This window comes from Vulpes lagopus, chromosome 4 (assembly GCF_018345385.1).
Source record: "Vulpes lagopus strain Blue_001 chromosome 4, ASM1834538v1, whole genome shotgun sequence".
Classification (NCBI taxonomy): Eukaryota; Metazoa; Chordata; class Mammalia; order Carnivora; family Canidae; genus Vulpes; species Vulpes lagopus.
Genome location: NC_054827.1, coordinates 20,003,465 through 20,147,643, shown reverse-complemented (window position 1 = coordinate 20,147,643; position 144,179 = coordinate 20,003,465). Strand labels below are relative to the sequence as shown.

General features: G+C 36.1%; 1 protein-coding gene and 1 pseudogene across 7 annotated transcripts; one reads left to right on the top strand and one right to left on the bottom strand.

The window, feature by feature from the left end:
- Positions 1-37,144: 37,144 nt before the first annotated feature.
- On the bottom strand, positions 37,145-117,223 carry MSR1 (macrophage scavenger receptor 1). 7 transcript variants are annotated; one of them, XM_041753659.1, is made up of 13 exons: positions 117,082-117,223; positions 116,565-116,786; positions 108,028-108,203; positions 105,670-105,718; positions 105,263-105,369; positions 102,480-102,593; positions 96,399-96,811; positions 91,282-91,468; positions 82,773-82,853; positions 76,928-77,017; positions 68,674-68,727; positions 49,256-49,444; positions 37,145-39,082 (listed from the first exon to the last, which is right to left on the bottom strand). In XM_041753659.1, exons 5-13 carry the CDS (start codon positions 105,363-105,365, stop codon positions 38,949-38,951), a joined length of 1,365 nt encoding a protein of 454 aa, XP_041609593.1. In that variant the 5' UTR covers positions 105,366-105,369; positions 105,670-105,718; positions 108,028-108,203; positions 116,565-116,786; positions 117,082-117,223; the 3' UTR covers positions 37,145-38,948. The 7 variants fall into 7 exon arrangements, with proteins under 7 accessions (XP_041609593.1, XP_041609587.1, XP_041609591.1 ...); XM_041753653.1 differs by lacking the exon at positions 105,670-105,718; XM_041753657.1 differs by lacking the exon at positions 108,028-108,203.
- Positions 58,298-59,824, top strand: LOC121490066 (annotated as a pseudogene).
- Positions 117,224-144,179: the final 26,956 nt, after the last annotated feature.

Below are 144,179 nucleotides of genomic sequence, written 5' to 3'. Positions count from 1 at the left end.
CGGTGTAAGGAATTGGTGAATCACTACATTATACACCTGAAACTAACACTGTATTTAACAATATTGGAATTAAAATTAAAAACAATACAAAAATAAAAATATGCCAAAGAATAAACAAAACAAAAACAAGACAGATACAGAGAACAGATTGATGGTTGCCAGAATGGGAGAGAAGTTGGAAGGGAGGCTAAATGAGTGAAGAGTATCAAGAGGTACAGCTTCTAGTTATAAAAAAAAAAAGTCATGGGGATATGATAGACAGTATGGGGAATATAGACAATAACATTGTATTAACTTTGTATGGTGAGAGAGGAGTTAGCCTTGTATGGTGATCATTTCGTAGCTTATATAAATGTCAAATCACTATGTTGTTACACATGAAACCAATATAATATTGTACATCAATGACACTTCAGTTTAAAGAAGAATTTAGTGGGGCACCTGGGTGGCTCAGCTCGTTAACTCTTGACTTCAGATCAGGTCATGATTTCAAGGTTGTGAGACTGAGCCCTGTATAGGGCTTGATTCTCTCTTTTACTCTCTAAACATAAATAAATAAATAATAATAAAAGAATTTGGCAAAGATACCTTACGGAAAATCCATGACAAAGTATTAGCCAACTGAATCTAGCAATATTGAAATGATAATACATCAGGGGCAAGAGGAATATACTTTATGCAAGGGCCATGAAAGATTAGAAAAACACCCAGTGTAATTAACCAAGTTTACATCGTAAGAAAAAATTGAATATCTTGATCCATGCAGAAGTACATTTAATAAAATTCACCACAAATTCTTGATAAAACCAATTTTCATGATAAAAACAAATTCAAAAATAGAAAAGAAGATCCTTCATTTAATAAAACTACAAAGTACTTCAGTGGGCAACATAATTGATGGTAAAGCATTAAAAACTTTTCACTGAGATCAAGAATGAGACAAGAACATCCTTTATCACTGCTTCTATTTAACATCATACTGGGGATCTCAGTATGATATGGCAAGAAAAGGAAATAGGCATTAGAATTGGAAAAGAAGAAATTCATTTGTCACTATTCACAGGTGACATGACAGAGTGCTTGAAGAAACCAAAAGAATGTACAAACACAATATTAGTATAAATGAATTTAGTAAGGTTATAGCATATGTCAACACAAAAAAACATTGTGTTTTTATATGCTGGCCACAAAGAGAAAAGGAAACTAAAATGAAACCATTAATGATAATTTTTAAAAAATCAAATACTTAGGGATAAATTCACAGAGGATGTGCAAGACATTTTTACTTAACACTGCATAACACTATTGAGAAAAATTAGAGGAGCAAATAAATGAATATACCATGTTTCTAAAAGGAGAGATTCAATATTACTTCTCCAAAATGTATTCAACATGTTCAATGTATTTCCAATCAAAATTCTAGGTCTTTGTACTAAAGAAATTGATGAATCAATTCTAAAATTTATATAGAAATGCAAAGGACTAAAAATAGACCTTCAACCTTGAAGAATTAACAGCTGGAATACTTATAATATCAAGTATCAAGAATCCAATCTATTATAAAGCATGATGATTAAGACAATGTAGTATTAGATCAAAGACAGGTAAGCCAACTGTTGAAAACAGACCCACACATACATGGTGATCTGATTTATGACAAACATAACATTTCAATGCAGTGGGGGAAAGTCTATCTTTTCAATAAACAGTGCTGAATAATTTGATATCCATATGGAAATTTATCTTGACCCTTACCTCATACCAAACATAAAAGTCAATTTTAGATAATTTGTAGACCTACAGGTAAAAAAAAAAAAAATATTCAGAGAAAGAAATTTTGTAGTAGGCTAATATTTCTTTTAAAGGACACAAATAAATAAATAAAAATAAAAATAAATTAAAAAAATAAAGGACACAAATATTTACCATAAAAATGATACAGTGGAGTATATTAAAATTAAGAAACTATTTCTAAAGTCACAATTAAAAGACTGAAAAGGCAAAGAATATTGTGAGTGCAGACATTTTCAATACATCTGACAAAGCATCCATAACATATGAAGAACCCCAAATCAATAAGTAAAGCCAGTTAAACCAATAGGAAATGGGAAGTTCACAAAAGATACTCAAATGTCCAATAAACATGTGACAATGTACTCCACTTCATCTTTTTTCAAGGAAATGCAAATTGAAGTAATAGGAGTCAACTACACATCTTCAAGAATGGTTTACAAAAAATAATGGATAATAAAAAGTCCTGAAAAATACTTGAAGCAACCACAACTCTCATTGATATGCTGTTGTTAGTGTAAATTAGTACAAAACTTTGGTAAACTATTTGGAAGTATACAGAAAAAGTAAATAGATGCATTCTATAGCTGCAATGTTATAACTAAATATACACATGTTCATAAAAAGCTAACAGAAATGATGTTCTCAGCACTACTGTCTGATAGATTTCAATTGGAAACTAACCAAATCCCCAAATATAAATGGGCATTTGTGGGTGGATAGGATGTGTGTATGCACAAAACAAAACACATAAAACTATACGCAAGTTGGGTTAACTTTACAGTCGTAATTTCCAGTGAAAAAAGCCAGTCAATAAAAAATATATTCTCTAGAATCCATTTACATAAAGCACAGAAACAAAAAATTAAATATGATGGTGGAGATCACAAAAGCATTTGCTTTTGGGGGCAGGCTAGTGACTGGAAGAAGGAGAGACATGCTTCTATGTGTCAGCGATACTCTGTTTCTTGCCTGGGTAATGATTATGTGGGAGTTTTCAGTTTGTGAAAACTTACGAAGTTGCACATTTATGATATGGACTTTTGCACATGTATACTTTTTAAAAGTTAAAAAAGGAAAAGAAAAAAAAAAAGCTCACACTAGCTATAAATGAAGGGTTATTTGAGAAGAGCCAGAGTACAATTGGGAAGACAGGTTAGGAGGGTGCAGTCCTGGCAAGAGATGATGGTAGCCCGGTTGGAAAAAGTAATAGAAAGTTTTCCAATTGTCATGGTATGGAGCATTAAATTGAGTTAGCTAAAAAATATTTAGTAAACAGTTTTGAAAGCCAACACCTCTGCATTTAGGATGTTATCTATGCATCTTGTATAGCTTTCTCGAGCTATATTTAGCTACCCAGGTACTAGCAACAAAAATGCATACAGTTGATCTTGTACATATTGGGGATGGAAAGACCAGTGTGAATAAAGGACTAAATGTCAGGGACCTTTAGCGTATTGACAAGAAAGTACTCATATTTGTCAATAAAGATTTGATTCCCTGGAAATGATCAGTGTTATAGTTCGTTCCACCAGAAACTCTGTTAGCTGTTTGTCTTCTCTAACCTGGAGGTTTGCCACCAGATGCATGGGTGATCAGTAGTTTAAAAAGATAATGTTATTCCAAATGGCCCAACCTTGCCATTATCCTAGATTCTGTTTTTCCTCTCACATCCCATTTTCAATCTATTATGTTTGTTTGATACCTTGAAATTCCCCTTACTGGTTGTACTTAAAAGGAAAAAAATATGATTGCAAAATAGCTGTGTTTTAAAATCTAGGATTTTAACACTAGGCAATATTACCTCTTTTCTAAAAGCTGAGTTTATGACTTGCATTTTCTGGGCTCAATATGTGGGGAGGTTATGTTTTAGATCATAAAGAAAATAGTATAGCTCTCAAGCCTTGCAGTGAAGGAGGTTTGCACTAGTTTTTTTTTCTATGGGCTTTTAAAACCAATGAAATAGAGATAATTCAAGGTATAATATCCATGGAAACACTACATTCAGAAACCACATGATACAGAATATCTTTCTCATATGCAAAATAATCTATATGGCATGTATATCCATATCCCTGTCCCTGTACAAAAGCTGTCCTTCTAAAGTTCAGTTAAGTTGAAAATGTCCATTAAATCAAATAACTTACTTGATGCACTTGCTAGGCTCAAAGTACTTTGGCAGATATATGGAAAAATACAATAATTCTATATGGTCTCAATTTTCAAGAGGCCTATGTGTGTAAATTATTTATAATAGATGCAATAAAGGCTGAGAAGTTTTCAAAAATATGTTCAACCATGATTCCAGGATAAACACTATGAAGTTCATTGTAAACAATGAAGACTGCATTTATTAGGAAGGGTGGTCAGAGACAAAAGGTCCACTACAGGATAAAATGATGAGTTTAGGGGTGGGTGCTAATTCCTATCCCTAAACGTGACCCTACAGATGTCACAGAAGCAAGAGTATATTTGATTTATCCCAGACCCTAATATTTAAACTGCAAGAAACCACTAAGCAGCTAGATAGTCATTGGTCCTAATGTAACTTCAGGAAGTAAGATGCTGGGTGGAAAGAAAAGAGTGCCAAGTAGAACCTCTTGCAGCTCTTCTGACTGTGCCCTGGTTGGATCATTTATTGTTCCAGCAATATTGTGAGGCAGAAGAGCATCAGGAGCAATTTGGTGCTGACTGGAGTCACTGGGGTGGCAACAAGGACCTGCTGGTTAATGAGTGGATTATAAGAGTATCATATTGTGTTAATGGGCTGGAAATCATGGATTTTTCCTCATCTAGTAGTAGTAGAAGGAGGAGGAGTTTTTTGAAAGGATCAGTGCCTAGAATGGAGGTATTAAAAGATTCCTTGAAAGACAGGATTGGTGGGTGGAAGGGAAAGTGTGATGGAAAAGTGATAGAACTATATTGAGTATCAGCAACTCTCTGCCCTCCAGCCAATGCCACCCCAATCTCTAAATAGGCAGAAAGGGCAGACCTCAGGAGCTTGGTTTTCACCTTGCCCCATTTCTTCCTGTCTACTTCCAACAACACATCATGAGCTTCTTCCAAGGGAATGTTATTTTAAGGGACCAAATATCTAAATACCTGAGAAACCCAAGTAACATAAAAGAAAGACTCCTCCAAACCAAACCAGTAAGTGATTTAAAAGCAATTTTTTAAAAAAAAGAAATAACACATCCCTACATTCTGGACACTTGTTGTCTTATTGGGGGAGCTCCTGGACACCCCAACATAAGGATGACACCAGGACCCTGTTCTACTCTGGTATCTGTCCTGATTCCTTGGGGTCCATAAAAATACAAGTGGACATTTATATGAAAAGCAAACATATACAAAAATAAGCCGTGGTAGCTGTTTTAACAGTCCTAAGGCAGACTGGGGGTGTGGAAAGGTACAAGAACATAGAAGAAAGTTATATCTGGAGAGAAGTGGTATTCCATCAAGAGAAAAAAAAAATCATAAACCTCTGTGCCAGGAAAATATAGTCTTCTAATATAAAAAGCAACACCTGAGAGAATTCCAGAAGGAAATAAACAAATCAGAATGTATTTTGAGATTTTTACCTTCTATTTTTCAGAAACCAGTATTTTTTAGCTGTTTGCCTTTCCAGTGTTACAGACAAATATGAAGATACTCTCACAAATTCTTATTCCCTCATGGTGTTACATGAAAGTCATACAATATCCAGTTCTTCCCCATGAATTTCACTCAGCAATACAGACCTGCTAGTATAGAACTATCAGCATATAAAGCTCTTTCAAAATTTTTCTCAAATGTTTGATCACTTAGAGGACAAGATAAGATGGTAAGAGTAAGACATAAAATTAGATGTTTTATGTGTTTATTTTTGAAACATTTTTGACTTTGCAGATACTTTTGAATGAGTATTTTTTTTTCTAAATCAAAAAGTCTGAGGCTTTCCAAGTCAGCCACCTCTGACACCATGGGAAGTAGATTCTGGATTTTGATGTTCTTCTAAGCTAAGAGGGTGAGCTTAGCCCTGAGACCCTGGGTCTGGAGGACCTATTTGTGAGCATTCATGAACTAGCCTCCACTTGCTACAAGATTATAGATGTGAAAAGAGGTCTGAGATTTGAATCAGTATTGAGGAAAGACCCATAGCTAGACTAGGGCAGGCCACAAAAGTTACTTGTCAAGGATTTGCTGAGAGTTTAAGAGCCCATTTAATATGAGGGCTTCAAAGACCAGAATGGAGGGAAATGAGACACAGATCTCAAGATTCTGAGAAATTGGTGCATCAGGCAGTTTCTAAACAGACCTGTATACAAATCAGGAGCAGATGAGGATGTTCCAAACCTGGCTTTACCAGGGCTTTAATATGGTTCCACTAAGTATCAAACCAATCCAGCTGGTCTGGTGGGCTCAAGATCAAAGGATCATGAAGAGAAGAGTGTATCTATAAATCATGTTAGCAGGTCTTGAGTAAAGGTACATTTGTTTTCATTTTGTAATGGGTAAGTTTAAAAAGTGCTTTCACATTTTTTATGTCATGTGAAGCTCAGGATAAGTTGTCTGTTAGCCAGAACTCATTTCTGCTACCATTTCTTAGATGAGAAAACTGATCCTCAGTTAAATGGCATGGCATATTCACATAACCAGGTAGAGGCTATGCAGAGTACATACAATTCTATTCCTGCTCATTGCCTCACAGTCACTAACTGATCCATTTATCACTAATTTTGAGTACTGAATAAGCCAGGCACTCATCAACAAGAAGCAGCTTTTCCCCTTGAGCAGCTCACCATGTTCTTTCTGCTAATGCTGTATCCAAATGGAATTTCCTTCTTCATGCCTTCAACTGTGCCACAGCCAAGAAGAAATATGTAATAAAAGCTTTAAACTCAACTCCAGGGCATTTCAAAACTTCAGTGGGAGGTCCGAAAACCCATTTATTCAGGGTCTAATTACCTCGTTCCGTGATTTGAGAAGATTCTCTCACCTACACCACTGTGCTCTTTAGAACTCTTTCACTATAGATTAGCAGCAGCATGATGGATAGAAGGAAATAAAAATGACCAAATTCCAGTCCGTCTTTTTTAAATTGGTGAATAGGCCATGAAGAAGATTGGTGAAGAGGCAGTTGGGATTATTGACAAAATGAGGGGTTTAGATTATTTTATAATATAAATTGTTCAGCCTAACCCTCTCCTCTCCCCTCATTGGGATGGATCCTGAAGTTGGAGTTTTTCACACACATATAACAATCTGCCTTGGATCTTGTATTTGTCTATTCTTTTCTATGAAAATGGTAAAGGTTGTCTCAAATATAAGAATTGTTATGTTAAAATTATGTCTGTTTCCTTTAAGTTAATGGGGCAGTGAGTGATACAGACAAGTACTTTGAATAGACTTAATTTATAGATGTGCGTATATTCAGGTAAGTATCTTTGCCTTTTTCTTTCACCCTTTTTCATACTATTTTATTTCCATCATCATCACTCTAATCTGCCAGTAAATTCTAAAAAATACCAGGCTTAGAAAAACGTCACTAGTCCTTTCATGATGGTCATAGATACAAGTTATTTGGATCTTTTTCAAAAATGTTCATTTCAGGATCAGATAAATTGATGTTTTATCTTCACCTCTAGGTGATGACAGCTGTCTGATTTTCATTTTTGATTCCAATAACAGTAGGTCACTGTTGGCAAAGGCTTAACTAGTTAATCCCTTTGACTACAGGACAATTTGGAGTGAAGTTTCATAGAATCCTACTCATATTTTTGGCTAAGTTTCATTGATCTTTCTTATAGATATTTACTACTTTCTGATTATTGTACTTCATAAATTAACCCATTTCAAATTTTTACTTTTTATTACTGACATGTTTAGTTTACTCAGACAGTTGGAGACTTTTTCTTTAAGTAGGCCCCAGTGGGGAGCCCAACACAGGGTTTGAACCCATGACCCTGAGATCAAGACTTGACCTGAGATCAAGAGTCAGATGCCCAGGGATGCCTGGGTGGCTCAGCAGTTGGGCATCTGCCTTTGGCCTGGGGTGTGGTCCTGGGATCCCAGGATCGAGTCCCACATCAGGCTCCCCGCATGGAGCCTGCTTCTCCCTCTACCTGTGTCTCTGTGTCTCTCATGAATAAATAAATAAAATCTTTAAAAAAAAAAAAAAAAGGTTACTTCTCAAAAAAATAAAAAAAATAAAAAAATAAAGAGTCAGATGCCAACTGAGTGAGCCACACAGGGGCCCCAATACTTACTTTCTGATTAAGCAATTCCTCCATCCCTTCTTTATTCACTTCCCTCTCTCTCACTCTCTTCTCCTTTCTGTCCTCATTTCTCTGTCTACTGTTCTGTCTTTCCCAAACTTCCATGACCGCTTCTTTTGGATTATTTTCTCCTCTGATTATTTGAGGAGTTTCTACTCTATGCCAGTCACAATGCTTAGTTCCAATGATACAAGCACAGTCCTTGTCCCTGAGGAGATGAAACTAAAATAGTGTTGCTGTGATAAGGCAACAAGGGATTATGTACATGGTACTGCAGGGAAATCCAGAGAAACAAAATGGGCAGTTGCTTGAGGGGGTAGGGGGCACTGGAGGAAGGAGGCACAAAGGTCAGAATGGGAAGATTGGGGAGGTTTTCAATTCTTAATATAGGGGTCTATTAAAGAAAGTAAGAGGATATTTTAAGCAGAGGAGAAAATAAACACGTGCACAGAACAAATGCTCAGAGTATTATAGAATCATGAGTAGCCAGCATAAACTTATGCCAGACAGGAAGTGGCATCATTTGGGCAGGAGAAGCATTAGGTGTAGAGACAGACTTTAAAGGGCCGCTCATTCCTTGGTAGTCACTGTGGATCTTGTAGGCAGCACAATGGCCAATAGTGATGAAGGCTTAACTAGTTAGTCCCTTTGACTGCAGGATAATTTGAAATGAAATTTCATAGAATCCATCTTAAGGGGTTTCTTGATAGTAAATGGAATGACTTATTCTACTCTAAAAAGTCATTTCTCATATAAGTGAATTAAAGACCCTTTAATGAAATTAATAAGTAAACCAAAACTCTTAGCTATGATACCTTCCCAGATAAATTTGTAACCAAATATCCCGAGACTGTGAGCCTAGGAGCCTCTCCTTCATTGGACCTTGACAGTCAAGCTGTGGGGTCAGTGCTGTTCAGAGGATGCATAGTCTGTATAGTCATTCACTTTACCAAGGAGTTTCTCAAAACTCAAGTGCAGTCCCTTTAGCATACATTGTATGAGTACATCCAGTGTGTTACCAAAATCTAAAATGGTGGGGGGTGGAGGCAAAGAGGATATCCACAAGAATATCAGAATAAAGGTGATCAGTGCATTCTTCCTTTACCCACACTCCTTAATGGCAGCACATTGCTTCTTGAGAAAGATTTCAGTTATTTTGTTGTGATTGTGATCCATTTTCAAGTGGATATGGGGGCAGCTCAAAATATTTGCCATTGAGTTTTAATCAATGCCATGAGAAAATTGCAGAACATCTCATACAAAATTGTGGTCATCTTTTTTGACAGCTTTAGCAGAAAAAGTGGAAAATTGCAGAAAACTAAAGAAAAAAAATGAAGCTAAAATGGTTTATACTTACTGACAACCTTTATCCTAAACCTTGCTATTTTATCATTTATTTAATATAATCTATGATTTTAGCTACTAGCTTAAATTTCACTTTCAATTTTCCTCCTTGTGTTAAAACTGCCTGGCCCCATGCATCTGGCATCCCAGCAGTGAGCATTTACTCATTCCTGATTATCTGGCATCTGAGCAGTCAGGTATTCTGTTCTGCAGCTCTAAATGGTGATGAATGCTTATTAAAAATTGCCATTTTATGCATACATTTTGTGATTATTCTGTCTTTAAATTGCAAACATTTCAAACTTTTTATTGCAGACATCCCAAGCTTTGTTTTAAAAACCACAGATGTTTGGTTTCCAATAACCAATAAGAGCTATTGACTTCAAAATTTAGATACAAAAAAATATTTTTAAACTTACAGAAAAGTCTGCACTTTTATCAGAGTCTTAAAAATAATAATGCAAAAGTATCAGAGGTTTTATCTTTGTAATAAAACTCTGTTCTCTCTGGACTTAGAACTATGATGGTTTAATATACTTATTTGCCTCAATCAACTATATGACCTTGCATTACCTCTTATTTTCTTGTGCAATTATGTTGTAGGTTCTCTCATGAGTAAACTCCAAACTATCAAGAAGCATGGAAGGAATGCCCTTCTTTTCTAGCTCCCCAGACCCTAAACCTCATGCACTACTCACCATATTCATATTAAAAATTTTCTGGGCCACCTGGGTGGCTCAGTCAGGTAAGTGTCTGAATTTGGCTCGGGTCATATTCTCTGGGTCTTGGGATCAGCCTGGGGCATTGGGCATTTGTATAGTAGAGTCAAATTGCTCCCCCAAATAATGAGGAAGTAGATGGAGAGATACATTTTCCAGTACATAAATGGTGCTGAACTGCCCCAGTGAGGTATCTGTGACATATCTTAATTTCTATAAGGCAATGTAGGAAAATAGGCAGAAACAATGGCAAGAGAAGACGTGAGTGATATTATTAAACTGAATGGAAGAGTCTAGAAAGAGAGAAACCATTCATTGTGGCAAGAAATTTAAGCATTGGATTGACTTTTAAAGGAAAGGAGTTAAGTTTAGAAAAATATTAGGTTTTTAAATAATACTGTAATTCTATTTTATTTTTCTTTAAGGATCTTATTTATTTATTCATGAAAGACACAGGGGGAGAGGCAGAGGGAGAAGCAGGCTCCCTGTGGAGAGCCTGATGCAGGACTCAATCCCAGGACCCTGAGATCAAGATCTGAGCCAAAGACGGATGCTCAACTACTGAGCCACCCAGGTGTCCCAAAAGTGTTCTCTCTAAAGGAATTGGTCATAGTAAAAACAAAAACAAACAACCAAACCTCCTTAACATTAAAACTAAAAGTAAGTAGACTACATAAATTATACATAAAACCTTATAAATCAGTCAAGGATTCTAGAGAAAGAAGAAAACTATACAGATCAAATAGAAATATATATACTGAAAAGGAGCTAATGACTTGTAAAAAAAAAATCTAAAAACAATAGTGGCAAGATTTTTCAATTATAAGAGTTAAGGAAACATGTTTTCCAACTTACAGGAAAGTAATTCCATACCATTCGAACCAGACAGGTAAACTTCCAATTCCTTCAGTAGCCACTTTAAATATAGTATTCTCAAACTTCATAAAACTTGCACAACGTGGGCTGTTTCCCTGAATCTTATTCCCAAGCAAAATATTAACATAACTAAAGGGAGGTAAAATTAAGTTTGAGAACAAAATAGAGTTTAGGGAAACAATAGGTTTCCAAAATTTAAGAAACTGTCAGCAAAGATACCCAGTACCTACCCACAATTACATACTCATTCATTTAAGTTGATATTACATTAAACATTGAATTCCAGAACTAATTCACATTCGTGTTTTCCATTTAATTGGCCAGCATGCACCAAGTCCTTTCCATGTATAAACCAATGCACTAAGTAGATAAAGAGTTTATAAATTGAAGACTGCCTACAAATCAAATATTGGATCTCACCATTATTTTTTGCATCTGGGGCAATAGCCAATACTGTTACTAATTGACTTAGGTATTAGGAGAATGGAGAGAGGTGATGGATGCTTTAGGATTTCACTGAACCTATGAAGTTTGATATTGTCCCCAAATGATGGAAAAATATTATTTACATTATCCTTAGAGAGGCTCCTATAGAACCTATTTAGGCCTAGGCTGTCAGGAGAGGTTTGGCTGATACTCACCCTCCCTTAGCGCAGACACAGACATGACTGAGCTTTTGATACAGTGGTGGTTCCCAAGGGACTCTTTGGTCAAAGAGACCTCTGGTTATCACTACAGGATAATGGAGTTAAGTGGGACGCCTATGTCATACTTAACATTTTTTCTTCCATCAAAATCATACAGAGTACTCATAGACTAATTCAAACCTTTTTCCTTTTTGTTGTTTATGCTGACTTTTACTTTCTTTCAATGAATTTAATTTTCTGCTATACTACCATGAGTAGAAGTCAACATTCCCTTACATAGGCAATTTGCTAAAGTTCGGAACGAAAGATTCTCTATCCAGTGTCACTGATGGATATATATCCACCCCTTTTTTTCCTCATTAAAAATTTATGTCCACATTTTTTTCTACTTTTTGCCCAATTCTTGTATATGAGGCTGTTTCTTTATGACCAGAGCTGTTAGGAGCTTTTTCATCTAACAGAGGAGTTAGGAATAAAACAACCAGGTGATATGTGGAAGATGATTTGAGTCTCAATGAATAACTCACTAACTATTCTGCATCCATCCTAAATTTATATGGAAAATGGGTAGAAAGGAACTGATTTTCCTTATTCTGATCTGGAAAGGTTTTCCAGAATTTATGCTGTTTCCTCATAATTTAGAAGTATTTTACATTTTTAAGCTGTATTTCTCATGATTTAGGGTTCTCCTTGTCAAAGGTGAAATTTTGTACATTATGAATGCTATTGGGGAAAAAAGGTTCAAAAATGTCAATAAATATCTAAGTGTCCTGGAAAAAATGGTTGCAAATAGGAAGATGTTGAAAGCAACCCCAGCAAGAGCAAGGGTGGAACTGAATGAATTGATCAAAGCTTAGTATAAACGATATAATTCTGAAATTATATGTATGCTTAAGAATATTTTAACATGTGGGAGGAGTATTTTAATGGTACTTCTTTTTATAATTGGATACATTTACATTCAGTTCTATACCGGAATGAAATGAGAAGCTCTAATTTTGTAGCATCTAAAGTTCACAAAATATTCAAGAGTACCATAAATAGAAACCTATTATTTTTGTCTTACAAAAAGGTTTATAGAAGAAAGCTACTCTGAAGCAAGGCAAAAACAAAACAAAAACTGAAAAATAGTGCCTGTCAAGACACTTTAGCTGAAATATTTATATGTTTTAATATAAAAAATTTGGAATTGAAAATATTTTCTATCTAGCAAAATTTGCCCCTGCAGAGAGAATAATTTCTTAATTAGAAATATGATCTCTAGAAAATCATTGAAAGTTGGCAACAATTTCAAAGTTTTTAACTATACACTGTCTCTTGGAAGAAAATTGATGACAATATTATGCAAATTAATTATCATCTGAGGAGAGATGCTCTACTGAGTAGGGTTTGGTATGGCAGCTAGTCGAAGTCACCATGTGACTTCACGTGTGCTACTTCTGTTCTTCTGTACTTTCTGTTAAACACCAGTGGTGCATCTCTCCCTGAAAGCTATGGGTCCCACCTTTGTTCCAGGGAGCAGAGATTTGAATCTCTTTATTAGTGTTCTCATGTCCATTCTACCCAGTAGAGTCAGCAAAATCCTCAAGTAACTGATCCTGCAGAAGCTACTTGACAGAGCTCTCCCCCCGACCCCCCGTGCCTTGTGAGCATCCCCCAGGAGGCAACGTGAGGGGTACCACACCTAAGAGAGTCTGCAGAGAAGGGCCTTTCTTCACTATGCTTCATGTTGTCATGTCTGTAATGGTGTAATTACAGCATAATACCTATGCTTCATATCGTCTTTTTTCTAATCTAATTCCGTTTATTCTAAATTTTGATTTTTTTAAATCTCTGATTAAATGTTCCATCAACAAAAGTTAATTTTGTGCTGTTTTCCTAAGAATGACCCTAAAATGACAGAGGCCTTCTACAAAGATAATATTTGTCCCTCTTCTCTTCTCACCAATTTTTACCTGGAGAACAGAAAGGGACTAGAAAGGGAGAAGGGAGAAAAAGGCTTTTTGATTGCTCTTGGTTGACAAAAGAGGAGTTTCTCCATGGATTGCAGCTGGGTCCAAGAATTTTTCTGACTTGTAGCGGATGAAAGATAGTATGAGATCTTAGGAAATATTGATGTGGAAGTGGTCTGAGAGGCTGATTTATCTTGGGGGACCTGATTAAAATTCTATCCATTCATTTGAAGAGCTGTTATAAAAGAGATGATTGCTAGAAGCCTGGCCTATCAGTCCCAGCTGTCAGACCATCCTTGCCATCAAATCTTTGGGAGGAACATTCCTACCCATCTTCTCAGTATTCTGAGCCCCATGCTGAGACAAATGACTACCACAGTATTAAATATAATTTTTTCTCCTGTTGCTGCATAAGCCCATTGCTTACCACTTGACCCCATTCCTTTCTTTACCATCAACTTAGATTTTTACAGAGATGAACTGAAACTATATGTGTATATGTGTTTAACTTTTTACTTTATAATATCACCTTGCAAGGATAGATACTTAAAAGTTTACAGAACTTCTTACCTGGAGGTGGAGGCATCGTAAGTGTTGTGTAGGGGGTGGAGCAGGGGTGGGAAAATTCCAGAGAGCATGAGTAGATTCCATTCTGTTTTGGACAAATGGACTAGGAAAGAGGTTCTGGGTAGGGAATAAATGGAAAGAACAGAATGCACTCATGTCAAAATAAGAGGATGATGGCATTTTAACCCCAGATTAGGATAGTTGAATGGTGACAGGAAGGAAGGTGTGCTGAGAGTGGTAATATATGTGGCCATCAAAATAATGTCCACAGCAGTAGGGGATTGAAAATTGAGAGAAATATACACTGGAACTTCTTCTGTGTTTTGATCCTAGATAATTTAAAGCTGGTTTTAACTGAGTAGTCATATCACTAAGGTGGGAATACCATTAAAAAATGGATAGAAATAAGCTGATTTCTCAAGTTTTGTAATATTTTTGCCTAATCTACTAGTGACAGAGCATCACTGTCATTAGAAACTTCCTTATACCATAAAAGAGAGCAAGGAAATGGGTCAAAACCAGTTAAGAAGAGAATAGACAGGAAGACACACAGATGGTTTAAGACCCAGGCAAAAAGTTGGGACAAAAGACACAGTAACAATCACAATTGAGACTAGATTAGCTTCCCATCAGGACCGGTCCCTCTGGGGAGTGTTGGCAGGTAGAGGGTAGCATGAAATCCTTAATGTAGTGTGCTCACTACACAGCAATCCATCCACTGACTGTGTAGATACTAGGTCATGGACAGTCAGTGAAGCAGTTATGCTTGCCTAATGCCAGTGCTCTCATTGAAACATTAGAGTCCGGGCAAATTCTGCTATAAAGGTAGACGGGGTATAGAGGCATAAGGTATCTGAGGTATGAGGTGTAGAGATACAAGGTAGCTCAATGTGCTTGATTCGCAGAGATAGGAATGACAAGGTCTATTATAGTTGAGCTTAGAAAAAGTGCTGTACAGTATTGCACTTTAACTTTGTAGAGGTAAAAAAATTCAACATTTTGAAGTAATGGTGGTAAATGGTTGTAAACTTTGTAAAAAGCAGTGTGGTATAATAAAGAATATAGTTTACCTGGGTTCAAGTTTTAGTTTTTCTACATTCTATGGGACTTAAACCCTTTGTTTAGGGGTTTTCCTTATTTTTCTCTCTAAATTAGTGATAACAGGAGCTCTTACTAAACTACAGGATTGAAAATCCCCATTCAAATGTTTCAAAATAACTATTATTCAGTATTTGTCATGCAAACTTTAAAAACTACAATAAATGTGATCTTTCTCAACTACTCTATGAAAAAAAAATCTCATTTCTGAAATAAACAAAAACATCACCTTTAGAACAGGAAGAGGAATAATCTCCCCCCAAAATTGTATTGGATAGCTATTTCTTCTCCCTTCATTCCACTGCCTTTTATTATTATTATTATTATTATTATTATTATTAATAATTGATATGCTTCAAATTTACGACATCTTTGATATCCAAAGAACTGGCCCTCTTTTAAGTCTTTTATTTATTCATTTTTTGGGACACATGTTTCATATTTACTCATCCACTGGTATCTGGATTTTGATGTTAGCTTCCCAGTAATATGCGATGTGTTTTTAGAATAAAAAAAAAAAAAAAAGTACAGGATCATTTTCTTTTCCTGGTAGCTTTGCGTGTGAGATCATCCTGGATTTTCCAATTTGAGTTCCAAATCCAATAACAAATGATGGCATAAGAATTACACAAAAGGAGATTAGACACAGGAAGGAGACAATGGGCTGGTGGAGGCAGAGACTGAAGAGATGCCCCTGTAAGTCATGGAATGCTGACAGCTATCTGAAGCCTGAAGAAGAGCACATTAGTGCAAACTCGGTGGCTTACAACACGGTTATTACTTTCCAGTTCTGCAGTGAAAAGTCTGTCATGGGTCTCATTGTGCTCAAATCAAGGTGTTGGCAGGGCTGCTTCCTTTTTGGAAGCTCTGCAAGAAAACCATTTCCTTGCCTTTCCTAGTTTTCCAGAGGCTGCCAGCATTCCTTGGTGCAGGGTTCCCTTCCCCCATCTTCAAAGCCAGTAATGGCACATTAATTTGCCACACTGCCTCCCTCCAACCTCCTCTTCTGCTTGTAGTGACCCTTGTGATCCTATTGGGCTCACTTGGATACTCTCCCTGCTTTCAGGTCAGCTAATTAGCAATCTTCATTCCATCTGCAACTTTAAATCCCCTTTGCCATGTAATGTAACATTCGCAGCTCCGGAGAATGAAGACATGGGCATCTTTGACCATCTTTTCTTCTGGCTACGTGTTCTGATTACTCTACTCTGAAGTACTTTTAGGCTCTGAGTCCCCCAGGTAGCCATGAACACTTCCTTTCCTACTCCCTAGTTTTGAAAGGTATTCTTGTGTCTTTCTATAATAATCATTGGTGCTCTTAACCCTTGCACATACCATGCTCATTTAAGTCAATTCTATGTACTTTCCTACTACCTGGAAACTTGTCCCTCCCAATTCTTATTGAACTTTTTCAGAAAGCCATTCTAGTGTGATTCCATTTGCCTATTTTCATTTCAATGACTCCAATAATTATTTTCTCTTCTAATTTTCCACGACACTTCTCTCTCTTATAAGACATGTTAGTTTTGTATTCCTCACATCTGAGTTCACATATACTTATTTCTATTCACCTTGACTTACCTATTAGTTTTTAATCTTCTTTAGGAAATAAGCAATTCTAAATTCTTACTCTATAGTAATGTATGATATACGCTCCCTACTTGTTAGCTGCCAAATGCAGAAGTGCAGTCAACATTGAAAGAGATCGCACTTTAGAGACAGTAAGGTCATTAGTAGACTGAAAACTTTTTTAAAAAGAGATTTTGTTTCTTCATGAGAGACACACAGAGAGGCAGAGACATAAGCAGAGAGAGAGAGAGAGAGAGAGAGAGAGAGAGAGAGAAGCAGTCTCCCTGTGGGGAGCCTGATGTGGAACTTAATCCCAGGACTCAGTGATCATGACCTGAGCCAAAGGCACATGCTCAGTCATTGAGCCACCCAGGCATCCTTAGACTGAAAACTTTTGAGAAGACTTGAAAAAAATGATCTCTGAACACGAACAGGAAAAAAAAAAATGCCAGTGCACTAGAAAACAGCCTTCACATGTACTGATTGGACAGTAAGTAGGTTAGTGCCTTTTCTATACCCATTATTTTTGATGTTAATCACTAAATTATTCTTCCTCCCATTTATTTTTAATACATTCTTAACCAAGTTATTTATATAGCCAAAGATCCTGGAAGGAACACCCTAGGATGTCCCTGATTAGGTCAGTGTCTTCTTACCTTACACATGCAATCATATTTGACACCCTATGTTTTAATTTACACAATTTTTTTCTGCTTTTCTTATGAAGATTTTAATAAACTATTCCTTTCAAATTTAGGCATTCATCCTAAATCTAATGGGAAGAGGACATGCTATAGGAGAGAGCAATTTATCCTCTCTCATTCTGGACAGCCAGTATTTCTTGCCCGATCCATCAACAATGTACTGGATTCTCCCCCCTTTACCAGAGATTATATGTTATATTCATGGTCATAATGAAAATATAGATGGATAGGTAAGCTAAATTGCTGTGGCACAGAGAAAAGAGTACAATTTTCACCACTCTGGATTGTATCTTCCAAATATAGGATTAAAGAATCAACAAGACATAAACAAATTAAATGATCTAAAAATATTCCCTACTTCAAAAATTCTACTTTTATTTCAAATTTCCTATGTGTCTCTTCTGGGTAGTTAATTTAAAGCTCATATTAGAGGCACCTAGGTGGCTCAGTTGGTTGAGTATCCAACTCTTGGTTTTGGCTCAAGTTATGATCTCAGGGTTATAAGATCAAACCCCACTTCTGGCTCTGAACTCTACTGAATCTACTCGAGATTCTCTCTCTCCCTCTCTCTCAAATTAATATTAAAAAAATAAAGCTCATGTTAAATAACAATACATGTACAGGGTAAGGAAATGCTCACTAGTTGCTATAACAGATAAACCCAGAAATATTGGTGGCTTAATGCAATGTTCACTTCTCACCCATATAAGGATTTCTTATATGTTGGTTGGTTGGTAGCTCTACCATCCAGTAGGACTCAAGCTGGCAGAGGCTGATTTCTCTAATATGGTTATCTTTAGTGGTGTCTTTGAGATTGATAATGGAGGATCAGGAGGAGGAGGAAGAGGAAAGAGAGGGAAAAAGTTGTGGACCAGGCCTGTGAATGGTGTATATCATTTCTTCTCATGTTCCTTTTTAATGAGAACTTGGGAGTATGGCCATACCCTCTGCAACTGCATTCCCAGGAAGAATAGAGATAAGTGCTAGCACTCTCTGCCGCCATGGGAAAGATAAAAGAGATTGCATCTGATACTAACACTTCAGTTCATATAAAAGCTAACAGAGGTAGGGTTTGCAAGAAAGTAAGTCTGAAGATCTAATTTTGGTAGGAGATTTGGAGAAATGATATCTGCTTAAAAAGTTTCTATTCCCATCCTCCTCTGACACCTCTGATGGGGAACCATATAAAGGTACTGAGCAGCTGTAGCAGAGGAAGATGGCAAAATGGACAAGGAAGAATGGGATTGAGCACTGGAAGGTTTCTGAGAACATTCTGATCTTGCTTTGCTAGGTACTTCCTCTTCTACGCAGAAGCTGTAAGGAATTCCAAATGATTGTGAACGTCCGTATAATACAGCCAGTGCTGCCTTAAAATGGACAGAATCAGCTTTGACTTCCCACTGATAAGAACTGCCATGAGCACTTAGAATGAGCCAGACGCCTGGCTAAGTGCTTAGCTTGCATTAGTATTTTTAGCTTTCACAACAACCTTATGAGATAGTTTTAATTAGATCACATATAAAAATGAAAATTAAAATTCAGAATTCAGGTTTATAATATCACCCAGCAGAAATCAATGGAGCTAGGGCTAGTCCCATGGTAGCTTTACTGCAAAGCCTTTGGCTTCATCCTCTGATGCTACTGGGAAGATTGAAGCTATTGGATTTCAATATAATCAATACTGTGGAAATACACTTCATTTGGAAAGGAATAAAATCTGTTCATCTTAACTCTTAAAATGTTCATAGGTTATATTCAGCACAAATCAGATTACAAATAGTTAATTTCACAAGAAATAGACTTGAGTACAGTAACAAAACTAGTTTTAGCAAAATCTAGTATGTTGAAACATCTTCATATAAGAAAAACTTAATGTATATTTAAAATTCACCAAGATAAATTTATCACCCTGGAATATATAATTTCTATCCTTTTTTACATATATATATTATTAACTATAATGTTAATTGATGAAATCTATTTGGATTTGGAGTGATAATGTCCTTAAATATCTTGACTGTTTTATTGTACCTTAGCTTACAAAGAGGGATTGATGGAAATTGGTACATAGTTTCATATGAGCTACTTCTGAAAAATTAATCTCTATTAACATACTTAACCATGTCTACTTCCCAGAGCATATTCAAGATAAAATTTTTAAAATTTCTCGTTTCTGCTAAGATAACATTGCTTGCTTCTTTAATGAAAATGATGGTGGTATAATTGCAAATGTTTTCCAACTGCATTTACTCAAAGGCCAAAATTTCAAAGGGAACAGAATATACTACCCCAAAAAGGTCACTTTGGCATGAAGATTATTTTACTGAAGGCAATTCAGATGAAGCAGATCCAAGAACTTCGTGCCCTCTACATATTTGCTTAAAAGCAGGGCATAAATTTCTGAATTGCACCCCCCCCTTCAGGGGGACAGAAGTTAATCAAAGACAACTCTAGACCCCAATCAGAGGAATCCACATGACCAACTTGACTAACCCTTACATTCCTTTAATTTCTCTAAATATTAACTTTTCAAAAATCTGTCAGGAAATGACAGATTTTTCCTTTCTTTAGGAAAACAAAATCCTTTACCTTTGTCTTAGGACTTCCTGCAAATGTACTGTTCTTTTGTTAAGATGCTAGGTAAATCTAGGTTCCAACCACCCCTTTGAGGTAGTCATCATCTGGTACTCCTGTTTGTCTGGGCCCTACATGCAGTAGTAAACTTCTGTTTTTCTCTTTGTTAACTTGTCTTTTTTTCTCTAATTTGCAACGCCACAGGCAATGACCTAAGATGGGTAGAGGAAAAAAGTATCTGTTTTCCTCCCCTTCAATTCAAGGACATAAAATCTAGGACCAGGTCTTCTGAACAAAATTAACTTTGTGGAGGATTAGCATGCTAATGAACTTTATTACAGATACATCAAATAAAGTATGACTAGATAATTCAGAGAAGGTTGTGAGTAAAGCAATTAGTCTAAAATATAAGATCTTGGAGAAATGAAACCTTATTCAGTTTGTTACTTCACAGGAAGAAGTACAATGTAGGAAAATCAGAAAAACATGACAGGGATATTGGAAATGAAATTAAGGGGGAGAAAGAAAGAACATAAATGTTTAATTCAAATTGGAAAGCCAGTGGGAGCATCTACAAACCAGGACTGCCAGATAAAATGCAGAACGCTCAGTTAAATTTGAAGTTTATGTAATCCACAAATTATGATTTTAATGTATGTCCTAAATATTGCATAGAGCATACTTACACTTCAAAAATATATTTGTTGTTTATTTGAAATTCAGATTTAACTGGCCCTCTGTATTATTATTTGTTAAGCCTTACTCCAGTAAGGGCAGATCAACAGCTATATTTCACTTTGATTATTACTACTGAATTCTTACTTGCTACTTTTATATTTTAGTATGAGGTTGTGGTTTAGCCTTTGTTTGTGATAATTTATTTCTGACTTCACTTGCTATATAGAACTTTCCAGACATTGTTGCCACAGGATTAACATTTTTGTAAGCGTTTAGTTAAATACTTGAGCTTGGCTGCTTCAAGAAGAGAGCACATAGTTTTACAATGTGTTATGTGCAGATAATGTGTTTTTAATTGTGAATGTATTTATTGAAGGCAAAGGAAGTATTAAACGTGCTCTCATGGGTCAGTAATTGCAAATTGAGGAAGGCTTTTCCTAATCCTCACTTCTCATACTATTTTATTTCTCTTGCTTTTCTCTGGCTCTTCCTGATTCCTGGATCTATCCCTCTCTGGCTCTCCTTTGCCTCCTATCCCCCTACAGCTAAGTCAACAATTGGAAACTCTTAAGTAAATTTACTTCACTGTAACCACCCTGTTGACCTTTTTTTTGGCTGTTTCTCATTTATGTAAAGTGGCCTGTAGTCAAAGCAATTATGGTCTCTAAAAAATGCAAAAACACTCGACTACAAATACTTGTGCTTTTGCTGCCTCTCAGTAGAGGGGCTGATTACATTGTCTGTTGATTTAAAGTGTAGCAGTGTACATAGAAAAAAGCAGACATGATAAACCACTTCATGGTAGGTTTGCTTTTGAACTATGCCCAGACCATCTTACAACAGAATAAAGTTGAGATAAAATAGCTCTTTTCTAAAAGTTGTCTACATTGTTAAAAAGAAAACCACAGGCCCAAAATGGAGTCACTTGTGTTCAGGCCCCATCGCAGTAAACCATCGCTTAATACCTAAAATACCTGCAGTTTGAAACCACTCCTCCCACCCCTGCAAGAATACAACCTTGAAAGGGGCCATAATGGAATTTCCTGGTCAACACCAGGAGATAATCCACCGCCCCCCCTTTTCTCTTAAGAGGGCAACCTTACCTGAAACAATACGTTCTTTGATAATGAGTTCTTTTTCCAGCTCCCTTTTCAGCTTTAAAAACCTTTCTTTTTCTGTAGCTCAGTGGAACTCCCCTTACTTGCTAGATGGGGTGCTGCTTAATTCATGAACATCTAAAAAGCCAGTTAGATCTTCAAATTTACTCGGATGAATTTTGTTGCAGGTTTTCTTAATGCCATCCCCTGTCTCTACCTCCACAGTTTCTAATCTCTTCTCATTCTCCATCCTTCCCACTTCAACGTCACCATTTTTAAAAATAGTATACAGAGACAGAGAATATGCATGTGTAAGGGAAGGGGCAGAGGGAGAGGGAGTATATCTTAAGCAGGCTCCATACCCAGCACAGAGACCAAAGTGGGGCTTCATCTCACAACTCTGAGATTATGACCTGAGCCAAAAATCAAGAGTCAGACGCTTAACCAACTGAGCCACCCTGGTGCCCCAACCACTGCCACCATATTAAGAATATACCAGATCTTAAAATCCAAAGGACAGGTTGTACTTTTTTTGGGGGGGGGGGGTTACTTTTTCTTTTTGAACACTCTACTGCATTTATATTATCATTCCCTCTTTCTGCAATCACCTCCAAATGTCATACCCCAACAATACTTTTTCCTTTATTTATGAAATAATTAAAATCGCAAAAGAGGCTTAAATAAGAGTGTGATGAACAGCTAGGAGGCCACTACCTATCCTGGGAGTTAAAACATGACAACTTCCTGTATGTTTCCTGACTGCAATCCCAGTTCTCTCATTCCCCAGTCTCCAAATCCTCAATTTGGTGTATAGTCTGTGCTTGCTCAACTTTGATCACATTTTATGTATCTTTAAATAAATTGTACTTTTGATTTGCATTTATTTAAATTTTACATGTATGGAACTAAACTATTTATAGCAACTTCTGTTTTATTGCTATTATTTTTAAGTCAATACTATATGACATTTATTCATATTGGTACATACAACTCTAAACAATTTCTTTATAGTATATTAAACAATTTCCTTATAGTATATTAAACAATTTCTTTATAGTATATTCATTTGAATATACTACTGTTGATTGCCCCCAAAGACCACCCCAAAAATTTGATAATCAAGTAAAGTTTATTGGACTTACTTCAGTAAAGGAGAACACAAGATTGATGCCATATTAAAAATGTTTCAGAAGGGAAAGCAAAGAAAGATATTTATAGTTTTAGGAAATGGGCTGGCTGATTTTAGGGAAGGTCTTGAAAGGCAGAAAAGTTTGAGACTGGACAGGGTTTAACATTATGTCTTTGACCTTGGGGGCACAGAGTTAGGGTCTTAAAGAGAACCCTCATGAGTCTGATAGTGTTGAAATGATAGAATCCTAAATTTTAAAAGCAGATTACTTCAGATGATTCACAGGCTTATTTCCAGTACCAAATATTTCTTAGGGCAGGCTAACTTACTTTGCTTGTTCTCAATATCATTTAACAGGGCTGTTAACGTAGCTCCCTTTTATTTAACTGTAGGGCAGGAAAGTATCGTTTAACTCAGCATGATGCAATTCTGTCTAAATTCTCACAACTTTTTTTAAAGTTTTAAGAAATTTAAAACTTTGTCAGTTGATTTTTTCCACTGCTACTATGAACAATTCTATGATGCCATTCTCTAAAAGATTAAAACTTATAAGTATGATAGATGTTTATAAGGCATGTGCATTTTAAAAATTAGATAATGAAAATTTGCTCAAATTGATCATTATAACTTAAATTTTCATTGGAAACTTATGAGAATTCTCTTTTCTCCACCTTTGCAACGGTTAGACTTTTAAAATTTTCCCCAAAGTGATATTTTATTGTGATTTAGTTTGCTTTCTTAGTTACCACTTGGTTTGCTCCCTGTCATATCTTTTGTCTATTTTCCTACTGAGTTATTTGCTTTCCTCTATATTGATTTTACATGCTCTGTAGTTTTATGGAAACCGATTATTGTCTTATCATATGCATTCAAGCTTTTGGCTTGTCTTTTACATATTTACATTCCTATAAATATTTTAGCGCAGTAAAATTTATCAATCTTTTCATTATAATTTATATGTTTTGTCCCATTCAAGAATTATTTACTACAAGGAAGTTATAAAGATATCGCTCTGCATTATTTTCTTCTTCTCCTTTTACAGATTGGCTTTAACATTTCCATCTTTAATTGACCAGGAATTATTTTTTATGTTTGGTAAAAATCAGGATGTGATTTCAGTTTTGGTCCTCATATATTGAAGACTACTTTTCTCAGAATAAGAACATCTTTTACAACTTTCTATTATATCAAGCTTCCATGTATGTGCTTCTCTACTCCAGGTTCTAAATTCTATTCCACTCTTCTATTTGTCTATTCCAGAACTGTTACTACCTTTTGTCATTAGTATAGTGCTAGGATACTTTCATATTTGGAGAAGCAAATTTTCCCACCCATCCTTTCTTTTTCTTTTTTTTTTTTTTCCATTCTTTCTTTTTTAAGGGTGTCTTCTCTTTTTCTTTTTCCCTTCTATATAGTTCTGGAGTCAGCTGAAGTTTTACAAAAACAAGAACAAAACCCAATGACAGATTCTAAAATCCTGTAACCATTTTAATTGGAATTAGTGACCCTAGATTTGTTTGGGTAAAACGGAGGGTTTTTTGTTTTGTTTTATGAAATCCAATCCCTCTATTCATGATGATGAAATCTCTTGCTACTTTTCTTGTGACTATATATTGTAGTGACCATGAACATGCACTTCTCAATCTCTTACTGTAGATGACATACTTGATGACATACTTGATTGATGAAGGCCCTAGTTGCTACCCCTCTGAATCTATCACTACAGTTAGGAAGGTGATGTTGCACTTGCCCAGGTTGCTCCTAGTTGATTATTGAGCACAGTGGGGTCCTAAGGCAGGCTATTCTTGCTTAATTCAGGTCTCCTCTGACAGGAAACTCTGGCTCAGGGACTCCCCATTGGCCTGGAAGAAATTTTCTTAGAACTACTTTGCAGTCCAAGATTATTCCTACCCAACCCCTGCTCCCCATTCCTTTTACTTTCTCTCCATAGGTATCAGCCCTGTGTCATAGTCCACACTCTTCAACTTTCTTTCCCTTTTACCCCTTAGACATTCCCTTAATCTATTTCACTGCAAGTGTATTTTGATGTCTGCCTCTTGGAGTACCCAAAAACAAACAAACAAACAAACAACAAAAAAACAAAAACAAAAACAAAAACAATGCCTTTCAAAGGGTTTTGTAATTTTATTCTGCAGTTATCAGATTTTTGGGATTTTTCATAAATAAGGTTTAAGAAATTGTACTTTTGATTGCTATTGGGGTAGAGAAGTTAAACATAGGGACCAACATATGTTTTTGCATACTTGCCTAATTCATGTTACTCTCTACCTAAAAGTTGTGAAAAGCAGCAGAGAGTGACAGTGATAACCATGCTAGGTTAGGTCTCAAAGCAGAAGCACACTTCTGGTCTTCCACCACTGTCACTCACCTAAGATTTAGGTTGTGGGGAAATAAAGGGCAAATAACAGGATTCCTGTGTCCAACCTCAGAAAGAAACCAAGGAGAAAGTGGAGTAGAGTCACATAGCCTCTGAGGTCAGGAATGGCATACAGACTTGGTTGTGTAAACCTGGAATTGCACTGCTGGGGATTTACCCCAAAGATACAGATGCAATAAACACCGGGACACTTGCACCCCGATGTTTATAGCAGCAACGTCCACAATAGCCAAACTGTGGAAGGAGCCTCAGTGTCCGTCGAAAGATGAATGGATAAAGAAAATGTATTCTATGTATACAATGGAATATTACTCAGCCATTAGAAACGACAAATACCCACCATTTGCTTCGAGGTGGTTGGAACTGGAGGGTAGTATGCTGAGTGAAATAAGTCAATCGGAGAAGGACAAACATTATATGGTCTCATTCATTTGGGGAATATAAAAAATAGTGAAAGGGATCATGGGGAACAGAGAAAAAATGAGTGGGAAATATCAGAAAGGAGACAGAACATTAGAGACTCCTAACTCTGGGAAACGAACTAGGGATGGTGGAAGGGGAGGTGGGTGGGGGTGACTGGGTGACAGGCACTGAGGGGGGCACTTGATGGGATGAGCACTGGGTGTTATTCTATATGTTGGCAAATTGAACACCAATAAAAAATAAATTTATTTTAAAAATTAAATAAATACATCTTTAAAAATAAATACATCTTTGAAAAAAAAAAAACCAAAAACCTGGAATTGAAAATCTAGTTTTAGTATTGGTCTTGGCTTTGCAATATATCAGCCTCTGTTTTTGGATGTTATCACAGTGAGATAGATCCTATGGACCACATCTCAGATTCTGGAGATGGCACTTGGGCAATACTTAGCTGTCTAGACAAGAAACTATTGCAGGAGACATAACACAGGAGAAACTGCCTAGCATCAGACCCCTAAGTAATGAAGACCATTTTCTAAGGGCTCGGTAGAGAAATATTGGAGGAATTTATTCCTAAATCTATAAGGGAAGTCAAGAGTGAGTAATCTCCTATTTTTGCTGATAAAACAGCTTTTAGTTTGAATATCAATCTCACCTTGACACAAGCTATTCTGGAACAAACAGGCAGAAGAATAGAAAATCTTAGAATGTAATCATTGCCATGGTCAGGTTAGGCTGGGACAAAGCAGCAGTGCCAGCTCTTTGGCTCCTGTGGGATACTGTGCTTACAACTCTCACTGCAGAGCTCAGCGGTTCATCATGTCCCAGGGCTGAATGCTATGACCCAACTGCTCACCACACTTGGTGTGATCTAGCTCATCCCACTTGGGTTCTGCCCCAACTTTGCAGGCTCCAAGGTGGCCCAGAGTCATTGGTTTCATTCCATTGTTAATATCAGTTTGAGTTTTAACAGGCCCTGTTCTCTTGCTATGCCTCTCCCTGCTTCACCTTTGGTCTGGAAACCTCAGTTCTATTATTTATGACCAAATATGCCAACAACTGGTCTGCTCTTCCAAACACTGAGCCAAGCTACAGTGCATAACAGTGAAGTGTCCAGTGAGGTAGATTACCATGGTTCTCAATAATTATTATGACGTCATAGTAATGAAAGAGAAGACCAGTGAGTAAGGAAGGTCCAGTGATTTGCCTAAGGCTACAGGAGTTGCAAACTCATGAAATGCAGTCAGGATTTGAAGCCAGGTTTCCCATATTTTGGATGCTGTGTTCCTTCCATTTTGCCTTTTCGCCTACCATGGTATGCGCTTATATTTCCCATTTCTGTGTTCCCTCTGCAGGCTGGGCCATCTATTGCACCATTTCAGATAGCTAAGTGCAAAGCGTGGGACTGAACCTTGACAAAGCTTACTCAGCAGCCAGGCCTACCTTAGGTCTCCTTCTGCCCTGGCTGGAATGGGGATGTTATCCTTCACCTCCTCTTGCTACTTTGTCTTCCTGATAAATCCTTGGAAACTGCAAATGCTGGGAAATCAACGATTTTCTCTCTTTTATATTTCTATTTATTTCCAGTTTCTTCTATCCATTTCCATTCTATGAAAGCTATCGATTCTGAGATGTCACCATTATTATTTGAGAGAACATTCAGCTAGAGAAAAAGTTTTATAACCAAGTTGTTATATTTATTTATAGCTGTCTCCTATTTAAGTTGTAAATTGTTTTCCATTAGCTTTAACTTGTTAAAATGTGCTGAGAATTCACCAAGTGTTCAGAGAGCCCAGTTAATATGGCCTGGCACCAACACTTAGGAAAGGTTATGCTTCCTCAGCTACACAGATGCTTGAGTCATTTAAAGACTTATCTTAAAGTTCAAAAATGAAATTATTACCGCATAGACACATTAGTGCAGTGCTTAGATAAAGGGTATGATAGGAAAGCAAATGAGTGATACTTTATATGAACAAATACCTTTTTATGGTCTATTAACAGTTCTGTGCTTGAACTAGTAGTTATTCACATTATCTTGTAAATGGAGCATTGTTCAGAAGCACTGGACTGTAATATTATGTATTACATTGCCAGTAGAATAAAGTGATAAAAGAGTTGAACTACTTTCAAATGATAGCTGGAGAGATACCAGAGGATCAAGGAGTTTGGTGCATGAGAGTGAAGGGGTGGGTAAAGAGCTCTGTTTCTTTTTGAATGCTGAGTAGGACACGAGGAGGGATATTCCATTGGGATCCAAATAATAAGTTCCAATACCAGAGATCAGGCTATAGGAGGTTGATATAAGCATCTATACATTCAGGTTTACTGGACCAGAGGCCCCCACAAGTTGAAACGGATATTGCTGGCACGGACTCACTGGGATCACACACCCCCAACAAGATCCTGGGAAGCCTTCGTACCAGTATTATGACCTCACAATTTGGTATCACATCTGCTTGATGGAGATTGGCTTTCTAACATGTGTTCAGCCTTATTTCAACAACTACCCAGACTGAGTCATTAAGCAACAGTGCCTATCTATTTGCTAAACTCTGAAGATTATAAATAATGAACTCCTACATCTATAGCCATGGTGGTTCTTCCTGGCCACCTCCTGTTTAACAGATTTTACTCATTTTTGTTTTCCTCATGGAACCCAGATAAATGCTTGCCTGTTTTGAGTTCTTAATGAAGGTTCAGTGATGTTCTCTCTTCGAAACTGAACTCTAAGATTAGCAGCTCATAATAGATCTTCTCAGAGTAACTCTATTTGGTCAATGTTTGTCAATGGATTCAAAGAAAAGTCAGGCTCTGGTTAGGGGCATAGCGAAAGAAAAGTGAAATAAAATGATCTGTGATGCACAACAATTAACAGGCACCGGGCACTATGTTAGAGCCTGAGAGGAAAACGTTAAGAGGTATTTGAGAGGCAAAAGAGAAGTAAGGTCAACCACAGAGACATTCCCAATGGTAGGGGATTTCAACAACAGGGATGCTTATTATTTGGGTCTCAGTTGTTTTTATCAGGGATCTTACCTGTTTGAAATCTCAGACCCTCTGTGATACTTTGGGCACGATAGAATTCAAATAGTGTCCATAATGAGGCAATAAAGGAAAGGAAATGTATTCTTGGAACACTAAGATGAATCCTAAGTTTAATGAACTTAGAGAAAGCAGGAATGGAAACCCTGAGTTGAGCAGGGAAAGCCTTATTCTGATCACAGAGCCAGTCAAATTCTTGGGGAAACTGGGAGGGATGGACATAGGTCTCCCTCTGCTGGTGGAGAAGGAAGTCAATCCATTTAATGTAAATTTAAAGCATTTAGTTTTAAGACTTTCCAGTTTGAAGAACAGCAGAGGAAAGAGAAATTCTCTATAAGCCTTATCTTCCTACTTTGTAGTTCAATATGGATCTGGCATGAAAGCCTGTATCTGGATCATAAAGAAATTCTGATCATGAAAACACATTTATAATCCTTCAAAATGACAAATTCCTTAAATTAGCATCCTACTACACACTTTTATATCCTAAACATGTATTTAAGACTCTAGAGCTGGGAAGCCAGAATTTCAACACCCGAGTTAAAGTAGATGTAAAGACTCTGTCCATCAGCCTTGTTAAAGCTTTTAATGAAGTTCCCTTCAGCATTTTGATGTCAAGAAACTCTTCTTTCTAAATGATTTCTTACATAATACCAATCTTTAAAATTACCCTCAGGTGCTCATTGTTTTATGGATTTTAACCAGAAGTCCCTAAGTACTTTCATTACCTGCATGTGTAGAGGTGAGACAATTGATGTCCATGGATTGATGTTTATGGGGTTTAAACCCTTATCTGGTGGAACCAGCCTCAAACTCACAACTGACCAGGAGACCTAAACAAAGGTAGTGGTAAGTGAGAGAAGAATCAGCCTTTGTGGTCTGTGCCAAAACTTCTTTCCCTAAAACTTTCCACACAAAACTGTGCCTTTAATAGGCCAAAGTGGGCCTTGCTTTTAAGCCTTTTAAGAAAAATATGGAAATTAAAGCACTGTCTTTATTACTAACGAGCCCAGCACCTGGTAATGTCATAACATGAATTATACAATAAAGCAAGCTCATTATGCCACAGTGATTAATCAGAACCACTAAGAAACTTATATTATCATATATTAAAAATTTATCCTACACACGTAATTCTATACTCTGAATTATGCCAAGCTAGACTTATTCCTTAAGTATGAAAGAGACAAGTTTTCTCTGCTTCTCACCTCTTCCTGGACAGCAATAATAATGCTAATTGAAATGTTAGGAAAATCTGTGGAAGCTGCACAGCCCACCAGATTGATTTTATCACAACAGTGACACTGAAGGAGTCGAAGTGTAAATCTGTTGTTTTAAAGATGAAAAAATGATAAGCATAGAAAGGGGTCATTGGCTGGCTTAATTTCATGCTAATTCATCAACGGGGGCATTGGGAGGCACCAATCCAGATGTAGTGACCTGCTCTAAATCTGTGGAGCGTGAGCAGATGATCAGTTTTAGCTTAAATAAACCCATAATCAAGCTAAACAGATGCCGAGTATTATGCACCACCAGCCCCTCCAGCCTGCAGATATCCAGCTTTTCTTCTAGCCACGATCATCATTAGATATTACTTCCCTTTCCACGGCTTTCCAGTGGTTCCCAGATGGCCCTTAAATGCAATTAAAATCTCCTGAGTTGGAGTTTTTGCTCTTGGAGCAATTGGTTTGTGTGTTTTCAGCTCTTCATGTTCTACTTAGGTTCACCAAGCTTTATCCTTTTGTGCCCCTGCTAATAAAATCTCCTCTGTGGTAAACCACATTTTTCTTCTTCAGATCATAACCACTTCCTACGAAGGGCTCCAGTTTCTTCTCTTCCACTCTGTGGTGTACTCCTTCTCTACATGTTTGCACAGCCTGCCCGGGGTGAGCATGGGCTGTGTCAGGTGCTGGCCAAGCGACAGTGAGGAAGTGGTTTGGATTAAAACCTTGGGCAGGCATTCTCAAGGACTGGCCAGTTTCAGTCCAACAGCTTTTAAATTAAACCCCAAGCCTTTTCTGGAGTGAGAGAGGAAAATAACTATGTAAAGAGAGAGAAGGATGGCTCAGGAAAGGGCTTAAAACTTTGGAAGGCAGAGGAAGCAGATTCATCTGGGAGTGTTTTGGCCAATGCTTCTTGATCTGGGATTTCTGCTAGGGCTTCGCTCAGGATCAGTCTCTGAATATTCCTCTTTCTTTCCTCTTTTAATTTTTTTTTATTGGACTTCAATTTGTCAATATTTAGCATAACACCCAGTGCTCATCCCGCCAAGTGCCCCCCTCAGTGCCCATCTCCCCTTCCACTACCCCTTGTTCATTTCCAAGAGTTAGGAGTGTCTCATGTTTTGTCACCCTCACTGATATTTTCACTCATCCTCTCTCCTTTCCCTTTATTCCCCTTCACTAATTTTTATATTCACAAATGAATGAGACCATATAATATTTGTCCTTTTCCAATTGACTTATTTCATTCAGCCTAACACCCTCCAGTTCCATCCACATCAAAGCAAATGGTGAGTATTTGTCATTTCTAATGGCTGAGTAATATTCCATTGTTTCTCAGGGCTCTTATGGACATCAAGAATGGAGTGTCTCCATCGGGCAAGACAAGTGGTCCCCCTCCCCCCAGGGGGAGGCCCTCCCCCCAGGGAAGGAGCCTTGGCAACATCCAGTTGTTGTTTGACGTGTTTTTCAGTTTGAGATGCCTTCACTAAATTAGACCCAGCTGATTCACACAGCATTTCTTCCTTCCCAAAGATCTGAGTAAATGAAAAGTTCTAGATACATAGTGAACTATTTACAGGACATTATCATATTTAATGAAGCCATGATGTATGTGTTGGGGGAGGGGGTCTCATAGTCACATCCTAATGAAAAGGAAACAGTCTAGGAAACAAAACCAACTTCAAAGTAATCCATGTTTTAAATGTCGAAGGTGGGAAGGCTAGTAAATAGGAGGACTGCCTGAAAATGAGGCCCTCCTGACCGGTCAGTAATTCACGTTCACATCTGGTCCTCACAAGCACACCTTGAGTGAGCAAAGTCACATGGAACCATTCATACTTCCTGTGCTAGGGTGTGAGGATTAGAGGCTAAATGACTTTCCTACAGAATGTGCTGCCAGCACGAGGTAGAGCCAGGACAGAAATAGAGGTCCTGCCCTCCTGCCCCCTAGGCTCACCACATCCCCCAGTTTCCTGGTAAATATCAGCCTTTTCCCTGAGATCACACAGCTCTCATTGTTGGCGGAGAAGGCACTTGGCAAGTCAGAATTGTTGAAGTTCGTCTCTACAAGAAGCACAGAAGCCACAGAGAATGTTATGCCTTCGTGCTTTATCTTAATGTGATACAATCTTTCTCAGTATAAGATACTGTAGTTCTATTTTTTTAAGATTTTATTTATGAGAGACAGACAGAGACTCAGGCAGAGGGAGCAGGCTCTGCTCAGGGAGCCCGATGTGGGACTCGATCCCAGGGTCCTAGGATCACAACCTGAGTCAAAGGCACTCAACCACGGAGCTACTCAGGGTGCCCTGTAATTCTATTTTAAAATGAAAAACAACAAGAAATGCTTTTCTTGTGTCTCTACATAAGTCAAATTTATGGGTGGACATCTCCAAATATAATTTTCATGTACAGTCACTGGTAGGAAGTTTTTATGATAAATTTGTTCCTTTAAGTTTGATTCCCTCACTACAGCAATGTGGAATGAAACTGTTTTTGAATAGGAATTCAATTTAGCACTTGAGTGCTAAGATAAAAATAATTGTCTACTACTACAGTTCCACAACCCTTTTTTCCCCCCAACTCATTTGTTACTTCATTTCTTTAGCTTAAGATGTTTAAAAATATCACAAACAGACCTACCTCCTCATTCAAATTTTTCAGCATAGAATGAAGAGATGATTAACACATTTATTGTTACTTGGATCTCTCTCTCCTTCCTCCCTGCCTTCCTTCTTTCCCTTTTCCTTTCTTTCTTTTTTAAGACTGTATTTATTTGAGAGAGAGATAAGCAGACTCCCTGCTGAGCAAAGAACCCAACATGAAACTCCATCCCAGGATCCTGATATGACCTGAACCAAAGGCAGACGCTTAACCAACTAGGCCACCTGGATGCCCTCTTTCCCTCTTTTATTTTTTTGTTCTAAACGCTCTCAGGTTATCTTTTTTATACCCCAATCACTCTGGCAGCTGACTTGGATATAAGACATATTAGTTCTCTAAAAGATAGCAGCCCTGATTCCCTAACAGGTGTTTATTCAGAATAGTAGCTGTTTTCAATTTATCTGCCATAGAATCCTTAGAATGGGACAATTCTATGCACTTTGACAAAAGAAAATAAATGAACAATTTATGTCAGTGATTTTATCAGTCTTTTTAGGGTAGTGTTGCAAGCATGAACCATCAAAGCCATTTTCTGGAAAAAAAAAAAAAACTGCAATGTTTTACAGGTTTCAGTGAACTTATTTGGCCCCAGGGAGGTTCATAATGGATGATTAGCAAATGCATTTCAGTCTTGTTTTTCTCCCTACTCTAAAATTACTCTAGGCATGGAATTCTAAAGTTTTTCATTCAGGGAACCCCAAAGAGCTTTAAGGGTTACATTCAATTTCAGAGTTATTAAGGTAATAGAGTAAATCCCCTTTTTAAAATTCTTGGTGTAGTTCACATTTTTGTAGAAAAACCTCCAGCACAAAAGCTTGATGCTGTATGTAACTGTTAAAAACTGGGTCTGTGTGTTTTAGTTGCAAAGAGCACTGCCTTCAAAAAGCACAGTTCAGCAGCCAAAGCAATTAAACACAATTGCAGTTTTTACTTGTATGCTTTGTAAAATGCAAGAGACTCTAAATATCCAGCCCACTATCGCAATTATTAAATACCCTTTTCCTTCTGTCTATTTTTCTGCCCAAGTCCCCTGTCTCCAAATCCAGAGCATCTACTCTTCCTTTTCTCCCTGCAAGAGATTTGACCTTAGGCGACAGTGGATTGGGGTCTATGCACACAGGAGTCGTCTATGCATGTCTGCTGTTCCAGTGCTTGGTGCTGTGTCATCTGAAGTCAGCTGGGTCAGCACTTCAGCAGGGAAGTCCGAAAATATCAGTATTTTCTGATACTGACAAATGGAGGAGAACACCAGCAAATTAAACCCCTCATAGGTGAGGCAGAACCTGCATTTAGTCCTTACTGCCTTCAACTTGATGGTCCAGGTGGCCTGCCACAGAAGGGGACGAGTTGAGTTCCCCATGGAGCTCCACACATGCCTGGCTCAGGAGCGAGAGGACCAAAGGAGGCTCCAGGGGAACCCTAGGAGCCACAGGTCCTGCAAAGCTGGTGAGCCAGCCGGGCCTATAGACTTGTGTCACTACTCTCCCTGAAGTGACTTTCTGAACCTGAGCTGTGGCTGCTGCCAAACTCCCCTATAAAATGTCTGGTGTGGTCCATGGTAAGCCAGAACAATGTAGGAAAGAGAATTCTGGAAAATGTAGTCCTAGCAAAGGTGCTTTCCTTCCTTTCCTCTGTGTGTGTATATATATTTCTAGGATTCCACAATACATTGTTTGGTCCAGTGGATGACGTCCAATAAGTACCTTAGGCTCTTTTTACATTTCCTCATTTTTTTTTCTTTCTGCTTCTCAGATTCAATAAGTTCAATAGTCGTATGTTTAAAATCACTGGTTCTTTCTTCTGCTTGTTCCTATCTGCCACCAAACTCTTCCAGTGAATTGTTTACATTGGCAATTGTACATTTTAGATACAAAATTTCTGTTAGGCTCTTTTTTCTTGTTTGGTAATTTCTATCTTTTTAATTGATATTCTCATTTTAATGCCTTGATTGTCTTTAGTTCTTTATGTTTTAAAAAAATCATATTTATGCAGCTGTTTCACTTTGTTGAGTATGTCCAACACCTCGACTTCCTCAGGGACCATTTCTGTCCATTTATTTTGTTCTTTTCAGTGAGTTACTTTCCTGTTTCTGTATTCTTTGTGGTTTTTGGTTGTTGTGAAACACTGGACCTTTGAGGATCATGTAACTCGGAAAGGCAGATTCTCCCCCTTCCTTATGGTTTGTTCTGGTTTGTTCCTTGAAGACTATAGTAGCCTATTTGTTTAATTATTTCTCTGGATACTTTCCCAGAGACTGTGTTTCTTGTCACAGGTGGTCACTGAAGTCTCTTGCTTAGCTTGGGTTCCACTAGTGTTTTTGATTTTTTTTTTTTAATTTATGATAGTCACACACAGAGAAAGAGAGAGGCAGAGACACAGGCAGAGGGAGAAGCAGGCTCCATGCACCGGGAGCCCGACGTGGGACTCAATCCAGGGTCTCCAGGATCATGCCCTGGGCCAAAGGCAGGCGCTAAACCGCTGCGCCACCCAGGGATCTCCCCACTAGTGTTTTTGAATTCTAGGAACTAGAAAACAAAAACAAGCCCCACCCCTCCAAAAAAAACCCCACCCATAGCCAAACAAAAACAGTAACAACAGAAGCCACCTGTCTGGGTCTTTGCAGATGTTCACATATCTGGCCCTGGGCATGCACACAGTTTTCTACAGCCCCCGGTATACATGGCGTTTTAAAAACATCCAAAGAAACTCTGCCCAGCTTGCACTGTCAGACCTTGTGCAGCCAGTTGTCTGTTTCATCTGTAACCTTGGGCCCCCAGCATGTAAGGGTTATTAATTCAGTTTGGAGAGTTTTTGAGCAAGACATGTGGCTTTTCCAGTGTGAGTTCAGAGTTAGACACAACAGGATAAATGCTTCAGTCCTTCAGGGAATCCTCAGAAGAGTTACAATGGCCACACAGCAGCATTTGCAAAGAAGGTTTGCTGTTTCCTCTGGAATTGGGGACCGGGGCCCCAAACTAGGAACCTGGGCTGTCGCTGTCTCAAGACCAAATCCAAGAGTGGCTAAGACCAGGGTGAGTGAAAATGCAACAAAACTTCCCGGCTTTTCTCTTGACTCAGCATTTGCTTAGTTTGCTGTAAAATGCTGACTGTTTTCCAGAGTCCTGACAAGGTTGGTTCTGACAGTTCATACTTGGTTTTCAATGTTTCCGTGGGGAATGAGCACATGAGGCGCCTATTCTACCATTTTGCTGATGTCTCACTCCCTAATTTTTCTTGTTACTAATATTCTAAATAATAGCCTACACCTAAATCAAGTCCTTTGTTAAGCGATTTTACAAATGTAAAAACAACCTGTTTAGATGATAGAAGTAAAATTTGAAACATACAGTACTCTATAAAATGAAAGAGGCGATAGATATCAGAAAGGAATAGTGTTCCATTGTGTGATGTGACAAAAAGATTGATTCGATTAAAGAAAACCACTTAAAAATCTGTTACCTAACATTCACTACAGAAAAAGTAGAGTTTAAAATGTCAGGCTATATAAGCTGTATCATATAGTGATGCTTGATTAAGAGGGAAATGGAACATTTGCAGCTTCAGTAATATATGTGTCAACACATATTCCTAAAATTCCTACATTCCATTTCAATGTATTAAACAATATCTCAACATGAGCATCTCCTAATTGTACTTTCTGTGGAAACACTGTTAACTGTCTACCTGATAGCCATTCACTTGTTCCTGCTCTCTGCCAGAACCTTGATTTCATTCAGTGAACATGGGCCCTTGAGCTTTCATGAACCTTGAGGTTTTTCCAACTCTGGAACATGATTAATTCGTATTATTCTGATCTGATGACTCTAAGTTTGTATCTCTAGCCAGTGATTGGTTTAGGCACAAGCATCACGGCAATCCTGGTCACACATATATTACTGAGGCTGCAAATGTTCCATTTTCCTCTTTATCAAGCATTACCATATGATCTGTAGTAGGTATATGACTCAAATGAGCATTTTGAGTACAGACTACCACATTCTCATGATTTTGGGAAAATTTGGAAGTTTTTACTTGAAATTATTCAGACAAATATGAAGAAATGTGTGTGGTTCTCAAATACCAACTGATGTTCTTATTTTCTACCTCCATTTGCTTTCCTTTTTTCTTCCTTTAATTTGTGTGAGTGTGTGTGTGAGTGTGTGTGTATACACTGCATTTATTTCGATACTAGATGGCTAGACAAGTAGAATGCAATGATTCTGGCCAGGTGATCTTTCTTTTTTTCTTCCTTCCCTCCCTTCCTGTCCCAAATCACAAATTTCTGCTCCTTGAAGGAATTAATGCAATTCACCATTCCAAAGTAAAGCTCCCAAATATAGTGGCACAGTTAAGCTCTTTTCTAGACCAGACTGAGTTTAGTAGAGCATCTCAATTACAAAAAGGGCTTTATTGGTTTTAAAGACACAAATGTCTATACATAGGTGGAAACCCAGTATCCATTTTGTCTACATCAATACAGCATGCACAACCCAAAGACACTGACCTCAGACATCTCATATAGGCTGATATGCAAAGGATTCTTTTTGATACTATCTTGTTTACCATCTGAAGGAAACGCTTAGCGTCATTGAGCACAAGGAATTAATAACCAGCTAAGTGTAGAGCCAGGATTTAGAGACAGTCTGCTTAGATTGTGGGCACATTCTCTTAGTCACAAAATTACACTGGAGAAAAATCACTCATGGTTAACAAGTAGAAGAATGTAACATGATAAAGGGCATTTTCAGCAGGCCATTTCCAATAGTTCCAGTTCCAAAAGAACATTTTTGCCTTGGTAAGTGAGAGGCAGGCAATCTTCTATCTGGTATTTGTGAAGTTAGACTTCAGGAGCTGAAAAAAATGCATAAGCCCTTGGTTTTGCTTATCACCATTACAGAAGGAAGAGTAGAGCCATTCCATTCTAGTTCTTTCTTTCTTTTTTCTAGTACTACTTTCTAATCACATGTCCTTCTAGATTGGGCTTAGGAAACTTGAAATGTATATTCTTCTCAGGGCAAGATTAGATTTGGTTGGGCTTCAATAGCAATCACTGGGCTTTCTGCTTATGTACCTAGACAGCAGAGTACAGGCGCTGGGTTCCAGGTGGCCTTCCACATTCTAAGATATACATACCTACCCTGGTGATGGGCTGACTATTGGTAAGCTTAGGGTCATTGACCCTTTAGGGCTGCAGATCGATCTCTCTCTCTCTCTGTCTCTTTCTGGGTGTAATTGTGGATGGATTTCATGAAAGACTCCGAAGAAGACAGGTAGGTGAAACCAGCTTCTGTGCTCAAGTCATTTGCCTGCTGTTATTTAAAGTGGAGTAATTTACATTTTAAAGTGTATTTACATTTTAAACACAGTGTCCTAGAATGATAACTATTCAACCTAATTTAAAATGCACATCAAACTAAGCTCCATGTTGAGAATGACATTTTTGATCTACCAATTATCAAGACACATAGAGTGATGGGGGATGGGGGGTCTGTGCCTTTTCTCATATGCCCTGTTTTTAACTAACTTGTGGTTCAGTAAAAACAAAAACTGTTAATACATGACCATGTATAAAAACATGTTTTTCTCAGTCATTGTTATTATTGACCATGTGAAATCTCCTGCTAAGTTTTTCATCATGCCCAAAATATATCATGAACATTGCTACCTAACAGCCAAGTTATTCTACATTCAGAGATCTTGATGGCTGGATAAAATGTTTCCTCATAAAATGTGCATGGTTAGAGATTTTGCAAACTTGGCACAAAAAAGCTCTTCCCAATCTTCTCATATTAAGAAAGTAATTAAATTAAAATCAACTAAATAGATTACAGAGAAGAAAAAATGACAAAAATTGTCATTCTGTGAAGAGATCAATTGAAGTCAGTGATTGGAAGGTGTTTCAATTAACTGGCATTTGTAATCTAGAAGCCTTAAACTTCAGTTTATTCTATTCAATGTATGTCATTATATTAGAAATCCCATTTAAAAACCTAAAGAAGTTGATATGGTTCAAATATAGACATGTAGTAAACATGAAGTTGTCCAATATGTTCATCCAGGGATTTTAAAATATTCCTTTCTTTAAATAGGATTCCTAAATATCTTAAATATTCACTGAACTGATTTTAATGGAGCAAAATAACAAAATCATTTTGCAACAGTGATTTTGTAAGATGAAAGAAGATATGATACATTATAAAGTGCAAGTGACTCCAGCATCTTCCGCATGTGAACAGACTCTCACACCCCACTGTCTGATTTTACACTCTTCGATAGATGATTCTCTCCCAAAACAAAATACTTCATTCAGCCAAATTGGACCGGTACCTACAAAAATCAGATGTAAGTGCATTAGTAAGTATGGTTTTGGGGTTTATATTTCAGTGGGACAAACCCATCAATTTATATGCTAATTTAACAAAAAATGTTGGTTATTATCTATATACAAGTTATATACTTTCTGTTAGTATTCAAAAATTAATCTTCTGCCCTAGACAACTGTCAATGTGTAAACTACTAAAATACAAAATAATAAGAGCTATAACAAAGGTACATACATAGCTCAGTGAAATCCTAGATAAAAGATGAATTGGTTTTAACAGATTGGTTTTATTTTTAGAAACAAGAAAGGAAATAAGCTTTACTGATCATACTGATGTCCTAAGGGCATCTGTATGAGGCATTCTCTGAAATGTTATGATACACTGGAGTTCTTTTCTTAGCTTCCAGTGCTTTGGCATTTACCAAATATATTCTGTATTTTTAATTAAACTAAGACTAACACAATCAGCATATGACTTACAAACTATCCCAAAAGAAGACCATGGATTACTAATTGCAAGCCCAGGCAAACAACAACAACAAAAAGGCAGAGCTAATATTCTCTTTTTTTTTGAACTCTTCCTGAGACACGTTAGAAGGGAAAACTGCTAAGGAAAACTGCTGTTAACAGTAGGTTATCTGGGAGATACTTAACCAACTGAATACACAAACTTAACTGCCGCTTTCAAGATAAAGATATTATTTTTCAATGAGTATGAAAACAAGTGCTTTTTGAAAGGCATCCATGCATGCCAAGAAAAGATTATTTTAAAAATAATGCTTGGAAATGTTCATCTGGTATTCTCTAAAGATTTTCTGCATGTATCACATATAAAAGTTCCCCTTTCTTTTATACTTAAGACATTTAGAAATGGAACCTTTGAAAAACTTCTAAATGAAAGATTGCATTGTGTTTTGTTAAAAATATATCATGCAAACCTCCTTGATGAGTTTTCAAGAACATTTCATGCCATCAAGAAACTGATGATTTAGCAGCTAAACTTCAAGAAACTCCTTAGCAGGACTGGTGGCTGGTAAATAAATATCTTAATACTGTCAGCATAATCAATAATACATTTCTTCAATTTGGATCGATATGATGTTGAAAGGTTCTCTTTCGGTCACAGAGCTATGTAAAACATATTTAGAAATAACTTCAGCTCAGAAACAGACTTTGTGTAGCTATGAAACATAGTGTTAGATGAAGACTTTTTTTTCAGAGACATCTATAATGGAATATAAAACATTACTCCTGCTGATTTTTCAAATAGCCAAATAAAAGTTTATGTACATGGCTGATAATGTGCATAACTATACAGTAATATGTGCATATATGAATAAATTACAAATATTGGGAATTTTGCAACCACTACGTGGATAACATTTGACCTAACCTTAAAAGATGGATAGGGGTTTTCCAGGTATAAAAAAAAAAAGTTATTCCATAGAGTGGGGGCAGCATGAAAAGGCTTGATGTATGACAATAGTCAATGGTATCCTGGCATCTAAAACACTAAGTACAGTAATGAGGGTAGAAGGAGTCATCGAAGGCTGAATAGAAAGCCAAAGCCAGGCTTTACAATATTCAGAATTTTATATTGTGTCACCAAAAGAAATGACATCATCAGAACTACATTTTAGAAATGTGTGTCTGACAGAAAGGTGGAAGTTGGATTAAAGAAAAAAACTCCATACCAGAAGAACAGCTAATAGAATGTCTATGGAGAGATTTTCTTAGAAGACTCATGTTTTGATTTACTCTTAGATAGGAAATTTGCATTTCCACCTTTAATATAAATTGCACATTCACTTAATCTTTAATAATTTGTGCCTTTACTAGAAAGATCCCCAATATGGAACAAAATTATATTTAGGTTTACATTACCAAGGTAATTAGGAACTTTATATTGTTCATTTCATATAACAGTAATTAAATCATTTGTGCCCAAACAATGTTTCTCTTAGAAAAGAAAGGTTTTCCTGTGCTGATCATTTATAAAAGTAGCAACCGGGAGAGCTCAAATATTTATTTATTTATTTATTTATTTATTTATTTATTTATTTATTTTTACATTTTTTTATTTTTATTTTTTTCAAGTATTTTTTTAAATGTTTGTAACAGTATTGAGCGTGTTTTGACCTGAAGTTTTAAGGCAGATAAAATAGAAGAGATTAGGGAAATATAATCTCAAAATCAGAAACCTTACCAGGAGTACTTTTTCTTTGTTCCCAAGTTGCTTTTACTAGGTATAGTTCAGTCTCTTTTGTTTTTGTGTGTCTGTACATGTGCATATATTTGTGCATGTGTGTTTCCTTTTTAAATATATAAAGTCTACATAAACTTTTTGGAAACCCCCAAAGGTGACTCAAAAACATAGGCAAATAATCACAATTGCACAAATAGTGAAGCTCCTCCCATGTTAATGTAGAAGAGAGCCAAAACAGCACATTTATAAATTGTGCTTATTAGGTATATAGACATGTATAAACTGTATAAATAAACATAAATAAAACTCTTGGTCAAAGCATGGCTCTGTCATAATGGGAGCACAAAAAAGGCATGGCTCTCTGGCCTCTAAACCAGGATACTGTGATACTTTCACTCCTCATTTTGTAGATCAAGTCACTAGATTTAGATCTCAGCAGTGCAGAAGTTTTACAATCCAGGAAAATAGAATTAAGAGTGAGAATCCTCCTGGTGGCTGTTGCACCAGCAGGGGCACCCCCACAGTGACAGCAGAAGATAGATATTATGTAGTCAATTAATGTGCTGATATGTGAACACAAAGTTTTAGAAACAGCAGTAAAGGGATTCATGAGTGTTAGAATACCAAAGCTGTAGTAATATGAGCATTTAAGCCCACTCTTTGAAGAATTTATGATGTGGCTGAAAACACTGGAAGTACTTTTGATCTGTTATCTCATTGAATCGTCAAATAACTTAAAAAGTTAAGTGCTTTTGTAGCGCCATTTTACTGTTGAGGAAAGGAAAAATCAGAAAGAAAAGGTAACTCGGCCCAAGGTCATGTAGCTGATACAGGATGAAGCCAGCATTCCTACCCCATGTCTGCCTAGAGCCCATGCCTTTAATCAATAATTCACTGCAGTCCCCTGCGTTATTACATTCAGTCATTCAACAAATCTGTTTTGAGTGCCTACCTGAGTGGACACAATCAAAATCCATTTGTTCTTGAACTGACTTCCTGGTAAAGACTTTGGTTTTGGGCAGATGTGGCAACCGATGACATGTGTATAGTTAGCAGCAGAACTGCTGCTTGCATCTAGAACCCCTAGCTCCTATTCCAGGACTTTTTCCACCAAGAACACATGGATATGATAAACACATTGTGCAATTCACTAAATCTGGCCTTTATCTCTGTGGAAAAGATTCACAGCAAACATCCTAGAGGCTTCTTCACACCTGATCTTTAAAATTTACATCTTCTAATAACCCTATGAAATAATGGCAGTTAATTCCATGTCACAGGTAAATACACTGAGATTAAGGAAAAATGTATGCTTTTCTCAAGATAAAAGAGAATACAGCCAAGTAACACAACATGACAACATGTAAAACTTGGTGCTATTCACTGACTGCACAGAAGCCCAAATAGAGGCATAAAAATGTTTTTCCAAGATTTGTTTTTATTTTTGCATGAATACATTCAGGGCTATTGAACCTGAGGGAAAAATTTATTTAATATGCATTTCCCATCTCATTCCAAATTGTTTTCTGTATTAAAAATTAATTCAAAGGTAGCATAGAATTCATAAAATTTTACCTTCATGTAAACCTCAAAGATTAAAAGCAAATTTGTTTTTATTTCTTTACATAATAACTATTATTCAAGGATTCTTGGTGTTGCTACTTTCATTGTTATTTGCCTCTGAACTATCTTTCAGGCTTGTGGGAAAACATGCAAAATTGAGGTGTACAGTTTAGATATGTTTTTTATTTACTAGCCCAATCTCTTTATCATCTATCCATTTATTTATCCACCTACGCATGTACACATCTCTTATTCTCTTTACAATCTGGGGGCTGGAGGGAGGGCAAATTGACTGATTTTGTGTTTCTAAAAGCATAAAAGCTAGTAATGTGTTGTCCATGGCTCCTGGGATTTTATGAACCTGAGAATATGCTTGACCAATACCATTTCCCCTTAATCTCTTTTTAAAAAATAACATATATTCATATTTATTTCAAGGATTTGAGATTTTTAAATCTGATCTTCAGTAACTCACCACTTTTCTGAAAAAAAAAAAGGTGATCATATTTCGTATGTTAGCTAGAAAAGTACAGTGATGAGATATGAGATTAGGTGCTGAATAGAAGAAGCGTGAAGAAGCAAAAAGCACTCTTGGTTAAAAGTCTGAATGAATTTTAATTAAATCTAGTCATGGCTGGGTGATTTGAATCTGTTACTTTTAAGATTTCTAGTTGGGAAGTACTTTGTCAACAGCTTCCTCTTAGAGAAAGAAAACTTTGTTTTGGTTTGATTTTTGTGATTTTTTTTTTTTTAAATCAGGTGGAAATAGAGTGGGAATCAGAATAGAGAATGGGTCAACTTAAACTGTAGTTCTAAAGTCTAGTTGAGCAGTTTTGCAGAAGACATTTATTTTCCCTGTTTTAGCATATAGGCAGAATGAGGAAGTGGAGCTATGAGATTTCATTTAAAGTTCTGTAATTCTACGATTTTAAAGAAGCGGGCTCTTTAGAAATGAGATTCTTAAAGATCCTAGAAGGACATTCTGTCTCATGGAAAGACATAGGTTAAGGCATAAAGTTTGACCCTTCCCCTACAATCACCATAATAGTTGTATAAATAAGGGGGGTTTTGTGACAGCTCTATCAAGTTTACTTACTTTTTCTATGCAAATTGGGGCTATGATATCTATTCTCACAGGCACTGTCAACACTAAATGAGATCATATAGTATACAGTTGATTAACAATATTATTCCATACTGAGTATTGTCTTTGTTACCATAAGTGACATCTAAACATCTACATTTTAAAACTTCCAGGGTACAGGGAGCAGTCTGTAAGAATCTGAGTTCTGACCTATGGATATAGTTTACATTTGGGATTGTTTTCACTCCTGTTCACTAGAGGGGAAGTTCAGAGTACAGTTATATTGTTGATCTTCAGCTGATTCTTGTATTTTTAAAAATTCTACTTAGAAAATTGATTATGAAATGTGAAAAGGATACTAAATAAGAGATGATATTTAAGCTCAGAATTTTCTTTTGGTTCTGCTTTCAAGTTTGGAGCTGCAGCACAAACTCCTATAAACTTCGAAGATGCACCTAGCTGCTCCAGGTCCAGGTCCAACTTCCTGCATCAGCACATAGGCTCAGATGCATGGGTGCAAATTCCTGGAAGACCACAATAGTCTGATAATGCTCATCCAAGTTTGCTACCGGGAGGCCACTGGGAGGAGAGATTGGAAAGTCTGCATAGGGAGAGAAGTGACTCACTCCCCTTGCCCTGCCCCATGCAGTGATAACCGCCAGAAACCTCTCACTGCTTCCTTAATTTTAACCTTTTTTGTCTACTCAGGAAAAAGAACATTCCACTGCATGCAAAAGGTGCATCCAAATGAAAGAACCTATTTAAAGGAGTGTGCTCTAAGTTTTATTCCTATAAATCATTTTGCTTGCAGCTGCAAAAGTAATTGTTCTTAAAGCTAACAAGGATTATCTCTGGAAAGTCAGGTTTGCTATTTTAAAACCAGAGGGGGAAAAAAAAGAGAGGGAGAAAATTCTGTCCAGAAAATTGTGTTTTTTCTTTAAGGGGGAATAACACAAAGGGTATGCATTTAACCTTTTTTCTTCTTGTTTCAGTTTCAGTAATAATGGATAATATAGTGTTGATCTGATTCTTCTTACTTTCCCAAAAGAATGACAAATAATTAAAACCCAATGCATCTCACTCTTTCCTCTACCTCTCCACTCATATTTCTAAGTTTCCTTTCTGGGTCTCCATCCTGCACTCAGAATTATCTTTTCTTTTCCTCCTGAGTGAAACTATAAATTAAGGTGGAGGAGTGAAAAAGCAAGGAGGAGTTGAAATAGCTTCACATAAAAAGGTTGTTTGCCATGTTTAATCCCAAATCAGTTTACAATAGAAGCCTGTTTCTGAAACTACAACATACAATGAAGCAGATCATGAAATTTACTTCTCAGGTTCTTTTTCTTCAGAACAAATAACCTCAGTTCTATTATGTTTCCCAGCTCATCTTGCTTTATTACTTTAAAATTCTCATAATCATTCTTCAATTGTTTGGTGTGGAACTCTACACAGACAGTTAACACAAGAGCAAGTTTGTCTTGCGTAGAGCAAGGACACTGTTGGATTCCCCATATGGGACCTTCCTTCTGTCACACTTCTATAGAGTGGAAAATCACATTCAAATTTGTGACCCTTGGAACATCACTGATGTTATAGACAATCTGATACTAATCTGTTTCACTTTTCAAGAGGATGGCAAACACCCTTGGAATTATACAGTTGGAGCAGTTGCTAGCAGTGATCTCTGTCACTGTTATCGAGCAATGCTAGGAATCAGGCTTTGTGTTGGGTGCTTTCTATATGCCAACTTGTTTAAGATTCAGAGTAAATCTTATGAGTTGGTGTTATTGTTCTCATTTTGGGAGGAGAAATGGAATCTCTGAGACATAAATAGCAGAATTAAGGTTTCATTTCATATCTTAGTTAAACATTTTTAGTTTTTCCAATACACTCCAGTAGGCACTTAAAGATGTGAAAGGAAAAAACAAATTCAGACACACCTGGTTGTTTCATTATAATAAAACTCTAGTATAATGTACAGAACTACCAACTACCATGAATACACAGTGTCACTAAAAATGTCCCCTTATCTTAGAGAGGTAGTCAGTTATCTAAAGAAAACTTGAGAGAATTGTCTTCTTACAGACAAATAAATCATTTCATATGAGACAGAACTCTATTGTTTCATTACTTATTTAGATGGAAAACATTTTCTTCCCAGTAGTTCAGAATACTTATTTCCATCTTTTGTTAACAGTCCTTGAGATCTGAAATCCCTAAAGATACAAACAGGAATGAATAAAGGCTATGAGGAACAAACTATTTTATTTGTAGATGAGGCCTTAATGTTAATGAAAGCTTACGATAATCATCTCCAACTTTGTGGTTACCACCTATGTTTGGAATTCAATGGAAAATAGCTTCATGTACCCCAGCATTTATAGCAGCATGATCAACAATAGCCAAATTATGGGAAGAGCCCAAATGTCCATCAACTGATGAATGGATAAAAAGATGTGGTATTACTCAGCCCTCAAAAAGAATGAAATCTTGCCATTTGCAATAATGTGGATGGAGCTAATTATGCTAATTACGCTAAGAAAAATAAAAAAAGAGAAAGACAAATACCATCTGATTTCACTCATATGTAGAATTTAAGAAATCAAACATGAACATAGGGGAAGAGGGAAAAGAAAGAGACGGAAGCAAACCATAAGAGATTCTTAAGATATAAAGAAGAAAATGAGGGTTGATGGAGAGAGATGGGTGGGAGAATGGGCTAAATGGGAAGTGGGGATTAAGGAGGGCACTTGTTGGGATGAGCACTGGGTATTATATGTAAGTGATGAATCGCTAAATTCTATTCCTGAAAACAGTATTACATTGTTAACTACAATTAAATGTTAACTAACTAGAATTAAAATAAAAATTTGAAACAATAATAACAACAACAAAAAGAAAACAGCTTCGAAGTCCAGGGCAAGGCTTCATATTTGGTGAAGAAATGAAGCAGGGGAACATCTTGTTTGCTTTCCTTCCATATCATATTTTGCCAAATCTTATTAATTTCCCCTGCATTAAGATATATATGCTACTGCTGTTGTTCTGAATTTAGTCCCTTTGTAATAGATGAAGGGTTTACTTCAAGATATAAGAAATTAATAAACTGCACTATGGGGCTTTTTTCATAAAGATACAAAATTAAATGTCAGCTCTTTGGATAATGTAAGCTATAGAATTAGTCATCTTGATGAATGGTATTTTAGGATAATTTTCTCCTTTTGGATTGAGCTATTTAACTAGCCCATGTTGATTAAATTATCTGAACAAATGGCAAACTATATTTCACTTTGTCAACAAAGGCACATCCCAATGATTGAAATCATCCATATGTTGTTATTCCTAAAACTGGAGAATTTTAGTCATCTACTAGGTAAGTCACCATCGATGAAGACTGTATGCCATCTATTAGCATCATGGTTCTCCACTTCATAAATGCTAACAGTATTTGAAATGTTTTAGATGATTAAGTATTTGAAATAAATGGCCTTTCATGCTGTGGGTCTTACTTCCCGTAGATATAAATTCTCTCCCCATACAACACTGTGGAAACACAGATTGACAGCTTGGTCTTGCTAAATGATTGACTGATTCACTTGATTCTCTAGTGATCAATAGTTGGGAATTTTTAAATTTTGTTTTTTCCTTCTCTGGAAAAAAAAATCTGGCTTATTGAAATTTAAAATGTTTTATTTTTTACAGGTGCAAAAATGACTTTTAGTCCCCTACTTCTCAACCTGAGGAGAAAGTTCTGAAAATGTAGTAGAGGTGGAATATATGGAAATTCCAAAGATCTATTTGGTTGTGGCAAATTACAGATCTTTTCTATTTTCTTTGTTTCTTCTGTTCAAACCAATAAGGCACATGTAAAAATCTGGGGCCAGAGGCTGAAATTCTTACCATCACCACTCTCTTCATATGAGATTAAGTGATCTTTCTGACTTCTGAAGACTTTGGAACCTGAATCTCTGCTTAAATTTACTTCTTAAATCTGATAAGAGTGAATCCATTTAGGTAAAGGAATAAAAGATTTAACTGTGAACTCTCATTACTACTATTCATATGTTTTACACAATAAAGTCATAGCATAACATTCCTTAATATCTTTTATGAATTTAAGAAGTCTATCTTAGACTGTTCTAGTTATTTGATATAATGATTTGATACACTCACCTATTTTATCACTATAGACAGAATAGCAGTATTACCAGATAATCTTTTTTTTTTTTAAAGATTTTTATTTATTTATTCATGAGAGACACAGAAAGAGAGGCAGAGACTCAGGCAGAGGGAGAAGCAGGCTCCATGCAGGGAGCCCGACGTGGGACTTGATCCTGGGTCTCCAGGATCCTCCCTGGGCTGAAGGCAGCACTAAATCACTGAGCCACCGGGGCTGCCCACCAGATAATCTTATATCTATAACTTTGCACACAATTTCTTCTTGCCCATATCTATCTAAAACTACACTTATAAAATCAAGAGGACCAATTTTTTTTTTCTTTTGTTAACATCAACTTCAGAGAAACCAATTATTTATTTATCAGATTTGGACGGTAGAATAAATAAGTAAAAAATATTGACTTTAAAAGTCTAATTCATATGCTTACTTTTTTCTACTCTTTGTCATTTAGAATTGAAGCACTTGCATGTTTAATTATATATAAAGCCTATTGTAAGGTACCCATTTAGAAAAAAATGAGACAGTAAAAAATGTCAGAGTATACATTCAAATCTTCTGTCCTCCGCAAATTTTCTTCCTTCCCTTATTTCTCATCATGTTTCTTAAAAGATTTGGAGAAATCATAATAGTAGCTATGGAGAACCTACCTAATTGCTTCTTTTTCTTTCATGGCTCCTCCCTGACCTTTGAGAATACAGGTTCTCTACTATGCACCAAGAATCCTTCTCTCTTCTGTGGGAGATGAGTGGGAGGTAAATGCACAAGCTGGTGCCCTCCTCTCCAGTTCCACAGAAGAGAGAATATGAGTGAGTACGTGGAAGTGCTCAGATGCCCACAAGACCCAGATACATTAAATGAACTTCCCAGGATTGTCTGTAGTTCACTTATCCCTATTTTTCCTGTTCTACTTTACCAATCACTTTTGTGTTCTCCCACTAACCAAGTCTAAATAAAACTTAACATTAAAGATTACCTGACAGCATATGCCATTTATTTTTAATCTCTCTTTCTTTTCATTTCTACTTTCTAGAAAAAGCCATTCGAAAAACTCCTATGTAGGATTTTTCTTCCTATTTAATATATTCCTGCCACTACTTTATTCTAATATATTAGAGAATGACTATGTTTCTTTTTTTTTTAATTACCTTGTCCAAAGTAAGCTCCTTTGTGCACAGTTTGAACACCTTGGTATCCCAAACTCCTACAGATGACCTGTCCACCTCGCAGTTCCCAGTGGTCATCACAAACTGTGCCCCACTGGCCATTGTGGAAAATCTCCACTCTGCCCTCATGAGGTGCTTTACCACCAACCAGTCGTACTGTCTTAAATGGAGCTGTAACAAAAACAAGCAAGAGTTAGTTATATATAAATATTGTTTTATAATGCTTAAAAAATTACATTTTCCCCGGTAAGTTCGACTATTGAAATAAATATTAAACTTTCTAGCACCACCTGTTGGTAAAGAGTTTAATTGCAAATATTGCATTAGTCAAAACTTGTTTCAACATTTATGATTACATATACAATTTATATAAGTTACAGATATGAGGACACTTCAAAGGTTGTGTTCAATGACTGAAATTCAACAGCGCCAAGTTTGTTAATGTTCTGTAGGCTTTTTGTAGTATTTCGAAAAATTTATAACAAATTGATTCGTTGTTTGCTTGCCACACTAACACACAAACTGGAACACATAATCCAGTGACTTTTTGATATAGGAGGTTGAGTAGAAGATATTTTATAATATTGTAAACACAAAAATAGATGACCAAACATCCTATCTTCTACCAAGAGAGTCAAGATAACCCTAATGACATATTATTATATTATATTATATTATATTATATTATATTATATATTATATTATATTATCTTGGATATTTTGAGAAATATAAATATTATATAACATTATATACTATTATTATATTATATTATATTATTATATTATTTTGGATATTTTGAGAAATCACTAAAGCAATAGACTTTGTGAGGAAATATACCAAGTTTGTAATTACAAAAATATTTTTGTTCTTCAGTGTTTAATCAAATTGCTATATATGATAAACTTTTATAAAATTTTGATCATGTGTAGGTTTAAATATGAAATGACTCCTATTTAAATAATATACATTATGAGGTTGATGCAGAAAAATAAAAGTGTGTAATATTACAAAAACAAGTCACTTGGAGAATCAAAATTTCCTTGAAGAATGTATTATTCTAGTAAGTGTTTAAAAATAATTTGGCTGAAGAACAGAATGAAAGGCAGAGATAGAAAATATATATACAAGGGGAAGTGGAAGGGGAGGTGGGTAGGGGGATAGGATGACTGGGTGATGGACACTGGGGGGAACTTGGGATGAGCACTGGGTGTTATACTATATGTTGACAAATCAAACTTCAATAAAAAAATATAAAAACAATAAAATAAATTTAAAAATTTAGCTAGTGCTAAATAAAAATAACAATATTCTCTAATAATCATAAAACTCAATGAAGAAGTGTAGTCCTATTTAAATATATCTTTTCAAATGTACGTTTGAGAAACACTGTAGTATAAAAACGCAAGATGTAACTATCAACAAAAATACCCCTCTAATGTGAAAATGGAATAGTAGGAAATGGGTTTGTTCAGTAACATTTTTTTTTCTAATTGCAATAAATTTTGTAGAAACCATAATCTAGTAACAAGTAAAGAATATCAATCATTTCCTATGACAAAACTAACTGATTGAACCACTCAGGAACATAAAAAGCTAACATGTTAATATGTGGTATTACAATTATTATTATTTCCTTGATTCTTCCAAAATAGAATTCAATCCTAAATACTGAGTTAATGTGATCACGCCCAAGTGCATAAGCCATTTCTCACTAGTAAACATGAGTTTAAAACATTCTTAAAGGGAAAATTTGTTATTACAGTATTCAAACTTTCAATTAACAAGTAAAATGCCCACATGACCCAATCATTCACTAAAATTGGCTAAGAAAATGGTAAGTTATAATCCAGGAATGGATTGTTTGAATTTTAAAATATTAGAGTCGTGTAGTATTAACTAGTGCCACCCCCAAATGTTTGTTTTTACAGAAGTCAAATATACCCAAGCATAATATATTTATCATGACACTGTGACAAAGCATACACCATATTCAAACATTTGATTATATGAGCTTGATGGTCTTAACGCCCAAAGAAGCATATAAAAGTGTTCTCACTGCATATTCTTTAACTCTTAACCCTCCCAGAATGTCATTAAGAAGCCTTGTGCATCCTGGGGCAATAGTATCTCAAACTTTAGTATCTGTCTTACTCTGTCCAGGTTCTGTAACAAAATACCACAGACTGAGTGACTTAAACAGAAGACATTTATTTCTCACAGTTCTAGAGCCTGGAAGTCCAAGACCAAGGTGGTGGCAGATTTGGTTTTGCATTGTGGCCAGCTTCATGGCTTGTAGACAGTGTTAACACATTTCTGGAGTAAGAGTGGGGAGCCATTTCCTTGTTGAAGATGAGTTTTGAGCAAAGACAATAAGTCTAGACCATAAAATATATTTTATTTTATTAAGATTTTATTTATTCATGAGCGACCCACAGAGAGAGGCAGAGACATAGGCAGAGGGAGAAGCAGGCTCCCCATGGGGAGCCCGATGTGGAACTCAATCCCAGGACTGAGAATAACAACCTGAGCCAAAGGCAGATGCTCAACCACTGAGCCACCCAGGTACCCCCATAAAAGATATTTTAATAATTTTGGTGTATTTATGCAATCTAATTATACTATGTGTTTAGATGTGTGTTCTTTTCTAGATCTGTGACTGCAGAGTATAACTGAAACAAAAACCCAAGAATCAGATAATCTGGATTTTAGTTCTGCCTCTCACACTGTTTCTGTGACCTTAGTAAACCATGTAACCACTCTAAAACAAATTTTTCAACTGTTAAAAAGAGAAAATGATTATTTGCTGTAAGTTACATGTTCTTAGTTATTGCACAAAAATTTGTGCCAGGCATATTCCTGGGTTCCAGGAATTATTTGAATAAAACATGTATCCCGCCTTTAGGATTTTGAGGTCATTATGAAAGTTAGAAGAAATAGCACATCCTTTATTATTTATTTATTTATTTTAAAAGTTTATTTATCTAAGTAATTTCTACAACCCAATATGCGACTCGAACTCACCACCCTGAAATCAAGAGCTCCATACTTTTCCAACCAAGACAGCCAGGTACCCTGAAATAGTGCATTCTTTCAAATGGTATACAAATATAAGTTTCTATTTTTACAAGTTTGAAACATTTTGAGGTTTACATTTTGCGATGAAAGCATTGGGAGGAATCTATTATCTGTGATATTAATTACCTAATTCATTAGAAATTTTTTTTGTTTTACTAATTCCCTCTTTGATGCTTATCCTTCTCAAAAAGGAGTTCTCAACCAACGAGAATAAGCTTCTGCAGATAGACAAAACCTACCCTATGATTTCAGATGTGAGTTTATATGACCTTTATTTCCAAATATGATTTTTTACTATTTTGAAGGGACCTTTCCAGACCCGGTCATGAGTAAACTATGGCCCATGGATCAATTATAGCATGCTGTTTTGTAAATAAAGTTTTATTGGAATGCAGCCATGCCCATTAGTTTACATATTGTCTAGGGTTCTAGGCTGCAACAGGAGAGTAGTTGTGACCGAGATCTTGCATCGTGCAAACTGAAAATATCTACTCTCTTGCCCTATGCAGAAATGGCTGGGCAACCCTTGGCACAGTTGAAAACACAATACGTAGACTAGAATGATAACGGGTTTCAGTAGAGATACTCCAGCTAGGGATCCTGGGACAAATGTCAGGACTCATCTCTGCTTTCCTCTCTCCAGCCTGAGAACCACTCCATCCCTGCACTTCTTGCTCTTTTTCAGTTCTATTACTGCTCACATTTCCCAAATAGCCCTTGTTCTCCTGTATTTCTGGGGCTTTGATCCCTGTCTGGAATGCACCTTTAATCCCCTACACCTGCCCCACTCCTTCCAGTTTTCTACCTTGAATTGGGATAGGTTTCCCTCTTTAAACTTCCATAGCACTCCTAACCCCCAAAACACTGTACACTAGTTTGTTTTCTCCACCAAACTAAGATCCTTATAGTTAACATTTTAGCATCTGACAGAACACAGGTTTTTACTTAGGAGTCACTGGATGGAGAGTTACGGAATGAATGAATGAATGAATGAATGTGAGCTCTTCCTAATACTTACACTGTATTGCCTGAGTGGATTAAGCTAGTAAATGCTTAAAATATCGAACAGCAAGAGACACAGAATTCAGTATTTCACAAGTCTCTATAGGGAATACTGTTTCTATGTATAGAAGCAGTCAGGGAAATCATAACGGAAAGATTGGTTAAGCAGAGATAAACATGAATCCCATTATGGTGGAAAAAAAAAAAAAAGAAAATGATGTGACTACTGAGAGCCCCTCAAGGTGGGAGGGATGATCAGAAGCCTTATGCATTCTAAAATGATTTTGTAGGTTCAAAGGATGTATTTCTTATTGGCAGACTAATGTTAAATATGATCTTGGGACTAAATGTCAATTCAATTTACACTGAGAAATGTAATTGCCTCAAAAACTGACATATTTGTATCTGCTTGACAAGGCCATTTTCTCCCTGTGGGCAATCTGCATAGGAAGTCAAATCACAATCAGTGAATTATTGGCTTAATTAATTTATTAATTTACAATGAGACACAGCAGTGAGATTTTGCCTCTGGGACTGGCCAACACTGTTTGGTTAACACATTTTTCCTTATGTATGTTAATATGTTCAATCGGGTTAGGTGATTTGACATATCTCTGCTCTGATTCATTGTACTTTCACTTTCCACAAGCAATCTTAAGTGCCTTATTTCCCAGTTCTGAAGAGAAGAGTATAGTACTGATAATTCCTATGTATTTTGAAAAGTCTGTGTATAAAATAAAAATACATAAAATATTTATATTAATAGCGTGTTCATATTTCTATGACCATAAGAGGCCAAGAGAAAAATATGTAATAGAGGAGATAATTTACAAAAGGTTTTCTAACTTAATCTGAAATAATAATTCCAACATAATAAAAGTTCACAAGTTTGGAGGTCATTTTTGCTTTGTTTATCATAGGCTTATTTTTTAAAGGAGGACATAAAACAAATATATTTAATATCTCAGGATAGAAGGGTAATTATATCATATGCATTAAATGAATTGTTTTAAAGGCATGAAGCATACATGTCAAAAGATCATGTAGAAATGGAAAAACAAAGATGATAATATTAAGTATCTAAATAAGATTAAAACTTATTTCAATTATGCAAAAATATTTGGTATACAGGAAGACGGGAAGGAAGTACCCATGCATATTGACAGTAATTTTGTATATGGGGCAAGAAATTGAATCTATAATCTTTTTCTTATTTTCTCTAATTACATTATTTTAAAAACTAAGATTAGTAATAGAGGTGGTAGCTGGAAAATCACTAATGTCCTTACTGTTGTAAACAGTCCATGACTCAAAGCTGAAATTCATAAAATTGAGAGGAAAGAACAAGCTCAGAATGAGAGATATTGTATAATGCCATTCATGTAAAATAACACACAAACTATTGTCTGCTGTTTCTGCATACATACATACATACATATGTAGTAAATGTACACAAATAGGAATGGAAAGAAGCATATAAACTCCAAGATAGAGGTCTAACCTGGAAGAACAAGGGAGGCAGGCATAAATAGGGCTTTGACTGTATTAACATTCTGTTTCTTAAAAAAACAAATACTCAAAAAAAAAAATACTCATAGTCAGTATGGTAAAATGTCAGCATCTCTAAAATCCAGCGAGTATGTACATGACTATTTATCAGCTATTTGTTATAAATGTTCGTCCTTTTTCCCTTTATATTTGAAATATACTTTACTTAAAGAAGACAACACATTTATAGCCACGCTGATGGAGCTGCACGTGAGCCCTAAATAAATTATAGAAGTGCTTTGATGCAAGTCTTTCCTTAGAAAGTTTAGAAAAAAAGATATTCTAAGTCAACTAGTCTTTATTAGAAAAAATTCTAATTTGAGAAGAGAAATCAGGAAGGACATGAACTCCAGGGCTTCTTTGTATGTCTGTCACTGCACTTTAGTAGAACTCAAGAACTGAGATGAAAAATGACTCTTGAGGAGTTTAGTTATTTCAACTATTATATCGTTTACTTCAATGTCCTATTTTCTTTTTTCCTATCACTTCTTGGAATTAGGCTTTAGGGTTAAATTTATTACAGTGCTATTTATTATATTTGAGTTCCAACTATAATAAATTCAAAAAAATATGATTGCAGTTTGACCGGGAAGTCCTTATGATGTGGCCAAATTCCTTTAGAAAGGGAACTGATGTTTTCTTTAAGATAATTAGCTTAATGAGCTATAGATATGAAAGGTACAACCTAGGTATCAGATGTTTGGAGAAAGAGTTAAATTTCTCTAGAAAATGATTATAACAGATTTTGAATCTTACTCTGAAGTCAAAGGAGACAAATGTTTTGGAAATCCTGTGACAAAGCAGAGGACAAAGTAGATAGAGAGGGTCTTGGTGGAAAGTGGGTACACGGGGTAGTCTGATGGCAGGGGAGAGATTGAGAATATCCAGTGAAAAAAAATGTGACATCTGAACTGGTTGGGAATTTCAATACAGTGAAGTCTGAGGTTCAATTTTACAATGTAGACTATTCTGCATACATTTTCCTATCAAAATTAAACCTTCAGTAAAATCCTCTTAGATCTCCAGGTGGAGCTAGGGTATTTCCTCAAATGAAGGGAGGGATGTGGTGTTCAATGTAGAATGAGTGGTATGAAAAGAAAGCAGCAACCAAAGACATCTAGGTTATTAGGCACCTAAGGCAACTATAACAAATACAATTGTCTGGCTTAAAACAACAAATTTAGAGGCACCTGGGTGGCTTCAGCTCAGGTCATGATCCTGCGATCCTGGAATAGAGCCCCACATCAGGTTCCCTGCTTAGCAGGGATTCTGCTTCTTCCTTTCCCTCTGCCGCTCCCCCCACTTGTGCGTACTCACTCTCTCTTTCAAATAAATAAATAAATAAATAAATAAATAAATAAATAAATAAATAAATAAATATCTTTAAAAACGACAAAACAAAACAAAAAACCAACCTCCCTCACAGTTCTGCAGGCTAGAAGGCCATGTTCATTTTGAAGGCTCTAGGGAGAAATCCTTCCTTGCATTTTCCTAGCTGCTTGTGGCTTCTGGCAATTCCTAAGGATTCTTGGCTTATAACTGCATCACTCCAGTCTCTGCCTCAGTCTTCTTCCTATGTCTGTGTGTCCTCTTCTTACAAAGATGCCAGTCATTTGATTTAGGTCCACCTGAATCCGATATGACCTCACCTTAGCTTAATTACACCTGCAAAGATCTTATTTCCAACTAAGGTCACATTCTGAGGTTTCACATGGGTATGAATTTTTATAACATTCTTAAACCCAGTATCACAGAATTGGCAGAGAAGATACATGGAGGGATATAAATTTTCTGTATTTTCATCAAACTACTTTAGATAGGAGACACTCAAATTGCTTTAGAACATGAGATTGGTGCTCAATTTTATTTCATTATTAAAGGACAAACTAAACCCCAAGATCTGAGGACCGCAGGATAGCTGAGTAGTAGATATCTTGGCTACATTGGAAATTAGCAAACTCAACCCTGATCATACTGAACACCCATAGTTTAATTGCTGAATAAAATAAAGATTGAGAATCTGTTGCTTCAAAATACATGGTACTAAACTCAGATGGCACTGAGTAAATCTAACCTAATTATGAGTATGAGTAAATTACTTCAATGTCTGAATTAAAAAGTAGCAGAATGCTATTAGTTCCTGTATTTTGTTGTTTTTTAGCTGAATCATCAGATAAAACTTCATCGTGCTAGATGAATGGTAAATTCTTAAAATGAAAGAACTTCGCGTTTAAGAAGAATACCTCCCAAGTTGTGTAGATCTCCACAAAGGTGTGATTGCTAATAATAAGTTTATGTGGGGGAAAAATAAGCAAAATGGAAAGGTTGGTAAGACAGGAAAAGCCAGCATGGTTGGGAGTATAAGTTGTCCTCAGAGTATCCTGAGTGATAATATTGCTCCTACTACTGGATTTCCAAATTGCCAATTAAACAAACGTGTCTGCTTTTCAAAGACCATATTGTTTTCTTCAAGGAACTGTACTCATATTTTAGGATATTTATTATCATTTCAGAATAATTTTATTATTTAATGTTTCATTTCTAAATGAGTCTTTAGTTTTTAGAGTTACTTAAGAGAACTATAAAACATTTATAAAGGGGAATTTTACTTACCTATTTTTAGGCTATTTACAATTTTGCTCTTCACTTAAAACCATATAGCATAAAAATAAGCAATCCATTGAGATACTGAACAGAGCTAATTTAGAAAACTCACATCACAAACTAGCATAAATGACATTATCATTCTTGCTGATTTCTGAAAATGCAGGCCTCAGCCAGACCTTGTAAAGGTTCTTATGTTGCTCTTTATAATCTGTTGAGACATTGATAGTGATTTAGCCCATTAGAACCTTCACTTGCCTATTTATAAAATAAACACTTACCTCCTATGACTGTGGTTTCAAATGCCAATATGTGAATAAAATGTATTTTAAGCTCGAAAGAACTATCTAAAAGGTAGTGCTAGAATTAATAATTATGTTTCATTCTGAAAGTTATTCTAGGAAACTGAAATCATAGACTATAGGGATTTTAAGTTGTGGACTTCGTCGAAAAAAATGTCTTAAATTTGGCCCAAGAAAGCTTAATCTGTCCAGTTATTGGCAGGGCTGACAACTCAGTACAGATTCTTTGACTTTTCATGAAGAGAAAATTATTTTCTAAAATAATTGAGTGTTTGTCCCTTGAATTGGATTGGGAGGTATATTAAAAGACAATATACATTCTCCTTGTCATTGTGTGCAATATTTTGTTTATGCTTGAGACTGTTCAGAGCTCTAGGGTGTTATCAGGACTGAGCTGCCAGAACCGTAAGGGATTTTAGTTTATAAAGTCTTCATTTCCTCTGCATTTGACAGAAGAGGCCATGATTTCTGTCCAACAGCTGTGTCCACAGGTATTTCAGGACAGATCACTTGATGCCTCAAAAATTCAACAAACAAGCTGTTTCTCTCTTCTCCAGGAAACACTGCTTCCACTTGCTTAGCTTAAATGTTGGCTGTTTTAATGTAATCAGAGAAGGTACTTTTAGGAAGAAAAAAAATAGCAAATTGTTCAGATGATAACAGAAATAAAAGCAGGAAAAAAACCTGTAAAGTGTGGGTTCTCAGGTCGAGGAACTGAATGCTTTATTTTAAAAGAGAGTGTTCCAGTGCTTATTCACCAGAGAAGGGGCAGGATCCATATGATGAAGCAGGATGCTTCTCTAGATAAGTCAGGAGACCAGGGCCTAGTCTCAGTCATGCTACAAACTTTCTTTATGGGCTCTACAACTGGGGACGCTCACAGCTTTCAGCATCCAGCCCAGCTTCCTTCAAAATGTCTACTGTTCACGAAATTCTCTGCAAGCTCAGCTTGGAGGGTGATCACTTCATGCCCCCAAGTGCATACAGGTTGGTCAAAGCATACACCAATTTTGATGCTGAGCCTGATGCTCGGAACATTGAAGCAGCCATCAAGACCAAAGGTGTGGATAAGGTCACCATTGTCAACATTTTGACCAACCGCAGCAATGAACAGAGACAGGACATTGCCTTCGCCTATCAGAGAAGGACCAAAAAGGAACTTGCATCGGCATTGAAGTCAGCCTTGTTTGGCCACCTGGAGACCATGATTTGGGGCCTACTGAAAACACGTGCTCAGTATGACACTTCTGAACTGAAAGGCTCCATGAAGGGGCTGGGAACTGATGAGGAGTCCCTCATTGAGATCATCTGCTCAAGGACCAACCAGGAACTTTAGGAAATTAACAGAGTCTACAAGGAAATGTATAAGACCAATCTGGAGAAGGACATCATTTCTGACACATCTGGTGACTTCCGCAAGCTGATGGTTGCCCTTGCAAAGGGTAGAAGAGCAGAGGATTGCTCTGTCATTGATTATGAATTGATTGGCCAAGATGCCTGGGATCTCTATGATGCTGGAGTGAAGAGGAAAGGAACTGATGTGCCCAAGTGGATTGGCATCATGACTGAGAGGAATGTATGTCATCTCCAGAAAGTATTTGAAAGGTACACGAGCTACAGCTCTTATGACATGCTGGAGAGCATCAAGAAGGAAGTCAAAGGAGACCTGGAAAATGCTTTCCTGAACCTGGTCCAATGCATTCAGAACAAGCCCCTGTATTTTGCCAACTGACTGTATGACTCCATGAAGGGCAAGGGGACTTGTGATAAGTCCTGACTAGAATCATGGTCTCTCGCAGTGAAGTGGACATGTTGAAAATTAGGTCTGAATTTAAGAGAAAGTATGGCTGGATGTACTACTACATCTAGCAAGACACCAAGGGTGACTACCAGAAAGCGCTGCTGTACCTGTGTGGTGAGGATGACTGAAGCCTGCCATGGTATGAGCATCTAGGAGTGGTGCCCCTTTGTTTGCAGCTAACAGTTCTAGAAAATAGCTTGTGACTAACAGTCCCCTTATGCCCGTCCCTGTGCCGATGGTGTTAGCATAGCCCCCTCCCCATCCTTATTTTAGTTGCCTAAGCATTGTCTGCTTCTCATGTCTAGTCTCTCCTTTTAGCCAAAGAAATGAACACTCCAAGGAGCTGGAAGTGAAATTTATGATGTGAAACTCATTGCCTCTTGTGGACTGTGTCATAAACAGATGAATAAACTGAATTTTTACATTATAAAAAGAACCCTAAACTTCCTTTATGACTTTGGACAAATTATTTTGCCTGTTTTCATTTTAATTTCATTTGTTATGACATCTTTTGCAATCACCTCTTAGAACTTTTGTGAGAATTGTTTTAGTCCATGAATGTACTTTGAAGAAGTTTGAGAAAGATGCAATATAATGTGATAGAATTTAAAAATAAGATAAACCAAGATTCAAATTCCTTCACATATATACAAGCTGTGTGATACTGCACAGGTTATTTTATGTTCTAAATCCTCAGGGGAAAAATAGCAGAGCGATAGGTTCCTTGAAAGGATTAAGTGAAGGAGGTCCAAACACAGTGCTCTGCAGAGTAACTGGCACAGAACACTCTTTATACTATAGGCATTATTGTTATTAATGTCATTATTTCTTAAAAATCAGATTTCTGGCCTAGTGATTGGGAATGGGTGATGGTAGCACAAAAGTGTCTATCATGTATTAAAGAAGAAATTTTCAATTACTCATGTTTCAGAATTCCAAGGAGAGCATTTGGAAATCACATATCCCAAATCCACAACCCAGAGTTTCTGTAAATCACACATCCCAAATCCACAACTCAAAGCCCTGAATAAGAATCTCTGTATGTTGAGTCCAGCCATTCATATATGATAAAAGCCTTAGAGGCCACTTTGATGCTCACCATAGCCTGAGAATAACTGTGAGAACAATACAAGAACACACTGTGGTTACTTAAGAGAGTTCTAAACCGCTCACATTATGGAGGAAGTGAACTAATACATTGCTGTCCAATACCGTAAGCACTTAACAAGAATTATTAAATATTAATGTAATAACAAAGTTAGGTTGTTCCACTTTTTCAGGGCCTTTTAACCCATACTCTGAGATTCTGAAGGGGGTGATCCTGCCCAACCCATCACTTGGTATTGACCTTACTTGGTTGGGCAGTGTAAACACCACAGTGATTGGTCAAGGAAGAAGTCAGTATCTAAGCAGAGACAACAAGAGTTCTTCTAAAGGAAAGAAGGTATCATTCTTTCTCCGACATGGGTAGATGCAAAGATTATGCAGCACAGCAAGAGCCTAATCAACTATGAATTTATATATATGTTATATATATATACATGTACATATATATACAGAGAGAGTGAGAGGGAGGGAAAGAGAGAGAGATACTGAGTCTAAATGACTTAGTTAGAGGGATCCCTGGGTGGCGCAGCGGTTTGGCGCCTGCCTTTGGCCCAGGGCGCGATCCTGGAGACCCGGGATCGAATCCCACGTCGGGCTCCCGGTGCATGGAGCCTGCTTCTCCCTCTGCCTGTGTCTCTGCCTCTCTCTCTCTCACTGTGTGCCTATCATAAATAAATAAAAAATTTAAAAAAAAAAAAAATAAATGACTTAGTTAGAACTCCTGGATCCCACCATGCCTGAAGCAGAACCATCTCTTAGAATTCTTAATTATGTGAATCAATAGACTGTTTCTCAAGCAGATTACCATTATTTCCTACTTAAAAAATTCTTGCAAATACATAGATGGCAATTATTTGACGATAAACATTAGAAGCAGCTTCCCAGGTCATCCTGTTTCTCATGAATTTAATCACCATTGGTTCCTGTCCTCCTAAACTGTATTAACCTGACAGTTTTTATTATTTTATGAATTCCATAATATAAAAGAACATCCCTGAAATGTGAAAACAAAATATTGAAAAGAAACAAATGAAGGTGAAATTGTTTTCATAACTACAAAAACAACAGAATGTCTCAAATTTATTTATAATACAACTGGGCCTCAAGAACTGGTTGACAGAAAAAGAGAGGCAGAGACTCCTGAAGCAGACCTTCCTCATTCTCAAAGTTCCAGGCCTGCACAGCAACTATTTAGACAAGACTGCTCACAGACACCAACAGTCCTTGATACCTTCCTGTTACTGAAATACATCTCCCCAAAATGTATCTGTGGAAGTCCTAACACCCGGTGAGACTATATTTAGAAATAGGGCCTTTATGGTGACAGGTTAAGGTTCATTGAGACTATACGGGTGGGGCCCTCATCCAACAGGACTAGTGTCCTGAGGGCACCCTGATCTTGGATTTCCAGTGTTCAGAACTATGAGGGAATAGTTCTGTGTTATGTTACCCAGTCTGTGGTACTTTATTCTGGCAACCCTAGCAGACAAATACACTTCTCTCGCATCCTGCACCCCCCACCCCGCCCCATTTTGTGTTTTAGATTAGTTCCAAATGAAATGAGAAAGAGTACCTCAATGGGTATAAATGTGAAAATACAGCTTTCTCTTTAATTGATAAATGAGAACCAAATACCCATCCCTGTTATGTCATGAGCTGAACACAGTAAAAAACCTTTAACAAAAATAATTAATTTGTCCCTGAAATGCCTACTTTAAAGGCTTAGAGATTCTAATTCTTATGTAAAAGACTACAAAGGTATTTATTAAGGACCCACTAGACGTCTCAATATAGTACTAATAATTATTCACTTGGCTACCATCTGTGATTAATACATGTTATTTTGGTATAGAAGCAGTGTTTCTAGATGCAGGTGATATAGCAGGTAACAGTTTATAACAGGAGAATATAACAGGACAGTTTGGTATGGAAGACGTTTTGGAATAAAATAGATATCATTTTGTAGGGAAAAAATGAATTATGCTAAAACTTGTGGAGTTTTGGTAACACTTGTGCACAGAAAAATATTTGTGTTCAGGTAAAGGAATCTACCTTTCAGCATTTCTAGGAAATGAGAAATCAGAATTACACAAAACTTCATTAGGAAGAAAGGTGTTTTTCATTTTGCTAAAGAATTCACATTCGGATTCCTTTAACTAGTTCCCTACAATTAGCATCTGAAAGGTTGCTGGGATTCAGGTGTTTCACTCTGCAAGGAGTGGATCAAGCAGAATGTGAGAAATCAGGGGAAGCAGGAAATGGGAGTAAGTGGAGCACCCCAGGAAAGGGGTGAGTCTGTAGGTTAAGGCACAATGGGAGCTATTTCTTAGACACTGCATGTGCAAGCAAGTGAGCTGTGTTGTTGTAGGGAATTTGGTGTTGAGATTCCCAAGTTTTGCAGATATTCCAAGGAGACTATGTTTCTGAATAACAGATCTGGGGCAGAGACTGGAGGCAAGAGCTGAAGTAGGATGTGAAGGTGAAAACATAAAAGATGCAGATTAGTTGAGAACACTTTTTTTTTTTTTTTTTTTTGGAATTTGAAGCAGCAGAAGTCATATGGTAAGGATTTCCTCTCCTTAGCATCTTTAAATTATAGGCCCATTCTAGAAAACCAGATTGCTTATTACAAATCCCCTTCTCTCTTTTCCTTCTTTCTTTCATCACATATTTGTGGTATTTACATATAAAAATATGTAAGACTGGGGATCCCTGGGTGGCGCAGCGGTTTGGCGCCTGCCTTTGGCCCAGGGCGCGATCCTGGAGACCCGGGATCGAATCCCACGTCGGGCTCCCGGTGCATGGAGCCTGCTTCTCCCTCTGCCTGTGTCTCTGCCTCTCTCTATCTCTCTGTGACTATCATAAATAAATAAAAATTAAAAAAAAAAATTAAAAAAAAAATATATGTAAGACTGGTGTGGGTGTGTTGAATGGAGTCATAGTTACAAATGGGGACTTTGGAAATTGATACATCTGGCTTTGAATTTCTGCTCTAACATTTATCAGCAGTAAGCTTCAATTTCCAATCTACAGAATGGGAATAATAATAGTATCTACCTCAAAGGTACTTCTGAGGATTAAATGAGATAATGCATCCAAAGCCCCGGTGAACACCCAATATTCTCTAAATGTTCATTGTTATAATTATTTAGTGTTTGGAGGACAGGTTTCACTTTGGTCAGTGGAATGCTTTGAGAAAGACCAGAAATCACTTAAGATTGTGCTGAGTCCTCAGTAGAAATCAATGGGAAGACAAATTGATATTTCATATCCTCGTATGAGTTTCAAAATAAGACACTTTAAATCCACATCCTACTTATAGGCATGAACAAAGCACAGTAAAAAATACTAACCAATGACACATTGCTAATTGGTATGTTCAAGACAGAGCCTCACAAAAGTGTTTAATCATATAACAGGAATTTTGAAACACTTACCCTTCCAAGTTGGGTGAGAACAGAGCAGAGGAACTCTTGTGACAAGCATGAGAGCTTGGTATAGACCTGTTTTTCACTGCGCATTACTCAAAGTGGTAGACTTGTGCATGTGAACTGGGCATTCAGCATCTATTTTTGTCTCAAGAGAGAAATGACGCCTTTCTTCCCTAATTTGTAGTTAAGGGTGTCAGACAATGTATGAACAGAGTCCCCTGGAATTGTCTCCCACAATCTCTAGGATCAGAGTCATGCTGTGGCCAATGTCAACCAAGGCCTGCTAGTAACAGAAGAGGTTCCCCAGGTGCTAGCTGTCCCCCAGCACAGAGTGGGGTAGGAAGTCACATCTGATTAAACCACGGGCAAAGAGATCCCACTCATCTCCATGTGTCTACAATAATGGGCCAGTCAATGTTGTCAGTTTTCTAATGTTAAGGACCATCTGAAGACTAGCTGATTCCTCTACCTCCTCTTTTTTTCTTTTTTCTTTTTCACGGAGACTTTGGTGTCATGCAGGTGCAGACCCGGAGAACCACTGACAACTCTAATTTGTTTCAACGTTTCTTGAAGCTTTCTCATCAGCACAGTCTTGGGCTCCTGCTTCGTCCTTCAGAGCCTGGACTCTTGTTTTATGAGGCTGACATTTTGTTCTGACCTCTGTCGACAGCTTCTGGCCTCTGGCATGCACTCTGTTTAGTCAATTCTTTTATTTATAACTTATGCTCTTCTGCTTGGCTCAAACTCATTGATTTGCGATCTGGTCACACTCGTGTTGCTCTATCTGATGTAAAATCTTATCTTATTCTCTAGCATTTCTCTTTTCGTCTGTGACATTTATTTGGCTTCTCACATTTTCATTGTGCTTTCACTCCTATTCTGATTACAGATTTTACATGTCTGCGTGGTACCAGCAAGGAACAGCAGTTCCAGTTCAGAGAGACCAGTGTGAAGCATACTTTACGTGTTTAAAGCACTTTATGGTTTTACAGAGCATTTTCCCCACACACAGCATCTTATGTGATCCTTACAACAACCCTGGGAGATAGGTGTCATGATGTCCATTTTATAGGAGAGGGAACAGAAGGGCTGAGAGACACCTGGGCACACTACTTAGAATTTACTAGAAACTTAAGACTGTGAAGACTGGGACTAAACCTTGAAGGAAATGAGAGGTGTCAAAACATGATCTGTTATTCTACATATTCCTTATTCCTTTTTTTTTTAGTCTGCCTTTTCTTACCTTTTCCCCTTTCTCATTCTTATCCCTTTCTTCACCTACATAAAACATCTCCAGCTCTACTGAAATATTTCATCATCTTTATGATCTATAATTGTATTTAAAGTATAAAATACAAGAAGCTTTTCAGAATAAAACATTTCAGCATTATTGTTTCATGATCAAATGTTCTTGCTTGAAATAGCCAAGTATTTAAGGAAACAAGTTCTGTATTTTGGTCTAAATGTGTTGAATGAACTGTCCAAGCTCCACTTTACTTCACTTATAAACTTGAAAAAAAAAAAAAAAAGGATAATTTGTAGAATAAGACAAGAAAGTTAAACTAAGCTAATCAAAATCAATTTATTTTTAATATTTTAAGGAATTTAATCATCTTGATCTTCTCTGAACACCTGTAGAGTCCTATTCCTCCCATAATATAGTTCTGCTGTATTTTATAATTGCCCATGTACATGTCTAGGGCTTCCAGGGACAATTAACACTGTAAGGTCAGAGGCAATAGTTATCTTACTAGCTCCTATGTCCAGCTCCAGGAAGTATGCAATGAATATATGCTGAATGAATGAATGAGTGAGTGAATGAACAAATGTTCTCTTTTATGTCATCCCTATCACTTGTTGAGAGTATTGTTTTTGAATGTAAAGAACCCATATATAATCAGTATCCATGAGATGTCTCCTAGAATCCAATGGGTTAAATTGGGTTCAGTAAGACTTTAGATGAATAGGGTGGCAGAGGGCTCTCGGCCTGGTTCTGAGAAATGGCAGGAGCAGCCTAATCAGTACCTGGGAGGCATCCCAGCTCAGGGTGGTAGGAGATGGTGGTGATGGTGGGGTGCTGGAGTGGGGGGAGGTATGAATGTGGGAACAGAGGCCCAAATAGCACAATAAGCCAGAAGAAAAAGCCATGTGGAAGCTGCATACCACACAGGAACCAAAGTCATTTGGAGAAGCCACCAAGGGATCTTGGAGTCGGTTGTGCTGATGACTTGTCCAGAAGTGAAGGGCCTTTTAATGAGATGGTAGCAGAGGGTGTCTTGCCCAACCCACCTGATCTTAAAAGGGCCCTGCCCAAATACGATCAGGGTGTTGTACCGGTCCTAACACATATATAAAAGAGGAAATTAGTGATTATTCCTTTTATATTTAAATAATGCCTGAAAAATATTAAAAATGTATATTAAAATAACTCAATATAAATTGTTATTTATCAGAATTAATTGAAGATATGGGGAATCAGGCACTTTCATGCAAAATAAATTGGTCCAACCTTTTTGGAGCCATTCAAAAGAAACCATCAAACTGTAAAATCCATGTCATCTTTGAACTACTGATTCTACTCTTAGTAAATTCTCTATTATAAAAATAGTTCCACAAGGTCATGTATGCGACTGCCGAATGTAGCATTTCTTATTAAAGCCAAATAATGGCAAATAAAAATCATCAAATGTTCATGACTAAGGAATAGAATGATGTATTATGGTAACTATGTTATAGTTAAATAATGTAATAATGCATAGTCATTAAAAGAAAAGAGCTAGAGTCACATGTACCAACATGGGCAGGTGACTGACGTTTTAACTTAAATAAGGAAAAAGCAGAACATAATATATAGATGTTTGTGTGTATGATTCTCTCTTTTTGAAACATTATGGAGTTTTATATACTCTCTATGAGGGGGTGCATGGAGGGAAATCTGGAAGCCATAAACACGTGTATACAGAAATCTCTCTATTATCGCTTTCACAAAGAAAGTGTGAGCATAAAGTTCAAAACAGCCATGAAAATATAACTGAAAACATTTCTGAACATATCAGAAAAAATGTCCAACACATTTGATAACCTCAGGTAGCAGAAGACCAGGTGGGTGTTCAGTTTACACACTGCAAAACAGAGACGTTCTTTACTTGCCAAGTTCCCCCAGAGTCAAGGTTAAGTAGCTCAGAGGAAGTCTCAAGAAAAGGAGAAAAATAGATAAAACCACACCAAAGATAAAGATAGAGATTAACAGGAAGATAGGGAAGAGTTACACAAGGAGCAAGTGAAAATAATTGGAGTGACAAGGAGAAAGGAGACTAGGTGGGATAAAAAGTATTACAGCAGATAAAAGTGATCACTTTAAAGGAGAAATGGACATAAAGGAGAAAAGGTATACTAATGTTTCCATTCTCTTACTATAGTAGTAACAACACTGATAATCACGGAATCACGCTAAAGTGCTGTGAGGAGACACACAATATACTCAATGTTGTTCAATTGAGGGGTAAGCACCATCAACAATGCAACGATTGTGAAAAACATCATGTAGTTACATTATACTTTAATGGCTGGCACTCAAGGTGGTGATCCTAAATTGTCTAAGGGTGGTGTCCATACAGAGCACAGGCTAAAATAATTACTTTTGCTATAAGGCAGAGAAATTGGTACTATATTTTTTAAATAATAATTACAACTGAAAAATGCTAGATTTTTGGTACATTAAAGGATTAGCCATAATCTGTGTAAACCAGACCCTGGTGGGTAGAGATTATGAGCACTGTGTGTGTGTAGCGGCGGTTATTCCCACAGACACACCTCCACCTCACATGCAGCTCCTACTGGGAACACAGTGCGGGGATTCCTCAGTTCCTTTTCATAATCCTTTTACTTGATCTGTGTGGACTCAGCCTAGACACACAGCTGGTTTAGAGCGTTGTATATTGCAGAAATCTCATCTAATATTTTGTTTTTAGGGGCCAATATATAGGAGGTCAGCATTCCATCACCAGAGATCCCTGTGTGAAATCTATTCTGTTGCAATTTTGAAGGTCTAGGATAGAGAACACAACCTTTCAAGTTTTTAGCAAAACAAAACAAAACACAAAAACCCCAGCCATCAGAAACCTGGTCTGCCAAGGTTCTCAGGTTATCTAAATTCCTAGGTGGAGCTGTTCAGTTAGCTCAGATAGTAGGTAAGGAGGCTGTAATTGTTTCTATTCATAAACTCGATTTTCCTTCAGCAGATTGAAAGTGGCTTGAAAACGGAACAATTTCCTTTGTGGAATTTTTAGAAAACTGTGCTCATCATGAAAACAAAATACAAATGGGTAATGAGACTCAGAGTTGTATAATTTAATCTATTTGTTTTACTCCAATTAGCATGCTTTATTTGGAGAAAACTGTGGCGGACATCCACAGAAACTCTGTGGATCAATGCCTAAATTCCCAACATTTGCATCGAGCCTAGACCACTATGATCAAAGGCTTGTTTATGACAAGGCACACAGAAAAACAATGAACCATCAACTTACTTAGCATGCTTCCACTCCCTTTGTCCCCCTTCTGGCCTTTTGGTCCAGGATTTCCTTGGAAATAAACAAAAAAAGCAACATTTTGTTGTTGTTGTTGTTATTTAGGGCCATTTAATCATTTAAAAAATTAATTCCTGTAAGTGGACACAGAGATTAATTGCTTTAAATAATAAAAGCATCACAAGGTAATCTGGAAAATCAGTTTAGCACAACTGACAGATATTCAAATGCAGTGATGTTGATGCTGATAATAATGGCTCTCATTTTATTTTCACATCTAAAATTTTTTTAAACTTATTTTATTTAGGGGCAGCCCCGGTGGCTCAGCGGTTTAGCGCCGCCCTCAGCCCAGGGTGTGATCCTGGAGACCTGGGATCCAGTCCCACTTCAAGCTCCCTGCATGGAGCCTGCTTCTCTTCTCCCTCTGCCTGTGTCTCTGCCTCTCTCTCTCTGTGTCTCTCATGAATAAATAAATAAAAATTTTTTAAAAAAGAAGCCTGTCATTGTTCTGGGTAGGTCCCTTACATACATTAGCAAATTATTTAAAAGGACACCTTTCCATTGTGTCCCATTTTCCTAAAGCAGGCAAAACTGAAGTACAGCACTTTTTGTGCTTAGCCATCTTGTTTGCCCTCTTCTTTTAAGTTCGATTTTCTCCCTTTTCCAGGAAGCTTTGAGTCCTTCATCTCATCTTAAACCCTGATTCTGTATTTCCCATTACACATTATCTAGATTACCTTTTTTTTTTTTTTTAAGATTTTTATTTATTTTTTTCATGAGAGACACAGTGAGAGAGGCAGAGACACAGGCAGAGGGAGAAGCAGGCTCTCCATGGGGAGCTTGATGCTTAACTGGATCCCAGGACTCTGGGATCACAACACAAGCTAAAGGCAGATGTTCAACCAATGAGCCACCCAGGCATCCTTGGTTTTCCATTTCTTTAGAGGAAAGAATCCCACAGATGGGTTGTGAATGAATTTCTGAGAACTGCTAAAATCCTGCTGACTTCAGCCTGGGGGGAAGCTAGGAGGGTCTGAAGGGCATCTAAGCCTATAGGCTACTTTCTTTGGCTTTGAGAAACCTCATCTATTTACATTAGGGTGTGGTACAAGGCTATCCTTTTATATGAGGATCAGGACTTCAAATAGGTGTCAAAAACATTGTTAAGTCCTGGGTCTTTGCTAATGGTGGCTATTCACCCACAACTCTACTTTCAAAGGTATATCCAGAAGATTATCTTTTAGTACTAAAAAGAGATTTTACTTTTTTTTTTCCAACAAGAGATTTTAATGGTAACAATTGCATCTCCTGTGAGTAGGGCTATTCTCGCTTATTGATTCTTCTTCCAATGTTTCTCAAGTGTTTATCTGTAAGTAATCACCTTCTTGGCATAAATGTAGGGCTGATCCTAGTACTAAGTCAGAATCTTTGCTAAAGTTTTTGTTTTCCCCAACAAAATCAAGACCTTCTGTCTTTGCATCCAAGGACATAGTTTAAAACCCATGGCTTTGTAATAGAATAAAAAGAGCATTTAAAAATTATTTGAATTATTTGCTCTGCTACTTACCCAGGTATGTGGCTCAAAACAAGTTTTCAAACCTTTCTGAACTAAAAGTGTATTTTTTTTAACAAATGAAAAAATAATACCTTCATTGCACTACCTTGAAAATTAGCATCAATGTTTATAAAGCATCTTGCCCATAAAGAGGTGAATATACTCTTATTGTTTTATGATTCCCAAAGCTTAGCTAGAATGGTCTGTCTCACTCTGGTTCCATTCTCAGTGCATGAGAGAGGGTTTTTTCATCTCTGTTGACTTTTTATGGCACAATTATTTTAAATCTTACTTTAAAGTTTTAATCTTTATTTACATTTTATTTTTTGTTCTTTCCCTAATTTAGCTTACTTTGTCTTCATCTGTCTTTGTTTTTGAACATTTGTTCTTATTCACCATTTAAAGATTTTTTTGATCCCCAATTCACCAGATTTAAAAATATAAAATTATACTGAAAGTAACATGAGAATTGAAATTGACCACTTTTAAAAAGCATAAATTGTTTCCAATTAAAATTTTAGTGTGAAGATTTCCTGAAATGCCAACCATTCCTTATCAGAGTATGATGAAGAGAATGCCTCTAATCGCTTTGCATATATGATTACACTGTACATCATTATAGTCACTTTTTAATTGTGGTACAGTCATTTCAGGAAATGTGAAATTGGCAAAAAAAAATCATTAATTTATAAAAAATACACAAAACTTTTCCTATTTTTTTGAGATATAGTATCTAAGTTTCGGATTCCCCAAGAGGAAAAGCCTAAAAATATTAAACAAAAGTTGGGAGGGTGGATTCAAAAGGGTGTAATGATCAGTTCCAATTCTTTTCAGAGAAGATAATAATGATCAGTTCTAATTCTTTTCAGAGAAGATAATATAATAAACAACAAGCTTAATTTGATCATTTTAGCATTATTTAGTAAAAAGGAAGAGGCTGTACATTGTTCTTGGGAGTCTTTTTATATCACAATTGGTTTTGGGTAGTTTAGGAATAGAAATGCTTGCTCAAGCCAGGGCACTGAGTGAATGACCGACTTAAATCCTGATAGCTCTAGGATCCTATGATAAATTAAAAACTCAGTTTTTTAAAAAATAATTTTTGGCTTTTTATCCTATACTACTCTTTTTTAAAAAATTTATAAAATGAAACTTTTCATCTTATAAATAAATATAAATGTTTTATGTCACTCTAACATGATTCAGAGATCTCCTCACAGAGGACACTCAGAAATTTTTTCTCACAGGTGAACACACCAAAAACCTCCTTGCTAGAGAACAGAAGTGCCTCTCTCCTTTAGAGAGTGAAACCTTTGGTTAACATGGAGCCCATGTTAAAACTTTGATTAACTCTTTGTCAAAACCTGGAGTTAATCTCCTTTCATATATGATACTCTTCAATCAAAAATAAATTCCTGTAAGCCACTGAAAAATAAGAAGTAAATAATACGTAATAAATAGACATTCTAGCTTTAAATACAAGGGGAGGTGTTTTCAATAACATCATTATGATTTCCAGCATTTTTAGTGCCCCTTCTATGAGGTAGACGTTAGGTTAGTTATTTTTACAGATGTGTCATAACTAGCCCACCTGTTCAGCTATTTCCATTTCAGGTGTGACCATCATCTATCCTAACTCTACTATTGCTTCCTATTTTCTGAAGTCTTCACCTTCAATCTTCTCACTAACCTTACCCTCTTTCCTCTGCACTCCTTTACCTTATCTTGTCATCAGCACTTAAATAGTATTCAAATCTCTTTCAGAAAACAAAACAAATGAGAAAACACAACAAACAAGAAACTGACTTCTTTCTTCTTTGAGTCAGATTGCTCAAGAATTAGCTCTATCTCCTTGCTTAATCCTCAACACTAGTTCACCTCTGAGCATCCCCCAGTCTGGTTTCCACTCATCCCACTGAACTTACTCAATAAAGGCAACATCCCTATAGCAACAATGCAAAGAATGTTCTGTAGAGTTCATCTTACCTGACCACCTTTTAAAACTCTCTCTCACCTTGACTTTTTCATAACTCATTCCCCAGATTTTCTTCCTCATTCTGGCTGCTTCTGTTTAATCTACTGCTTTCTCTTCCTGCTCAGCCTGTACCTTTATTACCTAAGGCTTCATCCTAGGCCCCTTCTTTTCTCACTGTCTACTCATAAAATAGTATTAAAATCAATGATTCCAATAAACATTTATGTAATCATAGCTACAACTTTGTCTTTCTAACTCTGGCCTCTCGTCTGAACTCCAAGCCCATATATTCACCCGATCTATGAATATGTCCATGAATGACACAGAGAAAATGTTCAGTAATTATTTGTCAAATAAATAAATGAATCATTTATGGTCTGTGGTTTTGGAAACTCCTAAGAAAGACCATAACTCACCTTTACAATCAGACTTTGAAAGGGTTCCACGAGTTTAACTGGAGGAAAGCGCATTACTTATGCGCTAGAAAATCTAAGTCACTCAATGAGGTTATATCTAGAGTCCTCTAGGGATTTTGAAGATATGTAATGTTACATTTCAGTTAAATCCTCAAAGCTCTTTGAAGTAAATATGTCAGGTTATAACTGCTCTCCCCTATAGATCTGTGATGTGCCAAGTCTTCCCCTTTTCTTAAGGACAGTTAATGAGTGAGTCTTATTTATCTTTCATTTCCTAGTACCTAGCAATGCACCTTGTATACATTATAAGTACTTATTAAATGTGGAAGGAAGGTTGCAGGGTGGGGAAGAAAAGCAGAGCAGAAGAGAAAATAGGGTGCTCTTTCTTAAACTATTTGCTTTGGATTCTGTCGATGCATTGAATATTATTCAGATGGACAGGTATAGGATATGACAATAATTGGATTTTATTTTATTTTTTTTAAAGATTTTATTTATTTATTCATGATAGTCAGAGAGAGAGAGAGAAAGAGAGGCAGAGACACAGGCAGAGGGAGAAGCAGGCTCCATGCACCGGGAGCCCGACGTGGGATTCGATCCCGAGTGTCCAGGATCGCGCCCTGGGCCAAAGGCAGGCGCCAAACCGCTGCGCCACCCAGGGATCCCATTATTTCTAATTCTGCTACCTTTGTTGGACTCTTTTGGAGGAGAAACTCTATTATTCATTGTTTTAATGTACCATATAACTAAAGTAGTACCAGGCACTGATGGCTCACATTTCTACCAAATTTGAGTTTTTAACTAAGGCAGTGATATCCTAAGGATATATTTTGTCAAAGGAATTCTTACCTCTGCCCTAGCTTTTTTTTTTTTTTTAGAGTTCTCTTTCTCCACTCCTTTTCTTTACCAGAGATATGGTTCTCAAAGAGTGGTCCATGGAACAGCATCATCACTATTACCTAAAAATTCGAGAGGACTAAAAATTTTCAAGGGAGCCCAGCCCCCAAACTACTGAATCAGAAACTCTGGGGGTAGAGCACAGTTCACTGTTTTAACAGGTCCTACAAGTGATTCTGATGGTGGGTCAAGTTTGAGAACCTCAGACCTAAATAAATTGTATGTATTTTTTTTAATTGAAGTATAGTTGACATACAATATTATAGTAGTTGCAGGTATACCACCTATTATGTATCTTTTAGGTCAGCACTGACACTATTTCTTCTGTAACACACTGTCTTGCTGTACGGAATTAATCAATTTCTACTTTCTGCTCCGTAGTATTTTGTCCTAACTCATGAATGTTTATTACTCACCACATTGCATTACAGCTAATTGCTTTTGCATTTTCCTGTCCCTGCTCCATAAGGACTGTGCTATATTTATGTAGGGCACACAGTGAACCCTCATAAAATTGTGTTGGCTTGGTGAATGAATCAATGAATGTTCTCTCAGATACTGTGACTGGAGGGCAGGTGTTGAACTGTAAGAGTTTGATAGTAGAAAAAATCCTAAAGTTTGTGTAGGCAGTAGCTACTAACTAACATGTATATAGAGCTTCTTTTGTGACAGGAACTATTTGAAGTGCTTTAAGACATCTATTAATTTTTTGAATTTTGCAGAAATTCTAAAATACAGGTCCTCTTAATAGTCCTATTTTTAGATAAGGAAACTGAGGCATAGAGAGGATAAAAGATAGGAAGGTAGGATCTACTATGCTATTTCTGTAAAGTACCAACTATATTCTGCTATCCTTATACTTCCCAAGAGGGTAAAGTAAATAACAAGCATGGAGTAACTATGTGCCAACATGAAATTCAAATTCAAATCACCTTGACAAACGTTTACTTTTCCCAAATGAATCCACCCAAGGTTAAATAGTGTACAGAAATGTTACAGAATGATTTTGTTGGTTACATTTTAGAAGATAGGTCATTGTGAGAAATTTCTGGGAGAAAACTCAAGAGTAGGGAGCTGGCTCATCTTGTATTCCCAGCTCCAAGTACAGTGGATGAGAAAACATGGTGCTCAATTAAAAAAAAAAAAGTAAGTTACTTCTTATTAAATCAGCTAAGTTGTGCTAGTTACATGTCTCTTTTGTGATTTATTCTTAATGTCATCACTGTCCATGTAGGAGGGTTATACATAACAGACAGATAGATGGTTGTGAGAAAGAGTAAGGTCTTCTTAGCATTCTTAATTTTTTTGCTGTGTTTCCCCTTCCTATGTAGACTTTCCAGAAAGACAAAGAGTAGTGATTCTAATTTACTCAGAGTACATGGTGATATTCATTTATGAAGTTACCCCTTATTTTTTTTTTGTTTTTTTTTTTTTTTGAAGTTACCCCTTATGATTGAATGTAAGTAGAAAGTTACAACAGAAAGAGTCCCAAACAAAATTTTACCATGATTTGCCAGAGATAATAAATGATTACCTAGTTGAGACAGAGAGTAGATTAATACACCATTTTAGCTTTAAACTTAGAATACAGATAAAATATGTTTTCTCACTTCACGGAATTATTTCGAATTATCTTGGAAACTATAAGTAGCTTTGCAATTTTGTCAAATTCAGGGTTTTTAAATATATTCATCTATCACACACAAATTGCCCATTTAGAAAATTCAGCAATTCCTGAAGGATGTAGATAATTTCAAACAAATTAACAAATGAACACTACTTCCCATTTTGCCAAGAAGGCCTGATTAAAGCTAGACAGTTTTAGAGATGGTTTTAGATATGGTATATAAATATACCATTCAGTTCAGGTAATTGAGTCTGATTGTAGCTTGCTTATTTGTGGCTAGCTGATTTTTCTCCAAGCCTAATCGCCAACGACACAGTCCGTGAAGACTGATACTATCAAAAATACCTCAACACAGCTATTAAAATTGCTAAAAACCAAAACATTAGTAACACCAAAGGCCAGTGAGTATGTGGAATGACGGGAACTCTCATTCACTGCTGATGGGAATGCAAAAAGAGTACAGACACTTTGGAAGACAGTCTGGTGGTTTCTTACAAAATTAAACACAGGTTTACCATGAGGCCCGGAAATCAAACTTCTAAGTAAACATATCAGTAGCTTTATTCATGACTGCAAAAACGTGGAAGTACCAAAATGTCTTTCAAATAGGTGAGTGGATAAACACACTGTGGTACAACCATACATTCGACTATACCAAGCATTAAAATTAAATGAGCTATCAGGCCACAAAAAAGATATGGAGAAGCTTAAATGCATATTGCTAAAAGGAACAAGCCAATCTGAAATGACTACACATGGTATGATTTCAACTGTATGATATTCTATCTGGAAAAGGCAAAACTACAGCCATCAGTAGGGAGGGAGTGTGGTGGTGATGAGTAGGTAGGCCACCGGGGATCTTTAGGAAAGTGAAACTACCCCACGTGTTGCTCTACCAGTAGATACATGTCCTTGTATAATTGTCAGAACCCACAAAATGTATAACACTCAATATGAACTCTAATATAAGCAGTGGACTTAAATTACTAATAATGTATCCATATTGGTTCATCAATTATTACAAATACACCATGTTAATGTTAACATGTTAACAACACAGAAACTGGATGTGGGTTTATGGGAACTCTATTTTTTTTTTGTATGCAATTTTTCTATAAACCTAAAACTTCCCTTAAAAAAGAAATCTATTTTAAAAAAGCTCCTCAATGATAAAGATCCTATTCTCCTAGTCATCGTTTACTTTGAAATTAGGAAACAATAAGACTGCCTTCTTTTAAAATTTCTGTGTAAACTTGACAATCGAAGCTCTGGCTACTGCCATAAGGTGAAAGAAAAATGTTGCATGTATAAATTTTAAAGAGCCTGAACAATTTAGTTTATTAAGAACTAACAGCAGTCAGTTTATCTTGCACAAAATAGGATTTCTGACCTATCTGTGTATTATTAACTGCCACTTTCCAGGGTTTGGCCAGCTTTGGTTACCAGGGTATTTAAACTAGTTTGTTTTTCTTTGCCAGTCTTCCCATTCTCTTCGGTCTAAGATAGACACCATTCTTCATGTGATTTATGGTTGGGTAGAGTTTATAAATCCTCTGTTGTCCTTTTTTCTTTTAAAGACTGTTTTCCTTTGGGACATAGAAACTTTCCTCAGGTACAGATAAATTAGTTTCAAAATGTTTTAGATCACAAAATAAACTGCATATATGTCTACTGTTCATAGTAGGATGGCTATTGCTTTTGGTATACAAGAATTTGAGGAAGAAAACTATGCTCTGTTGTTTATTTTACAAATTCTACAAATAAAATATACACTATCACAATACCTGTCCTCCCAGTCTTCCCCACTGGCCCTGGGAATCCTCGAGCTCCAGGAAAGCCAATTGCTCCCCGATCACCTTTAAGACCTGGAGGACCTATGTGATTAATGAAGAAAAACACAGCAATAATAATTCATTTTTCATATAGATTTGTGAGTATAATGAAACAATTTAGTTTTGAATACTCAATAGGCAAACCTCCAAATGAAGGGATAATATTCCCAAAAGTTCATGTGTGCCGTTAATAAACAATACAAGTAATTGGCAGAAACATTTAGTGCATTTAGTACAATGTAAATATTCAATAAATAAACACACTGCTATTGTAAATAAAAACATATAAGAAAAAAAAATCTTGGAGTTTTAACTAGAAGGCTTATGCAATCCAGTTGGGAATCGTCAAATGGCAGAATTTTGCTATAGCTGAAAAGGTTAACTTTGAAATATACAAGGTAGAAACTGAATTCTTCAGATTTGTTCCCAAAAAAGCACAATTCAAGCAATGAGAAAAAAATTTATATTATTTATATATTTTATTTTATATATATATTTAAAAACTCAGGTCCTAATTCTGGAATATATTAATCTTTTTATCATGCACTTGATTTTATGAATTCTATGACGATCCCAAACAATAATAAAACCATATATATACATGTGTGCATGTGTATAGTATATAAGGATTCATTTATGGGTACATATTATATAAATACAAACCCAGGTTTTATGTGCTTAAATGAAAGCTCATTCTCCACTCCCTTCATTACTATGGTGATCATGAAAATTGCATATAAAAGTGTTATTTTCCTGTTGAATAAAATATTTTATCCTGGAAACCAGCAGTTTGAAATAAACTATTGTAAAAATCTCATTTTATATGTTATTATCAGTTCACAGAGATCCCATTAATTCAATTTTCAGTTAATTCCTTGGTAAGTACATTAAGAAAAATTTAAAAATTATACATCTTCTTCCAATATCATATCAATCTTTAATATGTTGTCATTAGTTTACAAGTTCCAGGAGGTGGGACTTATACATATTAATTGAGTAAAAAGAGAAAAAAACTTTTCTTGAGGTGTATTCATATAGACACCTAAAATTGGGCTAACTGTTCTCTAAAAAATGTTAAATTTAAGTATATTCTAAATAGTTACGAAATATTATTCAGCCCAGTCTAAACTTTGATTCCAACAGATATTAAGCAGAGATCCAAAGCAATAAAATGATAAATTATGTTTAGAAATATTAGTAGTTACCCATCTCAATTGAATTACTCAATATATATTACTTTGCACATATATATTGATATATCATATGTAGTATTAAAAATATAAATGTACATGTATATATATACATGTGTATTACAATATATCCATATATCATCCATAAATATATTCATATATTGAATACACACACACACTCACACACTCTACTTTGTCATATCTATTAGCTAAACTTCATAGCATACAGTCTAAGAGAGAACTAATATCACTTCTCAAGACAGGCTGATTGATTAACACTTATATCTTTCTTCATTATCCAAGCAAAATAGGCAGATATCTGTACTCATAGTTATTAAGATCTGTCACTCAAATTTACATATAAAAACATTGACTCTAAATTCTCTTATTATTTTTTTAATCTTAGAACATTCCCCACTCTGTATAGAATGCTTCTTACTGGTGACTCCAATTTTTACCATTTCTCCACTAAATCAACAAAAACACACTGAGCACACATGTGCCAGTCCCTGTCCATTCTGGAGTTACAAAGGTTCTTATCTAAACAGATCTTCCAGTGTGGAGACACACCGCAAGAAAGTTAACAAATAAAGAAAGAAGGTAATTTTGGAGATTATAATTTTAGAAAAAAGGGAGAAATGCAATAGAAGATGCCTTGCTTTAGAGAGGGGGGAATCAAGAGGATCCTCTCCAAAGTTGGCTTACTGAGTACATTGCAGTGATACTCAGGATACAGCTGTTCAATTAGGAATTATGTCACATTGTCAATGGGCAAACAAATGAATCTATAAATGAAATACATGTGATACTTTGATAGAAATCACTTTATCACTAGACCTCTATTATGGGAGATGTTTAGGCAGACTCTGTATGGCCTATAGAGTTGTGTGACCTGTTCAATGATGTTTGAAAATATGACCCCTAAACATAAGTACCATGACTGAACTTTATTCCTAGAGATCAGATTCTCGGAACCTTTCCAGTGACAATTAGCTAATTTTCTACAATAATCTGTGGCAAGGGGAAGAGGTCTGGCACCTGCTGCCAACCCAGAGGCAACCTAAGTATTCAGAAGCCCAGTCCTGGAATGCTGGTGTTTCAAGAAACCTGACACATCATCTGTCATTTTGTAGAGGCAGGAACAGAAGACCAGAGAGATTCTACTATGTATGTAAAGTTGGTCTGATAATTATTCTCAAATCCAGGGTTTCCAGCTCTCTATTCAGGCTTCTTTCTGTGGTCTGGGAGATTGGTGAAGAGTATAGACTCTGCAATCATGCCACTTGGGTTCAAATACTTGTTCTGTCACTGACCAGCTGCTGATTGATCTCGGGTAAGTCATTTAACTTCCCTGTGCTTCTCTAAAATAGTGAATTGTTCATCCCTACATCGTAAGTTGGATGTGACAGTTAAGAGAGTTAATAAGCATAAAACACTTGGAAAAGTGCCTGCCTCATGATAAGTGATTTGCTCCTCTTCTTTTTTTCTCCTCCTTTAATTATTTCTCCTTCTCCTACATGATACAATCATTGTTTTTACCAGCTTTTTGTCAAGGCTGCTAAATATAATTTTATTTAATGATATGTATATAGGTTGCAGACATTTTTGGATCCCTTGGCACAATGTGTACCTCCTGAAGAAACCTGCTTTCAACTCTCAGAGCAAGAATCTGCAGCCAGCAATATTCCTTACTCATGTATATTTAGGGAGCACGATCCTTGTTGAAGGCTAGAGGAGAGGTCTTTCTGGGCCACAGACTGGGAGAAGGGGTGGAGGTGGGATAAAGACATGAGTAGATATACAGATTAATGAAATATAGTCCTTGTCCTTCAGTAACCACAGTTAGGATGGACTTTATTTTCTTCTTCAGAAGCATGAATCCTATGGTGGAAAATTCAAGCCATGTAAGAAAAGTAAATGGCACTGGATGATGATTAAAACTGTACAGCTAATGGAGCCTTTGGTTCCCTTTTGAGGCATCTCCCCATGCCTCCAGGTCAGGCTACTCTGTTATTGATCCCAGTAGATAGAAACAGCCCAGCAGTTAGATGGTCTACAAAAAGGAAATCTTAGGATCGAACAAAACATCCTTTCTTGAAAGCATGCTTTCCTGAGGAAATAACCCAGAAAGTGGCCCCAAAGGATCACAGATGAGATTAGGAATCCTCGACCATAACATTCATCACCTACAGAATTACTTATCATACTGAGAGTGTTGAGAAGGCAGAAATTCTCTATTTCTGACTGAGTTTGGGATCCACAAGACCTTGTAGAGCAGCAGGCACAAGAAAGGTGCTTAATAAATGTGTTGTTGAGGAAAAGTCAGTAGGTCATTCTCCCTGGCCTGCTTCCAAGGAACTGCCACTCTGAAATAAATTTCTGTTGTTATTTTGAGATAAAGCAAGTTTTAACATAATGTCTAGCTCAGTACTTGAGTAACTATTGTAGTATATTTAATGTGTTCATCATTTAGGAGGACCACTAGAGTAATCCTTTAAGCTTCTCATGTTTATATCATGGTTGTCAATCTAGGGGACTTTGAGTTGGTCAAGCTGCGTTTAATGAGCTTAACTGGATGTACAGGTGGGGTTTGAATGAACTCACTGTAATCAGGAAGTAGAAATATCATGACTGCCCATCAAATATTCTTTACTTCCTGATTCCAGTACTTATTTAGGCAATCTGGCAGAGAAGAAAACAGAATGCAGTTATTAAATAGGGAAGAATCTATGAGGAGAGATGCCTGGTAACCTGAATACTTCTGTTGCAGTGCCCCAAACCTAATGGCAACTTAATAATCTAAAGGAGTCAATTTATTCCCCAACAATGAAATCTCACTCTCTTATATGAGAAACTGCATAATGCCTATTTCTGTAAATGAGTATCACCAACAGCAACAGACTAAACTCTCACTCAAAGAATCAAAGCAGCTTTGCAACGGTATCTGTTTAGGGTGTTAACAAAAGCTGAAATTTTTAAATCCCTCTTTCTATTTCACACATCCATAATTCAGAAACAGCTGCAAAAGATGCTCCCAAGATGAAGGTTTGTACAGCAAGTTGTAGCCTGGACTGAACTTACACGGTTGAGTTAGAAAGCTTTGACAATTGTGGTTTGTAATGGAGGCGCTGAAAGACCTCTGACAGCTGATAGAACACTGGTTACTTCCCCTGCTATGACATGAATGCTCCATTGTGAAGATCTCCTGAGTGCTAGACAAGTAGAAAGACTTTTCTGAATAAAGAATCTTACTCAGCAGTATTTTCAAAGGCATAGCAACAACCCACCTGATATACTAATACACACACACACACACACACACGTTATAAAATTATATATAAATTTTATAAAATATGATATGTAAAGTTATATATATCTTATATATATAATATAAATAGATATATAGATATATGTCAAGTAAACTTAAAAACATTTTAATATGGGCAGCCCCAGTGGGCAGTGGTTTGGTGCCGCCTGCAGCCCAGGGTGTGATCCTGGAGGCCCCGGGATCGAGTCCCACGTCAGGCTCCCTGCATGGAGTCTGCTTCTCCCTCTGCCTGTGTCTCTGCCTCTCTCTCTCTTTCTGTGTCTTTTATGAATAAATAAAATATTTAAAAAATTTTTAATATGAACTATGCATTGGCTTTTTAAGCATAATCTTGTCAAGGTCAGAGACGTGTCAAATTCACCTTTCATTTTTAAACACTATTTTTCTGATGGAACCTGGGCTAGTCAATATATTGATTAGAAGGAAGAACATTTTATATAACCAAAAGACAGAATAACAGGATGAAGTACATGGTATTTAGATATGTTTTTGGCAGTACAAACCATTCTAGTTATAATTAAGCCATGCAGTATACTCCACACTTTCAAAGGGTATGTGGGTATTTGATTTGTAGCCAAGGATAACGTGACAATCATGCTGTTGCTACTGTCTCCTCTATTTTTGTGAGAGCAAGTAAAGTTCACGCTCTTTATCCTTTTCTGTCTTCTATTATCTTCTCTCAAAATATTGCTTTCAAGATTACAACATCAACTGAGGAAAATAATTTAAAACAATTTTGCTCTAAGTAAGATACAGAGAGTAGCTGCCAGTAAAGGTAAAAGTCATCTGTATTCTAGTCGATATTTAGATTTAAATTTCTTGGTTTTAAGCAGATATATTCCAGTTAAGGAGTATATAAGGAATTTAATCCAATTTCCTTTGGTGTGTGTGTGTGCGTGTGTGTATGATATGCAAATATAGTCACTGTGAAGATGATTTTCACATTCTCATTCTCATGTGACCTAAAGCTAGGTCTGCCATATACTGTGTGCGATTGATAACATAGATAGAATTAGCACTCCCCAGACATATGAAAAAACCCCTGTGGTTTTGGCTAAAGCATTTAACTTTCTTCGAAAAGCAAAAGTCAGTTACATTTGGTACATTATAGTGATGAGGCTGCTGGAAAACACTTAATATCCCCTTTAACACACACAATACAGACACACACATACACTCCACAGGAGATGAATCGAATAGCAATTTCCCCCTACACACATATATGGATGAATATTATCTGGCCCTGAGGGATATGATTAAGTCGATACTATTGCCATACCTATTGCACCTGGCACGCCTCGTGGACCACTTTCTCCAGTGGGTCCTCTATCCCCTTTTTCACCTGGGGGTCCGGGAGGACCTTTAAAAAATAAATGACAATTACTGATTACAGTTTTAAAACAGGTAAAATAAATATGTCATGTTTCAAGACAGTTCTTTAAATAAATTCAGTCTTCTATTTGTTATGCAATAACATAGAATGAGTTAAGAATTACCTTCCTGAATGGAGGTGTGCCCTTCTATAAAGGAGTGCAGTGCCCTATACGGGTAAGGGTGAGATAGCCTTAGAATCGACAACCTAATTATATATTACATATTTATGTGTGCCTATCACTTTTTTAGGTTCTTAGAACCCAGGAGCAGAGAAAGGACACTGAGTCTTTAGGGTTTTTTTTTTTTTTTTTTTAAGGTTCTTAGAAGCCAGGAGCAGAGAAAAGACACTGAGTCAATGATGGCATAAGCTCACCTTAGTGTTATGTGCATACTAAGTGGAGATTTCACAATATTTACTTAGATGCTGTGTGGAAAATGTGCAATCATGTATGTATAAATCATATGTGATCCACACACAGTAGACCACAAAAACCATACTGTTAAAAATGACAAACTCAGACACTTCTCAGAGATCCAGATCAGCAGGATGGTTAAAAAGCCTTTGAGACAGTAGGATTTGAAAGATAATTTGAAGAATGGATAGAATGAGATGAAAGAGAATTCTGGGTAAGAGGGAGAGACTTTGGGAAAGGGAGGGAGGTGGAAATGAGTAAAAGAATGCTTTTCAAGTAAAATATAGTTGACTCTTGAACAACATGGGTTTGGATGGTGGGTCCTCTGATACACAGATTTTTTTCGACAAATACAGTACTGCAAATGTATTTTCTCTTGCTTATGATTTTCTTAATGACATTTCTTTTTTGCTGGCTTTGTTTAAGAATATGGCATATCAGACATAGCATACAAAATATGTGTGAATTGACTGTTTCTGTTAAGGCTTCTGGTCAACAGTAGGCTATTAGTCATAAGGTGCTGGAGGAATCAGAAGTTAAATACCCCTTTTCAAGGGCACAAGGAGTCAGCGCCCCAACCTCTGCATTGTTCAACTAGAGTTGTAGTAATTTGTTGTATTATTAAGTAGTATCCCTAAATAGATATAGATATTATAAAATCAGTTGGAGAGGTTGTTGGGAAAATTCTGACTACCTGGCCTCACAATTTCCCAAGTGTTCCCTGAGTACTGAATTTAATCAATACCGATTTAGTCATTTGAATTTTCTGTGCCCAGCAAAATGGATATCCAGTGATCACTTCTTTAGAAAAGACGGCACTTTGGAACTCAAAGGTAACCCTGCTAGTATTCCCTTTCTACACAGACTGCACAGGACAAGTATTAATACCTTCACTTAAAGCAGAACACTTTGCAATTTTCTTTTCAATGCCAAGAGGAAAACACAGGTTGGATATACCACAGAATAATAAATAGCAATGTTTTAAAACAAGTATTTTCCTTTTTTAAAGATTTTATTTATTTATTCATGAGAGATACAGAGAGAGGCAGAGATACAGGCAGAGGGAGAAGCAGGCTCCCTGCAGGGAGCCTGATGCAGGACTAGATCCCAGGACCCCTGGATCATGACCTGAGCCGATGGCAGATACTCAACCACTGAGCCACCCAGGTGCTCTAAAATGGTTATTTTCAATCGCCATGGTTCGACTGAATACATGGCCCAAGGATGATACACAAGTATATTTAGTACCACTAGTTGCAGAGCACTTGCTTGCAAATTTTAATCAGGTGGGGAAATAAAATACCTCAAGAATGTGAAGAGAGGGCAACATGAGTAGATAAAGATTATCTCATGGAAAACTATATTCTGTTCATGTTATTTCCTTTCAAGTCCCATCCCTGCTTCTGTCCATTTTTTCTGATCTGTTCCATTTTTCAAGGTCCAATTTAGATTTTAGAACCTTCCTTCCCTGGTTACTTGATTTTTAAGACATCACTGTTCTCAATGGCACATTGCCCCTTTCACTTCAAATGCAACATGGGGAAGTAATATTTTATTGTATTTTCATTACAAAAGCAACTCTACTTATTACAGGAAATACAAAAACCTAGAAAAAATATAACTCAGAATTTGATCATCTTAAGAGACTAACCATTAACATTCATTTCTCGTGTGTGTACCTGCACTTTTTGTTTTGTTTTGTTTGGCTTTTTATTTTTTTTTTACATAATCATGCAAATTCCTGTAAGCTATTGCTTAATATCAGAGACATATATTTAGATGTTGCATAAGAAAGGTCACTCTTCTACATCAGTGAGAATCTGTATGAATCTCCCATTCCACAAAAAATGCAGATCTTCCCCACAGCAGGGGGTTGCACTGCCACCACCATGAACCCTGCTGCAGTTCATTCATCTCTACACAGTAATGAAGTTAAGGGCAAGTAAGAAAGACTCAATTTGCAGCCTGTATTTTGCTGAGCAAATTGAAAGGAAGCAAAGCCACAGTTCTCAAGGGTGGTGTCTTGGGGAAAAAAGAAAAAGAAGTGCACAAGGAAAGATTTTGATATAGTAATTAGAGCTCTAAAGCAAGACGCAGATATTCCAGGAAAAAGCAGAATGTGCGAGACAAGAAACAAGAGACTCACAGACTAGATCACAGTTCTTAGCCTCTGTGGTTAGGAGTTTTCACCGTTTATTCAGCCAGTGAGAAGTGGAACTCTTTCATAAACACTTCCCTTTCAATTATTTTGCAGGTAACTCTGTAGAATAACTGCCTATAGCTCTAATGTTGGAGAAGTAATTTCAATCATAACAAATACATGCATTATTTTATATAAATCTGAGTAAGATCCCTCTCTGTATTTTCATATAAAATCCTGATACCAGGTTTCTAAATCCCAGAGTAAGAAAACCAGGTATGCCTTACAGAACTCTAACTAGGTGTGTTTGCTATTACATTTTTATTGTTATTTTATTCTTCATGCAACATTAATCTCACTTATTATGTTTCATTTTTATACATTGTTGTATCTCTTCTACTGCCTAGAACAAAATCTGGCAAATATCTCAATAAATATTTTTAGTGTCTTTTACATATTTTGGGGGGATAGAAGTACACAGATCATAAACCAGTTTTCTCTTGGTTTTGTGTGTAGAACTTTTGAGAACACGGTCAACATGATGCTATCATGCTACCTTCTAAAAGTGGTGTCCTCTCCGTGCCTGTTGTAGGTCACATCCTAATCATCCTGTACTTACTTGGACCGGGCTAGAGATTTTTATCTGGCTTGAATGTATTGTGTCAATTTCACCCTCATATTTCCTGCAGTTCCAGCTTTTAAAAAAAATAGTACCTCCATCAACTATATATAGAAATATAGCTATCTATTCTGCTATGTTATAGAAGAAAAAATGAAAAACTTAAAGTCAGGAGACTTGGTGTCTTTGCAGTCACCTTCTTTGTTCTGAATTACTATCAAGCCTTAAGAATTCACACTATTTTTCTTCAAATTTAATACCTTCTAACTGCAAAGTTACAGGGATAATTCGTAAATGCTACAGCAATAATTTGCCATGGACAATTCCCTCTATAAAACACACATACAAAATCCACTACTTAGATCCCTCTCTATGATTTTTTAAAGAAAGCTTAGTAGGAAACTGAGATTTCTACATAGCCACAAAAAAGAACTAATTTAGAATACTCAGTAACCATAAATATCAGAGATAAAAATTACGTAGTTCACTAGAAAAGCAAACCTAGGCATATCCTATCATTTAAAATCCTCAGATGATACCAAAGAACTAATAATATCTGCCTAAATTTCCAGAGCTATGCTTCTCTGTGTCCTATTCATGGTGATCATACATTTTCTACTTCATTCTTAATCTTTCCTTGTCATCATAAAAATCTACCAAATCTTCTAGGCTATTGCTGCTTAAACCTGCCTCTCTCTCTCTCTCTCTCTCTCTCTCTTTTTTTTTTTTTTTTTTTTTTTTACTTTTCATGCTTGTTGTCTTAGATACCTTTAAATCTGGAAAAAGACTTAAAGATTTCTTAGTCAAACATACATATAGAGGGATCAGAGAGTGTAAATTGTCCAAGGTCTTAACGCTAGTTGGTTAAAACCAGAACTAGACCCCTTCTTTCCTGACATTCTAGGCTATCCTATTCCAAACTTAACTGACTTCATTTCTGACATCTGTTTTTCCATTATTCCTGGAATGAATTGTTGTCTCCTTTATCTTCATGATTACTTAGCAATCGTTAATATCAAAACAGGGGACACAAAGATGGCTAATCCTACAACCAAAAAATGATAAGGCACTCATTAATTTGTATGATTTGTTTTTCTTGGGTTATAGTTTCACAAGTATTTATTAAAAATTTGTTTTATGCCTAGATGTAGTAGAGAATATAAAAAATAGCCCCTAATGTTAAGGGATGTATTGTTTTCAAGAAGAGGTAACACTGCACTAGAAGACAATGTGAGATACTTCTAGATATGACTATCATGTGAAAATTTCTCTTACTAAAGAATACCTAGTGTACAATATTAAGCAAGACATAAATGTCAGAAAGAGTATAACTCTGATGGAACTAGAGAAGTATTCACGTTAGTTGGACATTAAATGAGAGATACGGCATTTTTAGATAGAAGTAGAAGAGAAGGTATTTCAAGTGAAGGCAAGGCATGAGGTAGGATGTCAAAAGTACTGGATATGTTAGAATCACAGTTAAATCACTTGAAGTATTTGGCATTAAAAAGAGAAAATGGAAGGAATTAGGTATTTAAAAGTGGTTAAAAGATACATTATGGAAGGTTCCGAGTGCCACACAGAGAAATGTAGAATGAGGAAGTGATAGGCTTATAATCTAGGGTTTCTCTTTAGGAGGACTGGATTTTCACAAGAGTGCAGATAGGATTACAGTCTGAAAGAAAAAAAAAAACAAGGAAGGAAATGATTGGGAGACTTTTCCAATAATAGTCTGGTAGAGCAGTGGTAAGAAAAGTTTACACAAGAATGTAAAGAAGCAATAAGGGGATAGAGAATATAGAACCTAAGAACTAACAGTAGTCTTGGAAGAAAGAATAAAAACAATTAAAATTCTTATGTTGGAAATCTGGAAAAATGACCCTGTCATTACAAAGCATGACTCAATAAAAAGAAAGTGCTAGTTTCACTTATTTATTCAACATATATATATTTGCTCACCCACTATATAGCAGGCACTCTAACAGGTGCTGGGCAGAGAGAGAGAGAGGAGAGAGGAGAAACCCCACCTCAGGGAACTCACATGCTATTAGAGAAGATGTATGCTAAACAAATGAGACAATGTAGATATGGAACAATTTCATGAAGTGCTAAGTATTGTGAGGAAGTTAAAGTAAACGATGACATAGAGGGATGGTGGAGGAAAAATTGACCTCTAAAAAGGTATTTTTGAGTGCATCCAAGAAGGAGTGGACTTTTAAGAGAACATTTCAAGAGAGAAGGTGAGAGTGCAGTGCACATTATAGACAGTAAGACATGAAACTAACACTTCCTCCCTAGTCATTTATACTTTTGTTTCACTTTCATTTTTCCAGATTTCCAAGCTAGACAGAGGGAATGCCAGAGGGGAAATGGGAAAATGAGAGCAGGTTAGTAGATGGGTTCCAGACTAGGTAGGAATTTAGATTTATTCCAAGTCAATGGCAAAAATACTGGATAGGCTTAAGCAGGAGAGCTAAAACATTTACAAACTTCTTAAAATACCACTCTTTTGCTCTTTATAACGTAGAATGAGTTAAAAGTCGAATCAAGGAGAACAAATAAGAAGTAGATGTAGTGCATCAGACAAGTATAGTTGCTTGAATCAGAGTAGTAGCAGAGGAAATAGTGAGAAGTGGTTTTATTTGACATATTGTGTGCAAGAAGAATTAACAGGACTCATAGATGGATAGGATGGAGGAAGTGATGGAAAGACATTAAAGGCAGTTTCCGAGATCTAGTGGGTAACTAGCTGGATAATGATTTGGCTGATATACAAGGCTGAGTAAGCAACAGATTGGGGGAGTAAATGGGGTAGGATGCTCAAGAATTAAGAGTTTGGTTTTGGATGTATAAAATTGTGGGTATTTATTTGAAATCCAAAATGGAGTTGTCTAATTGTTAGAGGGAATGCTGATTAATTCAAATTTTTCTTTATCATCTGTTTTAATGTAATAATTTAAAAATACATGCAACATATTCCATGTAAGTAAGATGTAAAGAACAATAATGAAGAGAATACCTCTGCAATGTCACAAACCATGAAATAGGTCTCTATTTAGGTGCTCCCCAATCCCATTCATCTCTTCCTTTTTAGGGGTAAACATTAACCTGAATTTTATATTTCTCACCCAATTTTCTGCACTTTAAAAGCCACCATTCTAATTACATATGTCTGTAGCTATAAAAACACGCTACTTGCTTTTGCTAAACTGTGATAATTAGGAACAAAAATTGCACTATATATAATTTTTGGGACTTGTTTTAAATTTTTTTTCTTGTTAATACTTGGATAGCAGACTTAAAATATTGCTCCCTAGTGTTATATAATAAAAAAATCTCATGGATTTCTATTTATTATTAATCCAATAAAAATATTAAAATTATAAATCAGAGTTTAACAGACATGGAAGCTAGAATAAGAGGATCTAAGATTAATTTAATTTGAATTACAGAAGAAAGAATGGAGACAGTTGTAAAGAAACAGAATTCAGAGAGACTGAACCTGACAACTTTCCTGTATTTATGAAGGATTTAGATCTACAAATATAAGAAGTAAAAAAGCAAAATGAATAAATTATCAATATAAAAACACAATTTGTGAAATTGCAGGTAATAAAGATAAGAAGAATGACAAGCAGATTGGCAGTCATTTTTAAAACAGCAAGAAAAGCCAAAAGCCAGGGAAATATCTTCAAAATACTGATAGAAATAACCAGAATAGCTGTCAACCTAAGAAATACGTATGTAGTAGAACAATTTTAAACAGCAAGGACAAAAATAGAGAAAATGAAATCAAAAGGTCTTACCTTTTGGACTTTCACTAAATGAACCTCCAAGAGATATACTTTAGGAAGAAGGAAAATGATCCCAGAAGTGATGTCTGAGGTGCATTTAGAAAAAAGGAAAATTGAATCTATGTACAAATTTTAATGTGGTCTATATAATGTAAGAAAAATAATACTGACTCTTGTTTTTTTTAAAAAACTACAGAAACAGAATAAAGTATACTCAAAAACAGAAGATCAGGGAAAGGAGTCATTAGACAAATTTTTAAGTTCTCTGTATATTTGGGATCAAGGTAAAGATATTGATCAACTTTAGACTTTGTTAGATAAAGTTCAAGGACAATCATCAACAAAATAGAAATAGATTAGAAAGTCTTCAAAATCTTTTTGGTGCCTTTGGCAGAAGGAAAAATTCAATGAGAAAAATCTTAATCAATCCAAAAGTGGACAAGAAAGGAAAGCAAACAGAACATAAAACTGGACAAAAACAGCACAAAATAAGATGGTAGAAATAAGTAGGGTGAAAAGAAATGGCTAGATTGCACATTTTAAAAAAAGTGTTCTTAGGGTGCCTGGCTGGCTCTTGATCTGCAACTCTTGATCTCAGGGTTGTGAGTTTGAGCCCCATGTTGGGTATAGAGGTTACTTAGAATTAAAATCTTAAAAAATTTTTTTTAAATCAATCAATCAATAAATGTGTTCTTTATATAAGACAAGCCTAAAACAATGTAAAATATGAGAAAATATTTAAAATGGAAATAAAAGCGATGCCTGAGTGGCTCAGTGGTTGAGCATCTGCCTTCGGCTCAGGGAGTGATCCCACAGTTCCAGGATCGAGTCCACATCAGGCTCCCTGCATGGAGCCTGCTTCTCCCTCTGCCTATGCCTCTGCCTGCCTCCCTCTCTGTGTCTCTCATGAATAAATAAATAAAATCTTTAAAAAGAAAAAAATAATAAAATGGAAATAAAAGCTAGAGAAAAAATATATATGATGTGTATATTAAATTACCATGGTTCATCAACATGGACTAAAGAAGAAACTTGGCAAATTTATTATCATTTTGTTATACTATAGAGTTCAAAGACCTTTCTAACTAATACTACAGTCAGGTAAGAAATAAAGCATCTGGAAGTTTTGAAAAAAAGAATTAACAAGATTGATTTGTGGATAGGTAGAGAATTTGATGTCTTACAGAAAACTTCTATTCATGTACATTACTATTGAGTATTTTAAACAATGACTCATAAGACCTTAAAGATATTTTTTAAAATCACTTTCCATTAAAGAATACCATGATACTGTTATCTTGCCATATCTTGATAAGATTCAAAATTCCTCTCTCTGGACATTTGTATGCTCAAGAACTATTTTACACCACAAGATTTCAAATGCCAACTCTGCACATAACAGTATATTTTAATATATTGTTTTCTGGAGGAATGAGAAAATATTTTACCTTGAATTAAAGTGATATTTTTCAACGTCTGAGAGTGTTCCCAATCTTTCAGTCTGAGATCATTAGTGATGTTATTCAGTAGTTTCACTTCTCCTTTTATTTCCTGTTCCAAATTCACTTGTTTTTCTTTCATAGACATAATTTCTGCTGATGCATTGTACAGATGCTCTTCTAATCTACTCATGTCCTGTGAAACATAAGCAAGCACCCACAATTTTTATTACACACATAATTATAAAATATGTAAGTTTAAGAAACCCTTGAAGCCGGGTTTTTCAAAAGCAAAATTACAGAATATTACAGAATAAAAATATGGAAGTTAGAGAACAGTCTTGAAACAGTAAGTTTTTGGTTTTGAAGTATTTCCTCTTTTAACTGAATGGCTGAATTGTTACACACCCTGTTCCTTCAAAATTAGTCAAATATACCTAGGGTATTCTTCAATTCCTAAATATATAGATGTCAAAATGCTAAAAAGGAAATAAAAAAATTGTAGGATTCTTAATTTATCAAAATTGAAATTTTTTTGTAGTGAAATTAGAGTAGCTACATATTCCAATATGTGAATTTGATAGAATTTATATATTAAACTGTTTTATAGGAATAATAAAGTTTAATGTCATTATTCTCAGTGGTAATGATAAATATTTCAGGATAGTTTTCACATTCAGTAAACTCTCAATTAGAATTTAATGTCTTACTTTTAATTTTTCTTAAAAAAATTATTTATTTGAGAGAGAGAGAGAGAATGAGAGCGAGAGAGAGCAGGAGCATGGGGGAGGGGGGCAGCAGGAAAGGGAGACGCACACCCCCCACTGAGCAGGGAGCCTGAAGCAGGCCAATCTCAGCATCCTGGGATTACAACCTGAGCCGAAGGGAGATCTAGCTGCCCCTCTTACTTTCAGTTTTTACTAATTCTGTGAAATTTCATTATTACTTTATGTTTTCATATACATATATATTTTGTGTGTATTTATATACATACAAGCATACATAGATTGTGAACAGAAAAGATCATAATGCTTTCATTTTCCACTCAATAATATATTAAGGATATTTACCTATGAAAATATTTAGAGACTGCCTTATTTTCAGTAACTTAGTGGAATTATATTTATGTATTTTTCATAATTTAAGATTCCTAGAGATTTCAGTTTTAGCTGCATACTTTTTTTTTTTTACATCTTTAAAGCAATGCTACAACATTGCATATATATTAACATATCTGTACAAGTGCTTCTAGAGGACAGCTTCCTGGAAGCAGATCCAATCAGAGGAACTAAATATTCAACTTTTTGTTCAGTACTGCTGCAGTGCCCCCAAATATATGGCACTATTTTTTAAAATCTTACTAACTATATATCAGTGCCTATTTTTGTGCTCAAATGCTCAAACCTTCAATATATTTAAGTTTGCAGAGTTAAGAGTAAATATATAAAGTCATTCTACTTACTTTGCTTTTCAAATTATGATGAAGCTAAGTATACAGTCATAAAGTTTTTGACAATGTTTGTTTTTATTACTTTTCCTTTCAAGACTTTGGCTTGGTTTTCCTTTGGGTGTTGGTCTGTTTCTGATGTAGGAAACCTCTTCCATTCTGGTTACATTTTCTGTCCCTCCGTTCTAATCTTTTTTTTTTTTTTATTAAAGATTTTATTTGTTTGTTCATGAGTGACACAAAGAGAGGCAGAGACATGGGCAGAGGGAGAAGGAGGCTCCCTGCAGGGGAGCGTGATACAGGACTCGATCCCAGAAGCCCGATATTATGACCCGAGCCAAAGGCAGATGCTCAACCACTGAGCCTCCCAGGTGCCCTGCTCTGTTCTACCTTTATTGCATATTCTGTCTTCACGGTATGCTATCAACTTTTACAAGGACATTTCTGCTTAACTGCTGATATCTTCTCATTTCCCACTGGCAGATAGAAATAAGCCAGGGCATTTTGCTCCCTAATCTAGGTACAAAGAGAATATTACACTTGCCTTGGCTGGACTGGACAAGTTGAGGTGAAGGGGGGCAAGGCAAGTCAGGGTGTAGAGTCTTTGAAAAGAAATGAACAGATATCTAGATTTTCCTCTTCAGTGGCACTCCACTCAAGCAGAGAACCTTATGAGTTTTTACTGTTCTAACTGTGCCTTCCCCCATCCAAACCCTATTCTGTTATCTCTACTCTGTCTCCTCCTTCCTTGGCTATTTGGCATTTTCCATACAATATGATATAAGTCATGATAATGAAAGGTATAGTACAGGGAATATAGTCAGTAACATTGTGATAATGTATGGAGACAGATGGTGACTACATTTATTGTGGTGAGTACTGAGTCAATGTATAGAACGTCAAATCACTATATTGTACACCTGAGACTCATATAACATTTAAAATAAGTACAATTTGGAAAAACATGTATAAAGCATGGATGTGAGCATGGGTGTTTGTAAAGCACAGCAACATAAAAATTATGCTCAACTTCATTTGAGTGGCTACAGATTGCTTCCGGTATATTAGGTAGTTCCAGATATCCACATAACAGAGGGCAGGGGACTAGTAGTTGATTTCGCTACCAAAAAACCAGGACTTGCCCATGTTTTTCATACACAAAGCTGAAGCTGCCTTTTTATTCCCTTTTTTGAAAACTGCATATGGGGCTCATATTACCCAGATTTCACTTGAAGTGATTTTTATTGGGAAGAGGGAAAGTTCACTTTTTTTAAAGTCTATTTGGCATCCATACACACTGTACATACTCTACCATCAGGAGCCCTGCTGGAAACTGGCATTTAATCTTGCAGTCTTACAGTCCTTTCTATGAACAATGGACATGATGAATTCTCACCTCTCTCTTTTCTTTTGTGCTAGTGTACTTTTTTCCCTCAAACTGATGTTTGGTCTGTCCTTGATAGGCATCATGCTGGTATCACTTATAAGCCTTTCCCTCAGACAACATTTACTGATTCAGGCATTCACTTAATTTACTTATTCTTGCAATGGGCTAGAGATTCAAAGATGAATAAATTTGTTTAAGCAATGGGGATGAGAGTCTGAATATTGTTTTCAATGAGCACATGTGTGTATGCACACACACACACACATCCATGCACATACACTAGTACTGACCTGGTTTCTAAATCTCTACAAGTGATTACTGCCTAAAAAAAAATAGCTTTGGAAGTCCCTCCATTCCCTTGTACTTTCATTTCTAATGCTGGGACCCCCTCCAAAACATGAGTGCAATCTATCCAAATTCAAACAATTCACTGATTATCATATTTTGATTATTTACAATAATTATCACTTCAAACATGTTCAGGATTTCTACTGAACTATTCTTCCAAATAGTTTCCAATTTAGTTTCAACTCTTGATGTGAGCTCATAGATATCCTATAGTCTCTACTGACTCTAGAGCATTAGCAATACCAAATACATCCTGTCTTCCCATCTGGCCCATCTTCTCTCGCTCTCTCCTCACCCTGTCTCACTGCTCTTCTGTTTTTACATAAAATGATATTTCTTCTCCCTTCTTTCCTTCCTACCTAATCAGTTATTACTTTTATAACTGAAATTTTATTTATCTGTCTTCCATATTCTTCTGCCCTGTTGACACTTACTATTTTGTGAATCTCTCTACCCTTCCATAGCTTAAGTCTTTGGTATTCCAATAGTAATTGATATACTTAGATACTTGTTAATAGTGTGGGAAACAGTCAGATTTTGGAATAGGTGACCTGGAATAAACACAGAATATCAAGGCTGGTGTTGGGATGACATTTACAACAAATCCCCATATTCATATAGCCATGCCATTGTCTTCTGATATCTTAAAACCAGGATCATGTGAAATTCAAAAGTTCTGAGTGATTGTACCTTACAAATAAAGGATGTACACTATTCCTTCTTACCCTGTTTTGTCTAGTCAATAGTTTAGTTGGTTTTTACCTGATGTTATAATTTTAGAGGTTTATTATTAGTAAGTGACATTCTTTTTCAAAAATCACTACCGTTAATACTGTCTCCATATAGAAAGCAATTTCCTTAATCAAAAATGAGTTATTCAAATTAAATTCTACTACCAAGATGCCAATGTTGCTTAGCTAATAGTGGACATTTTATAGGCTTCATGTTAATTATGATCTTAGGTCTCAGATATTTGATAATACAAAGATTGTTGTTTCACAAGAGTAGTTAAATTTTAGTTGTGCTTATTTTTTATGGTATGGAATAGCTATAATTATTTAACAACAACAACAATACAATTTCAAAATAAGGGATTTGCTTCTTAATTTCTTTCTCATCAGTACAAGGTAATCCAGCCAGTTGGCCACAGAATAGTCTATAGCAGAGGTGAGAAAATTATGGTCCATGGGCTGAAGTCTGTTTTTGTAAATAACTAGATCACAGCTTTCCTTGTCTGTCTACATATTGTCCATGGCTGCTTTTATACTACAATGGCAGAGGTGAGTAGTCCCAAGGGAAACCTTGTAGTCCCCAAAGTCTAAAATGTTTACATCTGGCCCTACAATGAAACTTGCTGGCAAGTTGGTTTAAACATTGCTTGCTTTCTTGTGTATTTGAGTCTATGATAAAAATAAAATGTATATATTATTCAAAATTTAATTCTTTTTTTTTTTTAAATTTAATTCTTTAAAGTTGTCTTTACACATTAAAACTTATGTATACTTCTTGGGAATGATGAAATAAACTATTTTAAAATGTTGATTTTGATGTTATTACTGTAAATAAGGTTTCCATTTCTTTGATGATAAAGAAATTTGGGCCTGTTGTAAAATTTACAAATACAGAGTACCTACTAAGATAATCTAAAAATCATAATTGGCTTAGATGCGTCTTAAAAGGTACTATAAAAGGATTTATATAATTAAAATACTTTAAGAGAGTCTATATCCAATGGAAAAAATTCCCCATTTTGTTGGGAATCTGGAGAAGACAGTAGGTAAATCCACGTAAAACCTTCTGGTAAGATTGCCAGAGGAATCAGAGTAAGTCGGATGATGTGTTGAAATGGGGTTTGCAAATTTTGTTTTCTTGAACTAGCTGAGTAGACAAGATCTATATTGGATTTAATCCAGCATATGACCCTTCTAATACAAAAACTCTTACCTCTTGCTGTTTAAATGTATTGTCTTGGACTTTGTCATTCAGTGTTTTGATATTGAGCTGCAAATCAAGCAATGTGGTATTCAGATTTATTAACGACTTGGAGATTTCATCTATCATGTTTCCATGTCCCCGAACTGAGGAAACCAAGGTACTCAGCTGGAGAAGAACATCATTAAATCTTTGATCAGTCACCAGACTAAAATTTTGGAAATGCTCTGAATCTATGAGATTGGCTTCTGTATCTGAAATGTATTGGATTCTCTTCTCCATGTTGCTCATTTGTTCCATAACAACTTCTTGAAATCTCATCTCATCTTCACTGTCATTTCCTTTTCCTGTGAGACTTTGAGATATATCATTTGCATTAATTGGATCAACTGTGCAATTCTTCATTTCCCACTTCAGGAGCTGTGCTGTATATTTAAGTAAAAATAAACAGAGTCATGGCCTGTGTCCTTAAATACATATACCATTCCATTCTAACATTTTGAATGCTGTCCTAAACTGGGTACTTATTTTAAATATACAATGTGTGAACCACATGACACACATTATAGAAAGGAAGATAGCCTCCTTTTCCCACTTTACATTAGAATTTATTCTAGGATCAAGTCATTCTTTCTGAATTGCTGCTTATATGCATCTTTGGAACCACCGTATTTGGCTTTGACAGTATGATTATGAAGTGCATTGTGTCCTACTCCTCAGGTTTGTTAGGATAAAATGAGATAATGCTTAACACAGTATCTGAAGCAAGTATGTTGAATACAGTAGCTATTAGGAAGATAAATAATGTGACAAAAACAATATGTGGTAAAAGTATAAGTATTAGTGTTATCACCATATGAATAAATTGTTGGCTCATCTTCCTCATCCAATCACTTAAGCTGGCAGAGAATTGTCATTTTCAGTTTATGCAGGCCTAATTTATTATTGGTGAGACAGGAAATTGAGCAAATATTTTTTTCACTTTAAAAATATTATTTTTAAAATATTTCTCTTTACCCATTCTAAAATATATATTCATAATGAAAACTTTTATTTTTTATTTTTTTTTTTTTTAAACTTTTTTTTTTTATTTATGATAGTCACAGAGAGAGAGAGAGAGGCAGAGACACAGGCAGAGGGAGAAGCAGGCTCCATGCACCGGGAGCCCGACGTGGGATTCGATCCCGGGTCTCCAGGATCGCGCCCTGGGCCAAAGGCAGGCGCCAAACCGCTGCGCCACCCAGGGATCCCTAATGAAAACTTTTAAAAGGTAGGTAACAAAGAAAAAATAATTTACCATTAATCTCACTATCCTGAGTTAAATGCCAACATTTTGGTTGTATGTATACCAAATCTGTCTCTTTTCACTAGCATGTTATTATTACAAAAATAATTTTAATACCAATGTATTATCTGCATGGATCTACTAGATTTATTTAACAAAACTCCTTCACTTAATTTGTTCTGTTTTTACTAATATACCCAATGCTTTGATAAACAATCTTTTAAGTAATTATTTCCTAAAAAAGAAAGAAAGGAAGAAAGGAAGGGAAGGAAAGAAAGAAAGAAAGAAAGAAAGAAAGAAAGAAAGAAAGATCTTCCTTCCTTCCTTCCTTCCTTCCTTCCTTCCTTCCTTCCTTCTTTCCTTCCTATTTATTAAATGGTATTTGGGGGAATACACAGAGCTGCCAATATATATTTCCAAATGGGCACATGTCCTCTAAAAAAGGCAATTACTTTGTGAAAGGATCTAGAGCAACATGTATGGAGCTTCAAATCATGAAAGGCATAAACATTAGCTTTGCAGATAAAAAGAGCACATAATTATGCACAATAAAGAAAATATTAAATAACATTTTAGTACTGATCAGTGATAGTTAAGATTTTTTTTCATATCTCCCTCTGTATCTATCTATATTATTATTTTATCTACATATATATCAGTCTTTTATTCATTTATTTTGAATGCATTAAGATTTTTCACATTTGATCATTATTTAGCAATAAAAAGAGTTTCTGTATATGGTTTGAAATATATATCTACATAAAGAGCTATACCTGATATGTAAGTTTTCTTAGTAAAAAATGATATGGCAATATTATCAGCCACATGGATTTTTGAGAATTAAGTGACATAACACATAAAAGATAATTAGTTCCACCCTGAGTTCAAGGTTACCTGCTATATAAATGAAAGGCTGGTGTTTAGTCAGGAACAAGCTGCCTGATTCTAGAATCTAGTTCCATTCCTCAATTACTAGCTGGGGTACTTTGGGAAAGTTCTCTTCTTAGGTTCCTCAAAGACAGGTAGTAACTACCTCCAACAGTGATGTTCAGGATGCATAAGATACGGCATGTAAATCCCATAGCACACAGATGGCCCATAGGAAAATTCTATTCAAATTAAAGTGCCTTATCCATGAAAGATATGATATTAGTTTACAGTCTTCACCATCTTTACTTAAACTGTTTGATGATGGCTACTATTGTAGCTATTATTATATGAGGAATAAGTATGAAGCTATGTATGCGATTAAATCCTAATTTTTAAGAAGCCACATTATATCATGTCTTCCTAGTTATATTCTTTAAAATTAGCTTATCTGAGTTAATAAAATGCTTGACAATGTTTCTATATAAACCACAGAGTCTGTGTTATTTTATACTTCTTACTTTATCAATAAAGTGGATTTTAAAAGTCTATTTTTTAGTTAATCTCATCACATGTATTACATTGTGAGGGGCAAGTTCTGGACTGACAGGCTCACTCAGGCATTTAATTCTATGATTTATATATTAAGCACCTGTAAGTATAGAGCACTGTTTGAGCAATTCTGGAAATGTAAAACTGAGAAAGGATTTTGACTATTATAGAGATCCAAGCTAACAATTTTTACAAAACTATTTCAAATATGTCCCTTAAAAATGTTCCTTTCATGATGATTATTGTTTTCTTAGGTAGAAAGTAAGAATCCAGGTTCTGGAGTGGAACTGCCTGGGTTAGCAATTCTCACTCTTTCCTTTTTAATCTGTGATCTTGGGCAAATTATCCTGTCAGTGCTTCTATTATACTAATTGTATGATAGATACTAATAGTCGGTGTCAAATAATTCAATGAGCTAATATATGTAAAGTGCTTATATTATTTCCAGGTATATAAGCATTTGGTAACTTTCAGCTTTTGTGTTATTAATATTTTGGATTCGAATTCTGTGAGTTATTTATCTGTATGCATCAATATTTTCAATAAACAATTAATATTGTTTAATATAGAAAACTGGGGGAGATTGGGCATTGCAATGACTACTGTAGTATCCGGACTTTATTTTACTAAGCATAGTGATCTAATTGCTCAACCATGTAATTTTTCTCTTCCAGGAAACAGTTTTTATTTCATATGGATAAAGCAAATCTTTTTCACAGGATGGAGAGGAAAGACTTGAACTGACAAAATATCATGTGACCAAAGGCTTCCATCTGACATGGACTTCACCATAAAGTTGACAATAAAGACTACATTTTGCTTACAGATTTACAAGCACAACGCTGTTTGTTTTCCCAAATCCTATAGGAAAACTAATTTAATCCTAACTTTTCAAAAAAAAAAAAAAAACTGTTTAACTCTGTACCATAAATCTAGCTAAAGAATGCCAGAGTTCAGATTTTCAAATGTTCATCTCTTTCATTACCATTGGAAAGATGGCATTTTGTGACTTTTCTATTTCATATTTGAAAGGAGACAAACTTTTATGGCTTGTGCAAACCCCCAGGGAGAGAGTGATATTTGATTTCACAGATCACATTCACTCCTTCATGTTGCTAATATCTTTTCTTGCCAAAAATTTGTATTATTTTGAGCTAAAGAGTCTTCAGTATTTCAGCAACAATTATATGTACATTAATCCTAGATTGTATTTTATTGAACAGAGACATTATGATGTTGTTTTACTATGATAGAGATACGGGAGTTTCATTAAGAAATGACAGCATATGGAGTAGCTTTTATCATTAAGAAGTACCTTTCATCGGGCAGCCCGGGTGCTCAGTGGTTTAGCGTCACCTTGGGCCCAGGGCCCAGGTTGTGATCCTGGAGACCCAGATGGAGTCCCACACTCAGGATCCCTGCATGGAACCTGCTTCTCCCTCTGCCTATGTCTCTGCCTCTCTCTCTCACTCTGTGTCTCTCATGAATAAATAAATAAAATATTTCTTTTTTAAAAAAAGAAGTATCTTTCATCATATAAGATATTTTAAATTTAAATGGAGTTTTTATGCACAACGTTTTATTTCATCCATCAATTCATATTTGCCAAAACAGGGTAATTCCTATCTTTTGGGGTATATTTTGTCTTTATTTGTAATTTTTTAATATCAAGTAGAGATATGTGTTGCATTTGTTTTGTTTTGTTTTTGGAAAATATTATGATCTGTAACTTAATTAAAGTTGAAAATGGATTTGTCAATTGTTTATTCAAGTGTGACAGAAACAATGAGATCTATTCCAAGTTCTGGTGAATTTAAGTGCTAAAGTGAACTTACAAGATTTGAACATTTTTAACTTCTTGTCAGTCTTACTAGATGCCTGCTATAGTTTTAGGAAACAAAATGCCTTTCTTTCTTTCTTCCATTCTATTTTTTTTTTTTTTAACAAAACTACTTTGGATCAGTCATTTCAACACAACAATGAATATGGAAACTTGGTAGTATTTTCTAATAGCCCAAAGACCTTGAACTTGTTAAAATGCTGAATTCTTTCCAGACTTCATTGGCCCATTTTGCACATCTGCTAGATATAAGTTGCATTTCCTGGCATTGACTCTGCAGGCCATGGTTTATATAAAAGTGATAGCATTTTATAACTGGCTTATATTTAATGATCCCAAGCAATGAAACATCTTTCAATTGTGCATTTCAAATGAACAAAAGCTATACATAAACAACATACAAATAATCTCAATTCATCACGAAGTCAGCTGTGTAATGACAGACATATCAGGTCCTTTTCCATAGATGGCTGTGGTTGGTTTGCTTGGCTGATCAGTTTGGTTTGCCGTGGTTAGTTTTTGTTTTCATTTTTTTTAATGATCAAAATAGGAATTAATTTTTACCTGTGGTAATATTTTCTTGGCTAAAATTATGGAAACTGTTTTGCATGTGTGTGTGCGTTTGTGTGTGCATGCATTTAATTGGCCAATCACATTTGTTCTAAAAATTCAATTACACTGGGAGATAGTAGACCATAGAGGTTGGGAGTCAAGACTCATGGGTGACAACTGCAGCTCTACTACTGAATAGTCTGTTTCCTTTTGTGGATAATAAGGATAAGTATATGTCTGCTCAAGGGCAATTGTAAAGGTATATTAAGATAATCTGTGGAATACTTATAAGCCAGTGTCTGTAGTAAATTCCAAAAGTGACAGCTACTGTCACAGTTGTTGTTTTATCAAACTTTCTTTTTTTATTTTGAGGAGATGCCATCAGGTTATTTTTAGAAATGTTTTTTTTTTTTTTAGAAATGCTTTAAATAATAGCCTTATGAAACATGTGGCCATATTCCTGAGAGATATCCCTGAAATATAGGTCATTATTGTGCAAGATCTCCTCTTTGAAAACTTACAGAATATTTCTTTCTCCTCTCAGTACTAGGAACAGAAGAGGTTCCCCCCCCCCCAAAAAACAACTGGCTTGTCTTCTTATTGTTGTTTTGTTTTGTTTTAGGCATTGTGAATGTAAATGGTCCTGCTTATATCTTTACATTGGCAACTGGAATACTTATTATAAAATTCATGATCCACCACTAGAAGTACATAGGACTCCAGAGGATAACATTTTTTGGAATGGTCTAATCCATTCCATCTCACCTTAACATACCTATATTTTTATCTTGATCTTCCATTCTCTATTCTATTTTTTATTTTTTTACTAAATAACTTTGAAGAATCTTTTTTTAATTTATGAATTTGAGGAACACTTTGTGATATGACGTTTCCCTTGTGAGTCTCCCCTATACAAAAGATTGAACTCTTGCTTTTGTTTCTACAATAACTAATTCACAGAATGAGTTGCTAAGTTTCAAAACTCTAGATACCGTACCTGCCATTATTCCGATGATCGGTATGAGAACTACAAACACAAGGAGATAAAGGATAATCAGTGCAGCTTTGAGAGACTTCAGTTTCTCTTGAACGGCAGGGCCATTTTTAGGATCTGAGAAAAACAAAACCCCAACCTACTGTTAGAAAACTTAACTCTTCTTACCTAACATTTTGGTAATCTCCAGTTCTATCATTGCTATCAAGCCTATGGAACAAAAAATTGGTCCCCATTTATTCAGGAGGAAGCAAAAGAACAGTCACAGGAAAAGCCAATCTGGACCTCACTATGAACATCTGATTTATTTTCCTTAACTAAACATCTATGACAGTTAACTGTCCTCTATACTTGTACTTGTCTCATTTAGAGGCATTAGTTAGCTGACAAATTTTAATATGTTTTGGATACATTTTAATAATGATGCCAACATATTCAAACATAAATTTTATTCTGTTTCATGTGGGAATATATTCTGAGCAAAAATCAGATTCCTCAAGTAACTATATAATTATGATTTTTTTCAGACTTTAAATCAGATAAAAGAGACATCTGTTTTCAATGTTAATTATGCAAATTCTTTTCCAATTTCATTTCAATAATTCTGTATTTAGATACCTCTTATGATTTGAATACTTTAAAAATGAAAAAAATGAAAGAAAAGTGTTCACATTTTGACTAAACTTTGGAATAGATCAATGAAGCCCATCCTATGGGCATTTCAGAAAATATTAATATTTTCATACTATCCATTTATTGGGAATAGTGATTCACATAATGGGATACTAATTGTAGAAAAGTTAACACAATGTGGATGGGAATCTTAGTAGGGGACAAAGACATTTTCTCTGATTAGGTGAATAAGACACCCATTAAAAATTTCTTTGCTGGGCACCTGGATGGCTCAATTAAGCATTTGCTTTTGGCTCAGATCATGATTTTTGTGTCCCAGGATCGAGCCCCACATTAGGCTTCCCATTCAGTGGTGTGTCTGCTTCTCCCTCTGCCCTTCTTCCTGCTCATTATCTCTCTCATTCTCTTTCTCTGTCTCAAATAACTTTAAAAAAATCTTAGATTTTTCTAAAAATTTTATCCCATGGCCATTGGTTTCACTGCACAATAAAAAGGTGGTAAATTCCCAATTTAAAAACAAAAGTTTAGATATTATTTTACAATGATCTACGAAGGATTGAAAAGGAGAGAAAATTTTTAAGCAAAAATAAGACCCAGAAAAGCTAAAAAAAAAAAAAGAGAGAGAAAGATCTAAGGAAAAAGAAAAAGAACAACCCACAAAACAAGCAAGATGGGATATCCTTTTGCCAGGGTGAATGAGCCTGAAACTCATCAACCATCTCCTGCATTTTTAATTTACAATCAAATCCTCTGCATTCTGCCTTTCAAGTAGCTCTCCAAAGTTCCTGTTGCCTTTTCTCTGTCTCCAATGCCTCTGTCCTCCCTCCTCAATCTCTCAACATCTCTACCTTAAACAGCTTTTACTACGATCTTTTTTCCTTTTGTCTCATCAATTCCACGCACACTCTCCCATCTATTGTTTGTGTAGAGTGCAATACCCCTATGCCTTGGGGTTACCGTCTGTATTTCAGATTTGTCTGTGTAAGAACTCATCCATCTTGTCACTCGCATATGCTGCTTCCTCTGACTGAAATTTCTGTGGATCCTCTTTCATCCACTCTACCCTTTTGGTGAAATGTATTCAGCCTTTAAAGCTCAGCAGAATTATACGCAACTAGGTCCTGCTGCCTTAAAAGACCCCATCCAGGGGCTCCTGGGTGGCTCAGTCAGTTGGGTGTCTGCCTTTGCCTTGGATCGTGGTTTTGGGGTCCTAGGATTGAGCCCTATGTCAGATTCCCTGCTTGGCAGAGAGTCTGCTTTTCCCTCTGCTGTTCCCCCTATTTGTGCTCTCTACTCTCTCTTGTGCTCTTTCTCTCTCTCTCTCTCTTAAATGAGTAAATATTTTTTTTTAAAAAGAACCCATCCAGATATAACCGAATACTGATTCTTTTGAGCTCTTGTAACCATGCAAACCTCTGTCTCAACACTGTTGTAGATTGAATTATTTCCACACAAGAGATACTATTGACTTCTGAACCCCAGTTGCCTGTAAATGGGATCTTATTTGGAAATGCGGTCTTTGGAGGTATAATCAAGTTAAGATAAGGTCATACTGAATAAAGTGGGCCCTTGGCCAATGGTTGGTGTCCTTACAAGAAGAGTAGAGGACACATTAAGCCACAGGAAGAAGACCGGCCATGTGAAGATGGAGGCAGAGATAGGAGTGATGCATTTATAAGCCAAAGAACAATAAGAATTGGCAGGAGCAACTAGAAGTTAGGAAGAGGAGGGTAATGATTCTTCCCTAGAGCCTTGAAAAGGAGCTGCCTTACTGACATCTTGACTTCAGATTTCTGGCCTTTAGAACTGTGAGAGAATAAATGTTTGAAGCCACACTATTTCTGGTGATTTCTTACAGCAGCCCTAGATGCCTAATACAAACACATACCACCCATGATTTTCAGATATTAATTAGTGGTGCTAGAAATCAGAGGACTCTATCAATACTGTGGACCAATTTCACCTATTACAAAGCTTCCTTAGTCCAACCTAAGTTTATTTTCTCTTTGGCCTGAAAAGAGGAGAAGACCTACTTATCCAATAAGTCTTATTTTAACATTCATACACAGGTAAGGTAAGTTCCAGGACTGTAATTTTACACAGTGTCACTACCTGTAAGGACAAGTCCATGGGCACCCCACCCTTCTACTTACTCAGAGGAAGCAAGGCTGTCATTGAACGAGCATCAAACTTCACAGATTCTGAGTAGTTATCAGGGTCATCCTGGTGATCGGGAAACCTATCCCAGGGTTCCATACTTCTATCAGACACATGGGAAAAACATATTCATTACACATGAAAGGTCGAGGGTCCTTTGGCATAATGTCTCAAGTTGAAATTTAAAACTCAAATTCAATTTTAGCAAGGGAACATGTATGATTGATTACTTAAACTTACCTTACCCATCTGCCATATCTAGCAATATATTGTATCTACCCACAAGTTTTAACATTGAAAGACAGACCTACATGGAATCCACTCATGTATCTTTCTGTGGACAAATGTGTATCTGTGTTTATAGATGTGTGTTCTTTGAGAGGGGGAGGTAACACTTCCTTACCTTAAAAAAAAAAAAATCTTTTCCGAAGTGATAGAAAACAACTGTTTAGCTGAAAAGAAAAAGAATTTCCCTTAGAACAAACAGTTGAACAACATTTGGAGCAAATATTTCCTGTGATCTTTTATTAGAGGTTCTGGATAAAACAAACAGTTACGCAAAATCTGAAGCAAATATTTCCTGTGATCTTTTATCAGAGCTTCATGAGCCAGTTTTTCCTTTGCCAAGGCATCTGTTTATCACTTTTGAAAGATAAAGTCTAGTCACTAGATTAAAGCACAGGAAAAACTTAACTCTCCTTTCTCTTCTTATTTGTATTGTTTTCTTTCAGGGCTTCCCTCATTATATATCGAGTGCACCATAAATATGTCTTTGTAGTTTTTGAGCACATTTATATTCTATGACACAATCTATGCCTATATCTCTTTAAGATGCATCAGGATTATTTGAGAGGCTTGATTGATGGGCCTCACCCCGAGTTTCTGCTATTTAAGGTAGGGGTCAAGAATTTGCAATTCCAACAAGTTCTCTTAATGATGCAAACTGCCAGCAGTCTGAGGACCACATTTTAAAAACATTTTTCAGTGAAAAAAAAATGTATGACTTTTTCTTGGAAACAGTTCAGTTCATTTGATTGATAAATTTAGCATAAAGTCGACATCTTCTGATCGTTTCTTATTTTCTCTAATGCTGAGTTAGGGATTCAGTACAGCTGAGGTTTTAACTGAGTGCACAGGCAACTCTAGGACACCAAACTCACATCCAGGAAATGGAGGACAATCATTCCTATGCAAACATTCATCCTGCTTTGGGGAGAGGTATTGAGCAGTTAGGATGTGACTGAACTGTCAATATATTTCTTTTTAAATATTACCAAGGCGATTCTTTATTTTGCAGTTTGCAATGACAATCTTTGTATATACATCATTCTATGGATTGGTTGTAGTTCCTGTAAATCCTTTGATCTGACCAAGGACTGTCTTTAAATGATTTGGCTACTGTGGAGAAAGGGGACAGAGGGGGAAGGTAAAGGACTTAGATCTTCTTTTCATACTCAGAGATAAAGTAAAAGAAAGAAATAATTATCTGGGAAAATTGACCATTATAGGAAACCAAATTGGATATTGGATAATTCAGTTGCAAACTCCCCTATCTCCCCCTTTTAAATTTATTCTATTATTTGATTTGGATGATAGCTTTACTTGGCAAGCAAAACAAACAAACAATTTTAAAAACTAACATGATGAGAAAGCTTAGCTGAATTCATTTTAAAACTATAGTTCAAAGTAATTGGGCCTAATGTAGCAAAGCTGTTTATCTTTTAATTTAGTTTATAAAGAATGGGCTCACAAATATGAGGGGAACAAAACCTTAAGAGACTTTTATTGAGAACACACTGAGGGTTGATGGAGGGATGTGAGTGGGAGATGGGCTAGATGGTGGATGGGGATTAAAGAGGACTCTTGTGATAAGCACTAGGTGTTGAATGTAAGTGATGAACCACTGAATTCTACTCCTAAAACCAATATTACACTGTATTTTAACTAGAATTAAAAAAACATTTTTTAAAAGAATGGGGTCATAATGTGTATGTTTATATATGCCTGCTATTAACCAGAAATCTTTTCCTGTCAGGCTGTTTACTGGCCCCTCGTCCTTGGGCATGACCATGGCTTTTGTTCTAATATTTGTGATACTATAACTCCATTTTCACATAAATGAAAGGAAAGATCTCATATTATTAGTCTTCTAGATGGTAATATTTTTGTAAAAAAGATGAAACCTGTTGAATCTGATAATCTCTCTAGACCTTGAATGACATAAGAGGATGGACCATGTCTGTTTTCATTCATCAATTAGCAGGATCTAAAGCAACTTGTAATAAAGAATATATTTAATATATATTTGCTAAATGAATGGACTAGACTTTTTTAATAAGATATTGTCATATATTAGTTTTGTTTTTGGTTTTTAAACAAGATGGATATTTGTAGATACTGTGACCAAAAGGATGTGCTTCTAATAAATAACTTCCTGGCAAATGAGTTGTGCCCATGACTCAGATCTAGCCTTCCTTTCTTCCTTCCTTTCTTTTCTCCTTTCCTCCCTTCCTTCTGTCCTTCCTTCCCTTCTCTCTCTCTCTTTCTTTTTCCTTCCTTCCTTCCTTCCTTCCTTCCTTCCTTCCTTCCTTCCTTCCTTCCTTCCTCTTTCTTTCTTCTTTATTGTTTTTTTGTAGTCTGTATTCTTACATTTCTGGTAGTTTCCTTGAACTGAACCAAATGTTAGGACTGGGTGACTATGTCATGCTGTTGACACACTACCATTCACTCTAGCTTTTTCCTTATTAGCACCCATTTTTACTTTGTCAGATCCAGTTGACAGCATCTCATTGTAGTTCTCAGGGAAGCATTACTAACACCATGGCTGGGAAAGCTCCTTTTTTTGAAGGAGTATCTTTGTTGTGGAGAATGTGTATCATTCCTGGTTGCCACCCTCAAGTGTCAATAACGTCTTTCAGTCCTTATGTTACTGCTTCCCTAGCAAAAAACAAAAAACAAAAAACAAAACAAAACAACAACAACAACAACAAAAAAAAAACGGCAAAAACTTTATCCCCACCCACACAATTCCAAATACCTATTTCTCTTTGAGAACCACTCTTCAACATAAATCCCCAACATGGATGGAAGGTTGGGAGCTATCTCTCTCTCTCTCTCTCTCGCTACAATATTTGAGCAATCTGTTAACATGTTTTTAATGAAGATTTGCTTTCATGAAAAAAGTATCTTTGTGAACTTCAGCAACAATACAGATTCCTCGAATTGTTTTTGGAGATATCTCTCAAATCATTCCCTGTGTGTTTATGTATACATATATGATATGACAACTGCTAAATCTATACAGATGCTTCTTACAGAAAACTTAAACATTTTATTATTTTAAAGAAAGAAAGTGGCAAATCCATAATGGCAATCTACTGATCTAATCTTGGCTTCAATAAAGCAGGATGAATGCTATTTTTATCCATATACTTGTTTAGAAGCTCCACATGTTCTTTCAACTAAATTTGTAATTTAGAAGCCATGGGTTAAAGGAGTTTACTTGGGAGATAGAAAGAATTCTACTTTTTTTTTTTTTTTAAGGTGGCTCTAGAATGCTAGATGCTACACCATGAAAACAGACAAACAAAAAATAGATATTAGGATACTTCCAATCAATGACTTTAAGATAGAAATACCTATCCCAAAAAAAAAAAAAAAAAAAAGAAATACCTATCCCTTCATATAGGCCAATCCAACAAATTTCTATTGTGTATCATTATATCAAGTACTAAGCAATTCAGTAGTATGCCAAGATCAATGCACATAGAATATTCACAACCCCCAAAGATCTTATGTATTAATATGAAAGAGTAAAAATCTTTATAATCATCTGACAGTGATATATATATGTATGTATGTGCATACATATATATATATATACACACATATACATATACTTTGGTGTGTATATATATACACACACACCAAAGTAAAGACATAGGCCAAAAGGGAGTGATTAGTTCTTTGACCAAGGGGATAGTTATGGTGGGGACACAGAAAAGATGATCCCTTTATCAAAGTTTTGAAAAGTGAGCAGGAATTAGGATAAGAGTATCCTAGGGATGGAAATCTACTAAAGGGCATAAGGGCAGGGACAGCATGGAGAGTAGAGTGAATCAGCATCACAGAAGCATTAGTTTGAGGCAGAGGGCCCAGCAGACAAGGCCACAGAAGCATGTAGTTGGGGGCAATCTATTCATGAATTCTTCTTTTATTTTTCTGATTGCATAAATTTATCTGGCTTTCACCAACCTACCCAAAATATAATATTGAGGAAGTACCTATAAAAACTAAATTAAAAATTATTCTTTGCTTTGGCAGTAGTGACCTGGCTTATATTACTAGTGATAAAACATACATTGGCCATTAAATATTTTACTTATTTCCCTTTCATGTTGAAATAGAGATGAGGCTCAATTTTGTTTTTATTTGGGCCTTTAAGCTTTACTTTATTTTTTATGGGCTTATGCAGATGATAAACATGGTACAAGTTATTGTATTTCAAACTATAGTTTCTTTGGGTAGTTTTATTAAAATTTTAAAAAAGAAAACCCTCTACTAAATGTCTACAAATGGACTAGCCTAACTGACCACATCTGGGCTATATAAAACCTGGAGGGCTGGAAGGGAGATGAATGTGAAATCTGTTAAGTAGAGTGAAGAGTGAAAAATATTCCTGTCTGGCTACTCTAATGCACCAAGGGAAGTTTTGTTTGTTTTCTGGGGCAGTGTATGACAGAGGTTGGTGAATCATGGACTGTACGTAATACTGGTATATATTTTTCCAGAAAAATGTTTTTAAGAAGCTGTTTAAATTAATCATAGATGGTGCTGCCATAAGATTGCTGGTATTTTCTGTTGTTATTAAATGCCATCCTCTTTCCAAGAAACTCATCTGCTTCTGTGGCTTGGACCAGTATTTGCATACTGACCAAGCCAAAATGTCCAGCTCAGATCTCAAGTCTCAGAATCAGATTTTTAAAAATAATACAACTAGTCACAATGGTGTATTTTCCACATTGACCTAGCTTTTATCTTTCCAGAATTTTTTATATTGGCATATCATCCATTCATATTAGCCGACTGTCATGATAATCATTTATTTATTATTATCTTCTATTTATTGTGTAGTGGGGCATACATTAATGCAGTCAGACACATATATGGCTATATATTGATAATACAGAGGTGGTGGTGGTAGTAAAGCATGATCACCCAAACTAGAAGCCAGGACTTTATTCTATATTCCTGTCACCCACAAGACTCCTATCTGACTGCAAAGCAACTTCTGACTTCCCTGGAGCCTTTCCTTCCTCGCTACCTCAATTTATGGATTTCAGTTCATTTTTTATCTACCCCAGCCACGCATCTTGGATAGTAGCATAGGGTTGGCATTTAAGGGGAGAATCCAAGGGCATTAAGAAAGAGGAGGAAATTAAAAGAATTGATTAACAAGCACAAAAAATGTAGCACTTGAACAAAGAATAGAATAAAAAAATCAGAATAGAAAATATCTTTCAGGAAAAAAATATGAGGGATATAAATTCAACAACTAGCATATTGAGTGGGCAAGTAAGGCATGAAGAGCTAGTACTAAAGATAAGGAAGAATGTTCGACACCATGGTAGAAAAACAAGTCAAGGTTATGGAAAAGAAAGAAGAATTTCAAGACATGCATGACCTGTCATATGGAATTTGAGCTATTTTGGTTGTACAGTAGAGGTAGAAGCAGATTTGAAATGTCCAGAAGTAGTAAATGTAGAAAAATGAAAGGCACTGAGTGTATACCAGAAATCTGGTCATGTTCATGCTTTTCTGTTGAGAAAGAGTGCACTAAGATAGTACGTTGAGAGGAGTTTTATTTTCCCTGCTAATTCCTCATCTCCTAAAGTATTCCATCTTTTATCTCCTGCCCAGATCTCTCCAGAACTGTATATGCAGCTGCCTAATAACATCACTATTTGGATTTCCAGTATGTTCCTAATCTAGGGCGTTTTTCTTGGCCCCCACCCTTTCTCATCCTTTTGTTATTACATCTTGTTGGTTTGTTTTCAAATCCTCTATAGAAACTGACTGCTAAAAGGAAAGAAAGAAAGAAAGAAAGAAAGAAAGAAAGAAAGAAAGAAAGAAAGAAAGAAAGAAAGAAAGAAAGAAAGAAAGAAAGAAAGAAAGAAAGAAAGAAAGAAAGAAAGAAAGAAAGAAAGAAAGAAAGAAAGAAAGAAAGAAAGAAAGAAAGAAAGAAAAAAACTGCTTCTCATCACTTGTGCTACAACATCCTCGTTCAAGCCCCATGATCTTGGTCACCTGCACTGTTTTAATAGCTCCCTTACTGGTCATGTCACTCCTCTGCTCAAAACTTGTGAACACCTTCCCATCTCACTCAGGTTCTGATTAAAACCTCATTGTTTTAGACCTTTCTCGAGCATCATATTTAAACTTATGACGTACCTCTTTCACTTCTTCTCCATCCTGGTTGGATTTATCCCCCCTAAAGTTTATCACCAACCAACATGAAATACTTTTCCCCTACTTATCTCCTCTATTTTCTATCTACTTTTAACCCTCTTTTTTTTTTTTTTTTTTTTACTGAACATACTCATTATTTACTCAATGTACAAAATACAGACATGGGGAAAATAGCATTAATAACTAATACGTGCTGTTTTACACCTCAGGAAAGGGAAAGTGAAAGTGCTGACCTTAGGGTTTCAACGTCTTTTGCTGAAAAAGCAAAGAATAAAGCTAGGTTTCCATTTTGAGAAAAAGAAAAAAGAAACATGGATGGGATTCAGAAGCTCAATGGACCCCAAATCTGAGAGTTTCACAGGTAACTGTGCTGAACTAGCAGACAAAGAAATATGAGCTCATTATTAATATTGATCCATTTTATTTAATGTGGAACTTAGGGGCTTGCTTGACTTGGTCTCCAGTTTCTTCTAATCAGAGGAACTCTACCCAATAAGAGTAGATAATGTACAGGATTCTGTAGTTTTTCTCTCTTTGGTTCAAAAGACAGAAAGTTACTAGCACTTAGCAGGTGCTCATCACACACATAAATGCATTATAAGGAATAACATAAATAAATGCAAGACAATTATTTTTTGCAAGATGATTAGTTTTCATATTTGAGGATATGCCTCAAGAAAAGCTTGTATTTCACTCATGTAGAAATTTTAAAAGTCGTTTTGGTATACATCATAAAATAAAAGGTTTTTCTCTGAATTGTGCATAAATAAGAAACTGAGACAAAAATTTCACCCTCAATGTTCTTACTTTACCTCAGTCATTTATTAGATTTACCACATTACTTTAGTTCTTTACACTGATATTATCATTGTAATTTTCTTTAGTCACATTAGAGAACACATACATGCAAAGTTTTATCAGCAGGCAGTGAACAATTCAAACAATTCAAATATACCTTTAAATGTCATTTCCAAAGAGAAAAAGTAACCTCACATTTAGTTACATTCCTACCAAATGTCAATGCACTGAAAAAGGGTTGTGAAATCTTTTGAGTTTGTATAATCTATTAAAAGCATGTTCTCATGAGAAGTGAAACACATCTCTGCAATATCAGCTTTTTATAAAGTGGGTGAAAAGTTTACAGAAGCTGCAACAGGAAAACCATAATGAAAGTGTTTCAATGTTAACCTGTTTGGAAACATATCCTTCAGTTTTTCCTGTTTTTATTATGAAAATATTATCACAATATGAAAGATAAGGTGGGTCAAATGGGAGAAGATGTTTGCAAGTCATATTCTCCAATAAAGGATTAATTTATTTGAAGTATATAAAAAAACTCATATAACTCAGAAAAACAAAAACCAGTTAGATTTAAAGAAAAATGGGCAGGGAAACTGAATAGACGTTTTTCCAAAGAAGACATACAGATGAGCAACAGACACATGAAAACAATCTCAACATCACTAGTTATTAGAAAATGCAAATCAAAACCACAATGAAATATCACCTCATACTTATTAGAATGACTAGTATTAAAAAGACAAGAAAAGAAGTAACAAGTGTTGGTAAGAATATGGAGAAAAGAGAACACTTATGCACCATTGGCTCAAGTACTGTGGAAAATGGTATGGAGGTTCCTCAAAACATTAAAAATAGAAATATCATATGATCCAGCAATTCCACTTTTGGGTATTTATCTGAAGAAAATGAAAACACTAACTCGAAAAGATATATGCACTACTTTGTTCATTGTAGTATTATTTAGAATAGCAGAGATATATAAGCAACTTAAGTGTCCATTAATAGATAAATGGATAAGGAAGATGTGCTTCTTTAAGATATATATAATGGAATATTGCTCAACCAGAAAAAATAATGAAATATTAGCATTTGTAGCAACACGAGATGGACCTAGAAGGTATTATGCTAAATGAAGTAAGTCAGAGAAAGACAAATACCATATTTTCACAAAACAAATAAACAAGCAAAACAAAATAGAAACAAACTCATAAATACAGAGAACAAGCCAGTAGTTGCCAGAGGGAAAGGAATAGGGGGATGAGCAAAATAGGTAAAGGGGATTAAGAGATCTAAACTTCCACTATAAAATAAGTAAGTCACTAGAGATGTAAAGGATAGCATAGGGAATACAGTAAATAACACTGTAATAATTTTGTATGGTGACAGACTTATCATGGTGATCATTTTGTAATGTACATAAATGCCGAATCATTATATTGTATACCTGAAATCAATATAATGTTGTATTTCAACTATACTTATACTTCGAAAAAAATTCTGTCTATTCATTTTTATATAAGACAAAATACCTTCATTTTCATATGAAATTTGAGTCTTTGCACATATGTATCTGTGTTACATAGTTGATACCACTGTGTATATTACCATCTGGTCTTATATATTTCCCTTAAAATCATATCAATATTTTTATACTTCATGTGATTTTTTTTTTTTTAATTTATGATAGTCACAGAGAGAGAGAGAGGCAGAGACACAGGCGGAGGGAGAAGCAGGCTCCATGCACCGGGAGCCCGATGTGGGATTCGATCCCGGGTCTCCAGGATCGCGCCCTGGGCCAAAGGCAGGCGCCAAACCGCTGCGCCACCCAGGGATCCCACTTCATGTGATTTTTTAAAAATTTAAACTGATAGGCCAAATAGTAATTCATCAAATCTATCTTATTTATGTAGTCATTTTACTATAATGTAATTTTAAGAACTTTTTCCGTTTTCTTTTGGAGGGAAATGTTTTATTAATATAGATGATAATGATGTTATAAATATTTTCATGATTTAGTTTTCTCCTTTTAAATGTTTCTTTAGGATAATTTACCATATGTTGAACTACCAGGTGAAAGGAAAACTCTTTAAACTTCGTGGTATCTACTGCCTGAGTGTTCCTTAAAAAGATCATAAAAATTTACAAAGATTCCAACCATACATGAGCATGGCAGTTTTAGGCCAAATTTACCATTATTTAGTAGTAATATTTATTTTCAAATCATTTTGATTTTGATAGGAGTGAAATGATATCTAAAAGTGGCTTTTGTTTTTTATTATTTATTAATGTGGAAGAGATATTTCCATGTAATTATTTATTATTTATTTTTTTCCTTGGGTTTTTGTTTATTCATATCAATTGCTTAGACATCCTAGTGGAACTTTCTATATATAGATATGCATAAAGTCTTTACATGTAATATATGTTCAATGTATATTCTTTCTTCTAAGACTGTTCCCAATTCAGACTTATCATCAAACCCTTAATTTCATCCTTAAGATTTGGTGTAAATAAATCCTTAAGATTTGGTGTAATAATAAGTTATTATTTACACCTATATTATTTACACCAAGAAGTACCTTTCTTATTATTTAAAAATAAAAACTTTGGTTTTGTATGAACAGTCAAAAATATATATGAATGAAAATCAAATTAATTATTTGTAAAACTAATAGCTCTACATTTAAGGAATATTATCCATAAGAGAGATTAACAAAAGAATGGAAACATCCAAATTGTGCCTAATGCCACTGATGCTCATCTTTGGTTGTGAATTCATCCTTGAATTGGAAGTTTAGGCTTGAATACTAACTGTGCCATTTACTAGCTATGTGACCTTTGGCAAATTTTTAATTTATGTGATTTGATTGTACTTCCTTTATATGTCTAAAATAGGATTATAATATCAGTTTAAGAATTATTATGAAAACTTAAAATACTTTTTTAAAATTGCCTAGTACACAGGTAACCATCAATAAATAAATACGTTTAAGTACCATTTTTTTTTTAATATGGACTTTTCTTCTTTTACCCTCATAGCCTCTCTATGAGGCATATACCAGTTTTTTCTCCATTTCACAGGGTTAGGAAACTTAAGACCCAGAATATTTAAGTAACTAGTTAGTCTTCAACACCTAGGAAGTAGAGAGGCTTGGATTTAAATATAGGCATGTACCCGCAGAATATTAGCTCCTAAATACTGTATAAAACATTTATAATCTCAGTTCTGTGACTTTTCTATCACTATTCTCACAGGGCCAATGAGAATGCTAACACCCATTTTATGCTCTGTAAATCTCACACATTCTTCAAGAAGAACCTAAGCTTAAACATATCCGTGAAGACCTTTTGAAATCCTTTCCCTCTAAGTAATATAAGTTGACCTCTCTGACATTTCTTTAGTAGTTAACTGTAGCACTTGTAGAACTAGTTAAAGTGCTCAAATTCTATTGTGCTATTTGCCTTAGATCATGAGCTTCCTGAAGACAGGCTATATTTTATTTTTTCTGATCTCTTCCCTCCATCTAGTTCAGCAAACGGCTTATAGTAAATATCCAACCAATATTTGTTATAAAGCAAACACAGGTACTAATAGGTGTTAGGTTAAAGGCATAAGTATTATATGAAAAGTAATGAGATTAATTAAAATAGTCTCAATCATATTTTGAATAAAGTCAATACATTTTTTAAAACATATGGACAATTAAATGGCAAAAATTTCTTACTAGTTCAACCTACAGGATAATTAGTATATTTCATGTATATTTATGCACACACATACATTTTTCTCTTACAAAAAAACCTAGCAGAAATCTCTATTTTTTAATCATTGAAATAACCAGATCAAGTTATTAGCAATGGGAAATTCTACCAAAAATTATTATCTCTACAGAAACATGTATGTATGTATACATATAAACATACATATTTATACATCTCACCTATCACACAAACACACACATACACAGAGTAGACACATATAATCAATAGAAGCAATTTTGGAAAAACATTAAAATAAACGTCTTTTACCGTTCGTCCAAAAGACAGCAGCACTGATTTATCCACTTCCCTCTCTTTAGAGTTGAGACCTAAAATCTTTATCACATAGTATTTCAGCATCTGGTCCATGAAGAAAGGAAATGACACATTTGTGTGTTGAAAATTCTTCTTCACAATGCACTTCAATATTACTCTCATCAGTGCACAAGTTTGCAAAATCTAAATTTGTAAGATAACTCATTCCTCTTCCCACTTAGAACATTACAAAAGAAAAGAGAAGTAAAAGGAAAAAGAAACAAGGGTTATTGTAACAGGGTCCATGATATGTGTCAGATTAATTTTTTCCTTTTTTATAAAATCTGTATGCCTTCTGTAACATTCTCACTGTCTATTATTTTGGTTTAATCTCTTTATCTTCTATTAATTCTAATTGGCTTCTCTTTCATATTCTACATTGAGAGAAGACTCCATGTTTAAGTAATTTTCTTCATCCTTTCTCCTAAATCCCTCATTTCTAGTTTCAAACACAAAACACATGGATATCTACCGAGTAAAAGTAATAATCCAAGGGGTGCCTGGATGGCTCAGTCAGTTAAGTGTCTGCCTTCAGCTCAGGTCATGATTTCAGGGTCCTGGAATGGAGTCTGGGATAGAGCTGTCTCTCCACTCCGCCACCCCCTGCATCTGACTCCCAACTCAGTGGGGAGTCTGCTTCTTCCTCCCACTATGCTTCCCCCAATCACATTCCTGCCCCTTCTCTCTCTTCCTCTCAAAAAAAAAAAATCTAAAAAAAGGTAATAATCCAATAATGCTCATTTCCCAGCTATATCTATACTGATGTTAACATTATTCATAGATCTCTTTTAAGCACCTAACAAGTTGTGGATTTCCCCAGGAGTGTAGTGAAGGAAAAAGGTCTCAAGTATGGGGTTTGAGCAAACAAAGTTCTTTCACTTTCTATCACCTTGTCAGAATTTTCACTTTGCATCTCATTTAATCACATTCAAATTCCAGTAGAACACACACAAGAAACATACAACATTACATTAATAAGCTAATTTTTAGATCTAATTCTTCTGGAGGAGAGTGTTTATGTTTCACAGAGACTTCTTGGTATCCCAAACAGGGAGGGATCATACTTCCTACAGAGACCACCAAAATGGTCTTGCCATGATGCCAATGGACACCATAGAACGCTATCTTAGAAGACAATAAGCCTGGTAGAAAGAATGCAGGTGCAGGAACAAGGCACAGAGTTTGGGAGGCAGAAATTAACAGTATCACACGGCCATTCTTAGAGGCTAACAGTAATAGTTACAGAAGCATTTAAACAAGCAGCAGAACCATTTAGCCAGGCAGTTTTAGATAAGAAGTTAGGATCACAGATGTGGATGCAGACTGAATCTGCATGAAGGCTTTTAGGCCACTCCTTAACCATGTTAGTTTAAATTTATCACCAAATTCTTAGTGAAGAGGTACTGGAGACACACACCAGAACTCACTCTATTTCCTTTATAACCATTTGTAAATACATCATGTTATAGAATATGGTCCTTTTGTCATCTTAAAAAAAATCTTCAGTTTAAAAACTCCTTCATACATTGTTAAATTTATGTGCCCCTGTCAACACTATGTGATTAGAAAAGTCAGACTCTGGGAATAACAAGCTAAGTAAGACATCAACTTTCCAAAATTCTATCCTAATGAGATTTATTTCTGTCAAAGTGGACTATATTACTAGGATGTCTCTGTAATATTGTATGTATATATTTTTACTTCCATAATGCAAACCACTTCTTTGATTACTTCCACAATCCTCAGCCTATCTCCATATATTTGTATACACATACACACACATACACACACACACTACAGTTGACCCTTGAGCAAAATGAGCTTGAACAAACTGGGTCTCCTCATATACAAATTTTTTTTCAATAAATATAGTATAGTACTATAAATGTATTTTTTCTTATTATTTTAATATTTTCTTTGTTCTAGCTTACTTTATTACCAGAATACAATGTATAATACATATTATATACAAAATGTATATTAATCCACTATTTACATTATTGTTAAGGCTTCCAGTCAACAGTAAGCTATTCTATTACTAGTTAAGTGTTAAGGGAGTCAAAACTTATATGTAGATCTTCAAGTGTATGTGTGTGGGGGGGATTAGAAAGTCGGTGCCTCTAACCCTGATGTTGTTCAATGGTCAACTATACATATATATGTATATATTAATATTATACTATATAACAGGATACTAGCTATTTGGTCTTACTATATGTAAGATGCCTTATCAGAGAACTAGGTAGAAAATGTTCAGGTCAGGCTGATGATTAATTGAAAGAACATAAGGAATGTCAAGGAATTGGGGCTTTACATTCATCATTCCATTTGATTTCACAGCAACTTTGTTAGGTCATCTTCCCAATTAAGAAACTAAGCCTTAGAGGTCTTAGAGGTATTAAGTAAATTCCTCTAAGATCTTGTCAAGATCATAGAACTAGGAGTCATCAGAGCTGGTACTCAAACTCAATTAAATCTGATTTCAAAACTGGACAAAAGAGAATTTTTTTCTCAGTCTGAGATCAGTGTCTGTATTCTCAGGGGTCTTGGAAAACAAATCACAAACGTGAGTATCTATCAGGCCATCTACATAGTGGCTATACTATCAGTTACTGCCCTGGGATTCCAATGGCTTCACTTAGGTCGCTTACGAACATGTGTGTCTAGCATGCAGGCTATATAACATTATGCCAAAGTTCAGATAAAGTTTTACAATTAAATATAAAAGTGGGTGGGAAAATGACTTCAATTTCATGGGCCTCATTGTTGTAGAGGTAGGCATGCTGAAATTAAAAAAAATATATATTTTACACTTTTTAAGAGATACTTTTATATATCTAATGTTACAATAGGTCATTAGTAATAAGGTTATACCTTATATTTATGTGATAAATTTGCAAAGATAGTATTTTTTCATAATCTGAACCCAAATCAGTGATTTTTAAAAGGATTTTATTTATTTATTAGAGAGAGAGAGAGCACAGAGGGAGAGGAAGAGGGAGAAGTAGACTCCCCGTTAAGCAGGAGAGGAAGAGGGAGAAGTAGACTCCCCGTTAAGCAGGGAGCTTGACATGGCACTCCATCCCAGGACACTGGGATCATGACCTGAGCCCAAGGCAAACACTTAAGGGACTAAGCCATCCAGGTGACCCCCAGAGCAGCGATTTAAATACAAGTTTTCATAATGTTGCAATGGACACATCTCTCCATGTGAGTATAATACATTTAAAGAATTACCAAAATCTACTTCATCAAAATGGCATTAAAAAATTGCACTGTAGCAGACCTTTGTTTGATGATTGTAAATAGAAAAAATGAAAAGTCTTGAAGCTATCAGTAACATTTTATATGACTTTATATAAACAGAAGTTTCCTACTGAAGTTTTCATTTAAGTTAAGAGACTAAATGTGGTATTAGAACCAAGCAGTAACTTCCTTCTGTGAAATCTAATAAAAATGTTTTGGCTTGACCACACAATCTTAAGGTAATATTGTTGATTAACGTTTCATATTTCTGTAGGCTTTTTAATTTAGTTTACAAATGCATTGTATTTCAAAAGTTGGTTAGGAACTATTAGATGTATGGAATTTAGAGCTAAATTTATGTTTCCGTTTCAACATAGAATTATAATAAAATATATCAACACTCAGTGAGGTGGAGAGACCAATGTATTTACTTTCCTTTGAGAAACAATGCACTTTACCACACTTAGTTTTTAAATGAAAGTGCATGAAAGGCTTCTTGGTAGAGCTTGGAGGTCATTCAGGCCCCAATACCAAGAAAAAAGCTGGACACACTGAAAACCAATTACTTCATGGAGCCATCAGAGAATTGAGGTCTTGGGGCAAAATGCCACCCACATTCTAGGTAAGTACAGAAACTCACAGCTGACATCAGCTCTCTGGAACAGAAGCCACTAGAGCCACAAACTAGGGAGGACATTTAACTGCCAATTTTGACAAACCGTTGAGAGGACTAGTGAGGGCTACTGTCAGAGACTCCTGGGGCTGAAGTCTTAGGGAACCTCCATACCTTTCTGGGCTTTACCTCCAGTAACCCCATGAGGTTCTCACCATGAAGAGCCAAGGAAAATCACCTGTTGCTTCATACGGAGGGAGGGAAAAAGTAACCATTGAACACACCCAGAGCATTCTCCAGACTTCACAGAGTCACCAAGACTTCACCAGAGCCTTCTCTTACCTGGGCAGGCTGGAGGGCAATTATCTAATTCCAGCTTCCTCCCTGTCAGGTAGAAGGAGAAAGGGGAGGAGCTAAGGAACAGTGATGAGGGGCAAAGTCCTGGGGGAGGGTCTAAGATGTAGTCATGCATAAGAAAACACTTCCCTTCCTTAGACCTTACCACCCCAGCCACAGGGCTCCAGGATGATAACAGAGAATCCTTCCTTTTTTTAAAGGAAGTTTTGCAGGGAAACCCAAAGGTAGCAAAGGAGACAAAACCAAGGAGAGTAGAGGGATTTTCAGCCTCAGTTACAGATACAGTAAATATTAAGCACAACCCAGTTCCTAGCCAGGTCATCACGAAAGCTCACACTAACAGGCCTATTAGCCTCAGTTCCTATTACCTGATATATCATCTCTAATTTTCAACACAAAATTAAAAGACAGGCTAAAAAGCCAGAAAGTGCATGCCAGGCCCTAAAAGTCACGCAGTCCTTGGGCAGTTAGGGAAGTGGAGAGGGTAGAGCGTGCACTACATGCTAGTGACTAATTTCCTTGCAAGCTCAGCTGTCTCCCCAAAGCAACATTAACAATTCACCCTGTCCTTATGATTCATATCTTAATGACACAAAAATACCAGTTAGGAAAAAAAGTAAATGTGAGCTCATTTTTAAGTGATATTTTAAAAACACGAATGCACATTGGCCTGAGTTTAGGGAAGTGTGGCTTCAGAATTAAAGTGGCAGGCTCATGTGGTTTAAATAAGCTGAAAATTGGTACAAGTGTCAATTCACTTAAGCCCGAGCCAAGTTCATTAAGCGGAATTCTTACCCAGAAGTCTCCTGAAATGATGAGATGTCAGCCTAGATGCTCAAAAAGAGAACAGGACTTGTACCATAGCCAAGGGAATTGTAGCAAGGTGGATATTCACTGCAGAGCAATTTCACCTGTTCCATATCTTTTTTTTTCTGAGAGTGAAACCTTTTCAATTTAAAATGACAGGACTTCTGGAAGACAGAGACCACCTGTACAAAAAAATAAAAAACCAGTACCTCCCCCATCTTGCACAGTGTCCCAAGACCCTGCGGGGTGGTGGAGATGCACCAATAAATAAATAAATAAATAAATAAATAAATAAATAAATAAAATGACAGGACTTAAAGATTCTTCAAAAATATTATCTAGGGTCACCTGACCAGTGACAGAGCACAGACAAGAATCCATATTCTCTGATTCTTTCCACTACACCTTAGCTTTTGTGAACATACTTGTGAACATACATAATTGTTTATCTTCATTTTCTTCCATAGTACCTTCAGAAGCAATTGCTTTCTGAATACTCATGCTATTCACTTCTGATCTCCAGAAGTGCTTCCAAAGTGCTCCCACTCTTTTGCTGTTTGATCTGCCTGCAAAAGGGCTGCCAGAGAATGAAGAGCTCTTCATTTGTCTTTTGCCTTTCACATCTCTTGAGGGCGCCACAAACTCTAACCAGGAGCTGTTTGGGGAAGGTGATCTGAGCCATCTAGTTTCTGTCATCTCTTCTGAGGCACATAAAAACATAAAAACGGGGGGTGGGGGTGGGGGTTGATGATGTGTAGTGAAGCAAAAAGCAATACTGCATACCTACTTAGTCCAGCAACTCAGAAGAAAACACCCACCATTTGAGGAAGGACTGGTAGATGGATTGCTGGAGAGAAAGAACATTCTGGGTAAAGAAAGTGTATTCATATACCTGAGGGAGACAAGAGCATGAAAAGCATTGGAAACTGAAGCAAAGCCAGTGCAGCTGGGGTGAAAATAGCAAAAGGTGGCAAGCAAGGTCCAGATAAGGCTGAGAATTAGATAGGATGCCAATGGGTTGAGGAGTTTTTCTTTCTTTTTTTTTTTTTTAAGATTTTATTTATTTATTCATGAGAGACATAGAGATAGGCAGAGACATAGGCAGAGGGAGAAGCAGGCTCCCTGCAGGGGAGTCCAATGTGGGACTGGATCCCAGGACCTCAGGATCACCACCTGAGCCCAAGGCAGGTGCTCAACCACTGAGCCACCCAGGTGTTCTGAGCAGTTTTTCTTTATCTTACGGGCAGTGGCAAAACATTCATTTTGTAGTGGGATGAATGAGACATACTTGGATTTTGAAAGTTGCCTTTGCAATGTGGAAAATAAGTTGGAAGTGGGAAGTTCAATGTAGTGCAAGTAGACAAGTTAGAAAGTTATTGCAAAAGTGCAGGGGAAGTTGGTGGTGGCTGAGATGTGGGTGCTATTAGTAGTAATGGGCAGAGGAGACAGAGACCTATTAAAAGGCAAATGTAATGGAACTTGGTAATGGACTTGATGTGAGAGATGGTGGGCCTGAATTTTTCTCATTTACTACTGCAGACCCACTTCCCACCTTGCTCCACCCTTCTATTTTCTCCAAGAGGCTGACCTTCCTGTAGTAAAACAAATGGCTTCCTTGACCTCGGGCTTCTGATGAAGTTTGGCAGATGGGCAGCCCAGCCAGAGATTAGTGAAGGCAAGGATTTGCTCCTCATATTGTCTAGAAATGAAATAAATATTGGTTATCTAGAAATGTTGAGTGACCTCTTAAGGAGCTACATGACCTATATAAGCAGAAAAGCTCTTAATCTGGTAGGCAGAAACCTAGCTCTCATTACTGTGGGGATTTTAATGTCTTAGCCAGTTCCTGAACTCCAAAGAGTTAACAAAAGTCCACAACTTTTTAAATGATGGGCCCTTTGAGGAACAACCTGAAAACCTAGTCATAGGACTTATGGTAGGTAGAATAATGACTTCCAACCCCAGAAAGACATCCACATTCTAATTCTCAGGACAATGTTATGTTACAGGGTAAAGGGGGAATTAAGGTTGCCCATGGAATTAAGATTACTGATCAGCTGATGGTCAAGCAGGGAGATGATTCTGGATTATCTGAGTGGATCTAGTGTGATAACCAGGATCCTTAAAAGTAGAGAAGGAAAGCAGAAGAAGAAAGTCAGAAAAAGTGATATGTCATTGGAAGAATGGCCAGGGACATACAGGGTTGCTGGCTTTGATAATGGATGCAGAAGGCCTCAGGCTAAAGACTGGGGGTGCCCTCTAGTAGTTGAAAAAGGCAAGGGCATAGATTTTCCCCCAGACTATCAGAAAGTAATGCAGCCCTGCTGATAATGTGGTTTTAGCCCAGTAAGATCCATTTTGGACATCCAACCTATAGAGCTGCAATAAAATCAATTTGTGTTCTTTAGAGACACTAAGTTTGTGTTTGTTATTTCGGCAGTAGAAAATTAGAATACAGGACTGTATTAGTTTGTGAGGGTTGCCATAATGAAACACCACACTGGGTGGCTTAAACAGTAGAAATTTACTTCTCACAGTCCTGGAGGCTAAAGTCTAAGATCAAGGTTTTGGGCGGTTTGATTTCTCTGGAGGTCTCTCTCCTTTTGGTTCTTTTCCACATGGTCATCCCTCTGTGCTCACACTCCTCTGGTATCTTTTGGTGTTTCAGATTTCCTCTTCTAAGGATACTAGTCATATTGGATTAAGGCCTCATTTTACCTTAATTACCTCTTTCAAGGCCCTCTCTCCAAAACAGTCACGATCTCAGGTACTAGGGGTAAGGGCTTCACTATGTAAATTTTGTGAGAATACAATTCAGTTAATAACAACTATATCATAAGCCTCACTTGAAGTCATCTCCAGAGCATCCTGAGGCAATATACTAAAGTGATTTATAGGAGCTTGTTAAATAGAGGCTCAGAACTCATGCCATGTTGTGTGCGTATGGATATCCTGGCCCAAATCCATCTCATCATTGATCTTATTGGGGCTATAGACCCATCCTGTGGTTATTTCCCCAGATATAAAATGTGTATTGAAAATAGATATATTTAACAACTGAGAGAATCTACATTTATTTCCTGATCTGTGGAGTAAGAGCTCTCTTGATGGAAAGGGTCAAATAGAAGCCATAGAAACTTATACCTTCCTACCAGGATAGTAATCCAAAAGCCATACTGCACCCCTGGGAGAACTAGTGAGATCTGGACACAATCAAATATTAATGTTGCAAAGCAGTGATTTCAGGGGGAATGAAATTTTCAGAATGGGCAACGGCATGAAAACATTCATTTACTATGTAAATGTCCATTACAGGGCATCTACCACGGCAGGTTAATAATCTGGTTGACAAAATGACTCTCCAGTGAAAGTCAGCTTTTTCCTCCAGCCACTGTATATACAGAGTAACACTGCAATAGAGATGGAAGTGATTCATAGGCTGAACAACATGGGCTTTCCCTTAACAAGGCTGATACAGATATTGCTACTACTGAGTTTTTGATCTGTCAACAGCAGATGCGAACACTAAAGTGTCCTAATATGGCCCAACCAGTCATCAGATGGCACCTCGATCATACTGGACCTCTTACAAGGAGGAATGTCTATCTCACTGGGATAAACACATGTTTAGAATGTGGAGGTGCCTCTCCTGCTTTCAGTACTTCCCCCAGCACCACAGTAAACAGATATACCGAATCCCTCATTCAACACTAATGTATAATCATGCAATATTGCTTCTGACCAAGGCACATACTTTATAAATGGTTTTAGGTTTAAAGGCTTTAGGAACGAGCTCTGATTGGCTAAGTTTGGTGAGGGGTCTATTACTAGACCAATCACTTTTGTCTAGAGGTGGGGTTTTGTAAGACTGTCTCTCACAGGCAGGCCTGGCTGGCTCAGTAGTTGCATCTGCCTCCGGCTCAGGTTGTGATCCTGGTTCTGGGATCCAGTCCCACATCGAGCTCCTCGCAGGGAGCCTGCTTCTCCCTCTGCCTGTGTCTGCCTCTCTCACTGTGTCTCTCATGAAGAAATAAATAAAATCTTTGTTTTTTGTTTTTTTTTAAAGACTGTCTCTCACAACAACTGGATGGTTGGATTGGGAGAAGGAATATGTCTCGGAAGAGGAGTGTTAGTTAGTAGGGGGTATACTTCAGCATTAACTTTCTCTTCTAAATTTCATATTCATCTGTCATTTGACTTTTCATGTATTTGTCCTATTTTTTAAGAATAATAAATAAGGGCATGCATATTCTCAATATATTTTTATATTAAAGTGTTGATAATAGCTCACATTTATACATTGTTTAGGGCATAAATTGTTACTTTTTTTTTTTTTTGTCTTGCACATAATAGGCCCTTAATACCTTTTTTTTTTTTTTTTTTTTTTTTTTTTTTTTAAGAGAGAGAAAGGGGCAGAGGGAGAGAGATTGAGAGAGAATCTCAAGTAGGCCCCATGCCTAGCACAAGCCCAACTCAGGGCTCGATCTCAGATCTCAGGATCCTGAGATCATGACCTGAGCTTAATCTCAGATCTCGGGATCCTGAGATCATGACCTCGAGAGTTGGCTACTTAATTGACTGAGCCACCCAGGTGCCCCTTAATACTTTTTTTGAGTGGAAAAAGGAAAATGAAAGAACTTTTACACAGTTTATCTCATTTCCTTCTTCACAATGTCTTTATATTCTGGACAGAATAATATTATCCCAATTTAGAACTCAGGAAACAAAGGCTAAGAGAAAGTAACTGCCTTAGCAGCCATCACAAGGAAGGTAAAGGATTCAGTCTGAATCACAACATCTAATCCTTCTTTGCCATATTGTGTTTATCTGTAAATATGATAATGATGATCCATGTGGACCACTGTCTTCTGACAAAATGGCACTAGAGACCTTTTCCATATTTGGCAAATTCCTCACTGTGTCTTTTCAGGAGGCAGGGTTTCCCAACCCTGCAAGCTCTCTCCCTAGTCCTTGATAACTGGGGTGCATGCTATGAGTTAGTTAGGGCAGGCCAAGACTAAGTCCTACCTGGGTTTTGAATCTTGGGAAAATGTGACAAAGATGTTTGAATGGGTAAGAAACAATTCATGGCAATGGCAGGAATGAGGGCCAGGAATAAGGGTAGAGGAAGATTTGTTATCAAGAATCCTGTGTTGATGGTGCTATCGCATCATCCTTAACTCAGAGGCTTTGGACCCTGTGCTGCTTTGTCTTTGCTTCACGCCCTTCCTCAGGCTGTTTTCCAGCCTTCCCACTGATTCTGGGAGGGACCAGTCTTTCAGTAAAGTTCTTTGCTGCTTACATTAAACACAGTTCTTACTACTATAGTATTGATGATACTTGATGTAACCAAATAGAAACTGACATAGAGAAACCAGATGGTCTTAGGAATCCTTTTTTTTTTTTTAATTTTATTTTTATTTATTTATGATAGGCACACAGTGAGAGAGAGAGAGGCAGAGACACAGGCAGAGGGAGAAGCAGGCTCCATGCACCGGGAGCCCGACGTGGGACTCGATCCCGGATCTCCAGGATCGCGCCCTGGGCCAAAGGCAGGCGCCAAACCGCTGCGCCACCCAGGGATCCCGGTCTTAGGAATCCTGATTACTCGTCTCTGGCTAATCACCATTGCCCAGAAGTTTTCCTTTCTTTCTTTTTTCCCTCTTCTGTTTTTTAATTTGGTTGTTAAGAGTTAAAATGCTGATGGTTTACACTATTCCAATTGTAGCTTTATAAATGGCATGCTATGTCTCCTGAATCATAGGCAGTTTGAATAAATGGATTCTTACATGGAAATTGATCATATTCTATTTCTTCTCATTAGATACATAACATGACTATGGGATATGCTTTGTGATCTTTAATAACTATCCATTTAAAAATATTCACTCAATCCCTAGCAACTTAGAGGTAAACACCTTAATTTACCAAACCTATGATAAAAAGGATAGTTAGAATTTTGTTAATTAGTTCAGGTGCCTGAACAGATCTGATGGAGTCCTGCAGCTCTCTGCAGGACACGGATGTCATCCAAAAAGCACCCAACTACGGAGAACCATGAATATGATAATAGGAATGAAAGGAAATAGCAATTTTTTTATCATCAGCCAAAGTGAAGGATATCCCACAAAGGACAAAAGCACCACCATCTTTTGAATAATAGTTCAAAGAGGATGATTCAGAAAAATGAAGAAATAGAACTAATGTAAATTGTTCAAGATTGCATTTTTCTTTGTAATATAAATGGCAATTGCAATGCTTAATCTTGAGCCTCCTATTATTTAGATATGAATACAAATTATCTGAGGAAAATTCCTTTGTGAGACAAAAGTTTTTTGAAATTTAAATGAGTTCTTTCCCATCTGTCATAATGCTTACAATAAATTTACACAGACTTCGCATGGCATTGATCGTCACCAAAGGGAACAATCTTCCCTGGCTGTTTTTACGTCATCTGGAAGAGATTTTGTTTGTTTATTTATCCTTTTTTTTTTTTTTTTTTTTACTATGGTGGACACTGGCATTTTAAATATTACAGCTTTTAAAACCTATACCAAAAACATTGCATTACTTACATTTTAAAATATCAAGTAGCTAAGACAGATTAAGGAGAATTGTTAAGAAATTCATTTCTGACATTATTATATTTATGTTCAAAATAAATTCCTTGCATTCAAATCACTTGCTATATTCATACAACATAGGAGAACAAGAGGAAGGTGGGACCACTAATGACTAAACTATATAAATCAGCTAGTAAAAACTATTCAATAAAGAAACATTGTGTTATTTATTCAAGAAAGGCATTACGGAATCCTCACTGTTTTCCAGGAACTAAATATTTTTATTTTCTTGTGATAATTTACTCATTATCATGCATAGCATTCTTATTTAAATAGCACACAAGATTAACTATGGATGCTAATCTTGGGCCTGGAATCCTGCCTCTGGAATTTACTAACTGTGACATCAGGCAAGTTATTTACCAGTAAAATGAGGATTAAAACAATGACAAAAGCTATTAGAATTGAATACAATCATATTTGTAAATAACATATGACAGTGTCTGGCATCTAGTACCTCCTCCATAAGTGTACTGTTAAATTGTCAACAGCAAATTAAAATGTTAAAATTTGAAAATGTAAAACCAACATTGAATCCTTTTATTAGTACTATTTTTTTCCTTAAAGAGCAATTTCTTAGGAAATACTAATTAATTAGTAATATTCTTTCATCTTTAGTAGCTGATTTTTAATATTGACATGCCATTTTAGCCAGTAAATTCAACTGAAGAGTTGATTTTGATTGTAAATGAGATGGGTTGTTGTATTTTCTATTCTCTTATTTACTTTTATCCCTTGACAGATTTCTTTTTGTCCTTGATAATTCAGCAATTTAAATTAATGATTTAAAGTCTTATAGTGATTGAAAAGATTCTTGTTATGTAAATCATCATGATTTACTTGCTAATATAAGTCAAGCATTATAACATCATGGGAAAAACCACAGATTCTAAAGCCAAACTATATGGCTTCAAATTCCAGCAATACCACTTAATAGTTTTGTGACTTTGCACAACGTATTTAACCCGTATCTCAGCTTCCCTCACCTCTAAAACAGGGATAAAAGAGCAACTATTAGATGATTGCTGTGAAAATTAAATGACTTTATAGTTGTGCTTTTGAAGGAAGCTGAAGGAACTCTATTTTTAGAAAGGCTCCATCTCTGCTGTTTCTCTGCTAGGCCCCAGTTCCTCATATTCCATGTTTTGCCTCTGAATAAGCCAAAGAAGTTATATTCCCACTTCAAGGGAGAAGCAAAAACAAAACAAAACAACCAACCAACCAACCAACCAACCAACCAAACAAACAAACAAAAAACCCAGGAAAACAATAAGAATCATTCTCTGAATTTTGTCCTAGGCCCCAAACACCTCATAAGACCAAAGAAGAGCCAGATCCCAAACATGTTTCAGGATATTAGCTTCCAAGAAATCTTGGCTGACACTGGCATCAATACCTCTCCCTTCTGTATGTAATTACCTATTTTTCGCCTGACACTCACCTTTGATTAGATCCTACCCTGGATTCTTGGAGGATCACCATAGACCCTTTTCTAATATAAACTCCTAGCCCCAGGCAATGACGAGACTCACTCCCTTTCTTTTCTGAATCTCCCAGACAGTGTCACTTCACACTTTTCAATAAACTGTTTTCAGTTTTTCAATGGACTGTTTCCACTTTTTCTGCCTCTCATTTGAATTCTATCCTCTGTGAAGCCAAGGAACTTTTGGCTTGTCCTGTAGGACCCTCCCTGGGTTCTCAGACTCAGCCTGCCTATACCATTTCACAGAGTGAATAATCATAAGCGTTGGGCATCTGGGTGGCTCAGGGATTGAGCGTCTGACTTTGGCTCAGGTCATGATTCCGGGGTCCTGGGATCAAGTCCCACATCAGGCTCACCACAGGGAGCCTGCTTCTCCCTCTCCCTATGTCTCTGCCTCTCTGTCTCGAGTCTCTCATGAATAAATAAATAGAATCTTAATTTAAAAAATCATAAGTATTAATTAGCATTATTGGTATCATTATAATAATTCTTTTTGTAATGTCATGATAGTTTAATTTTTGGTGTCTACCTTGGGGTCTTTGAAATGTATATTTGCTGTACTTTTTGGTGGCTGTTGTTGTGCCCAAGATTGCGAATCCGAGAATCCACCAAGGAGCCAACACCGATGCAAACACACGAGGGTTTATTTACAAGCTCGAGCTTGGGTTCTAGTATACCCAACGCAGCGGAGCAGGGACTTGGACCCCGAGACTAAGAGGCTTAGCAACTTTATAGGGGCCAGTGGCCAATGGGATATGCAGAAAGTTACACAGTCATGCTGGTCCACTCGCAGGTGGTTGATTGAATTACATTTTACCCTAAAGTATCCATTTGAACTGGCCTATCACTGAGCTGATTTCCCATTAGGGTGTGCCCTGGGCTTGACTAGGGTGGGGCAGTGCCCTAAGCAGGTCAGCACAAGGTGGGTGCTGCACAAAATGGAATCGGTTCTGCTCTGCTTGTCCAGGGGTAGGGGATTTTTGTTAAATTTCCTGGGTCCCACAGCTGTCAACTTCTTTGATGGCACCTGTATTTCAAAAATATGTTTACTGAGGCTCTGTTATGATTTAGACACATTGAAAGACTTGTGGGTGAAATAAATGTAACAATAAAAATGTTTTATTTTAAATGTAAAATGGAAGGGAAACATGTATGTGTAGACACTGTTAGTACTCACCAGTAGTAGGTTCTCCTTGCTTTCCTGAGTATTTGATAGATCACACTTTCATTTGAGTCACTTTTGGGCTAAGACAATGAAAAGTGCAAGTTCAGGTAGGAAGGCATACTTAGAATCTAACAATTGCAAAAATTATTCAATAATGGATTACATGTTACAAAGGATATAACATGACATCAAAAATAACATGCCATAAATATGCAAAGAACATAATACATTTATATTAGTATTAAAAAATACTATTTCTTACAGTAGCAATTTGTCTCTTTTCAAATAAAATAGAACACTTTAAAATTTCAGAATTTCACAAACTGTCACTAAGAATAGTTTATAAAATTCCAAATGAGTTTTACAGAACTCTCAGAAATATTTTGAAATATCTTTAGAATGAAATCAATTTCATTATACCTACAGGTTCTGTGAAAAAGAATGCCATCTTGTTCATGAATCACAGGAACTCAAAATCATAGTTTCTGTACTGAAACCAAAGGAAAATTATAGAAATATGTGGATCTATTTTGAGTCATGGAATTTAATAAAATAATTTCATTTAAAAATACATTTAAGTTTCTCAAGATATTTGACACAAACATTTATTATAACCTTAATGATCTTATCCTTATAGTATGGGTCAACAATTTATGGCTAACTACTCGTTTTTGTAAAAGTTTTATTGGAATATAGTCATGACAATTTATGTACATATTATTTATGGCTGCTTTTACTCCAACTTCAGAGGTATTTGTGACAGACAGTAAATGTCCCACAAAATTGAAAACATTTGCTATGTGACCCTTAATGAGAAAAATTTGCTAAACTCTGTTTATAGAGTTAGTAATTTTTATTAATTCATCAACTTTTAAGTATTTTTAATTTAACTCAGAGTTCAGTGCACTAAAACAGAAACCTACACTCTTTTGTGTATTTGGAAGTTTTAAGCAGAAAACGTTTTTTTTTTTTTTTTTTTTTTTAAGTAAACTCTACTCCCAATGTGATGCTTGAACTCATTGATGTAGGAGTGAGTTAGGGGCAGACAGGGCTAGGCAGGGAAAGATAAGGGAAAGGCCCAGAGTCTGGTTCCTACTCATCTCAAGAAAACAGAGATAAAACAGTAAAAACAGAAAAACCTGGCTCCTTAGCTCGAAAATGTTAGAGAATATCCCCCCTTAATGGCTACTAAGTAATAACAGAAATCCCAGATGTAAAGAATTGCTATGGAGAAGATATTAATTAAAGAGAAGGGAACACCTTATTTGTGCTCATGATAAAACATCTTGTTTGTTATAAGTCCACCATGTTTGTTCTACATATAGAATGATATTTACAAATCCACCCTGATATTGAAAGAAATTTACTAAGTTCCTTGGCCAGTTTCCTATAAAAGACCAACTCTAAAGGCCTTAGTGGCAACTGCTGGGACCCCTCTCGTTTTTGATAGCTTTTTCTGTATCTTTGCTTAATAAACCTCTATCAAAGCTTTGCTCATTCTGTTGTCCGGGAGATTCATTCTTCAACTCCATGAGACAAGAACCAAGCTCTCCTGTATCATCATGATCCTGAGATCAAAAGTCACATGCTATCTACTGAGCTGGCCAGCCACCCCTAAGCAGAAAAGTATTTAATACAAGGAATAATGTATCCACAAAATCGTTGGAAGACCTGAAAGGGGCCAAATCTAGGTTGGAGCTCTTGGAATGTCTCCCAGAACAATTTAGAAATGAGCTCCCTGGATACCTACTACCTCTAAGGTCTCCACTGGAGGAATCTGGGCCCAAAGAAACAGGCCTAGGCCTCTGCCTCCTCAACCTCTTCTCTCATCTAGAGAACTGAAGAATGAACAATATTCTCCAGAACTTTGCTGCAGGAAAGATTTAAAGCTCCATTATCTGCTTACCAGAAGCCCTGGGCAAGGACACAAGGACACACTTCTGCCTTCTTATTTGCAAAAGAATTATTCTAACTGGGGGATCCCTAGGTGGCTCAGTGGTTTAGCGCCTGCCTTTGGCCTAGGGCCCGATCCTCGGTCCCAGGATCAAGTCCCGCATGGGGATCCCGGCATGGAGCCTACTTCTCCCTCCTCCTGTGTCTCTGCCTCTCTCTCTGTGTCTATCATGAATAATAAATAAATCTTAAAAAATAATTATTCTAACTGGGTATTTTACACCCAATCTGCAAGGGAGTTTGGAAAATGTTAAATGTAGTTTTTTGTTGTTTGCTTTTGTTTTCTGTTTTTTGCTTTCAATCTCTCCTAGAAAAAGGGTGGAATGGATAGATATTGAATGAGACAACTCATCTGACAACATAATAAAAACAAAACTAATGCTCATTAAAATTATCTAATTAGAGGATAACTATTACAGGTTATTTAGAAACCATATCTAAATACATAGATTTACACATACACATACCCATCTGCTTATAGAAATGGTGAAATGCTAATATTATACTAGCAGGAATCACAATCCTATTTTCTGGTTTACATATTGCTTTTTTTCAGTTAACATATTGGTTTAGTTCACAACAGATTAAAATCTGAGAGCAAAGGGAGAATTTCAGTTAACATATTGGTTTTAGTTCACAACAGATTAAAATCTGAGAGCAAAGGGAGAGTTTATGTGAATTTAAAATAATCCCAGGCAATTTGACTCAGCTTTCCTCCTTCCTTTTTTTCTTAACCCATATTCTTTGAATGCTACCTTCACTGAAAATTATACATATATAATAAAATAAAAGTAAATACCCCCAAATATTTAAACTGATTGCTCCTAAGTGGTGAAATTATTGCTCGTTTTCATATTTCTTTCAACATTATGACACAAAAATATGTTTAATCACATTGTCTATATAGATAAAAATAGCTTTCATTAAATGCCGGGACACCTGCACCCCAATGTTTATAGCAGCAATGTCCATAATAGCCAAACTGTGGAAGGAGCCTCGGTGTCCATCGAAAGATGAATGGATAAAGAAGCTGTGGTCTATGTGTACAATGGAATATTACTAAGCCATTAGAAATGACAAATATCCACCATTTGCTTCGACTCGGATGGAACTGGAGGCTATTATGCTGAGTGAAATAAGTCAATTGGAGAAGGACAAACATTATATGGTCTCATTCATTTGGGGAATATAAAAAATAGTGAAAGGGAATAAAGGGGAAAGGAGAAAAAATGAGTGGGAAATATCAGAAAGGGAGACAGACCATGAGAGACTCCTAACTCTGGGAAACGAACAATGGGTGGTAGAAAGGGAGGTGGGCAGGGGTTGGGGGTGACTGGGTGACGGGCACTGAGGGGGGCACTTGCTGGGATGAGCACTGGGTGTTATTCTATATGTTGGCAAATTGAACACCAATAATAATAATAAAAAAAGAATAGCTTTCATTAAGCTTAAAACTTAATTCAGTAGATACCAAAGTTGTGTTCTAGCATTATACTATTTGCCTTTCCATTAGCAATTAATAAAGCAAATACCCATTTCCTTAAACCTTTATTGCTCTGAAGTTTGTTCTTTTTAATTTTGTCATTTAATAAATAATTGTTTCTTATTAATATGCTTTATGCATTTAATTGATTGAAGGTGAGATTCACCTAAACTTCTCAGTGCATTGGTCATTTACAGTTATTTATTGAATCTCTTGCCCACTGCATAGTCTTTTGAAGTTTTTTCTTTTTTTCTTATTGGTTTTAGGAGAACTTATCTACTAAGGACCATGATTTCTTATGCTTTGATTATTATTATAATTATTTCATTTTTTGCATTTGGTTATGCTTGTTGTGATATTTTAATAATATAATTTTAAAAAACTTTTTATGTGATCAGATCTATCAGCCTTTTATGGTTGTACTTTCTGCTTCTTTTTTTTTGTTTAAAGAAATCTTTCTCAACTCACTACCATATAAACAATGTTTAGTAAAGAAAATTATAAGAAAAGCCACAGAGTGAAAGAAAAATACTTGTAATATACCTAACATGAAAAGACCTGATATCAGACCATATGAAATATTCTTTTTTTAAAGATTTTATTTATTTATTCATGAGAGATACAGAGAGAGAGGCAGAGACACAGACAGAGGGAGAAGCAGGCTTCACACAAGAAACCTGATGTGGGACTCAATCCCGGACCCTGGGATCATGTCCTGAGCCAAAGGCAGATGTTCAACTACTGAGCCACCCAGGCGTCCCATATATGAAATATTCTTACAAATGATTACCTGGTAAATAAAAGATATGAAAGAATAGAAGATATTCAATTTCAGTAATTTCATTTTTAAGTATATACTTGTATTAGTCAGGGTTCTCCAGAGAAACAGAACCAGTAGGAGATATCTCTCTATATATAGAGGTAGATAAAGATATATAAAGAAGATTTATTAAGAGAAATTGGCTCGCTCATGTGATTACGAATGCCACGAAGTCCCATGATCTGCTGTCTGCAAACCAGAGATCCAGGAAAGCCAGTGGCATAATTCAGTCCAAGTCTGAAGGCCTGAAAATAGGAGCAGCCAATTGTGCAAATACTATTCAGGACCCCAGTGGATTAGCTGATGTCCAACTGATACACTAGGGTGGGCAATTTACTTTACTAAATCCACAATTCAAATCCTAATCTCAACTAGAAACCTCTCACAGACACACCTGGAAATAATGTCTAATCTGGGCACCCTGTGGCCAGCCAAGTTGACACATAAAAATAACCATCCCAACACCTCAAAGAAATTCTTGCACATATGGGCTAAGAGATGTAACCAAAATAATCTTCAAACAAATGTCTTTGTAACAGCCCCAACTGGAAACAACTCAAACATCCTTTAGGAATAAAATGAATAGGTATTATGGTGCATTGATTCTTAAACCCTTGCATGTTAGGAAACTGTTATACTTTTACAAATCACTAACTACCCAAGGGCTTCCTTTATGTAAGTTATATCTTTCAATATTTATCATATCAGAAATTAAAATTAAAGATCTAAAAAATTATTTAAGATAATAATAAATCTATTGCATACACTCTTATAAATATCTTATTTTGTGAAAAATAAGAATATTTCCACTGAGAAAAGAAAAACTGGCATTGCTTTATACTTTTTTATTTTTTAAATTTAATTAATTAATTTATTTTTAAAGATTCATTTGTTTATTTATGATAGACATAGAGAGAGAGGCAGAGACACAGGAGGAGTGAGAAGCAGGCTCCATGCCAGGAGCCCGATGCGGGACTCGATCCCGGGATTCTAGGACCGCGCCCTGGGCCAAAGGCAGGCGCTAAACCGCTGAGCATTCCCACCTTATACTTTTCAAAAATGTAAATCTCTTTAACGACTGATTATTAGAAGATAGCTGGAAATTCTCATATCAGCTTCTACATTCAGTTGATGTAATATGTTGTTACATGGATTAAAGTATATGAAAAAAATACAGTTTCATACAGATGTATAACTGGAAAAGTGAGAAATTTTCTAAAAGGTGTTAAGACAATTGTGGTTATTCTATGTTGATACTTCACCATAATTTGACAAGGGATGTCTTCTTAGAGGTAAACTGCAATGTGGAATCTGAAGCCATATTAATGAACTTTTTTTTTACTCTGTTAACACTAAAAACTACTGACTTGCACTATACTTTGAATGAATCTTTTTCTCTTGTTGATTTTGTAACATCATGTAGGGTTATTTGGAAAATATAGTTTATTATGCAAACTCCCAAATATTTATACCTGTCCTCATACAGTACCCTAAAACAATACATTTAAAAAATACCACTATTGATCTCATTTTAAAAGTCAGTAAGTTCTGGGAATCTGTAAAGTTCATATTTTTAAAATTTCTAATTTTTAGTTTATAAACTAAGTATTAGTTATATCACTGGCAATAAATATATCCTCCCCTTTCCCTTGAAGTGTAAGCTCACTTTGTTCTTTTTTGAGAACATGTCTGTCAAATACTCAAATCTCAATAACCATATTTTTCTGCCAATAGTTCTTTTAAGTAAAAACATATTTCATGAAAAAGTGGTTAACTTAGCTAACAACTTGGACAACTGCAACAGTGTTTTTCTTTCATATTTTGGTTTATGGAAGAGTGCTTCACATATTCCCATTTAACATGCCATATATTCTGAAAAGCATACTTGGGCTTTGCATTTAAAAAAACAGAACATAAAAAAAAACATTTAGGGGATCCTCAAGGATACTCTGTAATGAAACAGGGTTATTTTGCCTGTGAATGTGTGGCAATGGGGATTAAGACAGCTTGGTGTCCCTGCATTGACTATGTTAGGCACCAGCAATTTTACCCAACTGTGGCTTTGACACATCGATGCAAATGAGTCAGTGAAAACGTTGAATTGCATCATATTTTTCTAATGAAAATAGTTCTGATCTCATGGACTCCCCGAAAGGGATTTGAGAACACCAAGTATCAGCAGACCACATTTTGAAGACTACTCTTGTAGCGCATTATTGTAATGGTATATTACTCAGCAATGAAAATGAGCAAACTAAAGATGTAGGTAACCATACAGACCAATCTTATACTTCCCATACCTTGTTTAAAAAAAAGAAGCAAGGGCAGCCCAGGTGGCTCAGGGTTTAGTGCTGCCTTCAGCCGGGTTGTGATCCTTGAGACCCAGGATCAAGTTCTATGTGGGGCTCCCTTCATGGAGCCTGCTTCTCCCTCTGCCTGTGTCTCTGCCTCTTTCTCTCTCTCTCTCTGTTTCTCATGAACAAATAAATAAAATATTTAAAAATAATAATAAAAAATAAAAATAAAAAAAGAAGCAAGGGGCAGCCCGGGTGGCTCAGGGGTTTAGCCTCGGCTTCAGCCCAGGGTATGATCCTGGGGTTCCAGGATCCAGTCCCACATCGGGCTCCCTGCATGGAGCCTGCTTCTCCCTGTGCCCGTGTCTCTGCCTCTCTCTCTCTCTGTGTGTTTCTCATGAATAAATAAAACTTTAAAAAAAAAGCAAGATCCAAATAACACATAAGATTTTAGTCACATAAAGTTCTGGACAAGGAAAAGTAGACTCTATTTTAGGGATGTATACATGTGGTTAAAAGTATATATAGAAAAGCAAATTCATGCTTATTGCAAAAGTCGTAATAGTGGTTACCTCTGGGGAAGTGATGAAGTTATGAATGGGAACAAGAATTCTGAGAGGCTATAAATGATCCATTTCTGAATCTGAGGAGGAGTTCCATGTGTATTCATTTGCTAATAAATCATTAAACTACCCATGATATATATACACACACACACACACACACACACACACACACACACACACACATGCAGTAAGGAGGAGCCAAGAGGTCCCCAAGGGAGTAAGGAAGGAGAAATTGGATGGGTGCAGCCCACTCTTTACTTCCCCCCTCTCCCCCACTTTCCTGACCCCTGGAGGTAAATGAGGGCTTTGGTTTCCCTGGGGGTGCAGCCCACTCTTTACGTCCCCCCTCTCCCCCACTTTCCTGACCCCTGGAGGGAAATGAGGGCTTTGCTTTCCCTGGGTCAAGGGGCCTACTTAGTGGAACCTGTCAGCTGCTCCTCTCTCTGCAGCTGGAAGTGCTGCCAGCTACAACAGGAAGGAGCAGTGGGAGCAGACAGGCAGGTCCTCCTGGAAGACAGTTCCCTGCTCCTGGAGACTGGGGCCTCTGGCCCAAGAGAAAGCTCCAGGGCAAGAGGAATGGGCGGTTGTGGCTGCTGGTTTAAAGGTGGAACTTTCGGGCAGCCCTGGTGGCGCAGCGGTTTAGCGCCACCTGCAGCTCGGGGTGGGATCCTGGAGACCTGGGATCGAGTCCCGTGTTGGGCTCCCTGCATGGAGCCCTCTTCTTCCTCTGCCTGTGTCTCTGCCTCTCCCTCTCTCTCTCTCTTTGAATAAATAAATAAATCTTAAAAAAAAAAAAAAGATGGAACTTTCTTGGAAGCTCCTTCCCTCTGCTCTTCGTCCTTGCCTCCCTAGCAAGCCTGCCCATCAGTCTCCTCAAGTGCACCCAGTGACCCCCTCCCTTGGGGTGACTCCTGATGAAGCACAACTCCCCACAGGGCCCCCAGCCCACAGAGGTGGCCATATCTGGGCAGTTCCCAGTCCTGTGGGCTTGGCTATCTGGGGAGCAGATTTTGGGTCTAGATATCCCTGGGGAGTGGGTCCTGGGCTTGGATCTTTCCCTAGGGGGCCATCTTACCCCTTCCTCTCTTCTCCTCCTCCTCCCCCATTGCTGTAAATATTTCAACGAAATGGAAAAGAAAAAAAAAGACCAAAAAAATTATAATTTTTTAATTATAATTATAGCATAATTATATATATATAATTTCATTTACTTTCCTGTATATGCATCATATGTCAATTAAGTAACAAACCTGTTGAATGAACATTTATTCTAGTTTTTTTGTATTTATTTTCTAATCTTTGTTGGTATAGAGAAAGAGTCTAGCTTCCCTTTCTCAAATATTAGTAAGCTACCTCTTCTTAAACAGTTTATTATTTATCTACTGATTTGAAAAGCTACACAAGGAATGTTTATGATCTTTATAACCCTTCCCTTTTTCATAGCAATATCTAATACTGTATATGGAGTAAAATTTCATATAGTTAATGATAGTTACCTTATTTCATGTTGAATTTTTTTTGCCTGGAGAGTTATTGCTTAATTTGTTTTACCTATTACTCATTATGGGCCACTGCAGCCCAGGTATATTCCTATTGTCTGTTTCAAAGATAGCATAATGAGATCCCCTCAACCATATCTCTAAGTTTGCATGTTTGAAAAGTAGCTTACTTTTTAACCCTTCTCTAGTGAGAGGTTCTAAAGATCAAGAGAAGGCTGTCCTGCTTAAGAAAAGATCCAGTAGAAATTTGGTATTTGAGGTTTGACAATTTGCAAATAACCTGAAGGTTCAGACTATGCAGCAATTTGTAAATTAGCCGAGGCACAAATTTAGATGACAACATGCTGGGAAGTGTTACATAGGAGCATTACTTAGCTAATGAGAAAACATCAGGGACCACACAGCAACCTTAATGTGACATCATCAATGTGACTTAATTATCAGGAATGTATGTAGGAACATCTAATTTACTCTGCATTTTACTGAACAGCAGCTCTGAAAAGAATGTACTCAATTGGTGCTCATATGGAAAGATGATATAGGATACATAAAATCAAAACTTAATAGTTTAAAAGTATTTTAATGAAGGTTAAATTCATAAATATTAAAACTAAAAGATAGTATATAAAGATTGTTTTTTCTATGGATCTTTAATTCTTTGTTTTTTAAAGATTTCATTTATTTATTTGAGAGAGAGAGAGGATACACAAGGGGTGGGGAGGGCAGAGGAAGAGGAGAAGCAGACTCTCTGCTGAGCAGGGAGTCTGACTTGGGGCTCAATTCCAGCATCCCAGGACCCCAGTATCATGACCTGAGCTGAAGGCAGACGCTTAACCAACTGAGTCACCCAGGCACCCCTGGATCTTTAATTCTTATTAATTTTTTGTAAAGTCCACTTGGGCATTACTTCATTAGAAATGAGAAAATTTATTTCAGAGAAGAAAACCAATGTATGTTCTTAATTATGAGAATTCTCAGGTGACATTAGTGGGTTTAAATGCAGGCCTAGCCCCATGATTTTCACTCCCATTTAGTTACTGACATGTTTTGGAGGGTAGAGACTGGATCTTGTAATTTTTATTCCTGTTTACTTTTGAGCAGTAAGATATCTGGAATTTATTAGATTACACTAAACATTACCTGAGCTTCCGTTAAAATAACACTAATATAAACAATTAGTATTTTCCCAGTTTTTACTGGTTTCTAAATATTGATGCCATCCATTAGCACATTTGTTGATGCATACAGTCATGACAGCTTTTATCTAAAAGTAGTTTGTTTCTAATCAAATCAGAAAACGTAAAGGCTCTTTGCAAACTTAAATAGTGCAAAATAATGTTATTAGTAATAGTATTTCTATATAATTCATACATATATGATTATTGCCAGGTTAGTTGACACAGGGCATGCTATGAAGAGATGCTTGATAATTGGGCCAGAACAAAGCATGGCAAATTACTGACTCCTACATAGGAGGTAGAATTTCTTGAGGACAAACAGAATGGAGGTAGGGAAGCAAGAATGTAGACAGAATGAATTGGAGAGCATTTGATTTAGGAATAAAGCTGTGAAAAGAATTCAATAATTAAATTTGAAAGGACTATGGGTATTCAGGAAGGGAATCATCAAAATACGAGGAAAATAGTAGATTTCAGAGATGTGCACTTTCTGTGGAGTCAGACATTGTGATTTTGTAGTGAGCTGGGTCATCACAGTTCTGTGATATTCACTAAAAACATTTTCTGGACATATAAAAAAATCCCTTTGCTAGTTTCTTTAACATTTCACTACCATCAGATCTCTCATATTCATGAAAGAGATCTATTTTAAGTAAGGAAAAAGGAGTGAATTAATTGCCTATTTTTAAAATTACACAATTTGAAAATAGTTTTTAACTAATTCCTGGGTAATATTTTAATACTAAAATTTCAGCTGATGCTGAGAGTAAAAACTCAGCTAGATCTTGTGAACCTTCAAGCCAGGGGAGAATTTCAATGTTCATAAATCAAAGTTTGAGAAAAAAGAGTTAGTCCTTTAACATCTGTTTCAAGCTTGAAGGTAATGAACCATTAGTTTTTCTAAATAAGAGAATATTCTCAGTATTTTAAATATATGTTAAACATGAACTAGCACATTTTAATATTGATGAAGTAAATAAATATTTCTGAAAACTTTTATACATTTGAATGTAAATTGAATAAAGCTATATCAAATTTTATGTCGTCATAAATCATGGGGAGCTCCACAGTATGAGGATATATTCTGATTTCTTGTTATATTTTAAAATATAAGAATAAAATCTGGTTAAGAGAAAATATTTTAACAGATAATACAATCTTCTCTTTTTTTATAAATTTATTTTTTTCTGCAACCATTAATAAAAAATACTGATTCCTTTTATGTTATTGCCTAAATATAGCTATTCCAAATCTTACTAGGATAGATTGTAAATCTATGTGAAAACTGAAACTGAAAAATTGCTGACTTTCAACTTGGAGGTACTAAAGTTAATAGCTGTTTATCCTGCAGCTGACATAATGATGTGTTTCAGTATCAGAAATAAATACGAAGTTTCTTAAGTCAGAAAGTGAATAGTAACCAGATTTGGCATGCATACCAATCTAAGCATATGAATAAAAGGTGAGGAACACAATTAAGTCATCCATAAGTGAAGTAGCCATATAACACTGATATTATCATATACAAATTTTCTTTCTTTCTAGGTGAGATAAAGAACCATTTTTACAATGATTCTGAATTAAATTGCTTGACTATTAGTATCGTTTAAGATATGGAAACTTCAAATTTAGAATAAAGACAACAATGAATATTTTTTCATACTTCAACATAAAGAAATGGGCCTTCTTGTGGTTTGTTACCTTTGCCTTCAAGTACTCTTAAACATAAACAATTTAGCTGTTCCCGAATTGCAATATCATGTTTTAAGTTCTCATTCAAGTTATAGAGTAGAAAACATCTACATTCCTTTTATAATTCACTAATGCCTTTCAGAGCTTTGAGACCCCTGTGTGCAATTTAACTGTATTCGCATAACAGTTACTCTAACTTGGTTCCTACTGTTTAATAATTGTAGTGTGATTAAAAAACAAACAAACAAACAAAAAAACCTAATACCTTGGGGCACCTGGATGGCTCAGTTGGTTAAGTGTCTGGCTCTTGGTTTTGGCTCAGGTCATGATCTCAGGTTTGTGAGATGGAGCCCTGCATGGGGCTCCACGCTCAGCAGGGAGTCTGCTTCTTTGCTCTCTCCCTCTGTCCCTCCCTCCACTCATGTGCTCTCTCTCTCTCTCAAAAAAAAAAAAAAATCTTTAAAAAACACTTATAATTCAAATGTAAATATTCTAGATATGATAACAAAAGTTTTAAAATAGAATTCTATTTCAGAAGACAGCTCTTCATTTAAAAATGTTTGACAGACATCATTAAGTATATCTTAAAATTGGGTAGTTGGAATTGAAAATGAGATAATTTGTCAATGTAATACAAAATCGACCATGACTTAGGTCATCTTTGTAGGCAATGTGGTTTTAGGTCTTTTAGCTTTTTCTATTTTACTACTCTGCATTGCCTTTATCGTTTCTGATCATCAGGGAAAAAAATAACTATTAGAACTACTTGATTACTAACACTTTCAACAAAGTTTCCTTTATTTTTTGAGTGGCTGCCCCTCAAATCTCTCATCAATAAATCAGTGCTTGCTTGCTCAGTACAAGTTACCTAACCTAGCTCCAAGACTTCCTTTCATTTCGCCTTCTATCAGGAATGTAACCCTGCTTTAACAAATCAGCAAATGCCCACTACTGTTCTTGTTCACTTTGGTTTGTAAAAAGCTCTCACCTTGCACAGATCTTTGGAGCACCTGCCCATCCTTTGGATGCTGCCCAATTTATGACTCTCTGAATAAAGCTGATTGGATCTTTGAAATGTACCCAGTTGAATTTCATTCTTTATTACCACAGTTTAGCTAAATAAATCATTACTCCCTCAGCAACACGGTCCAGCTTTCAGTTACCATGGTCCCCTCACTATGAGTGATTTTGTGAAGCTCCTCCTCAATGCTAGCTCTTTAATCCACATACCATTACATGAAATAACATGGATTTCCTGCAATATCTTTGTTGATCTCTACCTATCTGGTATCAGGTTTATACACAGACAGCAGAGTATGTGGTTGTGGTGCGTCTTTGTTTCTTAGTGATAAATCCACATGGCATTTTTATAAAAGTGGATATCATAAGAGGAAACTGGTCAAGAAAGATGAAAGAGGGAACAAGAAAATGAAAACTGTGCTAGAAGTCAAATTCAAGTCAAGTGTAAATGGAGTAAGAGAGACAGCTGACTGGGGATTATGGAACTGGCTACTATTCATGAGCCTCTACAGACGCAGCTAAAGAAACACAGCAAAGGCCAACTATTAAAGATTCAAGAAATGGTTGTGACAAAAATAATTAAAATGTTCTAGACAAAAAGACACTGGCTAGAACTTCACATTAAAGGAACTTTCATGGATATTTCATGACTTGAAAGCAAAAGATGATATGTTAAAGCTATTCTACCTTAGGAAACAGTATTAAAAATTGTCAGCATAAAACAAAAATGCTTTTTCTGTATAATGTTATGCATTCAGCAGAGGGCAAGTG

What these genes read in the sequence shown, in the direction of transcription:
- MSR1 (XM_041753653.1), bottom strand. Translation starts at nt 108,056, where the DNA reads ATGAGATGCTGTCAACTGGATCTGACAAA. An exon ending in ATACATTTAAACAGCAAGAG is followed by an intron (nt 91,469 to 96,398) that starts GTAAGAGTTTTT and finishes TATGTTTCACAG; the next exon opens with GACATGAGTAGATTAGAAGA. An exon ending in AAATATCACTTTAATTCAAG is followed by an intron (nt 82,854 to 91,281) that starts GTAAAATATTTT and finishes TATTTTTTAAAG; the next exon opens with GTCCTCCCGGACCCCCAGGT.